The sequence below is a fragment of the Agelaius phoeniceus genome, chromosome 1 (assembly GCF_051311805.1).
Source record: "Agelaius phoeniceus isolate bAgePho1 chromosome 1, bAgePho1.hap1, whole genome shotgun sequence".
NCBI lineage: Eukaryota > Metazoa > Chordata > Aves > Passeriformes > Icteridae > Agelaius > Agelaius phoeniceus.
The window spans coordinates 89,802,128-89,946,306 of record NC_135265.1 but is presented as its reverse complement, the minus strand read 5'-3'; the positions used below and the strand labels follow the sequence as shown (position 1 = coordinate 89,946,306).

Below are 144,179 nucleotides of genomic sequence, written 5' to 3'. Positions count from 1 at the left end.
AAAAAGGAAAATATCAAACAACTTGAAAACCGTTAACATGTTTTCAAGTAGAAGCTTCCAGCTTCCTCACCATGAGCAGGCACACCTTTCGCTAGACTAGGTTGCTCAATGCCCCATCCAACTTGAACACTTCCAGGGATATGGCATCCACAACTTCTCTGGGAAACTTGTTCTAGTGCCTCAAGATCCCCATCAGAAGAAACTTTCTTCCTTATGTCCAATCCAAATCTACCCTCCTTCAGTTGAAAATCACTCCCCCTTGTTCTGCCACTACAAGCAGTGTCTAGTGTGCCGTTGCCAGTGAGCAGGATGCCCTTGTGCTTGAAGATGAATCATTCTGTGTGCCTGTGGCTGCATATAAACCTGGCACTAATTTTGACAGTTCCTGTAGAAATCCCCAGCTAAAATGTATCTTCCTGAGCTACTGCTGCAGGAGGGCTGCAGTATGAAAGCATGTCCCAACAACAAAAGCATGAGGAGTTTGGCTCTGCGGGCATAGCTTGATCAAAAATCAGGCATGCCATGAGGTTTGCAGACATAGATCATAGAGCAACAGCATTTAGATGACTCTTTGTCTCCAGTGTGACTCAATTGGAAACAGGGCTGATGGGGACAAAGCCTGCTTGGAAGGCAGACACACATTGATGGAAACTCCTCCAGAGTGTCAGGACCTTGTTAACCCCAAATTCAGACTACAAAAGACTTCCCAGTGTTATGTAGCTCATGTCTCCTTACACAGCTCTGTTTGTCCTATTTCATCAAGTGTTAATAAATAAGGCACTAAAGTGAAGGTAAACTCTTATTGCCTCCTTGACAGTCTTTCTTTGCAGTGTTAGAAAGTTGAATGTTGAAATATAATTGCAGAGACAAGACAAAGTGACATTGTGGCTTTGTAGGAGTAGATATTCCCAGTCCAGGTACTTGTGATTCAGTGTTTTGGAAAAACTAAGAATCAATACTAAGATTCCTGGGGTGGCAAATGCTCTTCTCCTATGGAGATACAGACCAGACCACACCTTCAATAGTTGCAGGACTGCTATGAGTGGTACCTATCAGTATGTGTTTGCCACAGTACCTCACTTCTGTGCTGATGAAGCCTACACAGAAGTGGTCTTGATTCTCACAGGCTCGAGTCTACCATGGTGTCTGCTTATCTTGGTTGTGAGACAACTCAGTTACCTTTTGGGCAGGGTTCTAAGAAGATACACACTAGTACAGAGAATACAGAGCAATGACATTCTCCTTCCAAGCCAAATAAAGTAATCTTGTTTTTACTATGAAGAGCCATGGTGATTGCTTGTCCATTTCAGCCAGAAATAAGGATCCAGATGGCTCTCAGCCACTGAACAGCACTCCTTAACACCAGGGTGGGACATTCTTTTTTATTATTGGAGGAGTTTCATGACACTCACTTAATGAGGTACAACTGCTTTACAATGCAAACATTTTACCCTGGAGTCTTCTGGGTTTCAAAGAAGGTCATCTGACCATTCAATTTACCATGATGTAATCACAGCCAATGTCCTGCCAGTCATAAGCTTTAGGAAGACAGAATTAAAGTGATTTAGTGACAGACTTTGTCCTCCTGTTTAAATATATTGCTCAGGATCCTGCTAGGACTCCATATGAATCTCTGAACACTTGGTCTCTGGGTTATCATTCCATGGACATGGCTTTTTGAGTGGGCAGTACTTCAGGACAGCAGGGAAAATCCTTCATATTGAGTCTTCTCACTGACTCCATATAAACAGTTTTTTCCCAGAGCTGCTGCTGTGTTTAATTTATGGCAGATTGTCAGTGTCCTCACAAATTCCATAGGTAAATCTAAGCTGTTGCATACTGCATGTGGAAAAGTGTCTCTCTTTCCACTGACTCAGGAAATACTCACTTATATAACCTCCCATGTCTCAATCATCATTATCTAAAACCTCCTAGAGCCCCACATTCTCTGCATGAAGGAGTCTGGCAGGATAATTAGGTTAACCTATGCAAAGACCCCTGGCAGTGTGGGTTCCCTCTGCCTGAACTCAGCCTTCCTTAGGGAGACCACTAAGAGCAGCTCAACACCAGTAATGTTGATATCAGGGGGTACTGCAAAACCAGTCATTCATACATGTCCCAAGCATTCAACTTTCCCAGGAGTGTCTAGGTTTGATGCTGTATTCAATCAGTCAGGCTTCTGCACACCTGCAGACTTTAAAGTCCAGTTACAGATAAAGGAGAGATTATTTTAATTCCCTTTAGGATGACCGTGCATCTGTTGAAAAAGAAACTTTAAAAAGTTTAAGACTTTAAAGAGATCAATAACATCCTACCCTCTACCCCTCAAAAAACAAACAAACAAACAAACAAAAATAAAAAAACTAAACTAAATCAAAATCTAGACATAAAATCTATCTTAGAAAAGAAAGTGATACTGAGATGTGGTTGTCTTTATGGATATTCATTAGCTATCCTTCTTCCCACTCCTTCAGAGTCCTTATATACTAATGGGAGTTGCATTTTTTCAGTTTATGAGTCTTCCTAAGCACAGGAAGCATTAGAACCATCATCCCTTATATTTTGTGCTATTTCTTCAATAAAAAAGAAAATGTTTTAGATTTTAAATACTTCATGGAATGGATTGTTTGTTTTATTGTCCCTCTTATTTGGCAATGCTCTAGCCTTTTTCACCATTTTTTTTCCAAAAGCACTGCTTTACTAAACCCCTTTGGCTCAAGTGTCTTGTGTTATGCCATTTCACACAAAAATCTTGGAAAAAAATAAATACCTAGTTGTTTACTGAAATAAAATAAGATTTTGTGTAGTACTAGCTGTGGTTTTTTACACTTTTTAGTACAGAGTAAATATTGGAGATTACATTAAAGGGTGATGATATCAAAAATTCTGGTCAAGGAGTAATTTTGAAAAGAGATTGTGTCTGCAAAAAAAAATTGTGGCATCAACACATTATGCAACATAGGAGGCATTTGTATCCATGTTAATGGGATTTTAAAACATTTTTCACCTAATCTTTTAAAAGTTAAGTCATCTTTGTTTAGTTCACCTTTCTCCAATCAGTTAGCTTAAAGCCAAATCACTTCTCTTCATTCTTTTAATTCTTGCTGTCTACTAATGTTTAGTCTTGCAACCAGAATCAAAGGATATACTTTAAAGATGCTCTACCAAAGACATTCCAAACAGATTAATAGTTTAAGTATCTGTATTTTTTCACTAGGGCATATATTTCTGTAACCACACAAGTGCACAAAGTGATGGTTGTATAACAGATTTTCAGAACAGAGCTACTTTCAAGGATAGCACTATTACTGTCAGAATATGGCTTCATAATTTTAGGGGACTTCCACTCAGCTGTGCTATTCAAAACCAGGATTCTCAGCATTATAAGATGAACAGGGAAAGAACGAAAAAAGGTAATTTGCCAAGCCAAATATTTTTTAAATATTAATTTAAATATGAATGTATTATATAAGGCCCTGGTGGGATCCTAAACAAATTACTATACATATTTCTGACCACTCAATGGGGAAAAAAAAAGAAAAAAATAGTGGTTAAAAAAAGAAACATTTAAACACATAAAAGTGCAAAAAGGATCAAGAAAGATGGTAAATTGAGCAGACACCCTAGAGTACAAAAGGAAATACAAAAGAAATTGTCTTGTTTAGCCTGGAAAAATTAAAGGCAAGAGGAGTTAAGACTGCACTGTATAAATTCAGCAGGTGGATATATGCCACAGAAGGAAATGAGCTATTTAAGAAAAAGATAACGTTGGCAAAGAACAAATTAGTATAAACCAGTCATGAATAAAATTAGACTGGAAATTAGAAAAAGATTTCTAAGTACCAGAGAAGCAAGGTTCTGGAACAGCCCTCTAATAGGAGTTGTGGAGGACAAAACACCTATATAATGTTAAAAAAGAGTGTGAAATAAATGTTAATAGAGGTATCTTGTGTAGTTGTCTGCAGTTTGGAGGACTTTCTCAGTGACCTGTCAATTTTCTGCCAGCTTCATCCTATGTGGCTAAATTATCTGCTGCAAGGTCAGGAGGAAATCTTTGTAGATCTTGGTTCTCCTAGACCAAAGGTCAGCATTGCCAACTTGTGATTTTCCTTTTTGTTCCATCACAGCTTTAGTTTTAAAGCTTCCCCTTACAGAGGCTCCAAAGTCATATGGGATCTTCCTTTCTTTCCTGGAGAGAAGAAAAAGATTATTGTTTCTAGCCTTTCTGAATGCAGAAAAGAATTAAAAACCTACATGTATTTTAAAAGCTTAATAAAGCATGGGGCTACAAAACACCTAATATTTTTAGCTAATCTTACAGTTGGGGCTATAAACAATTTCTCATCTACATTCAAATCCAGCTTCCTTCCCTGAACAGTTACTCTCTTCAATAATTTATAGAATGCTCTGAACTTATTTTCCCCCCAACACAGAAAACCCTCTGTGCACCACTCAAACTATGGCCCCTCATCCCCTCTCACAGAAAGGACTGAGCTCTGAGATTTATTTTGCTGGTACATGTGTCACCTGTGTCACCATGTGCATCCTTTAAGATAGCTCATTGACAGTTTAAACCAAAAGAAAAGACAGTTTTAGAGATAGTCTATGAGGAAGTTTAGAGTCACAGAATGGTTCATCCATTAAGCATCATCTAGTTCCAATCCCCCCACACCATGGGCAGGAACACTTTCCACTAGACCATCCAGGCTGCAAAAATTTAAACCATTCCTTCTTATTTTGTTACTGGGCAGGGAGGGAATGGACACCGCTTCCTCAGCAGCTCTCTGGTCTCTGATCTGTGGGCACCACACTGCAAAGGGTCCAGTGTCACTGGAAGCCACTGGAAGCCTTGTGGCCACACTGAACAAGCCAGTGGTGTTTCTGATTGGGCTGCTGGGTCAGCCAGCTTCCAGCCACTCTCCTGAGCTCTGGCTGTTCTGAGGTCAAATCCACTGCAGTCACAGGCACCTTTGTTCCTCCACCTTAGACAGGCGGCTTCTTGATAATGCATCTGGCTTTATGTGTTTTTTACAAAGCTCTTCAGCCATGTGGATCTTCTCTTACATATTTTTCTTCTCAATAGTGAGGCAGAATTTGAGATAAGTCATGTTAGTCAACTGCTTTTCTTCCTAGCATCTACAACACATTCTCAGCAGGTTAGAAACACAGGGACTTGCACTGTAACAAATCCTCCATGGCTGCATGGTCTTGCTAATTGGAAAGGCTGCCTATAAGTTTAGTATAATGGTCAATGCTAGGGTGTAATATCTAAGGTGTTGTCTACCTAGCAGAACTCCACCATGTGCCTTGCCTAGTTACCATGATTGCCCTCAGCTGTATTTTTCACTCAGTGTTGTCCCAGCACAGATGATGGAGTCCCCATTGTTCCAGCACCCCAGCCACAGATGGAGATGTGCTATGACCTTCAGTAAATGCAGAATGCCTTACAGTCCCAGGGTAAATCCTACAGCAGATGCACTCTTGGCATTCTGGGAAAAAAACAACCAATTTTTCATAAATAATGTCTCCAGAGGTCAAGTATTTTACAGATTCTTAGCAATTCCATGCTACAGCTTTGCCTCTCTAGTCACCTGGTTTCAAGCACAGTCTCATCCCTGAAAAACAGGGAAGTACCACTGCTTTCCTCTCCCAGTGAACTGAGGCAGCAAGGCAGGAAAGAAAGACCATCAGTTACCTTTTGAACATTTTGAACTGCATACCTTTGCAGTTCAAAAGGGATTCTTCCCAGTTGTTTTCAAAGCTGTGTCATCTCTGTGATTCCCATGCCATGTTGTCATCCTTTTAAAGACACTTACATAAAACTTACCTGCACAGTTCTATCTGTGAAAACAGCATTTATTCAGGGAGAAGATGGTGAAAAATAGACTTCCACAGAAAAAGAATAGGTAAAAATAGAAATAACAGTAGTTTTAATGTTATATTATGAGGATAAATAATAAAGTATTTTTAAAGACTCCTATTAGAAAATTGTGGTATGGTTATACCACATATTAAGGAAATTCTCCCACTTCTAATTAGAATGAAAAACAGTAGAGTAAGAAGACTACTGGTACTAAACTGGAATCCTTCAATAACTGGAACTGACATGCAAACAACCAAATTAAAATGGAGCCTCGGCTCTGGTGACCAAATGAATGAAGGACAAAATAGTTTGAAATACAACATTAACAGAAACTAGATTTAATTAATAATAAATGAATAGCATATATATAAAAATTAAAATACTTCAAAACATTTTCAAATATCTACAGCAGGGAGTTTACCAGAGAATCACCTTTCAATAAAAGCATTCAGAAAATGAGGTTGAAACAAAAAGAAAAAATATTCTTTGCTTCAGTGCTCATTGCCAAAAAAAAAAAAAGGTGTGACAGTGTGACAACCTTTCTTTTCAGGAAACATGCAAGAGGAGTACCCTTACTCTGAAGGAACTTAGAAAAGATTTCTGGCAAATCAATAAAATAATTAATTAAACGTTGTCAGTGGTAGACAGTACTCACTGCAGAGGTCTATGAAAATTTAAACATGATATTGTTCTATCCATGATGCAATAAACTGTGCTTAAACCTACCTCAGTATCAGAGACGTGAAAGCTGACAAACATGGCATCAGGTTTTAGAAAGGATTCCATTTTAATCCAAGAGCCAACAGCCAACACTCGCACAAGAAGAATTGCAAGGTATTGTACAAAAGACTAGAATTGGCAAATATGTGGATAAAAGCACTGCAAAGTGAAAGGCTCAGCCCGTGCAAAGACAAGCCATGGAATCTGAATTTGGTGGAGTTCCTTGAAGGAGAAAAACTCCTGAAATTAGGGCTATCCTGAGGACACAGAGATTGAGATTTCCAAAATATTGTTGTCAAAGTCCTGTGCCAGAGGCTGTCAGGGAAACTCACTGGCCAGATTTAATGAGAGGTAGCTCAAAATCCTCAGCAGCACAAAGAGCTTAGAATGTTGCAAGCTGTCACAGCTGTCTGGTCAGATTGGTTGACATTTTCCCCAGGTACCAGAGGCCTCAGTTGTTCCCTGTAACTGCACCCAAACTCTTCACCTTCCCTTCTCCAGATTTTCCTCTTCCTCTGAAAGGTGGCCTCCGTAGACCTTTGGAAAACAGAAGAAGACATGGGTGTCACAAAGATTTTTAAAAATTCTTTCATTTCTTCCTCCCATGTCTGGCACTGGCAGAAGAAGTTTGGCAGTGTTTCCTCCTCCAGTGCCCCAGCTGTAGCATGTCTGCTGCTGCTGCTGCTGTGATGTTGGATTTGCTCCCAAACGGACAGTGCACAAGAGTAGAGTGCACATACTGGGATTTTTTACTGTCCTAGCAAGTCTGCTGGCAAGACACTACCACTACCACCTCTGTGAGGATTTAAGCCAAAACCTAAACCAACCTGAGCAGCTGTGATGATGGCTAATCATAGGCCAAACTGAGTGCAGGTAATGTGCTGGTGCTTGCAGCTCTTGAAAATTGCAATAGGAGAGCAAATTTGCAATGACAAAAGTACACTCTAGGTGATGAGGTAATGAGCTGGTTTTTGCAAGGAACTAGTGAATATATTTAGAACTGTAAAGGGTCTGCTAAAAATTGTCTTCCAGAAACATTTATTGTAGCCAGTTCTTCAAGGAAGATGAATCATTCCCTTATTGCCACATTTAAACATACATGTTAAATGGCGGTGGAGAGGAATTTCAGAAAAAAAACACCAAAAAATGAAGGCCTGCCACCATTCCATATTTGCTTCACCTCCAGAAGTACTGGAGTTGCAGGGTTGAGAATGTGATGGGAAGGGAGTGAAGGTAGAGCAGTTTACATCCCTCCACTCAAAGCTGCTAGAACAAGGCTCCTTCTCCAGGGCTATGAGAAACCCCGATGAAGGATCTGCCTTTTCCAAGGAGCACTAGTCCTGATGACAAGTACCTTACTAAAGTGTTAAGGGCTGTATACAAGAGCTGTAGGCAGGGAAAAGTCTTCCTTTCTGATCACTTTTCTCCTTCTCCTTCTCCTTCTCCTTCTCCTTCTTTCTCCTCCTCCTTTTGCATGTGAATTGCAGTACTCTGTGAGCAGCAGGTGCTTCATCTGACAAAGACCCACCACTTGGTTCTGCTGTTCACATTTTTTCTGTGTACTTTCTATTTGGTGAGGCAATATCTGTTCCACTCTAGTTGGCTTTCCAAATTTTGCTTTCATTGGTGCTCTCTCACAGACAGTTCTCTGATGTGTACCTGAACAGATAAAATGGTTACATGTGGTCAAATCATTTCAAGAGAAAGCATCCTCCTGATCTGTATGTGGTATAAATCAGTCTTTCTACAGTTTAATGTGTTAGAATGATAATACTGCAAGATAAATCATCCCTATATTATTAGGAGAGAGGTAAAGACCATCCAGTCTCTCTATCCAGGATTCATGTTACTTATCAGCGCATTCCCACCCTGGAATCTGCATTCCTTCCTTATCAGCTGTTCATTCTTCTGCTGCAAATCAGCAAATGCCACATAAGGAAAAAAGCCCTGATGATTTGATAAAAGAAAAGATGCCTTGTACAAAGTGTAACAGTAACCTAAATTTTTCTACAGTATCAATTGTACCTGAGCAGCCAAACCTCTGGTTAAAATATTCATATTCACTAATTAGCTCACTACTCTTTCTAGTGTGTTTCTGAAATTGAGTTTTATCTCCACAATCCCCTACAGAAATACATTCTAAAATGTAATTATATGTTATGAAAAAACCTTTCATTTATTTTAAATTCTCACTGATAACTTAGTTTGGTTGTCAATGGGTTACTTGGATGTGATAAACCAATCGTTTTCCCCTGTTATTTTTTGTTATATCTTCTGTTGTCTAAGCCTAGGAAGCCTAGTTTATTTTTGTCTCCCTTCACATGAAGGCTGTTCTAAACCACTGATTTGGCTTGTTACATTTCTCTGGAGTATTTCTGGGTCTCCTGGATCAGCTCCATCATGCTTTTGTTGCCACCTTCCTGCTCTTGGGAACTCATGCTCTTAAAAGCAAAAGATGATACAGTCATCTCATATAATTTTATTCTCTAACCACAGTCCCAAAGGATTCTAGCAGCAACTTTGAACAATACCCACAGGCTCAGCAAGTCTTGACCACATGGCTCCCAAGTGTTGCTGAAGGCAAAACTAAGGAACCTCCTGGGTATTCTCAGCAGTAGCTGAAAGGCAGCTTCCTATGAGTCCTCCAGCATTTCTAGTATTTTACTGCTGCTTAAAAATGAGAATTCTGATAGATCAGCTAACAGGCCTGAAAGTCTGACCTTATCCAAAGGAAAATAAAGGACTGATTAAAATGTTCCTTTGATAAAGATATTTTAAAAGTATGCTGTTCTGAACAAATTTGCTCCAGCTCCCAGTGCCCTTCTTGCACCTCTTTGTTAAAAATTATATCATTAATTTTTATGTTTTAGTTGTTGCTATGTGCCATCTTTGTGAGTTCTGTTTGATCACCATAGGTGAATGAAAAGCATTGTTTAAAACTGTGCTGGTTGAGGATGCTCCACAACGTCCCATTCCAGATATCCTTTCCTATTCAGAATTTGTCAAATTCAAGAACTAGGAGTCAGCTGTGAAACTGATCACAGACACAAACATTTAAAAGGACTTGGGACATGGCTTTGGTTTGGACTCCTCTTCCATGTGAAAAACTGTCTGGGGAGGAGTGAACCATTTTGGGTGGGAGGATGGTGAGGAGCCTTCAACCACCAGAATTCCTGGAAAGACATCTCTCAGCAGTTTGATTCCCAGAGAGGTGGCAACAGCCTCCCAAGCTCCAGGCTTGGCATGTGCCAGAGATTTTTTGGCTGCTGTGGCTTTAGCAGTATTCACACAAGGTAACTCACCAACCAGTGGTTAAGCCCAGTGGCAGATACTAATAGCAGCAGCCTCTTTCCATTTCTCAAGTCCATTTTAAATTAATAAGAATGTTCCCCTTCTGTTTTTCATCCACAAAGAGACCCCCTTTGCATATTAATTTAATGTTAAATTGATGGATTAAATTATACCAAGCTCAAAATCAATTCTGCACATATTCATTAGAACGGACTAAATCCCTTAGTAAGGATAAAGCACAGAAAATGCATTTAGAGACACTGATAAGTCCAGGTCCATTATGTGTCATTTTAAACAAAGAGCAAAAAAAAGGCCCTTTGGAGACACTCTATCAGCTATTAAACAGAGACATTGCATGCACAGGGAGATTGATGATTAGCATTTCCATTCTCAGAACGGCTCTCCCTGGGCTGATGATAACAAGTAAATGCCTCTTCATGTCTTTGTCACAGTTCACAGAGAAGCAGATGCCCAGACTAAGCTTTTCTCCTTTGTCTTTCCTCTTGTGCAATCAGTTAACAAGTGCAAAAGCACAACAGTATCTGCTGTTTGCTGGAATTCTTTGATCTCTGGTAGGATCAGGTGGCAATTTTACATATTTTTCTTTTTCTTTCTCATAGTGGCCATTGCTTTTGCAAAAGCCCCCTTAGTGTAAGCTCATTACTCTACTCACTAGCATGGGAGGTTTCTCATTTGATAACATGGGACAGATCATCTCTCACATGGCTGCTGTCAAGGAGAACCCTTCTGGTCTACAATATCAAAGCCCAAGCTCTAGACTCTCTTTCGCTTTTTTTCGCTTTTTTTTGGCATTCCAACACTCAGCTTTGAACCTTAATCCAGATCTCATAGATGTCCTGTTTCTAAAGAGGAACAATCTAAATCCAAATTCTCTAGAACTGAGAATTTCAGAAACTTGTGCTCATCTACATCTGCACCTAAGTTGTCTTATCCATTTCTGCTTTAACAAACTTGGGATTTTTCTTGAGACTTTGCCTCTTTCTGAAGTCAGCATCTACCATGGAAGAAATGCTGTTCTTTTAATGAGTACTAGGCTTGTTTGAGGAAAAAAACTTCATTTTCCAGATGTCTGTTTTCTGGATAGAAGCAACTATCTAGACTGCTTAGGAAAGGCAGTTCTGCCTTTCTTTTGTTTGGCACCTAGAAGTGCTCTCACTCAAGGAAAGGAAGGGGAGGAGCAGCACTCCAAGGTTCTTTGGAGTCCTGAGCTGGGCATTTTCCAGATACAATCCCCATGGACTACCCTGCCTTGGGATGAGCTGTGGAGGTGGAGAACAGAGCCTGTTAGAACAGATCTGTTAGGCACAAGTAAATCTCAAAAGCAGGCAGGACTATCTCATGAAGAGAAGAGGGAAAGGGAAAGAAGGTAAAGTAATAAGGTTTGGAAACAATTATATTAATTTTTCACTTCTTTTTTTTCAATTTCAAGCTCAGATTCACAACATTTGATATCATGAAATTGGCATAATTTTACCTATAGTCCAGCTCATTATTCTAGTCCCTGCAGCTTCTCCACAATAGGAGGCTGAGGATCATTACCAGAGGTCTAATATCTGTTCTCTATTAACATTTTTTAGTTTAGTCTGCAATGATTTCTAGCTCAAAAGTGAAGAAAAGAGATTGTAACTATGTACAAATGGACAAGAATTATAATCAAAGTATGACAACATTTCTAAAATCCTGTGTGTTTTCAGAATGTCTGTAAATTCAATGGATTTGATCCCATTTCACAGACACTGAAGGTCATAGTGATCAGCCTTCCACCTCATTCTGCATAAAAACAGATTTGATAGAAAAAGGCACAGAGTATTGTGTGCCTTATATCAAAAAATAAAGTAGTTACAGATACTTTCTCATTTTATGCGTGGTATTTTAAATTCCTGTAAGAAAAGGCACAACAACTTTTTGACTAATGGGCCACTTTTTTGGAAAAGTATGTGGTATGCCCAGAGTTGACCATTACATTAGGTGAAATATCAAAATTGCTAACAGAATTTTATGCCTAATCCCTGCTGTGGGAAGTGAAATTGTGACAGATGGTTGCTGTACTCATTACCCCTTTATTCAAAATGAGTAATGATTCACCATTAAATCCCACTAAAAAAGAATGTATCTATTCATGTAACAAGGTTTATTCAGTGTAACCAAAGAACCTGGTCTTTATTTTGTCAAGAGCTTTACATTTCAAATCCATAAAGTTGAGCTAATAGTACTCATTTACCTTTGCACCCAAGGCTGGGGACGACTTGAATACAAAACATTTTTTCCTGTGGTAAACATAATTGCCTGTCTTTTTTATAGAAACATATTATAGGACATATTAAGTTTGGTGTTAGGCAGTGAAGATCTCTCTTCTAGGCCTGGGTCTAATGTTAATTTGTTATGAAATAAGAGGGAAGTTTCTAAATTTGACCTCAGTGAAAGAAAAAAGTGAACTTCTGTCTTATAGCTAAAAATTTATCTATAAATTCTTATAGCTAGGGAAATTTAGCATAAATTTTTATAGGCTGGGAAGTTCTCATTCAAAATACTATTTGTGACAAAGACGTGAAGAATAAACTTATTTCCATAAAAAAACAGTAGATCACATTGTATCATGGCATTTTCTGCCTTATTGAATTGAAATGTTAATGAAGAAAAAAACATTCTGTTTCTTTTTATATTGAGAAAAAACAACATTTTATAATATGTAAAGCACATTTGGATCTTTCCAATTTTTTACTTTGAGAATTGGCTAAAAACTAATTCACACATAGTTCATACTGTGTTGCCATAATATTTAATACTTCATTATTTTTATCAATTGAAGTATAGTGGGAAAGCAATTACTTTTTCTAGAGGGTTTAATTTTGATTTACAAGCAATAGCTACTTATGATTTTATGTCTTGCCATAAATATTTCAGTGTTTATTCTCAGTGGGTAAATATATAATCTTTTTCTAAACATACAGGTTTGTGGCTATGTTATAAGGGCTGTTAATCACTTGGAACTGGGCTTGGTTAAACAATTGCTGTTAAAAAAGTTTGAGTCAAAAAATTTTCTTTCCAGAAACCAACTTGGAAGCAGACACATCAAATCTTAAATGGTGGAGGAGAGGAGAGGAGAGGAGAGGAGAGGAGAGGAGAGGAGAGGAGAGGAGAGGAGAGGAGAGGAGAGGAGAGGAGAGGAGAGGAGAGGAGAGGAGAGGAGAGGAGAGGAGAGGAGAGGAGAGGAGAGGAGAGGAGAGGAGAGGAGAGGAGAGGAGAGGAGAGGAGAGGAGAGGAGAGGAGAGGAGAGGAGAGGAGAGGAGAGGAGAGGAGAGGAGAGGAGAGGAGAGGAGAGGAGAGGAGAGGAGAGGAGAGGTTTTTAGGGTTAGGTTTATTAGTAAGTACCTGGTTCATTTTTTTTTTTTAGTAGATATTTTCATTTTAAATTTAGTATCTACTTTGAAAACAAGTAGATCAATGAGTCACAGAAATTAAAAAAACAATCCCCTGCCTCCCACAAACTAGAAGAGAAGGTGTCAGTTTGTTTATTCAGAAAAAGTAGTATTTCATGAGCAGATATTTCATCTGAAAGGAACAGGTGGTGCATTTTCAATTTCAGAAACCAGATCAATATTCAATGTGTACAACGGAGTGTATCTTCAGATTTCCTATTTGAAAACATTGTAGGTTGATTCACAAGGGCCCTTGGATGCTGAGTGCTGCAGCATTTAGCTTCCAGGCAGTTTTGCCTAGTGAAGCTCTCAGCTGTGAGCTAGGCAGAAGCAGGTTCTTTGCAGAAAACACAGTCAAACTAAAGAGTCTGGGAACGGGATTTGCAGAAACCAGCACACCACACAAGAAGCTACAGCTGCTGAGGGAGGCAATGCTGGTAGGAAGACCATAGGTTAAGTCCTATTCCTCACAGGATTCTTGATGTTTATCTCCAGCTGTTGTTCATAACCAAGACCTATCTCCTGGAATTAGGTACTGAGGTTTGCTTCCAAGCATTGAGGGTGGTGTAGTCCTTTCTTTCCCAACAAAGAAGTGGCAGAGCTAATATTGCAATATCCCCTTCTTCTCTGCTCCATTTCCCTTCCCACTCTCAGTCTATTCCAGAATTCTTATGGTTAAATTATCTTCCATGATCAATGTAAGCCAGGTTCAAGCCTCTCTTCACAGGGATATGTCCAAGTCCAAGTTAGTTTATATGAGTGTGGCTAGCACATGAAATGAGCAGAGGATGTCTCATTTATAAATCTTGGTGGCATCCCAAGCACCACCAAGCAGTTTGAGGTGGCTTGCTTACCTGTCCACATCACTCACATTTCTGGTGATGCAGAGTCTGCTATTCAGCCCAAGCAGGTAACATGATTTTAATCCCCTACCTTTTTTATCACTCGGAGCTCAGTTAATTCCAGTTTTCTTTCACCTAAAGCTAAATGCAGACATGAATATTTATGGGTATATTTATGGATATTTGGCTAATGTGGTAATTTGGTCATGTTTTAATGCAATAAGTCCCCAGTCAGTCACTTGCTAATGAAAACAGTGTTTATTCTTGCCTTCATGTTGTGGATTAGAGGAGGGTGGTTGGCTTACCACACTCAGTGGTCAAGTGCCATATCAATAAAATCCCAACTCTTTCATATATATATATATATATATATATATATATATATATATATATATATATATATACACACCTTTAATAATACCAAGTAATCATGTAATTGAGGCATTTTGGTTGAGAGTTCAACATTGTTAATTTTCAACAACTGAGACAACTGTACTTGCATCCTCTGTTGAGGTGGACACATCTACTTAATGTAAATAGAACACCTGCAGCTTTCAATTACTTCTGAACATTTTAACACTGAAAGAAATAAACACTTACCTTCTAAAATTTCTCCTTTTTAAATGTCTTTTTTCCTTCAGGCTTGTCATGTTATGGTAGTTGTGTTGAATGATGATTTATTGATCAACACTTAGGTCCAGCAATGCCTTGGGCGCATGGTTACCTTGGAACACTCTTAGGAGTTCAGCTGGAGTCTGCAAGACTGCTTGCAGTCAGTAGAGTGACTGCAAAATTGGTGTCCTTGGTGTCATTTGCAAATCCTTCTCTTCTTTCTGCTTTGGTCCTAATTTTTCCTCCTATAACTTCACCAATAATCTTCATGAGAAACTGGTCCCATTTCACCAGTATTATGTAAAGCAGTCATAGAACTGGAGAACTGAAGAACTTAGCCCAACACATACTCTTTCATCAAGCAAGTGAGCTTCTAAAAAAGTTAGTTTGAGTATCAGATTATTCGGCAGGTCATCTGAATCAGGATTTGGGAACAAAATATTAAGACGCTGCTTTTGAAAAAAAAAATAGATTAGTCTAACTAGCTTGGGTCATGTAAACATTTTCCTGTATCTATGAGGATACAGGAAAATGTGCAAAAAGGCCCTACACTTCTAACACACTTAAGACCTTACATTTAATATACTTAAGACTAGTCCAACCTCTCACAGGAAAGGGAGCATAGAGGAGATTATCTAGAGATCATCTCCTGTGATGATCAGTGAATCCTATTGCAGTGTTCATTTTTGTTATTTGAAATATCTATTTACAGACATTTCCCCCTACACAAACATCTCAGTCATGACTCAAATCTGGGAAACTCTAACAGTAAATTTTCCCACCAATATTTAATTTTTGCATTGGGTTTTTTTCCATGTTTTATAAGTAACCTGGTTCTATATGCAGTGGGAGACAATACTCTTCAAGCACATTAGGCCTCAATCCCTTTCCTGATAGTTGTTATTCCAATAGACAGTCTTTGAGATCCACACATTAGTTTTGTTGATTTTTTTCCTGATGTCTATGGGAGGTAAACAGTGTAACAAAGTGGCAGATTCATGATGCTAGTGCTGAAAAGTTCAAGTTAGGTGTTGAACACTTGCTACCTCTACTACCTTCCTCTTTCACTCCTATATTTTCAGCAATGTCATGCTGCTTGGTATAGATCTCTCTCTTCTAACACACTCTATAATCATTTCTTTTTTATCCAACAGGTGTCTAACATAAAACATACACTCTCAAAGGAAAAGCTAACAAATTCCAGGACTTCCTGCTTCCAGCCAGACGTCCTAACTGCCAGGGTATGAAATTTCTTCCTGCCATTCAACTTAACTTTCTGGAAGACAATGTCCCAGGATCAATGGTAGTGGATGACTGTGCTCTGCAGACATATGGGATGAAAGTCTGGGCACACTGCTGGCATACAGAGGAATTATAGTTAGACCAGGAGATCATTTCAATCCTAGTCTAAAGGATAAAGCAGTGATTCTTTTTTCCCCCTGGGACCATGCTTGCACTTTGGTGACTCACTTTTTTGAATGTGCTCAGATCAACATAGGACCATTACATCCAAATACCATCCATGTGGTCAGTGATACAAGGCAGCTTCCATGTTTGCAGGACCACAGCAGGCCCTATCACTCTCCTAGTCCCTGGAGCTGTCTCCTCATCAAGCTTGTGATTGATCCAGCAGACCTTGGATTCCCAAAAGTGTTATCCCTGCTGGGGCCAGGTTCTGAGGACATGCCCTTCCTTCACTATATGGCTTCCCTACCTAAGATATTCAGCTGGCCCATCAAGCTCTTTGCTTGAGGCTTCCTCTCTTCTGGCTTTCTCTTGAACAACTTTCAGCAGCCAAGGTGAAGAAGCAAAAAGGGTTTCTGCCAAGCCATGCAGCAGCAGCCCCTTTCTTGCAGGACAGCTCAATGATTGGTGATGAAATAGGCTCCTTCTGCTCCCTAAAACCTTTCAGCTCCACATCTCATGACTCTGAGATGAGCACTGCCCCCACAGGTCTCTGTGCTGTGTGACAGGGGGAGCAAAGAGACAAAATAGAGGGAAGGAAAATGGACTGATGGAGTCAGTGATGTAGCCCATTAGTCGTAGGGTCATAACTGGGGAAGAGGAGAGAGCTTCCACTCCTTGCTCCAGAGTTTATACATGCCATTTATGTAAGGTAGATGTAGATTAGACAGCTGATTCAGTTGCTGCAGCACAAATTAGAACCCAGTACTCACTTTTATACATGAATGCCACATCATTCCTTTTCAGAGTCATATGTCTCCTGGCTCACTTAAGTCCAGAAAAAGTCAAAGAATTGACTTGGTGGGAAGGGACCTTCAAAGCTCATCTAGCTCCACCTTTCAGAGGAAAGGGAACATAGAGGAGATTATCTAGCACCCTAACCAGCTGCATCTTGAAAACCTCCAACCATGGGGACTCAACCAAACCCCTCTGCTGAAGGCAAGTCACTTCAACAGGAACCACCTAACAATACAGAGCTGATAGGATGAATGGGAGAACTAAATTCATGGAAGAGGAAGAAGGGCAAGTGAGGGCTCCCTTGAGCTTCTGGATGCAAGCAGTATCTCCCCTACCAGTCATACTCCCAAAAGAAAGGAGTTACCCAGCTTGAAGGACAGCATCTGTTTTATTTTCTTGTTCTCAGTTTTTAAATTTTGTTTATTTATAAGAGCAGAGTCCCACTTGCCCTCACACTAGAGCATTTTTCAGGGGAAGAAGGTCTCATGCAGTGGGATGTGGCAGAGAGAAGAGGAGTAGGACTGACACAGGAGCCAGCACAGCAGGGGCTGGTGAAGGAAGCAGGATGCCAGCTGGGCATGTCCCAGGGACAGCCTTTTCTAGGGTCTGGAAGGGCCTGCTTGAAATTTTCTGCCCTTTAGAAAGCCACAAAATTAACTGAAACAAAGACTGGAGGCAGAGATTGCTGCTGCAAAGACACACTGGAAATTCTTCCTCATCCTCGTATTTCTGTTCAGCTGTAACAAAGGAGTAGAGAGGAGTCTCCCTACAGCTGGTGGGATTTCCCTCCTTGTGTAAAAAAACTATAATGCTTTGAATCAGTGAAGCTCTCTAACTATTCCTGGCAATATTCTAATACTTAGTAGAATTAGAATTATCTATTACATAGATTTCTGGCAAGTACCTGAGTATGTAGATCTTAACAGGATTTGGGATCATTAGACTTTGCATTGGGAAGAAGCATGGAACTCATCTTCATTTGTGATGATTTGAGAAGAAAGATATATTAATTTTCTGCTGTGTTTCTTTTCCCATTTCTGTGCTGGTGATTTACATGATGGATTTATTAATCTAAAAATGCATTTAAAACCAGCTTATATTAAAGTAAATCATACAACATTTCTGAGAGTGTGTTTAGTTTCAGATCTGTGATTTTTTTTATCTTTTGAAACTCATTCACATTTATTGGCCCACACTTTCAAGTCCATTTCTGACTGATGCAACTACAAATTTCCAAAAGCAAGATAACCATCAATTGATTCTGACAGTTCATTTCCTGATTCAATCCTGACTGTAATCATACTGATTTGATGCATCACTTGTTGGCAGGAACATGATTCAGTGTTCAATCACAATGCAGTGTTTTGATGAAAAGTTCTCCACACATATATAAAATATAATTGTAGTACAATGTATTTAACTGCCCATTGCTGTTGCAAGCATATGTTGTCCTAGGATTTCTCCCAGGAACACTACCCAGACATACTGAATGATAATAACTGCCACTAAATCAGGGCACAGTTAACCACACTGTCACTTGATGTGGATTAATTTAACTAGTGCTAATGCATGTAAAAAATAATTAACCAGAAGTTCAATAGGTAGAAAACTTATGTTTTAGCCTTCACAACAGATCAGTTAAATAAAGATAAATTCTGTAAAGTTCACTCGTTTTTCAATAGATCTCAGTGAAGAGTAAAGGATTTCTGAGGTTCACTTTACAAGAGCCCATGAGCATCAGTCAGAAATTTTTTGTTCACTTTGGGGATGAAAACATTCATGAGGTTTTGTAACAAAGTTTACCTGCATAGACAAATTCCTTGTCTTTTATTTTCACTATCTGTGAATATTTATTTGCAAGGCACTTTATGAGAACAAGTAAAAAGTAGTGTTTGGGGATGTTGGTTACAAAGATGCAGAGTAGCTGAGAGTGTGAAAATAGGAAATACTATTTACACAGTTCTGTTTCTGAAAAATATTCTGTACAATAACAATATTTTCAGCAATGCAGCGTCAAAGTTTACACAGCCCATGCTGAACATTTTGATATTCTCTGGTTTTGAGGATCTTAAATTACAGTAACATTTTCTCCAGCATAAAGAGCAAACAGACTAGATATATGTATGAAGCGAGCTTATGTCTCCTCAGTGTTGATATTGCACGTAGAAATTTTTGCAATGTTGATATTGCATGTAGAAATCTTTGCCAATTAATCTCTTCTTTGGCAGTCTATTGGGCTGCATTTTCAGCTGGAGCATGCTACCCACTTTGCTTCAGAGTAAGATCAAGCCCTGCATATTTTATTTAGGAAAAAAAAATATGAAGAGAATTATGTTAATAAATGTTGAAGAGACTAGGGGAAGATGTATCAGGGGTTGAAAAAGCAGAGCTAATGAGGTTTGACAGGTTAACTTTCCTGGAATTTGCCTAGGGTATCCCCTCAAGAAGTAGATGATTTCAAAATCAACATCCTTGAATGAGCTTTTGCATAAGCTTTACCTTTCTCCTCCTAAGTGTTACAGGGGGAAAAAGTTAAGTGTCTGTAAAAGCAAATAAAGAGAAATTTTAAGGGAAGATAAAGAGATCCAACAGCACAATCCCAGGGGAGATGAGAAAGGAGAGCACAAATGAATCTTTCTGTAGGCAAATGGAAGAGAAATTTAGTCTGGTTTAACTAGCAGTGGGTATAGCTGGTACTCAGAAGAATAGCATGGTGCCAGCTTGTCTATAGCTATCAGTACATATATATTGCAGTCAGTATGAATGTGACAGCCAGGGAGTGCCCTGTGGTAGAAAGAAACCTAAGCCAGCTGCAAACTTGTTAGCTTGGTAGCAGCAGGCATCTATTGTGACAGAACAGTCATGGATAGAGTCTGCAAAACCAACATTGCAGGAAGAGAAAATTACCCTGAAATCTAAAATAACCATAGAAATTAAAGCTTAATAGAAATTTAAATGGAAATTGTGCCTGCCATTAAGGAGAACTGAACAATTCAAGGTAGCTGTTGGTCTCAAGATTCTGTGGACCCTAATAGCCTAGAAATGTTTTGGTGCTGGCCACCAGCTGTCTGCAGATGGATCTGGCTGAGAACTCCTGCATGAGAAATACATGAAGATATTTGCAGAGATATTGGGCTGGCAAAAGTTGAACAGCTTTCACATCTACTTGTTCTGCTTTGTAACACTGCATTATCAGTTAACTTGCAGTAGGCAAGTTAACCAGCTGTGTCCCATCTCTCAATCATTTGCATCCATTGTAGGAAGTGAGTTAATATGCAGCATACTGTTAAAATAATTCATCAACCTGAAATCAAAAGCTCAACACAGTCTCAGAAATAATAAGATATACTTCAGTTTAATACAAATTGCACTTAGCTGCATTGAAAACTTCATAATCACCTAATTTAAAGCACAGCAACACAGGGGGAAAATCCTTCTAGACAGCTATTTAGACTGGTTTTCTTTGACATTAGCAGAGATGGAAACTGATGGAATGGATCTAAATGCCTCCTTCCAAGCCACTGACTCTAATGAACATCCCAAATCCACTTCCAACTAAGCACCTACTGTTATAATATTGAATTACATTTCAGTCATTTTTTTATAAAAGATGAGAAATTTAATTGAGGCATTTTATCACTACAGTACACTATCTTATCAAAAGAAGTTATTAAAGCCATAGTGCAGTCTGCTCCAGTAGAAAATTTTGAAAAATTAGAAATTTTGGAGCTTCTGAAGTCTGGAGAGCCCTTGAGAGCAAGTCCTCCTCCAGCACAGTATCTGCTGCTCCTAAGACCAGCCTGGGATTGCTGCTTGGGAATTCTGCTGTAGCATTAGGTTTGCAAATATAAGGAGTGTTAGCAAAAGGGAAGTTTAAATGCTTTCCAAGCTGCTTTTGTGTATGAGATATGATTTAAAATCTTTGTCACAAGTTCAGTTTAAGGGTGGCAGCATCATTCTGAATCTACCCAGTTTTTTTTTAAAAAGGATTAAGCAGTAATTTTCAAGTTCTACATTTGCCCACCCAGCTTGCTGGCAACATCAGATCATTTTTTTTAAATCCTGTCACAACATTTATAGAATGTTTTTTTCCCCCTTTGCTTCAGGAAACAGTCACAGAAGTAACAATTAAAGTGCATTGATTGATAAAAGCTGTTTTGTGGCAAGTCAATTACAGGCCCAAACAAGTATATCTATTCCAGTCACCTTCACATCAGCACTCAGGCTAAATCAGCCAGGCAGTCACTTCCAGGGGTATACACTGTGTGCAAACTGTTATCTGACTGGCAAAGACTGCTGTGCTGTGAACCCTGAAGCCCCTTTAAAAATGAGCCCTTAAAAAATCCCCACACCTGTGTTCAGGGCCTGCAGTAAGACTAAAGCACAAATTAAATGCTCCTTCAAATAGAATGGCTTTTCAGCAAGCTGTATTGGTAGATCCTTTAGGGTCTGAGAAGACACAATGCTAACAGCCCTTCCATTGGTCTTGATGAGAAATAAGGGAGGAAGGCATTATTTGACAACAAGCAGTCACTCTGTCCTGAAGAGAAACGGAATGGCAGAGGAAGAAATGGAAGGGGAAGGCTTTCCTGGCTGTCCAGCTTCTGTACAGCTGCTGCAAACCAAATTGTGCTGAAATACTTTATGTTGTTTGGAGTTTTCTTGCAAGTTGGAAGGCTGCATTTGAGGGTCTGTGCAGCTTCTATTTTGTTTTGGGGTTCTGCTCTGCAGAACAACTTGCAGTCAATTTATCAAGCACATGATGCAACATAAAGGCTGGGATATTCTAGTTAATCTGCCACATAATTAGTGTCTTACTAACTATTACATGGTGGTTTTCTATCCCAAGCATCACTTACAGGCATATGAAGGATATTTTGGTCCCAAATCTATAAGACTGTCAGTAGCTGGGGTGGAACAAGCCAGAACTTGGGCTGTTACACTGACTGTGTAACACAGGCTGGTGCTTTTATGTATGTATTGCAATGACAGGGGGAAAAGGCTTATCTGGGATATTTTCCTACACCAGGAAGATGTAACTGTATATATATGTATAGCTGAGAACACACATGTATTTCCCACAAATATATGTATTAGCAACATTATGTGTAAAGATAAAAATATGTCTCTAGCAGTCACATAAAACTTTATTGCCTATGTTCTGAAACACTTGTCTGTGTGGGAGAAAATATTTTTTAACTCTTTTAGTCCAGTGACTGTGTGTCATTTGAAATTTTAAAAAAGACAAAACATTATCTTTCTTAGGAATATATCTATGAAAAGTATCCAAATAAAGATTTGTACAAAAAGTAATTCTAGGAAGCCTAAAAGGTCTGGTTTGAATGATGGAATATTCCTATGAAAGCTATTATTTTTACAATTTTTTTCTGACATAGTTTTGTAAAGTCCTAGGGAGTGATCTGAATCGTTGTGCTGAAAATATTACTAAAAGTGCATTAGAAAATCTACAGCCTATTTTTTCTTTACCTTCTAGGAATCAATACTAAAACATAAAATGGACTTTTTTGTCTTAAAAAAATTAAAACTTCAATTGCTGTACATAAACAGAATTCTTAAATTAAAAAAGTCAAATGAGCTACGTTTAACTCTTTGTTTATGCCTCTTTCAGAAAATGAAGATTGTTGAATCAGGAGCATCCTTTAGCCACCATCTCTAAGGTAGCTGCTCTTTAAAAAAAAGAAAAAAAAATTAGTCTTTTTAGCCATAATGCATTTCTATTCTCCGCTGGCATCCGTCTAACAGACAAAACTGGTCCTTCAGCAGTCCCGCAGTTTAACACAGATACGTGTCTTGCCAGCTCCTCTTTCTGCATCGGGCTGGGAGCAGTGAAATGATCATCCCCATTTCTCAAAGCAAGAGCTCCACCATTTGTTGGCCGGCAGCAGTGCATCCTTCCACGCGCTCCCAAGGGCGAGACAAGGAGAGGGAGGCCGAGGTTTGCCGAGCAGGGTGACATTTCAGAAGAGACATTTCAGATGCACATCCTCGTTTGCTAGCCTTGCCTTTGCAATAAACAGAGAGCTGTAGAATTCCTGCTCCCAAGACGCCCTCGCTGCAGGACAGAGCCTCATTTTTCACAGTGCTGAGGAATGGCGGTGGAAAAGTCGGAAGAGGAGAAGGGCACTGAGATTTGTGCATGGCTAAGCAGCACATGGTTCAAGAAAGATTCAACACAGCTCTTGCCTGGCACCAAGTGAGTGGAACCATGCTCTCAGACAGGGAGAGGCTGCTGGCACCGCCATGCCTGAGGTACCATGGGGGATACATAGACCAGTGCCAATGGGAATTTCCCAAATTTATGGCACTTTGACGTTTCCTGTTTTCAGCTAGGGTAGATTTGTTTTCTTCTCAGTAGCTGTTACAGTGCTATTTTGGGGATTTGGAATGAGAATGGTGTTGATAACACACTGGTGTTTTGGTTTTTTGCTAAGTCATGTTTGTCCTAAGTCAAGGACTTTTTTCTTTGTCTCATGCCAGTGAGGAGGTAAATAAATAAAATTTTAAAAAGTAACCCTAACTGTGAGGGAGCATAGCTGGGACAGATGGCCTGAACTCACCCAATTTACTTTATTTTCAATTATGAAACTGTTCTTATCTTAATATACAAGTTGTACTTCAATTTTCCTCCCCATGCCACCGGGGTGGGCAGAGGGGGAAGAAAGGGTGGGTTAAGCAAGTGGCTGTGTGGTGTTTTGTCTCCAGTTGGGTTTAAAACCATGACAGTTCTTTTTGGCATCCAGTGTGGGGCCTGAAGGGTTGAGATAAGGATCCAACCAGAGTGTGTTAAAAGAAAATTGTTATAAACATTCACTCCATGGGTTTAACAGCTGCTACTTACAATTTGGACTTATTTGCTTTCGTACTCAGCATTTTTTCTGTATTATTCCAGTTATACCTTATTTGCATTAAGTGTTCTCTGTGATGTATTTTGTAGGATGGGCTTATGATATGACAGTGTCTCTGTTTGGGACACCAGTCTGGGTTATGTATTCAGTAGTGCAGGCACCTTTGTGCGTTGGGAGTCATCTACTCAAAACAATTAATAATCACACCTTTGGTTTTTTCTCCTCAGAGGAACAACCCACAGGGGAGAAAACTTCCTATTTTTTTCTCTTCTCCTTTTTTACTTCCTTGTTCTCCAGGCTGATTACTGTAGTCAAGAAGTTTAAAGATTTTCAATATCTTTTGGCTACCCTTGAAACCAAACATGTTGTTCTTGAAACCAGAACAAGTGTCTATACATAAAAAAAATTAAAAGCCAGCAGATGTTTCTGATTTTTTTTTATAAGTCCATTCAGACTTGAATAAAATGTCCAGATTGCAGAAACTGAAATCTATGAGGTTTTAAGTAGAAATTAGCACAAATATGGTGTTGCACTGTTTCCAAGGATAAGTCAACTCAGGATAAGATCATAGAATGGCTTGAGTTGGGAGGAACCTCAAAGATCATCTAGTTCCAGCCCTCCTGCCATGAGCTTGGACACCTTTCACTAGACCAAGTTTGATCCAAGGCCCACACACCCTGGCCTTGAATGTTTTCAGGGTAGGGGCATCCACAATTCCTCTGGACAACCTGGTCCACTGGCTTACCACCCACACAGAAAACAGAATCATATAATACAAAAAGAGTCTCCCTGGGGTAGTAAATGTGACTGAAAAATAACATGGTTAGGCTTTGAGCAGTTTTCCAAAGTTCTGACAGTGTTATAATTACCAAACTACAGATTTTGTAAATGAAATGGTTGCTTTTGAGACATAAGGAAGAAATTAATTCCAGAATAGAGGACCCAAAGTGCACTTTATGCCTTTCCACAATGCTTCCAGGCCTTGTGCATCTGTATTTCAGGACCCTGCTTTTATAACTTTTCATTTTCATGGAAGAGCAGGAGTTGCTGCAGTGATCTCCTCAGGCAGCTCCAGTGCCAGGCACCATCACTGCAGTCACTCAGAAATCCAGAAATGTGACCAACTAACAAAACTGTGATGTTTACCAGGCCTGAGCCACACAGCAGGAGTCACAGGTTTTCATTCCCTCAGTAGCTTTTCCTGTTGTACACAAAACATACTCCTATCCATCTTATACACTGCAGCTGTGCATACAGCTCTATGCATATTACTGTGTAAGGATGGATACCATAATCTACCTCTAGATCATGCCTTACCTCAGGTATTGCATGTTATATGCAGCAGGGGATGTTATACGAGTCAATCTTCAAATAAAGATCACGAGCACCTTGAGCCATCTTTATTTATAAAGCCCTAGATTTATTTACAGGGGTAAGGGGCTGCCTGAGCCTGGCAGCACTGGTGGCTGCTGCCCCCAGGCTCCAGCTGCCTGTGGTGTGACTGAGATCATAGTGCCAAAGGAATCCCCACTCTGGCCAGGATTGTGTCCTTTTCCAGGTGACAGACTCCCTTGAGACATGAATAAATATTTAATGTATTCATTCTTCTTATGACATAATTGAAAGCATATCTGAAGCCCCATGAATGAGAGATTCAAAAATAGTATTTTCAAATTCAAAATAAAGCCCAAAAAACTGTGCTGCTTTTGGAAATCTGCCGCTCCTCCAGTGAGAAGCTGAAGAAACTCCAAAGAATTGCACAAGATTTTCAAAGAAAATTAATGAGAAAACTCCTACTGAACTGTCTGCTCCATAATTTAAAAAATGAGAAATGCTTTCTTTGGGCATTGAGTTATGAAACAAAATTATAATATCCATATAATCACAAAAGATTGTAACACATTACTAATTCAGAAACTTTAATTTTAATAAAAATACTCCACAAAGGAGATGAGTGTGATTAGTTTAAGAGTGCTTACAGGTTTCTAAATTTTTTAAATAATAGTAATTCCTGTGATAAGAATGGAAAAAACTCTTCACATTTTAAAGGGCATGCCAAGACTTCCTGGAATCCTGGAAAGGTTTCTAGATGCCAACAGCTTTTGAATCTCTGTGTGGACACCTAAATTATTTTACCATTCTGGTGCAGGAAATATATAGCAATATCATCTTAGACTTCTCATTTGGACCTTCAAGCATAGTATTCTGCATTTTTTATCCATGGGGAGGATTCAGAATTGTTCTCACAAGACTGGCAGGTCACTTAAACTTGCATAATATAGTATCAGAACAATGCATTTATTACCATAACTTACTAATAAATAAATCAGAATATTTCTGGAGTCAAATTTTGTTATGCTTTTTTTCCTCTTGGGAGAAGAAGAAGGGTGGAATGTCACACTGTGTGACAAATGAAAATGACCTGAGCCCTTGTGCTTTTATGATCTGTCAATATCTTTCTGGTAATAAGATGCCCATAACTGAACACAGCATTGCAAGAGCGTGTTTTGCATCCTAAAACCACATAAAGAAAGATTATTAGCTTCCTGCTCCAATCCAGGATGATAGGGTGCCTGGTGGATGCAACCCAAAACCACACTGACCTTTCTTTCACAGGCACAACATATTGGAAGCTCATGTCTAATTTGTTACTTAATATCCCTTGGGATTTTTAAAATTGGACTGTAAAAGGTACAAGGAAAACTATGAGTCTCACTTCAGCAAATGGATGGAATTTTTATTTCAGAAAATAGTTTCCATTCTGGTTTCTCTTATCTTTTATTGTTGTTTCAAAGCAACAATTTTACAAATATAAATCCACACTGAATAATTATTCTATTCCAGTGGATTACTTTATATGACCCAAATCCTGATTGCTTTGGTAATATGAGGGGAGCCTTAGAATCAAAGTTACAAGTCCAGTGCATGGAGTTACCAGGAGTGTGCTGAAGACTCGCAATAAATACGGAGGTAAGATGTAAGCAATGAGTAAATAATATTTCATTAATCACAATTTCTATTAAGTATGTAGGTTTTTTAATCACAAATTAATTAAGGAGACAAGTAAGATAATTAGACTGTAATTTTTATAAATTTAACCAGCTGAAAGCTTTTATTCAAATGAGTGTTCATCTCTATTAACTCCTCTTTCTGAACTCTGAGTGTTCAAGGACACAAGACGCTCCCCTTGTTTAATGTTAGGGGAGCCTGGTGCCCTAACTTTGTGTTCCTGAAGGCAGTGTGTAATGCAGCTGGAATGCTAATGGGTGACATGTTGCAGGAAAAAGGAAGCAGGTTATCATATTTGGGACATCGACAACTCAAAGTGTTGGGTGATATTAAGCAACAATTGTCACTTGACTAACATGATAGCATTAGAAAAGCCAAGTCCTGACCTGTAACTAAGATATGTCATGCTCAGAAAGTGGATTAGGTTCAAAATGAAATGTACTGAATACAAAAAGAAAACCTCCCAAACAACAAGATTCAGGGTAGGCATTATAAATGTGGAATGATGAACCAATCTTATCTCTGCAGTTACAAACACAGCTCTGCAATGGTCAGTCCATCTCCCTTCTTATTGGTGTCATTGTCCATACCTTCCTCTCAGGAAACAGAAAATAAAAGACACAATTCCACAAAGTACATAAAACTGGCAAGTGTTGGTTTCAGGCATTTGTGTATAGACAAATAGGAGAGCAGAAGCAGAGGCAAGCCCCTGTGAGCAGCACCCCGCACGGCAGGAGTGCACTGGGACACAGGCAGGGCAGCACAGAGCAGCTGGGAGAGCTCAGTGCCCATGAGCTCAGAGCTGCCACCTCCCCCGGGGCAGCAATTCCCCACTGAAGGGACTAAAAAAGCTGAGGGAAGAAAACAGCTGCAGGGACCCATTTGCATCTTGTTGTACCTGAGGATTTAGAGCTCTGTGACCATCCTCTGAAGATATCACCAAGGTACAAGAGTCTCCTAGACACATCTGAGATTGCAATTGGCTTTTTAATATTGATCATCCATAAAGAAACTGACAAGCATTAGAAAATAAAAGAATATTTATTTTAACAGAACAAAATTCCAGTTTGGGGTTTTCTAGTATGATTTTTTCTTTTTTATTTTTGGTGAGATAATTCATTGTGCTGCAGAGTCAGAGTAGTGTCGCTCTGTGTGTGTGTGTGTGTGTGTGTGTGTATGTGTGTGTTCCCTTTTACTTGGTTTTAGTTTACTCTTCTAACTACATTATAAATATAAAAAAAGGAGCAGGACACAGATAATATGAGCAAAGCTCTATCAGGAACCTGTGCTTTCAAGGTCTGTGCTAGTCTCACATTGCCTTAAGCTTTCATGTTTGAACAGCTAGGAACAAGAGTATTTGATCACACACTTCAGAAGAGCATTTTGAGGCTAAATCCATTGCATTCCCTAATAGTTTGAGAAGTCTGAAAATATACATACAGAAGTTATAATTGCTCTAGGCTAATTTACTTTATATGTATAATATGGATACAACAGTTCCTTTTTCATGAGACAGTAGTCCAGATTTTTAGTCGTTCTACAACAAAAGGTTTTTACTTCATCATGGAACATGCACACACCTTTTATGCTACCTATGCTTTGATCCAGACTTCAACCACACTAGCACCTACTTCACATGTCTGTCTCACAGAGCTGAAATGCACAGCAGCAATGACTACTTTGTGCAATGACTAATTATCATTAGACCTCAGCAGTCATTAATGGGAAAATAGTCAAACATATACTGTTTTCCCAGTAAAGTGAAAGAAGAATCACTGCTAAGTCTGATACTAATTAACATAGTCATATGCTTAAAAAAGAAAATCAACAATGACAACACTGTGGTGACAGCTTGGCAGTGTGATAGGTGATACTGAGGACCAGCCAGTTGCACAGTAATACAGATTGCTTGGCAGGATCATAAAACTCAGCACTGGCAAGTTTTTCAAATTGCCTCCTAGCATGCTCCCCACTCCCAAACCAAAATTAGGGATGCCTGTGTCAAATTCATAGAATTTTGCATAGTCTGAATTTAAATACCTTCCAAGAGGGAAATTTACTGGCACACTGGGAGAATCTCTTCCACACTTTTCTCTTCCATCCTTAGAGCACAGAAGCTTCTTCTGGTGTCTCAGCAGAGTCTACTGATGGACAATTGGAATGCTGATTCCTCTGCAGTGCTCCATGTGTCTGCTATCTATCTTCCATGTAGGCACTTTTATTTAATAGCTGCTGGCCAAGTTTAATGCTGCATTCTTTATTCAGGCTACCCCTCTTTGTTAAAATTTCCTTCACTGAGGACTTTTTCCAGACCTATGATCATTTCCAGTTTCTTTCTTCAGTTTTTCATTGCTCTTATGATTTCAAACTGTGCCTGCCTTCATAGTCCTCTCCGCCTTGCCCCTTCTCCAATGCCCACAGATATATTCTTTATCCCATACTCTAGGTCACTTGTAAAAATACTGAGCAGCTGTAGACACAAAGTGGACCCTATCTGTTTTGACAGTGCTATCAGTTGTAAAAAATCTTTGAGCATACTTTTCTGAAGAATTTCCAAACTGCAGTTTGTCCAGAATGTGCTTCCCTTTCTCAGCTGTCATTGCACGACATGAGGTAGCAACCAACGCCACCAACTGCTACTCATCTGTGCAAGAGATTTCTCATCTTGCTGAAGAAATTCAGCAAATTGCCACAAATTCTTTCTGAGAAATCTACACTGTTTGTAACTCATTTTATTGCTTTATTGGGGGTTCACAGGAATTGGCACCAATGGGTTTTTTTCTGTAATTCATATACAATGAATTGTATATGAATTACAGGGTGGGGCTGTGGGGAGCTGGAGTCTGGCCTGGGCCTTGAGCAGGCTGGGAGAGCTGCAGGGGGCTGAGCAGGGACAGCCAGGGCTGGCTGTACTCTCATGTCCCTGACAGTTCCCTTACTTTGTTTGACATCAGGGAAAATCTTATCATTTGGCCACATCGGTCCCTTCTCCAAGGTAAGCAACAGGACAAGACAAAAGGAATTCAAATTACATCAGGGGAGGTTTAGATTGCATATTAGGAAAATTTCTTCACTGAAAGACTTGTCAAGCACTGAAGCAGACTGCCCAGGGAAGTGGTTAAATCACCATGTCTGGAAGTGCTCAAAAAGCATTTGAATTAGGCACATTTTAAGTGAATTCATAATGCAGCAAGTCACTCCAGAGCAGCTAAGTATGGTAGTGAGTAATTGTTTCTTTGGTAACTGCAGCAAACAGCCTTATGCCTAATAAAATCTAAGAGAACAGAAAAAGTCCCAGTGCTCAGTTACAGCAAGAGATTAGCCCTCACTCCAGAGGCACCACATCCTGCCCAGCCTCCCAGATCCAGCCCTGCTCCCCAGCTCGGTCATGCTGGGCTCTGTCATTTGGTCATGATTTATTTACCCAGAGTGTTAAGTTGTCCTGGCATTTCCACAAGAACTTGTAATGGATATGTAGCTGGCAGAGGGCATGTGTACACAGCACAGCACAGAGCATTGTCAGAGATACCCATCTGCCTGGGAGGGAGCCAGCACACCTATGTGGAACAGCAGAGCTCTCTGCAAAAATACAAACCTGAATTCCCTGGCCACATTCAAGCACAGAAGCGAATTAGCTCAGCTCAGCACTGCACACGCACAGCTCACATCTCCCAGCCAAGCAGGATCAGGGCCAGCAAAGAGATCTGTGTGTTGATCTCTGCTGTGCAAGGCTGGCATTCCCCACAGAGGTGGCTGTGCTGCCTTCTCCTCCTGGTGGCAAAACCAGGTCTTCCCTCAGCATCTTCTGTACAGCAAATGCAGGAATACCATCTGCTTTTTCCTCCCCTTGTTCTTACTGAGCACTGGCTACAACCAAGATGACCTTTGTCAGAAAATACTTATCATACTATTTATGTCTTGAATTGTTGACATACCTTGTCAAACAATGGATTTAGGTCCTGCCTAGCTGATGTATGAAGTCCAAACCTGATTTATAAGTCACGCCTCTTTGCTAGTGCATTCATTTAAGGGTCACTGAGCTGATTTATGGCTTGAGATTTTGAATGATAAATCACAACTGCATTCTGTATTTCCTGAAACTGATTTTTAATCCAGCACTTTTCACTTCCATTATAATCTTTGCTCTGCTAATTTGACTGTACAAATAGTGAAAAGGTGCCCTGATTAACAAGATAGAGCTCCAGGGAATACTTTGCAATGCTCAGGCACCTTTAGCACCTCCAGGCTCATCAGGCCAGGGAAAACTATTCTAGTCCCTGTATAACCACACCACACACAATCCCATGCACCATTCTGCAGCCTAACTCAAACCAACACCTTTGAGGCTGGTGTGGTCTGAACCATAGTTTTTATAGGTCTCTGACTGTGTCTGACAATCCAAACAGCCAGCATCCATTCATAAGGGTTCAATACACCTACTCTCAGATTTGGGATTATACAACAAAAAGGCTGCGAAACCAGGAGAGCATGGGCTGACAGGGTAGGTTGGGCTGAGTGCTGAGAGACAGTCCAGCAAAGCAGGTCTCACAGGGTCACAGGGGAAGGCTAGCAAGCCCAGCTGGGCACAGGGAAAGAGTATTAACAGAATCCCAAAAAGATGGCAAGGTGCTAAAAGCAGGAGTTTTCCACAAGAAGGGGGTCAGACTACTAATACTGCCTATACAGCACACTTCGAACATTAGAAGTGTGAATTACCATCTGCATATTTTGGCTGGTCCTTCTGTTTATGAGCATCTCATGCTCGTAACAGAGATGGAATAGGTAGTAAAGTTAAAGAGAAAATACAAAAAGGAGCGCTTGCTGCCAACTCAGGTGCAGTTAACTTCCCTAAATTTTCTATTTAAAACAGATGTAGAGTTCAGCATGTTACTGGAGGAGACAATCTCCCTTCGTTTTTGATAGTACAGTATCTCTTGGGAATTAGGATAGGAAACCCAGACATGTATTTGTATATGATTATTTGTATATTATTGCTATATATATTTACAGAGATTTATTCTGCTGTTGTACCATGAGTCTCTATACTGGTCAGGCATGTTCATTCAGGAAAAATATCTTGTGTCACTAATTTGTGGCTTTGTCGACTATAATTCAGAAAAATATGGCAGATTTTAACACCTGCAGATTACAAAATCCTGTTCAACTACAACTCATGTTCATAGAAAAGGAAACCTTTTCTATGGTTTCTAAGGTTTCCTTAGAAAAGGAAACCTCTCACTGGTTCCAGTAACAACTGGGCGTTTCTTCATACAAAGCAATAAAAATGTAAACACAGATGAGAACTGCCAAAGTCCTACAGGTAGGTGCCTACGCCCTGTTCCCTTTGCTCCCTCTGTACTTGGCACATCAGATGGCCCACAGCTATCCTCTTACAGGAGGTGTTGTGACCCAATCCTGGGGATTGAGCCAGCACAGTAAGCCAAGTCACAAAAAAGTCTTTAAAGAAGAATATATATTCATCTCTTTCTTTGGATCGTGTGACTAAACCAGATGTAGGGGTATTGACCAAAAAATAAGAAGAGTCAAAGGCTTCTGTTCCAAAAAGTAAAATGATTGCCAAAATAACATTATTGTCACCACTTACATTGTGACTGACATTTCCATTCCTGCTAGGCATTTCTGTGAATGCTTAATTCATGTGTTGAGTGTTGCAAGTTCGGAAATAAGACAGGTTGCATGTGACATGCAATAGCATTCTATATGTCTCTGTGATGCCCATAAAAAAAAAAGAAAGTTGTTTTAAGAGCACTGCAGGACCAAAGGAAAAGCTGCAGAAGTTACTTCAGGGCCATACTGAGGCTTTTCAGCAGAAACCAACCAATGCATTAGAAGGTGGACAGAGGAATCAAGGGACTTCAATACACATAAAGCCTGTGTGTGTAGCATGTTTGCATGAGGGAGTCCTCACCTAAGGCAAACATCTGTTTAACATCTTTATGGATTGTTTGGACAGGGCAATTGAGTAAGTTCACAGATGAAACAAAGCTGGGTGGGAGTGTTGAAGTGTTGAAGGTAGAAGGTCTCCACAGACAGACCTCCACAGAAGGTCTCCACATTAACAAACTATTGATGGGCTGAGGAAAATGGCATGAGGTTCAATAAAGTAAAATGCCATGTCCTGCACTTTGGTTACAACAACCCCTGGCAGCACTACAGGCTGCAGGAAGAGCAGCTTGAGAACTGCTCAGCAGAAAGGCACTTGGAGGTGCTGGTTAACAGCCAGCTGGATATGAGCCAGGTGGGTGGCCAAGAAGGCCAGTGGCATCCTGTATCAAGAATAGTGGGGCCAGCAGGACCAGGGGAGAGATTTTGCTTCTGTACTTGGCACTGATGAGGCCACACCTCGAATACAGTGTCCAGTTTTGGCCCCTCACTTCAGAAAGGACCCTGAGGTGCTGAACTGTGCTCAGAGAAAGGCAACTGAGAGGGTGAAGGCTCTGGAAAGCATGTCTTATGAGGGAACTGAGCTGAGGGAGCCAGGATTAGTCTGGAGAAAAGGAGGATCAAGGGGGAACTCATTGCCCTCTCTAACTACCTGAAAGGAGGTTGCAATGAGGTAGGGGCCAGGCTCTTCTGCCATGTCTCAAGAGGAAGGATGAGAGAAAATGGCATTAAGTGGCACCAGCAGAGGTTCAGATTAGATATTAAAAAAAAAAAACCTTTAGTGGACAGAGTGGTTAGGCATTGGAGTAGGTTGCCCAGGATGGTGGTGGAATCACTGTCATGGGAATTATCCAAAAGGCATCTGGATGTGGCATTTGGGGATATAATTTATGGTTCTGCTATGTTGGCAGCTGGACTAGATGATCTTGAAGATCTCTTCCAACCCTGATGATTCTGTGATTCTGTAATTGCCAAGGAGGGGATTTCCAGACTAGAGGAAGAAGATATAAACCAGAAGCAGCACAGACTTGGGCAATTCCCTTGATTGCAGCAAACACAATATTTTATAGTTCTGTTTCTGCAACAGTGTTTGGGAATTTTTCTGGTAAGTACTGACAAAAGGCTGAGAATGAGAAAAGGATTTTAAAGAAATCTTCCTCTCATTCATTTTTCACCCACCATTTCAGATTTCTTTTATTTAGGTGCAGATGGCAGTACTTGTAGGTGAGGAATGGTACTGACATTAGAATAAGGGTTGTGAGAGGCTTGTAACTTACGGAAGCAGATATTTAAAGTCTTTTAAGAGTAGTTATTCTGTCAGAATAAATGTATTCTTTAATAATCACATTAATAAATGTTATTATCTACTCTCCATTTATACAATCACAGTTTGAGAAGTTCCAAGTAGAACTTAAGGAGTTGTTGTTCCTGGGAAACATACATTTGCATGGATCTAAGATTTTTTAAAGAAACCGTTATTCAACATGCAGTTTAGTTACCAATAGTGTTGAGAAGGTGCTTGTGGTTGAATAAATCCAGCTCCAAACAGGTTGCAAAACAATGTTTTTCTTCTTTGGGCAGCTACCTGTAAGGACTTATTTTGGGTGTCACCCTGACACAGAGGGGAAAAAAATAGAATTTTAAGGTAATTTCCTCTGTCCCTAAAACTTCATCAGAGAAAAAGTAGGAAACAGATGTTTAAAAACCAATAAATTGCAGACATTAATATTTTCAAAATCAATAATTTAAAATTACTCTTTGCATCTATTCAGGGCTACTTGCAGCTGCTATGACCTACAGGCAGGTTAGCTCTTCTCTCAGATTTGTGACAGCCAGCAGAGGGAAAATGGATTATCTCTATGCTTTGACACAATACTTTTCTGCTATATAGACATGCCTCAGAAATAAAATTGCTTGAGGTGTTCTGCTGAAGGTATTTAACTCTCAGTATGCAGAGACAATGACTGCTTGCATTACTGAATGTTGCTGCATGGAATTTTAGGTGTTGGTCACTAGAGCAGAGAAGTGAACACACTCTCTGTAACACAGTTCATTTCCTTGGCAAACCAAGGTTAGTATCCTTGTTTGGAGATACTTCATCCTCTTGAATCCAGCAGGATGCAAACTGTTGGCAGTTATACTCACACCAATCTCCAGGCTTGCTTTTGAGTTTGCTTGCCTGCCAAACCTGGAAGATCTCAGTTAAAATATTTTTCTTCACTGATGGCTGACAAGATCACAGCAGCCCTTCCTATCTACTGGCTGTAGAGTGAGGTGATAATTAAAGAAACTAAAGCACTAATATTTGCCATAGAAGTTGCATCATTAGCCACAATGACACTTGTACTTCCTGAGAAGGCACCCGAACCTCTGAAAGTTAGAGAACAGTGCAGACAGTGCTGCCAGACTGGGACTTTCTATTTTCAGTGTAAGAAATGGGCAAGCACTTAGCTTTTCCTTGTTCCATCTGCAAATCCGTTTCTCTGCAGGTCCCAAGCTGTTTTCATTCACCTGTCCTACCTAGATGGGCAGTGTTGCTTTGCAGTTTCACCCAGTGCATTCTGTGGTTGTTTGCCATGCTCAGTACTGATGGTGGGACTGAATCAACCAAAGCCTTGAGGTACAACTGCTCCACATAACTCTGAAGGGAGCAAACCAGAAGATACCATCTGCCTCCAGCTTTTAAAGCAGGATTTATTAGAACTCAGCATATTAGTGCAGAGTAACTTGTCAGGTAGAGAAATCTTATGGAGTGAATGACGTAAATTCACAAATATTTAAACAGGTCTCTTGTTCCCTGAAGCATTGAAGGGAAGATCCCTCTCTCCACCCTGCTTCCTGCCTCACCCTGTCCCTCTGTCCACCTGCTCTGCCCTCAGGACAGAAGCCATCTCCCCTCCTTGTTTAACAGAACCACCATGGGAAGGACAGGCTGCCCCAAACTGCCCCATGCAGCAGCAGCAGCACAAGCCAAACAACAAATGCTCTGAGAAGCAATGTGGTCCTCATCTCTCAGTGACACCTGACTGTTAGCTGACATTTTTATAAATAAGACCTGTCTTTTCTGAAACATAAATATTCCCAAGGCTGGATTAAAGGAGGACTGAAAGCAACATTTCCAACCTTGAATCTCCTCCAGCAGTCCTATAAGCTCACCAGGTTCTTGCTTCAGCAAAATTAATCTGCCTCAGTGAAAGTCTAAGGTGCCAGCAGCAGGACAAGAAACCTCGAGGGCAGAGCCTGCACAGGCTGTGCCAAACTCCTGAAGAAGCACATCTCCATGGGACTGCTCAGTGCCATACACATTTTTTTCCAATCAGATCAAAATGTTGCTTGGTTTTGCACCAAGCATAGAATCAGGATGCTTTTCTAACTTTTCAGTAGACCACTAAAGGACATGTTCAGCACACTAAATTCTTTCATATATCAGACGGCTTATCTGCAGGTATCTCCTGTTCAGCTTCCAATTTCTTGCTCAGTGCCAGACTAAGATAAACCTTTCCACTCATCATTGTTGCTGTTAAAAGGTTAAGTCTTTAGCTCATATCAGCCTGCTGACTGCTTGCCATCTGACTTAACGTGGCCACTGACATGGGGGTTTTAAATCCACAATGTGTCTGCAGCCTGTAAACCATGGTTAAGCTGACATATTGGTCTTCCAACAACCAAGAATTCATTGGGAGGAAATTCCACTATTATTTAGTATGTGTGCATATCTGCAATGACAAGTTCTTCTTTAACAAGTAACAAATAACCCTTTTTTTTTTAATGTACAAATCAGAAGGGTTGTGACAGAGACTCTGTACCAAAGAATAAGGCAATAGTGATGAGTCATCCCAGAGACAAATAAACCAGATTTTCTATATGTGAGTATGTGTAACTTCTCCTGAATGACTTCCATGTCCTGTACTGTACAGGTCAGAAGGGCAAGAGAGCTGAAAAGTAACAGTAACTTCACAGTAACTGTAAATTGGGCATTTTCCAACCTGTGCACAGCAAGCCAGAATTATACTTCTAATCATTTTGGCATGTGAATTTATTGATTTACCCTGACAACCTCCATTTCCCTGGGGAATGCAAGCTAGGAAAAATTATTTTTGTACCACTTCTTGTCTCTGCCAAGTCTGAGTTCAATTTGGTAAGACAAAAAGAAAGCACCAAAGCTCATCAGCAGTGTAGAAGTTCTCATCATGTGTCTGTGCTCCATCTGCATGAGTCTGTGGCCTCACAACTGCAAGACTTTAGGCAGTGCTTTGGCATTTGTTTCTGTTGGGACACTGAATGAGTAGGTGTGTGTGTTTATGTGTGGTGGCCACCTGGCTGACCATCTAGGTCTGTCTGGGAAGGGAGGGATTTTTTAATAAGCTTTCTGATTAGCAAAACCTGAGGGGTAATGTAGCTGTGTGGAAGTGTCCTTGTAATGATTCAGGGTTTTCATGGTACAGGAAGCTATATCAAAGCCTTCTTCATTCCTGGGTGAGTGTGAGTGGGGATGACTGGGGAGAATTGGTCTTCTGCAAGAGTGGACAAAGTGTTGACAAGGAGGCATTGCCTCACTCCATGTTTGGCAGCAGATGGGCCAACATGGCTGGGTAGAGATGAGGGTGCTACTACTCTGGCATGTATATTCTGCACGAGACACCAAACAACCAGTGCCCCTGGAGCAAACCAAGTAGCAAAACATGCCAGAAAAAGGAGCACGTAGCTGCCTGGGAGCAGCACACAGTGGGAATACAGCTTCACTGAGCTGTGGGTCAGGACCATGAAAAAACTCTAATGACTAAAACAAGTAGCACAGGTAACACCACCACAGTCTAGATGAAGAAATTTGGTTCTATCACCCAGCCACGAGGCTGCAGAGTGTTTAATAAGAAAACATAAGACACCTCAGGCAGTAAGACTCTACCTGAAACACTTTGTTTTCTCTTTCAGGGTATGAAGGATCACATATTTATGGATATGAAGGAGCAGGTGTATCTTTCAAATGCAAGTCCTTTCTGGGGTAGGGAGGTGTAGATTATAGATCACTCTTGAACTGTTATTTCTGCGTCTGGAAAAATAGCCTTACCCAAGCAAAACAAGTCCCACAAGACAGGAAGTAAATATAACTTCAAAAGGTGGTGATGTGGTGTCGGGTCCGGCTGTCTGTCTCTGCCCCGACATGGGTAGAGTGGTTCATGGGTGGCACGCGATGCAAAGGACGAGTCTGGACTCTTCAGTTTTTTGGTCTTCAGGTTGTTTATTATTTCTTATCTACAAAATTTTTCTGTCTGCCCAACAGAGGTCTGATCTGCAAGCAGTCACAGGCACTCTCTGACCACCCACGGGGCGGTCATGTCTTTTTATACTAAAACCTACGTATACAATATTTACCTTTATTTCCCAATGCTTTTCGCCCATGTTAGCAAGTGCACCTTCACCATAAACCAATCTCTAAGTGCCAACATCATCACAGGAGATGGAGGACAAGAAGAAGAAAGAAGAAGGACGAGACACGCCCTGATCCCTCCATCTTGTCTCCATAACCCCCCTGTACCAAAAACCTTAAAGTCTATATCTCACCCTCTAAATGTGTCTCTTTTACACCTTGTACTCTAAAGTGATTCTCTTGTCCTCAGACTCTTGTTACTTCTGTGGATGGATCAAAATCAAGCCACCAAACACTCTTGGCAACATTCCAGGATTTTCGAGACCCCCCAAGGGTTCTCCTGGCATCTCTGGACATCGGGAACGATGTGTTGAGATCCCACAATGTGGTGCTGTAAAAGAAGAGGGGGAATGTGTGGATCTGAAGGGGTCTTAGGGAGTGACTCAAAAGAAAAATTCTTTTCCTAGAAAAAGTAGACACTATACAGAATTTATCTGGGAAAAGGATGTGTTTCTATCACTGCATTGGATAATTATCTGTCTTTGTTTATTACTGTTAAGTAGGGGAGAATGAACTGGCAACTAATAATGTATTCAGTGCCTGAAACTTGATCAAGCAACAGAGTTAATCCCAAGTTAAAATTTAATAATAACCTTTTTCCCCAAAAATCTGAATGGAAGTGCTTGATCAGGCTCTGAGTATACATAAGAGTGTATTTTCAAACAATTGTTTGGAGATCTGGGAAGCTTGGTTGCCATGCTCTTAATGTAGGGAATATAGCAGATTCATGAGGAAACCCTGGAGCAAAACAGTTAATAATGTCATGTAAACATTTTCCATGCAGAGGTCACACATAACTGACACACAGCACTGCCGATTTGATAAAACACTTTTGTAGACTAAAACAACATAAGCCAGCCTGTCACTCATTTGAGCCTTAGCCTCAAGGCTTATTTAAGATATAGAAATGAAAACGAAGTGTGCTTTTCTGATACTCTCTCCTGTTTCTCTTCCACTGGTGCTGGAAGGACCAGTAGGAGCTCAGTACATGTTGGAGGAAATTGTGGTGCCTATTGGTGAATGACACTGCTATTTGTACTCTATGCCCTACATGACCCAATCAATTCTTTGTTGCAATAAACACCACTGCCTGGCTAAAAAACTTAACCTCAGAAATACTGAACCCAAAACAAATGTCATTTGAACTAAATTGGCTTTTTTTTTTGCTTGTTTGTTCATTAAAATTGTTCATAAGATTCCATTTCCTGAGGCAAACAAAGGGCAATAGAAGCAGAGATACTGCTAAACATAATCCTTGATGATTTTATGTTGAAACATCAGTGCTTGGCTACACCCATACATCTTAATTGTGCTGCTATACTCATTCAAATTAACAATTACAACCAGGAATTCATAAATATAAAACTTTACTTTATATACAATAAATTTCTATGTTTATTGTATTGCTACCTATCAGGCACTCTACACCAGCTCAGGATTTAGAACTCAAGAGTTTGCACCTGAACTTAGAATTTTGATTGATTTGACAGCAGACTACTCCTGTCTCCTCATGTCTCTTGTAAAAAAGACCCATTCCCTGAGGGAAATATTGTGCCATTGAAGTTAGCTATCTGGCTGAAGAGTTTCTTTGCTGTGACTGTTACAATCAGCTTCTCAGGATACTTTTTTGACTCAACATTACGACAGAGATAATAATAATAAAATATTACTAAACTTGAATGTGGCTGAGACTAAACAAGAGTATTTTTCTTACTTTTTGCTGTTGTAGGAATCTAAAAATGTTAAGAACTCTTCCCTTGATATCATCTTGCAGACTAGTTGTCCAACCTACATCAGTGAAGAAAGCCACAGAGATGGCTGACTGATTTGTGAGCAAAATAAATATTTTGTCAGCCTCCTCCAGCAGTCTGAGGGACCATGAGCCCAAAAGACAATGTCAGGTGTCAGTTCTAGAAGGCTAAAAAAGTGCCAAAATCTTCCCAGGGAGAATAAAGCATATAATGAAAACTGTTAGAAAAATATAGCTGTATCTGGGTAGTGCACAGAACCCGTAATTCTGTGGGACTAATCCTGGAATAGCAGCAGTATTCCCAGAGACACGAGAGGGATGTGCAAGGGCTGCTTACACTAATACCACTAAGAAGGGAGCAATGCCTACACCAGAAAAAGACTCAAATAAGGTTGCTGTAAGTTGAGTCAACTCCCTCTCCAGATGAACACTCAACAATATTTGTCAGTGAAAGAAATCCCATCACTGGGCTGAAATAAATACCCTGAACATTTGACAGTTAGTGAAAACATTAGATTACATTGATGCAGATGAAATAGTCTCTGCAAAGAGGAGGTACGTGCCATAAATTGCATGCACAAAGATTTGGTTTTTTTGGTGAAAGCTTCTAGAGAAAGTGTCTTTGTATGCTATATCAGGAGGCTGTTGATTCCAAATACAATTTTTATTGTATGTTTCAATCTGTGCTAATTTTGCCTTGTCATCTGTTGCATTACATCCTGAGAACTTTCATAATTTATTTAACGAAAATTAAGAGCAATGAGCAAGCACGCTCCATTGTAGGGCTTAGTGATTCTCAGAAAGAAACACCATTAAAAAGTCTTGAAAAATGAGAAAATTTGTTCTAATGTATTTTGAAAAAGATATTTGTCAGTGATGCCAGTTACTGAAAGACAAAGGCTGGATAAACAACTTTTCTTTATAGATATAATGTTTTATTTCAAACAAAGGTTATATTGCTCTTATGGTCAAAAGACATTAGAATGGCAAGATATGTAATAATCATTCTTTACTAGACCAACTCATATTTGAAAAAAAAGTTAGTTTTTTGGGCATGGAGGGCTCTTTTATACATAAAAACTTGTTTTTATTTTCCATTGCTAGATAGCAATGTGAATATACACACTATCAAAAACACAACAATGCAGTTTCTTCAATTTTAGGCTCTTTGAAATCTGTATGTGAAAAGACTCAGGCAAAAAATTAAGGAGGAGGCTTTTTTTTGCCATCCTTATCACTGCTACAAACATTGTGGTTTACTCTAGGCTGTCAGTTCATTTTGATCTTGGGGGTAAATCCAAGCAAGTGGTCTGAATCCACTTCGGAACAGGATTTGACATAATTGTGAAAATTTGTCATGACAATGGATTAGCCTTCACTTTGGCATGCATGATGAAATCATATTTGTGTTGTGCATAGAGCAGTGCAATTTTGAGTGGGGACTTCCTTACAAAAAGATAGAATCCCACACTCACAAATTTTATATATTGGTGACTCCCTCTAAGGTGAACAAATCCGATTTCTGGGACTGATAACTTTTTGTGACAAAAAAGGACAGAGAAATTAGCCTTAGACTGCCATTGCAACACATTGATTTTGTCAAATTTCAATCTGCATTGAATTTCATTATATTTTTATTAGTACTAGCATTAAGTATAACTATAAAAACAAGCTTTGTCCCGAGAGATTTCTGTTTAGTAATGCACATAATTTTAAGTTAAAAATAACTACAGAAGTCATCATTGACATTAGACCGGTTGTAAAGCCATTAAATGACAGTTGTCCAAACATAATTGCTAATGAGGACTTGTTGATAATAAGTGTTTTCCTGATAAACTCTCTAAGGGATCAGCTGCCAGGATAATGTTCCTCAATACCCCCATGTCAGTTCTGAAGGAAAATACAGGTGATTATAACTGGGCAGGGAGCTCAAAGATCAACCAGCAGTGAAAAGGAGCGGTCATTTACACAGTGGGGACAATTGCTGGGTCAGAGGGTGGAACAAGGAGAAAAGGGCTGTGTTTGAACTGGGAATGTGTTTTCCAGCTCCGGATTTGTGTGTCTCTTTTAGTCCTGATCACATTTGTGGCTGCTTGGAGCTCTCCCAAGCAGAAGGCCAGGACAGATTTCTTGGCTTCCTCCTTCAGCAGTCACTATCATGGTCAGCCTGGAGGAATGGTGTGGGCAACAAGGGGAAGGGTGGCAGCCTTGAGAGTGGTCCTGGGTATGCACCAAAGGCTGGGCTGAAGGAAATAAAGCTGCTGCTGAGGATGTGAAACACTGATGACTTTTTTCCTCTTTATTGTCACTCCCATCTCAACCTCAAGGCTCAACATTTCTAAAATTAGCAGCACTTTTCCTTGCTGGTGGTCTCAAATCTCAAAGGAGGACGTATGAAGAGGACAGAGACTGTTCCAACACCCTCACAAGGGGAAGCAGAGGGGCAGGTGCTGATCTGTTCACTCTTGTGACAGGACTCAAATGAACAGCATGAAAATGAGTCAGGGGAAGTGTAATTTGGATATCAGGAAAAGATTCTTCACCCAGAGGGTTTTTGGGCACTGGAACAGGCTCCCCAGGGGAGTGGTCACAACACCAGCCTGACAGAGTTCAAGAAGTGTTTGGACACTGCTCTCATGGTGTGACTCTTGGGGTATCCTGTGCAGTGCCAGGAGTTGGAATAGATGAACCTGATGGATCCCTTCCAACTCAGCATATTCTGTGATTTTAGTAAGAATTTAGGGCAGAGCTATCAGTAATGAAATGATGTCAAAACAGCAACACTCAAGTGCACCTTGAAAGAATAATGAGACTTTTAAATCCTTAGCTGGTAATATTATAGCATGTTGTGGCTATATCACAGTGATTTAAAACATTAGAAATATGTGTAATTATACTATACAAAGTTAACTATATATTTCTAAAAGTTCTAAAAGAACTCCACTTTGCACAAAATCATTTGGTATCAGGGAATGGGGCTCTGTGGAGCAATTGAAATCAAGTATGCTTCACTAACAGCAATTAACAGCATGCAAGCTGTAGTAGCTGCTGCACTGAAGCAGGGTTAAGCAAGATGAAGGAACTCACTGCATTACTTTGAGAAAGATTCCACTTTTTTTTAAGGCTGATGTAAATCTGCGATTATATCTGTAACTTTTGTAGTCACTATGGCCCTAAAGGCCAATGTCTTTTATCAGAATTCACTTCTCATATATATTAACCTAATGCTCATTTGCAGAGTTACTAATATCAAAATAAGCAGTAACTGACTGCATACAAGAAGGTTTGTGCATGTGACTGTTCCATGTATTGTTTTTCCCATGTATAAATGAAAGCTAAAATCTACAGAAAGGGGGTCTTTTGCAACGACTTATTTACATTTGTTAATAAATGTCTCTCAATCCTAAAAAACTCTTTATTTCTGAGAAAACACAAGGTCGGACATCCAATGGAAATATGTTTGCCAACAGACCACATGGAACAGGATAAACATTTAATTATGTAATTTTGAAACTCCAAGAGAATCAGCAAAGCTATAATTTTTCATGTTATTTTGGTTTTGAATATTTCACACTAAACTCTCTGATTATATAAATGCAAGTTGACTCTCATGTTAAAGGCATTTTTTCTTTTGAGCAAAAAAGGACAATTTTTTTCTCTTGACATTGGAGGGTGGAAATTTTTCTGTGGAACCAATACTGCTTTAGCAAAACCCACCACTTTATAAAACACTGCAGGAGACTCTACTGTGAACTAGTTTTGTTTGTCAAAAGACTAAAGTATTTCCATCTGCCTTCAGCCAGTGAGAAGTTATCCTAGGAATTATTTTATAGAAGACTGAATTGGAAATGATAGAACTGTTTGCTAAGGAACATATAACCTATAATTGATTTTACTCCCCTCAGTTTGAATAATACTTTCCTTTATCTAAAATGCATGAGTACATTTACATCTGTGGCTCATTTTGGCACAAAACTGCATTAAAGCTTCTCTCTGAAAATGAGCTGGAGTCTGCCCACATTGTTTACTGTCTTATCCTCCTTCTTCAAATATTAAATCAGTACCACAATCAATTTCAAACTATTAAGTTATAGACTTTGGTATTCTTGATGGATTGTTAGGTCATCCTGCTCAAAAGTGGCACACAAATCCAAAAAATAAATAGACATGATAAGTAAATAAGTCACGATATAGTTATGCAAATATGCTGGTAGGAGATGTGCTCAGTTATCCATTTTCCATAGGCTTTTTCAAATTTGTAATCATGGCTGACATATACAAGTCATAGAAAACTCTAATGAAGACTATAACCCAAATTATATGTACTAGTTTCTGGATTTTTTTGTTGTTGTTGTTCTTAGCATTTTGGAATAATTACTGATCCAACATGCTTTTGAAGGTTCACTTTCGGCACATGAAAGACCTGACCTCACTATAATGAAAAACTGCTTTTTCTTAAAAAAAAGGAATTGTGTGCAATCCCCTTGAGTTCCCAGCCTAATCCAAAAAAGAAGATGCATGAAGTTCATTTGTGGAGAGAAGAATGATGTTACTGTGTCCTGTACTGCTTGCAGGTCCTTTTCTTACATACTGTGTAAGAAACATGCTGAAGATGATTTGGGTTACTCTAACAAAGAAATGAAGAATTAATACAAGTTAATGGGGGGTGGAGAAGAAAAAAGAAACAAATAACCCCATAAAAATAAACCCACCAAACCCCAAACACAAGAGTTCAGTACTAAGGTTCTCAATAAAACATTACATGTCTTGACTGAATGGTCCTGCTCAGAACTCTGAATGCACAAACACTGTCACAGAACTGTGGGTCCAGTACAGCCATGAGATGCATCTGCAGCATGCATGGAAGTACAGGACCTTGCAAAAAAGATGACTTGTTTGTGCTGCTGCCAACAAAGACCAGGGAGCAAGAGACCTCAAACTAAATTGAGAGCAGAAAACATTTTATAACATATTCTTAAAATGGACAGTAAAAAATCACAAGGACCACACTTCCTTCTAATCAAAGAAATGCAGTGAAAGTATTGCACTGTCATTTGCAGGGCATGTGCAGATGCTTCAAAAAGGTTCAAAAAATATTCATGAACTGCAAAAAATGCCTCTAAGAGTAGAGAGAGAAAGACTTTAACATAACAAACAGAAGACTGAGAGGTGATTACATGGTATAATCATCTCTATGAGGGAAAAATACTAATACAAGAATTAAGAAGTTTTTGAAACCAGCAGTGTAAAGTGCACCTTTCAACAACAAGGTTGAAAGCTAAAACTTGTCATCCCCATTATTAAAAAGGCATCCCCCATATTAAAAGAATATTTTAAAGGGGAGGATAGTTTACCTCTGAAAAATGGTAATAGAGGAAGTAGCTGATTATCCATCTCTCATGGTCTTTAAATTAACTATTCAAATTAACCATATCTTGGGCTGCATCAAAAGTAGCATGGTCAGCAGGGGAAGGGAGGTGATATTCCCCCTTATTCCATTCTCCTGGGATCCCACTTGAAGTACTGAGTCCAGCTCTGGGCCCTTAGCAGAGCAAAGACATGGACCTCTTGGAGTGAGTCCAGAGGAGGGTCATGAAGATGACCAGAGGGCTGGAAAACCCCTGTGATGGAGTCAGGCTGAGAGAGCTGGAGCTATTCAGCCTGGAGAAGGGAAGGCTTTGGGGAGACCTTATAGAACCTTTCAATACCTAAAGGTAGCCTGCAAGAAAGCTGGAGGTGGGGTTTTTACAAGGGCATGGACTGATAGAACAAGAGGGAATGGCTTTATGCTGGAAGGTTAAAGATTAGATATTAGGAAAAAATTCTTTACTCTGAGGGTTGTGAGACACTGGCACAGGCTGCCCAGAGAAGCTGTGGATGCCCCATTCCTGGAGCTGTTGAGTGGATGGAACTTCGAGCAATCTCTTGTAGTGGAAGGTGTCCCTGTCCATGGCAGGGAGGCTGGAAGTCAATGACCTTTTCAAGTCCCTTCTAATCCAAACCCTTCTACAGTTTTATCCTGCACTGAATCACAAATCAAGTGCAGCTTCCTAATGAAGTAATTATAAGGAAAATGTTAACAAGTACAAAACAGGCTTCTTCTTGTAATATCACTCTGGGAAATGACCAGACTGTTTCAGGTGAAAATCAAACATGCACAAACACGGAATCAGCTTGAACCAGGCTCCTTAAAGGGAAAGGTTTGCAAGGATGTAGACAAATTAAATTAAGCCTTAATTATAAGCAGTAGTAAGACTTCATTTTTTTCAAATAACCTTTGGATCTGCCTGGTCTTTTGTATGGAAGGTTAGGCAAAAACAACCTTCATATCTCAGTACTAAGCAAAATTATTAACAGTATCTAATCATTGCTAAAGTGATTGCTTTCAAATATACACAGAATTAGTCTAGCTTCATAGTCATATTCAAACATATTTCTATTTCTGTTTGATTAAAATTTAAAATAAAAAAAGAAGATTTTAGATTAAAGAAAACGTTTTTCATGAGGACACTAACCTTTTAAAAATGCCACATAGCATTAAGAAAACTATCTGCTGTATTTCTTAGGCCAAAAGCAATCTGAAAGATAATGCAATTATAGAGATAGAGAACATATTTTTAAATAGTAAAAATACACTTGGTTTTGAGAGCTCATAAGTTTTTGAAAACTTTTTTTCAAATTTTTTTTATCAGTTTAATATAGAGGTAAAGTGCACAGTAGCCTTTACCTATAAAATACAGAAATAGTCCTTAACCATGCCAAACATACTCACATGCAGTTAGAAATGTGCACTCATACACATGGATAACATGCAAGTAACGGAGTTTGGCTTCATGCTTGCAAATTGCATTTTTCCTTCCCTTCCCTCCCCTAAAATTCAACTGTTGTAATGAAAGCCTTATTAGATTTTCTACTTATTATTAACCTGGAGACCCTCCAGCCTCCTCCCTACTCTCTTTCTTATTCGTTTTTAAACTTCTGACCCGATGCAATCTGCCTGCAGGGGCAAATACAGTTATCTCCTTCTAAATTAAAATTGTAACTCATTTGGTACAGTTTACACAAGGCCTCAGCTTTGACACATGCAATTACTATGAACATAGGAGGAACATGATTGCTGAGAGCCACCAGAAATAGAGTTTAATCAGAAAACATGGAGTTGTTCCAACAGATTTGTAATTTCACCACTTGCTATTCTTTTATGTTCCTGAGTGTTCAGATAATTAGATACACTATTTTTTTGCTTCCCAAGAGGCCAGCAAAAGCAAAATTCCTTCTTTTACATTAACAAGATGAAATTATAATACAGAAAATCTATAACTTTTCTGTTGAAATGACAAATTCATACAACATTAATTTTAGTACTTACAAAATGTTACAAATAATTTGTTCTGTAGTATCAGTGTGTATCACAAAATGTAGACTTAGGTGAATTAATCACCCATTCAGATGGATTGCCCAGTCTATCAGCTTTTACTCACATAAGAACCCCTAGATAGCTCCCTTTGCCTATCTTAAAAGGCAGGGTTTTTTTAAAGTCCTTAAAAAATATAAGGTTCATATTTTGTGCCACTGTTAGGGAAGGATCCTCTGGGGTAGTGGATCAGACTGCAGATCCATTTAAAAAAATTGAGATGTTAGGAAGAAGATTCATAGCTCCCCCTGATCTCTGTGCCTCCAACTCCTTTCTGAAAAAGGGATTTTTAATATATTTGATCAAGTTTAGTGAAATATAGAGATTAATTACCAAAGAGACATCACTCAATGCAATTAGAAAGGAAGATGCAGACTTCAACAATATGTTGAGTGCCTTGCATGATGGAACCACATTCTTTCAAGAATAGGGCTGTTCATGACTCAATTGCTTTTACAAATAAAAGCATCTAAGCAGTAAATATAAATGAATAGACAAGTGCAACATTGCAGGGTTTCGGGGTCCTTTTACTGGGGTCTGAACACATTCATCTTAATTATACTTTAATATCAAGTTCCCCAGGCTGATGGATGGGCCTCTGGGAGGACTGTAGGTCAAGTAGGGAGTAAGGTTACAGGAAAGGGACACAAAAAATACTTCAGGTAAAGAAAATGCATGGCTGATGATGTGCTCTGTAGTACAAATGCAGTCCTGCAGCTCTGGCTGTTTTTTCAAGAGGCCACCTGCTTTCTATTTCTCCTTTTATGTTAGCCATTAATTTTGCTGCCACAGGCACAATTCATACTTACAAGGTTGGAGGCTCAGACAAAAGCAGCTGCTGTTTCAAATAGCACTACTCCATTTCCAAGACAGCCAACTCAGCTGCAACAGCATCAATGACATGGATACACCAAATTCACCAAAAGACAGATTTTCCCATCTTTAACACACTCTTTTATGCTGCATACATAACAGCAAAGCAAACTCATAAGGCTGGAAGGAAACAAATTGTAGATAACACAAGTTTATGGAAAGAAAGAGTCTGGAACAGCAACAGAGAAGCAAAGCAAAAGAAAAAAAAAAAAAGAAGAAGAAGAAAAGGATTTTACAAATATTGGTGATGAGGTTTCCAGTCTATCTCAAGCAAGCTTCTTGATATAGAAGCTTTCTTGGTTACTGAAAACCTAACTTATTTGATAGTAGCAGTTACCCTATTTATAAAAATATGGCAAAATAGATAAATGTTCTATTACCCTGCTTGATTAAGAGTGGGATGTGCCATTGGCACACACTGCCTTTCTGGCAGCCTGTGCACCCCCAGCCCCCTCCCCAGGACCCCACACTCAGCAGCCTCTGTGGGAGAAAGCAAAGCACTGGCAGAGTTCTCTCAGGTCTTAAAGAGTTTCTGACCTGAGACAGCCCTGGGCAATCTGTGCTTTTTTGTTTAAAGCCCATTTGGTTGCATCTCAGCCCATTCTGAGAAAGTCCAGCCCAGGGATCCCTGCACCACACTTTCAAAGCTGAAAATGCAAGTAATGCAACTCAAAGCATCCCAATACTATCACAGGCACAGCTCTTGAATTGCATTGATGTTGATACAAGGAGGCAGGAGCCTGCAGCCAGCAGCAGGATCAGGGAAGAGGAGGAGAGAAAAGGAGCACAGTAGCCCCAAGCAGTCTGCCTTATGTTGCAGATAAGAAAACACCCCCTGAATCAGCTGGAATTTAACCATGCCATTGTACACCAAGGAGAATTAGAGCTTGGGAGCAGACCTCCACTAACATGTGGGGACAGCAAGGGCTCACAGTGAGTGGTTTTGCAATATCCTGAATGGAAAAGAGTCTGATTGTTCCCTGTCTTGTCCATTGCAGAAGCAAAAGCCAAAAAATTCATTTAGTAGCAGCCATGCTCAAAACAAACAAAAGGAAGTGCCTAACCACACAGCAGATGGAGAGATGATAAACTCCTCAACTCAGAGGCTGCAGATTCAAGAAGTGTGATAGGCCTCTAACAGAGTCTGCAGGAGCATTTAAAAGGTCCTAAGTGTTGCAAAAGAGACCACAGCAGATTCAAGAAATACCCTCAGCTGGGAAAGTTTTAAAAGGGAAGTACTTTATAGATTTGCTTTTATTGCTCCCAAGCCACAGGCTTTTGGACACTGTTGGAGACAGGATAATGGATTAGTTAGCCCATGATTTGTACCAGTCCAGCCACTCCTCCACTCTTAAGGCTTAAATGTCCTACCAGCTTCCAGTTAACAGCAGCTGGGATATTTCCATGGCTGCAGCTAAACTGCTGAGTTTGACAGTCACATCAGGCTTATCCTCCAAAAGTATGCTTAATCCCATTTTTTTAAACCTGTTTCTGATCTCCATATTATCTTGCAACAATTATTCTAAACTCTGTTTAGATACTGTGAATAAAGGCACTTCATCTATGTTACTTTTAATAGGTCACTTGGCACCTTCATAGAAAGTGCTCTACTAACCACATTATGGGAAAACAGTAAAAAATTTGGGGATCTTTATCATATTCTTTACCATATGTTCATACAGCTCTTTTCTAGCCTGAAGCAGTTCATCTACTTATTTTCATCCCTCAGTGCAAAATTATTCTCATAAAGTGTTAGAAAGAACATATTTTAGGAGGTAGCTTTGAGAGTTTTATGCCAAAATTTACAACAGATAAAGCATAGGAATTTAACGGATAACAGTTTATTTCTATAGATAATTTTCAATTCCTATTATGGTCTTCTGTTGTGCTGATTTTTCATGGAATACAGACTCTACCCTTGTACCAGACTCTTCTGCATCCCTCTGTCACAGTTCAGATATTTACAGGCACATAAGCTGACTCTGAGGGAACTGTGAGGACACTGAGTACTGTAATATGAACATGAAAACATCAAATACTAAGTATAGCAATAGAATTATCCACAGCACTTAAAAAGAAAGGACTCTCTATAGTGATATTATATTTTTATGATGGCCACGGAAATTGATAGTAACAGGGGCTCAACAGGAATAAGGATAGAATAGAGACATTTTTGTAATTCATTTGATTAGTGATGTTAGACCTAAACTTCTCTCCTGTTCTTGTAGACAGAGACAAAAGCAAGTGTATATACGTCAAATGTAAAGACAAAATATCTCTCGTCCTGTAAGAACAGGTTTATTTGCTGGAGCAGCACAGCTTTCCGCTAGATGGTGCTCCTAGCCTTGGGAAAGCCATAAAGAGGCTCATACCTGCTGCATTGCGTGGGGAGGAACAAGTTGTTTCATGAGCTGGTGAACCAACAAATGCAAAGTGGCATCTTGCAGATCTCAATCCACATTTCTAGAGCCCTAGGCTGCAGTAATTTTGTCCTTTCCTCATACTTGCTAAGGACTCATAAGCATATTTTCCATTTCATTCTCATGTTCTAGTCTTCTCATCACAGAGAGTGCCCCAGTCTTCACCCACAAAAATTCACAAAGCCTGTAAAGATGCCTCTAAAACATTTTCTGCAAAGCAGGTTTGTGCAGAAACCACATCTCTCAGAAAGCTGCTTTAGGAAAAAATATCTATATGGATATATTATGCAAGTTCTTTATCTGATCATCTTCATTCTTACTGCTATTCTTTTTATCTCCTCCACTATTTCCATAAGGGTTACCATCTTCTTCATTTTTGACAGGTAAAAAAAAGAAAATAAAATTCTAAATAATGCTGTTGACAGACACTCACTTCTGCTGTTCCATTGGCAGATTGTATAGATACACATCACCTCTCCTTGCCCATCAAGAGGCATTAATTCTTTTGACTTGGGCAACAATTAGTGATACCTTCTCCTGTACTCTCTTCCATCTGGTAGCAGAGCAGCTTTTTCATTACCCCCCTCAGAATAGCAACATATGTAAAAGCATGTTGAAATACTGGAGACATTTCAGAGATGAGTCGCTGAAATGATCAAAGATAGGAAAAACGTATCTCCCAGTGAGAGATTCAAAAATTCAACTGTCCACTTTAAAAGTGTTTAAGTACAATCACTTCCCAAGATAGGAAAAGAAAGTTAAGAATTAGTACAGAACCAAAAATACAGACATAGTTCTGTCCAAGCTAGCACTGGTGTGCAGCAGAGTTGGGTTCATGTGCATTATAAGATGGAAGAAGCTAAAACTGAGCGGACTATGAAGTCTTCCCAAAGAGAGTTGTGGGTCGAGGTTGGTTTTTTTTTTTTTATTTGTTTGCTTGGGTTTTTTTCTCCTTGCAAGAACTGTCTTTGGCTCAAAACAGCTTCCTCTGGTGGGTGGAACAGCCCAGCAGCACGCAGCACCATCACAATTTTTGTGTCAGAAACATACTGCCACAGTCCACTAAAGTGAGATTTCTATTCAGGATGTAAGATTTTCCTGTGGCATCTGGAAGATCACCATTTACAATTGCTGTCACTGGAACACTGCTGATAAACCAGCTGTTGTGACTGAAGTCCACATTGCCATCATGAAGGAGCAGTCCACAGTGCTGCAATGCTTTTGGAAAGACCACACGGTCATGTGGGCTGCTGGTGAGATTCCTGTATCCAATACACTGAGTGCACTCATGGAAAGAATATTCCTCTGTTGTTTGATAGAGTTACAGAGAAGTCTAGTTACAGTAAGACTCGTTTATCACTCTTAATAGAGAAAGACAGTTTGTTTTCCTCTCTAGGCTTCAAACCCCTTTAATAATTACTTTGCTAGAAGAGAGGAATGGCTGACCACGGCCCTAGGCAGATCAACAGGGAAATCTGTACTGACAGGCAAATGTGATATATGAGGCTGAGTCTGACAGATCCATTTAACCTATCCTGGGTGAGCAAGACATAGAGAAGAAACATAGAGACAGAGCTGCTGGAAGTTTGAACTGCAGATGTTCCTTCTGTGAAACTCTATGACTGATGGGGGAAGCCCACTTTGCCTTACCATGTACAGCCTTGACTCCATGCTAGAGACTGCCCACCTCTGCACCTGGTAATGATGGGAATCATCATGGACATTTAGTGCTCAGAACACTACCCACAATAAAAATATCTACACATCCTGTCCCAGAATGATGGCCCTCACTACTGAGTATCTCCTCCTTCGCCTGTCTTTTCCCCTGCCCCATGCCCCAGTGCTACCTTGTAGAGCAAGGAGATAGCAGTGGTCAGAGTGCTCCTGATGTCCTTTCCAGCACATGTCCCTCACAGAAACATTTAGGCTGCACTCTCCTGTCCTATGGAACAGAAAAGGCATTGAAACCACTGTTACAGTGCTGTATTTCTGGTTGCAGAGATAGCAATAAAACACCTTGCATTGTGGCAAACAGGGGTGTCTTATGTTCACCTCTTTTTAAAGGAGTTTTGAGACAACTTTGGTCTCTATCCCAGAGCAGAAGTCCTTGGACTCATTCCATTACTTACAAAGGCATTAAACTCTCTGATGTGTCCTTTTCCACCAGACATACATTTGTTGGATTGATTGGCCCTGGTTTGAAGAGCCTGTGATGAAAATATGATGTAGGCCTACCATGTTTTCCTGAAGCTGAAAGTGCTCTCAAGGGCCTCTCAAGGCGGCCTCCCCCCATGATTACCAGGTCAATGTAGGTGGGTTTGCAGCCTCCTTGATGACTGATGCCAGCTCACTGGAATTGGCAGCTACTTGAAACCCATCAAAGAAGAACAGATATGCTACCCTTTCTGGAATCTCCTCCTTTCAGGAGTTTCCACATGCAGATGTAGAATTCAGCTCCTTCATTCATTGTTACAGAATAAGGCTGCCCCAACTTAAATGGTAATGGATGAAAAACAGTTTTGATTTAATTATCAAAAGCTGCACACTGGATGACTTGAGATTAAACATGGCTGAATAGAAAGACTGGCTACAAAATTTGCCAATAAAATAAATGCCTACTGGACAATTTTTCAAAATTGTATTTACTGCAAAATACAGTGAAGCTGACCCTCTTTGGATTCTTTTCTACGAGGAAAGAACCTTAAGTCTTGAGTGAAGAAGAGTAACATGCCAATGTAACAGAGGTTTGGGGATTTCACAGAAGAGCACAAGACATTGTGGGTTAATTGACCTGTATCTTTTGAAAGGAGATATGAAACTATAGGTTTTTTATGTGGTCTGTGGCAAGAAATTACCTGCATGCAACCAGCTCCTACATGGTAAATTATGTGAGACTAAGGACTGAAAGTATGGTGTATGCATCTGTGGGCATGAATATCTATAAATTATTAATATTATTATTATTACATTACTGTTGAGTATCTTTATATAAATATGATGCATTTGCAAACTTCAAGCTTCTGCTGTGCTGAGCAGGAGGATACTGAGCTATATTTCTTGCAAGTCATAAAATAAGTCAATAAGTAAAAATTTGACATTCATCACAAGGGAGAGAAACAAGCTAAAAGGGTGCCCATGGACTGTGGACTCTGCCATGGTTCAGTTTTGGAAAGCAGTATAAAAGATTCTCTTCATCATGTCAGACATCAGAAGGCAGTGAGAAAAGAGACACAAGCAGGGGCATAAACTTTTCTCAAGCTTTCAGAAAAATCCCAAAGAGTAGTTAAAAAGGAGGAGAAAAAATGCTTTTCATGATAGCAGCAGTGTATCTGAAGAAAAAGGTGTTTTCTGAGAAACCTCCATTCCCTGACTTTCACAAACACTTTGTGTGACAAAAGCAGTCTCATTCATGCTACAGATAGTGAAGTTGAGATTTTTAGGGCAGATGAGCCTTGAAATATATAGCAGCTTGGCTACCTGTCACACTTTGCTTTTTGTCTCTGATACTGCAACCATTGCCCAAGTCCCTGGCTGCTGGTAGATTTTCTGTGCAGTTTATTAGTTTAACTCACTAGTCAAAGAGGTGAAGTCCACCACTTCTGGAGCAATGGCCATTCAGGCAGAACACCACATGACCACCTAAAGTGATCTCTGTAACTTCTGCCCCCATATCCCAGACAGCAACTTTTGCATGAATTTCTAATTCCATTATGGAAGACTGAAAATAAGTACTACAACAGCTAATGTGAGAAATGTAAGCACCTGAAAGGAAACCTTTGAATACTTAATTTTTTTTCACTAGTTTTTTCCCAAATCTGGTCTTCTCCGAAATAATTTGAATCTGGATGCTTTTAGCTTTCTTCCAGTCACTGGACCTTGTTATGATATTGTTTTCTGCAGGGTTAGAGTCATCTACCATTGACAATCTCCTTAAGTGCCTGTAATTATGAATCCTACAGGATACATCAGACTCCAATTTTATCACCAGCCTGTTTTTTTTTTCCCAGACCACAGAATATTCTTTTGTTTTCTGGCTGAAATCTCTTTTAAACACTAGCATCATTTATGAAGCTGTGATCCTCTGGTAACAATCTCACACAAGCTGCAAAGGACTGTCCCATGCTCAATCCAAACAGGGGAGCCATGTCAATGCATGCTTGTGACATGAGTTGGAGCCTGAACATCGTGCAGGGAGGATCAGCTGATTCTGGGGTGTTGATCTCCGTGCCCTCTTAATAAATTCACCATCTCTAAATACTGTTTCCCTTCTCTCTGGCTCACTGTGATGGGAGCCAGAGAATTACAGCACATGAATCAAAGGGCACAGATAGGGCTGCAGCCACCACATAGGCAATGCAACTACCTCTGCCTCCTGGGGACAGCATGTGAGGAGCTCTGCATTGTTAGCAAGGCACAGGAGCAATAATCTTCCCTGCTCCCTTTGCAAATCCTCTGCTGGCTGACCTGTGATTACTGCTGGTTGTGGGTGGAGTTGTGTGAAGTCACACAGAAGAGCTTAAAGCTCGTGTAAGACATTTTGTTTAACAGGGGCTGCTCTGTGGACCATCACTATGACTATTTTTCTCTGCCACTGAGTAGATTTTCTCAAATCTATCCATCCCTATCAAAGTTCTGGGAAAACTGTCTTATCCAGCCAGCAATAGCACACTACGAATGAATCAAAAAGTCACTAGCAGGGAGCTCCTGCAAACTGAAAACTGGATACTGAGTGCCATCTTTTTCAACTTTACACAACAGACATTAAAAAATCAACTACCTTTTGGCAAAAGCCAATGAAAAGTGTTAAAATCTAATCTATACAAGATTAGTATAGAACAGGACTGTGCAATTTACAACTGAATCATTTCAAGTGACTTTTACGACTTGACAGGGTTTAAAACTTTCACATCAAATTAATGCACTCTGTATAGCCAACCTTAATTACTGTTTGTCATCATTGCTCACTGTTATAAAATATTTCTTTTGAAATGTTACTAACACAAAATGTTCTATTCAGATTATCATCTTTTTATTGGCAAGATGATCTTGAATTTAAGAAAAGCTGTAGAAAGGTTAGGTACAATATTAACTAACCACTCTGTTCTCCAGCACCAAAAAATTGTTCATAGCATGAAGAACAGCTAAGTAATTCTGAGCTCATAGAAGAGCCTATCTAAATTTAACTGCTGTATCATGGTAATGAGAGATAAAATGCCCTGCATCCACAAACAGATGGTGCTAGCCCACATTAATAAACTCACTGGAGAACTTAATATGCTTAGATTTAGATAGGTTATTCCACTGCATGACGCAGTCCATGACGCATCCTGAGGCAATGTATCTGTATTTGGCAGTTCTTCATCATCCTACTTGGTGCTCCAGGCTACACTGTCTGCTGACCCCGTGTCCCATCCTGCCTCTGGGCTATCCTCACTTGCAGACATACAGGCACAGCCTTTTGTGGTTCTTACTTGTGGAAGCCAAAAACACTCACTGCAGCACAGCCGCATTTTGTATTTTCTCCTGACCCCTGGATTTTACTGACCCCACAGAAGATCTGTGCATCCATCAGTATTTGGAGAGCAGCTAGTGCAGCCCTGCTCTCCCCAGCAACATCCACACACACACACACTCCTTTTGCCAGCAGAGAAAAAGGAGTATACAGGTATGGAAGATATGGATGCCTGTTTCTGCCTTGCCCTGCTCCATCTGAGGGCTGCAGCTGCCAGGGAGCTGGCAGGGGCAGGAGCATGAGCTGGGCATAAGGCTGCTGGCACCACTGTGACTCCCATATGGGCTTCTTATGGCTTCAGGCTGTGATTTTGCCTTCCTAAAATCCAAGGCAGCAGATTGAATCCGGACAATTTTGCCCAGGGATCTTTTGGCAGCTCATCCTATCTGCACTTCCAAAAGCATAATATGTTTGTATATTATGCTTTGCATATTTAGCCACTGTTATTAGCTTATAGTAAATAAATATTTAAAACATATTAAATATCACACTATTTCAGAAAAATTAAGAATTCATGTGATTGGAAAACAGTACTGAATGCAATTGAATCGTGGTATTAATTTCATGAAGGCTGCTTCTGGTGATATCATTTATATGAATTTGATTCATCTTATCAGCAATCTCTATTACTATTTGTGATGTGAATAATGAACAAAGCTTCCAAAAATAAATCTTTGGATACCATTTTCCTCCTGTTCTGAATAATGTTAATGTAGTTCTCTTTAAATAAAGGTTGCCTAATACTAAACTTTTGTAAATAAGTACAATAACTTAGAAATGAGAAATCTTAGGAAGCAGGTGGAAGAGAACAAGTGCAAACTACAGCTCAAATGTGTTGGAATTCAAAAGGTATTTTCATAAGATATTGCAATATTTGCACAAAGACACAAGTGGAGTATTCAGGAAACTTTAGATGTTCTTATCTACTTCGTATAATGTGACCTGGAAGACGGGAAGTATTTACTCAGTATCCTAACTTGCAGAAATGATCATGACAGTCATGGAGCTTTAGCTGCTATATATCTAGCCATGGGATTTACATGGGGGCAGAGAAATACTCCTTCTTTTGAGCACAAGTGCATCTGTAGAATTTGGTAAGCATGTACAGTCTACTTGCAAATGACAGCTGTACCTGAGAAAGCACAGGTAAGTCAAGGATTTCATTCCCTCCCAAGATTATCTTATATCAAGGGCATACTTTTCCATCTCCTGAGTACTGCACTTTCCTGACAGAATTAGAAACATAAAATGTTTTTACCCAAAACATTGAGAGAGAGAAAAGGGAGAAGGTATATGAACATGAGAAAGAATTGAACACATATATAGATGGCTACAATCATAGTGAAGCACTGAAAATATTTTTTACTTTATTTTGTACCTAGTTCCCTTTAACTGGGCTCTGTTTTCAAAACCTTGTGTGTGTAGCTATTTACAAGGATGTGGTTTTCCAAGTAGGAACTGAGAGAAGTTCATTCTAGATCCAAACCATCTGTAAAAACCAAATATTTTTAAATGTCTCTGAGATATTATCAGAACTAGTATGGACTCTTTGTTCTGTGTTTCAGTTTAAAAAAATAAGAGAGAAACAAAATACATGGGACAAACTGGGATACTATTGATCAATTGATCAAGTATGAGGCAGATCTCAAATGGCACAGCAATTTCTTCCACAGTCTTAAATAAGCCTTTGAATGAGGTGAGCAAAGCTCCTGCTGACCAAAATTTCTTTTCCTCCATGGGGAAAGGATGAAATCAGCACACACTGTACCCTAAATTCCCTCACTCTCATAAGGCTGGGTATTTCCAATAGTGTGCAGGAGCAGGGTTTGTCCACCAAGTGTGGAGAACTCAGCACCTGTCAGAGTCTGTACCACTCAAAACATCAGCCTGCTCCTGCCCCTCTACTGAGAGGCCATCATTGGAGGGGATCTAAAGAGTTTCTTGGCGATGCTAAAGCCAAGGTCATGTGTGAACTATAATACTGTGAATCCTGAGGTAAAACACAGGTATTAAGAAAACAATTATTTCTTGAAAATTCTGAATTATGTTAAGCTATGTTTCCTAATAATTTCTGAATGAGGGAGGTCTTTTTCTTTAACTATCAAAGCAAGAAACTGCTCTTCTTCCCATAGACCTGCCACTAACTCCAGCCATTCCTTTTCTGATTCAAGAAAGTCAGATGGATTCTGTGTTTCTTCACAAAGCAGAAGAAAAATGTTTGTGCATTTTCATTGCAAAAATTTGTACTACTTCTAGTAATTCAACATTAATTCTTCCCTCTACAAAATAATTTTTTTATCAAACATTTTTAAAACCTTTCCTAGTTTAAACATAAAATAGATTTATGATGAAAGCCGTAAGGGAAAAAATAAGAAGAAGAAAGAAAAACACCCCTACAGAACATGTGAAATCAACTGTAGAAAAATTGTTTTAAGGGTGGAAGTGTACCAGAATCATGCTTGAATAGGTATCAGCTGATTCTACCAAATGGCCATCAAGGTCAAGGACCATCATAAAAATCAAAGCAAGGACTTTTCCTAGGCAATAGTTTATTTTTTAAATTTTGAAATAAAGTTCAGGGCTGCGGTCAATATATTTGCTTTTTATGAACACCTCTTTGATTTATTTTTGAGAAAACCACTTCAGTTTAGCTGTTAAATATGGAATACTCCTTTTCCTACTTCAAGGTTCACAGAAGCAGATTTCATAATATTTGCATGCTTTTTATGCATGAGTCCTCTTATTTATACAGCTCCCTATAAATCATATAAATGAATGACAGAAAGGACCAATTAGAGCTTTTTCAGGGTGGAATGGCTCTTAGATGGTTGTGCAGTCTCACTTTAATCGTTTTAGGTTCCACAGTTTCCCTGAGGAGGTTATTTGAAAGCTTACTGCAATTTGTTCTCACGATAGTCAGCTTCAACATTTCCTTTTCCAATTCACAATACACTTACATCTAACATAATGTATCACACCTCTTGTGCTGTAAGGTAGATTCCATAAATCCTGCAATAAATTCATCACCTCTCCTTATGTCCTTATAAGCCTGCATTACTGAGTTATGTAGCACATGCCAGCCTTGAAAGCAACAGCACAGTTATGCCTCTTTAGTGATTTGCACAAAAAAGTAGCAATCAAACTCCAATACTACAGACATACTTTATTCAAGCATCAAATTAATTCACAAAAATGATCCACATTTTTAAATAATTCCATGGTTCTGTGTATTATAAAATACTGCCCCTTTTTTGTCCATGCTTGCAGAGTCTTAAGCCATCTTCCTAGGGTCATATAATAAAATTCCAGGAGCAAGTTTTTTATCATGTGTCACTGGAAGGATTCAAATAAATTTTCCAGTTCACTACCAAGTAAGCAGTTCTGTTGTGTGTGGCTGACTCTGCCCTGCCATGTAGGCTGGTCCCTTCACCCCTCTCTTTATCACATGCCAAACTGGTCTGCTTCCAGATTCCTAGCCTGCCTTTCCCATTCAAGTCCTGCCATGGGATTGCCCCTCTTCCGGGGCTCATGCTCAGTTCCTTCACTGCTCAGATTTTATTACACAAGAAACAGAGCTTACATTCATCTTTTTACAATTTCAGATTAAAGGGACTACAGAGATAGGGAAACACATTCCTAAAAGTTTAAGACTGCTAGGTTGTACATTTTTAAAGTTATCTGTCTTCAGTTACACTGATCACATCAGAATTTTGAAGAAAACAAATGAGAACCAGAAACCAGGAAAGCACCCCTTAACATCCTAGTAGTTCATATATGTACATATTCCATGAATTGTAATTTGATAACCATCTCCTAGCTTGTTTTAGAGGCTATATTATCCCTACAGAACAAATCAGTTCTATATAACTACCAAGTCTCCTGGAAACTCTTGTCAGGTGTTAATCTGCTAATTAGAAAATAATTGACTAAACCCATGAAAGCAGTTATAAAAAGTTAGAATACTGCTCATTCACTCCGTAATACAGAACAAGCGCTCTAACAGCAAAGGTTTAAGAGCCAAAGGACCAGGCAGGTGCCTAACACTTTATTAGGGTTTATAACTGAGGAAGACGCTACAAATACCCAAAGTGAATACAAATAATAATAATAAATCATTTTTGGAAGCTGGCTTTAGAAAACAAATAGAACACAACCAGCAGAAATTAATAAGCCCGATTACATCTCAGAGCTGTACCCATTCCAGTACCCTCATTGTGTCCTACAGCTACCAGATGGGGAAGAAGAGCACGCACTGGAGCGCTCTGACAGGCCATGTGCTGGGGAGCCAGTGGCCACCACCTCCTCCCTGCTGACCTGCAGGACAGCTCTTCCTGGCTGAAGAGCCTGAAGAGCCCTGAGGGAAGCTGCATTGAACTCCCTGGCTACGTGGCATGTGGGTCCTGTTAGAGTCTCTCCTTCATTCTGCAAAAAATCTGTCATTCATTACTGAAATCAGCCCCGTATGGCTGAACCAGCAACCGGCTTGAAGTCACTGGAGAGGGGAAAAAGGTGAGGGCAGCCAAATTGTTTGGAATGCAGCTAAAATACTTCAGAGAGTTTAAGGTTAAAAGGGATCATTGGATCACATACTCTGACCACAGGCCAGTAAGTCTTGCTACCAACCCCAAACTGAGCCAAGGAGCTTGTTTTTGATTAAAACCACTACATTTGCATTACATTATCTCAGCTCCTGACCACTGATTTTTTTTTTGTTCCCTTCTACTATTTAAAAAAACTTAAGCACAGCAAATCTTGCAGATCTATTTGACAAATTGATAATGGGTTCAGAACATAATCATTATAAGAGACTTTCTCCAGTACTACAATGTTCTGCCAGGTCTTTCCTGCACCACTTGATCTTTAATGTCAAGAGCCACACACCTTGTTCTACTCTCAGTTCCCATTAATACACACTGTAATGCTGGTAGTACATCCAACAGTCAGACTGGACATGTCGTTCCTTATCCAAAACAGCTTGCTTGACATGATTTTTAGACAATTTTTTCTAAGACATAAGCTCTCATTCCAGAGGCATGGCTTGTAATCCTGAAAAATTTGGCAGTAAATTTGGCCTGCACATTTGGCTGTTTGAAAGTGTTAATTTTATTAAGCAGTCCAGATGACATTGCAGTTGCTCTCACAGTAGTTTACTAAGTTACCATTTAGCACATCCACAGATTTCATTAACAGTGAGTTCATCTTGGATCTCTGATAAAAATCTTGAAAATGCTGAGCCTGCAGAAACTTGCACACCTCAAAACCATGAAGACTAGCCTCCGAAAACTCTTCTGATCTTTCAGAAGTTCAAAACTATTTCTCTATTTAACACATTGACCATTCAACAGCATTAGTCATTAGAAGTACATATGGTATTAACCAAAGGACTCCGAGACCATTTTGCAGTTCTAAGCCTACTAGATTAAAAACAGGAGCCATGTTTCTACAATTACTTTTATCAATCTACCTGTGTTACTGAATAAGGCTATCAGAATTGTTAAATAAGTCGAGGTGATCGAGGTGATTGACACTAAGGATATCTTACTCATCTCCTTATCAAGAGATAAGCTTATCTCTCTTGTTTATTTTTCTAATGTTTTGCCTGTGGTTTTGTTAAAACAGTAAAGAACAGTACGGGACACCCAGCTTGGTCTTTTGAAAATGGACAGAACACGAACGATTGTCTTTACTTCTTAATAACTTACTTTTCATTTTAAGATTTATTAAACCCCAAACTCAGCTACTTCCTCAGCTAACTCTGTCAAGATCCCACGGTGCAAATTAGCCAGACTTCATTAAAAACTGTCTAGGTTTGCTTGGAACAGAGCTTTCCCCACGGACCTCACCAATTCCAGCCACGTGATGCCAGCAGCACACCTGGCTTCTCCCAGCTACGGCGGCGGTGCCCATCCAGCCCCACCGACGCGCGCTCCGTTAGAGCTGCGGCACCTCACACCCGTCTCCAGCCCGGAGCGTTCCCCTTTTTCTCTGAATTCCCCTCGGCTGCCGTACGCCCAGCGGAGCCCCCGTTCGGGGTTCGGTTGAGGTGCCAGCACCTGCGCAGCGGTGGCGGCAGCTCCCCGGGGCCGCCCCCTCCACACTCCCCCTCCAGCCGCGGGGGATGCGGCGCCGCCGCGGCCCCCGGGTGCGGTGGCCGGCACCCCTCATGCGGCCGGGCGGGGCCGCGCTCCCGGCATGCCCGAGGGGGACGCTCCGAGGGTGGGTAGGTGGGCGGAGAGAAGGAGAGCGGGAGGGTGCGCGCCCACCCCGCCGCCGCCGGCGCTTCCCATTCCCAGGCGCTTCCCATTCCCACCCGACGCGGAAACCGGCGCGCAGCCGAGCCGCTGCTGCCGGCGCGCAGGGCGCATGCGCGGGCGGCCGGGAGGGCGGGGGCCGGCGTTCAGCGGGGAGCGCTCTGGCCGCCGGTGCCGCCCGCACTCCGCGCTCCCGCCCGCCGCCGCCGCTACCCGGGACCGGCGGCCGCTTCCGCGCAGAGCCCGCGCCCTCTCCCGCGCCGCGTCCTCCCGTCGTCCTGCCCCGCCATGAAGTTGAGCAGCCGCGGCCGGGGATGCTGCGCGGGCGGCAGCCGGGAGCGCGGGCCGCCGCCGCGGAGCCCCTTCGTGCACCAGCTGCGCTTCAGCCCCCTGCAGAAAGCCAAGGTAGGGGCGTGCGGCCGCCGGGCCGCCCTTCCTCGCTGCCGCCGCCGCCTTCCGCGCGTCCCCCGCGGCGCACCGGCTGCCGGGCCGCGTCCTGCGGCGGGCGGGGGCTCCGCTCCGTGCCGGCGGTGCTTTGTGAGCCGCGGAGCCGGGCAGCGGGCGGTGCTGGGCGTGTGCGAGGCGGCGGCCGGGGGCGGCCGTGGCCGGGCCGGGCGGGCGGCAGGGAGGGAGTCTGGGGGCGGCCGTGATGCTCTAGTGCGGGGCGTGCGCCTCAACTTGTGCTCCCATGCCTTCTGCGAAGGAAAAAAAAAAGCTGTTGGTGTTTTTTGTTTGTATGTTTTGGGGGTCTTTTTATGGGTTTTCTTGGCGTTTTGAGATTTAGGAGTTTTTTCGGTTTTTCTGGTGTGGAGGGTTTTTTTTGTGTTTTTTTTTTTTTGTGGGGTTTTTGTTCTTTTGTTTTTTGTTTTTTTTTTTTTTTTTAACGGGGATGAGGGAGCAGCCCTTAGGAGCCGCGCTTTTTCACCGTCAAGTTAAGGTAGGTATTAACCTGGGCCGAGGCATCCCGGTGCGGCTGAAGTTTGCCCCTGGGTAAATAGTCCCTGCGGCGTAATTTATGTATTGTATTGTGCAGGTAGCGGTGAGACTACAGGAGACGGTATTAAAATGCAAATTTGCAGTTGCGTGGCTTTTTGTTTCATTGTTTGGTTTTAGGGGTTTTTTTCCCCCTGCCGTGCCTCTGCCTCGCCTCGCACGGTGAGCAGTAAGTGGTTCGGTATTCAGAGGGCATGGCCCTTGTCTTAGGCTTTCGGTAAGATCTGGGTCACTGGCTGGAGGAAGAAATACCGTCAGAGGCTCACCTAATGAGGGGCTGGCCATTTCTGCCACTTCCATCACTGTAATGCTTCATAGTGCTGTTGTTTTGGGAGCCTGACAGCCTTCAGTACCTGTTAACATTGAAAATTATGATTCACTAATATTGAACCTCTTGGGTCAAGGCGCTTTAGATCCAGCTTTGATTTGCATTTGAATGAAGTTAGTTGTTGCACTGCCCTGTTGCTGCCCAGATGCTTAACACAAGATATATATATGGCCTGACTTGAAAAACATCAGAATGTGCCTCATGTTACTTATCGGCCAGCCCAGGAATTTATAATACACTCAAGCAGAAAAGAAGGTTTCCACTTTTTATTAAGTTGCCCAGTATGTATTCAGTGGTTGCTCATAAATTCTTGCTTGAACTGGAAAGTGGAGAAATGGTTTGTGTCATCTACTTCATTTAGTTTTTATCTAGAGCTTCCTCAATAAATTGCACAGTTGTAAAGATTTCCTGTCCTTTCCAAACCATACTTTGTTCCTGAAGTCATGATTAATGCAGTTAATGAGGTAGAAGTCTTTCAGGCAGCAGAGAGAAGCAAAGACAGCAGATGTTCATAGGGACTAGGATTGTCTCCAGTTATAACAACTAATGTTGCTTTCTGCTTGGTTATTTATAAAAAATTTTTAAAATGCTGCTGGGAGAGGAGAGCAGACTCTCTTTGACAGTTTTTGCAGTATTGGGTCTCATAGGAGCTACTAGCATTGCTGATCTGATATTAGTCCTGACAGACCTTGAGGTGCTGTGTCAGGGAAGTGACTGGTTGTAGAACACCCCTGCTTTCTGCGTGGGCTGCCCTGTTCCTAGGTATGAGATGTGAGCTTTGCCAATGGATTTCAAGGATTTGTTATTTTCAGTGAAGATGAGGAGATGTGTTCAAACCGCTGTAGTTTGTCACAGTGCACAGGCCAAAGGAGCATTCTCCTCACCAGACTGTGTCTCACTTGCTTTTTAAGCGAGCAGTCTGTTACTGATATACAGCAGCACAGAGTTCTTTAACCCAACCTTCCCTTCAGCCTTACTGTTGTAGTTTTATGCAGGAAAAAGTCCATAAGCTGCAATACAGAAGATTTTTTTCCTTTGGCTTAGTCATGCTTTTCCAGCCTCTTCACTGATTAAAAGTTGTGCTTGAGGCAGAAGCTGTTAAAGCAGAGCTGTAGAACTGCTCCACTTGAGAAGAAGCGCTCCCCAGGTGAATTACAGAAGTGAGAATTCTCCTCCGAACAGCCTTGGAGGGCTACTGAGCACTTGGTGTGAACTATTGCAGCTGAACTCACTTCCTGTTCAGCTGCAGGCATGCACTGTGTCACAGACTTTTCTGTCTGTCCTGAGAATCTGTCGGGGGTTCCTGGGATTGCACAGGCTATCGAGGAAGGGTAGGAATGTAGCTACACTAAGTAGGGAGCCCAGGGGACTGGGAGACAAGACTGCTTTGTCCCATGGTCTGGTGTCTGTTGCTGATGGTGTGCCAGATAGCCCCATTATCTTTGCTACAACCTCGTCCTGCGCTCTGCAAGAGGTTAGATTAGCTTTTTTATTCATCAATGCAGCTCGGAAGTAGATGCTTTTTAGCATGTTCCAGCCTGAGACTGTGGGAGTGAAAGAAAGGTAGAAAGTGAGAGGGTAAAACAACCACAGGGAGAAAGAACAACAGTACAGAGAAATCCTTTTGGCCATCAAGGAACTGTTCACGTCATCTTTCATTGACTTTATAAAAACTGGGAGATTACAAGAGCATAAAAGCAGTAAGGCTGTTTCAGAACAGAGTCTCATCAGTAGAAATTATGGCTATTTTACTCTGATCTGAGGGTGACAGCAGGGGTCATTCTTGAAGCTACCTGTTTTATTTCAGTGATATAATAAAAATATTCTTTCTATGAGAAAGACAGACATGGTTTTATTAACCATGGATTTTGTTCATGCTAATGTCTTCTGGGCACCTGTCATGTAAGTCCAAGCTCTCGATTCTTATTACCACTGCAGAGCAGGCAGAAGCATTACTGGAGCTGTCAGTAAGCATCTGTAGCTTTTTTCCCTGCTGCTTCAAAACATAATACAATGCCATTTTCCTTTCTTGCAGTGTTTCTGGCCCTTTTATTTCACCAGTGCTGGTGTTCATTTGGTGCCTTGGTGAGCTGATTTGGCTCATTAAATCAGCATATCATTGTGTTTTTGTGTTCTGATTATTTTCTTTTGCTGGGATGGCTGTGTTTTTTCTCACTAATGAGCTATATTGGCTCATTGGTGGCTCACATAAGTGCTAGAGCTGACTCAGGGGGAGGATTGAGGAGAGAGTGAGCAGGACCACTCTTTCACAGCAGCGATCTGTTAGATTGGCTTAGCTGCACGGGAAAATATATCCTGCTGTATTTATCTCCATGGATGTGTCTGCTGGGGAACTTGCAGAGTGGGGAAGTGGGTAGTGAGAGAATGGTTGAGGGATTAATTCCTAGCTCCTGCACTGCCATCTTTGGTGAGTTGAGCTATAGGGGTGATAATACTGAGGAGGTATAAGTGTAAGATGTAATTTCTATCTGATAAGTGTAAAAGAAAAATCAAAACATCTACTGTGTCAAATAGTATTTCCTTTCTCATTGTTGTGACTGCTACTTTGTAGCAAGTCATGGACATTTTGTTGGCAATAAACTGGTTTTAGTGATGTTTCTTATGGGATTGGTAATTTCCAAGATGCATTTTTTTTTTAGCTTCCTTGTGCATGAGAGCTATGATACTGGTTTTCAAGACAGGAAACAAACCTAAGAAGTAGAAACAAGGGTACTCTGTGATTCTCTTGCTCAGTGCTTAGGTACATAGGACCAGATATTTTGGAGAACTTGAAACTTGAGTTCATATTTTGTACCTTCATTGTGAGGTCATACTTAAATCTGAATGCAGTCTCTCTAAACAAGGGGAACATATGATACCTATTTTGTTTAAGTGACTTGCCTTACATCAGATTTAAGCCCTTCTGATGGAAGAATGGAGATCAGTTTCCCAGAGCAGCCTTCCATTACAAGCTGTCCATAGGTCTTTCACAGTATACACTGCAGCTTCTGAAAAACTAAGTTGGATGCTGTCGACCAGCAAATGGTAAATAAGCTGTAGTCAACCCTCTCTTGAGATTTCTTTGGTCGTGAGCTGAGCCCCTCAAAGTATAACTCCAGACGGACCTTTAGAGTTTTTTAAATGTATCTCAAAACACAGGTGTTCACACATTACTTGTTGCCAAACAGAATTCATAATTTTAATGGAAGACATGTCTCTATGAACATCCCAAATATGTAGGAATGTGATCACCAAAATAGTGTCCACATAAGGTCAGAGCCAGAGTGTATGTCTCCTGCGTTCTGGTCTCTGGCAGTGGCCAGTGGGGACAGGATCTTCTCCTTTTCTGTCTGACACTGACACTTGCTGTGCATAGGTTTTACAGGATAGAAGCTTTCTTACCTGAGAGGATATCTGAGTGTAGATACAGACTGAGCTACTTTTCAAATATTAACACCTTTCTTAATTCCTAGCCTTCTTCAAGAGGTAGACATATTTTTCTCTCCAGCCAAATTTCTTGTGTGAGCAGGTACTCTGCTCACTACTGCCTGCTAAAAACAGGCTGGTGTCACAGCCAGACCCTGTACATTTGCTTTTGCTGGCCATTACTATCCCTGCTGTCTCTGGAAGACCAAAAAGCCTTTTCTGCACATTTATGCCATCTTTTATGGCATTATGGATACAACTTCTGCTTTCAATCTGTGACATGGCACTAAAATGATCATTGGTACAGAGAGTCATGGGATGGAATACCTCACTACCAGTCACCTGCCATTCAGCTTTGCCCTCAACTAGGAGAAGACAGGGAGGGAGGGAAGGAGAAGGAGGTGTGAATCCCAAAGGTCTGTGCCCTCACCTGCATTTTACTTCACTTATTTCTTAGCGGCTGGTCCTTCTCATTTTAGAAACTTAGAAGGCAGCTGCTCTCATCTCCAGAATGCTCCTTTATTTGCTGACAGGCATGGTGGTCTTGTCTGTGGATGCAGAGTTGTGTGAGTTGGTGTAACTTTGGTGCTTATCTGACAATTGTAGTGGGTGAAGTTTTACTGCTTCATCTGGGAAACTAGCCTATCTAAGAAAAAAAAAAATTCCTTTTTCTGTCAGTTCTGCAAACTAAAGCAGAGTCTCCATAGGGACTGACTGGAATCCTCTTCTGGAGAATGAGATTGTGGTTGTTATGAGATGATGGTGCCAGTCTGAACCAGCACTATAAAATCCAGCTGCAGTGGGCTGGTAGCTTAGGGCTTGAAAGTGGTATCTTGGAGTGGTATCTCCTGCTGTGTGTTCCCTGCACCTACCCTAGATTTACAGATTTGTGCACCTACAGAGTGAGTTGGTTGTTGAGCTGTTTTGGGAAGTGAGAGGAAGTGGAGAGTGAGCTGCATGATGACTAGATCTGCATTGGGGAAGAGAAGAATATGAATTAATCTTTCCACAGCAGCCTGGAGATGCATCAGATAAGCACAACGTGAGACAGCACCTTATGCATTGTTACTCATCCTTGCCCAGCTATTGTGATATTGAAAAGTGTGCTTTTTTTACCCTTATCTGGCATATCCGGAACTGAATGGTATTCCGCTGTTTCTACCATAAGATACTTTTAAGTTAAGAAATGGTATCAGTTTCTAGGAATCACTGACCTTTTCAGTCTGAAATTGTGTTGGAATAATAGTTTTTTATTACTATTTTTATTTTGCAGATTGCCTTCATGACCTTGACTCTGTTTCCTATCCGACTCTTTTTTGCTGCTTTTATGATGTTGCTGGCCTGGCCTTTTGCGTTCATTGCTTCAATGGGATCTGACGAGCAAGAGCTTGAAAAGCCCCTCTCCTGGTGGCGAAAGTGAGTCACTGGTGTGGTGAAATACCGAGAGGATCATTATAAAGTTCAGCAGTTCAGAACAGAGGAGATGGGAAATACCTTTTACCTGTCTCAGAGATGTACTTTTCTCTTCAAAAGAAAAATATAAAAATTATTAAACACTTTCCTCAGCTGGGAAACTAGAAATGCCTCAACTCTTTGATTTGCCAGGTGGTCCAAGAATTACACTGGTAATCTCTGGCTTCTTATCTTTATTGAGGAGCTAGTGTGAAGCTTTATTGTGGCATCTTCCATTGCATTTATTCCTGTAATGTCAACTTCTGGTTATGAAGATTGACTCTATGGAATGTGCCCAGATTTCATATTCTAAATTGTTGTTTTAAACTGCTTCACCTCACTGTCTTCTACCCTGTGATGAACTGACAAAACTTGTGTTGATTCCCCAAGGGCTTGCCCATACTTTGGTGCTTATTGAAAGTCTGTGGTTGCTTTGATATTGCAATGCTAATTAAGGTAGTCCTCCCATCCATGAAAACTGCCATTTGAGGAGCAGGAAAGGAGGGGTGTATCACCTTTTCTATAGACAACTTTAAAATTAGGAGCTGGCATTAGCATGAAGGAAGCTGATTGTGTTTTGCATCACAGGAGGGAAGGAGGTTGAGAACCACTTTACATTTCATTTGGAGTGATATCAATACAATAACTAATGGAATAATTGGCTGCCTTTAGTCTTGCATACAGTTATTTTGAGTCTTTTTAGATTCTCCTTCCTCATTTATTCCAATTTTCAGTGTTACCCTGCTCTCCAGCCTCCAATCCCTGTAAGTGTTACAATTTGTGGTGTTCAATTTTTGTATTCTGTTGATTCAAAGTTTCTCTTTTCATAACTGTCAGACAATTTAAAAAGACAAACAAAACTCCACAAAAAAACCTTCTCCACCCCACCAAAAAGAAAAAAAAATCCATAAGAAACAAAAATCCAAATCACTTCAGGAGAAGATGGGGAAAGGGAAGAAAGGAAAATATTTCCAGACCTCTCATATGTATCCTGTAGGCTTCCCTGTATTTGAGAATTTCTGCCCTATACTTGTCCTGTTTTGCTTGGGTAAACTTGAAACCAAGAACCAGGGTAAGTGCATTCTGGCAATATCCTAATAGCATATTTTGGGACTGAATTTATTAGAGCTTTTTAGAAAACCTTATTAGGCATTGTGTAGTCCGAATTGAAATTAATGATGAACTAAATTATGATCTTGGAGACTAGAATGAATTAGTGTTCATGTATAAATGAAGCTGAACAGCATCTTACCTAAAAAGTGGTTTTAAATCAGCTGAGAAAGAGAAGAACAAGGTATGTGCAGTGCTCCAGCTCTGTTTTAAGCATTATATCCTATCTGAACTTTTGTCATGCATGTAATTTTTAATTTTATTATTTTAAGGTGTTCCTGTGGCACCATAACTGTTTTCCCAACTCTTTACAGGATAGTGGATATTTTGCTGAAGGCAATAATGAGAATGATGTGGCTTGCTGGTGGATTCCACTGGATAAATGTAAAAGGCAGACGGGCATTGCCAGCAGAAGCAGCAATATTAACGGTGGCTCCCCATTCTTCCTACTTTGATGCCATTCCAGTAACCATGACCTTCGCCTCCATTGTGATGAAGGCAGAAAGCAAAGATATTCCTGTTTGGGGAAGTAAGTTGGTAGATACTTAATTTTTCAAGAACAATTTAAGAAAGATTGCTTAGGAAGTTCACTGGCTGTGTACGAGAAGGATTGAAACAGAAAGGAAAATTTGCTATAATATACGGTCAGAATATTTTTTTTTTAACTGGTCAACTCTGAATACCAATAGAAGAAATTGGGGCAGGAGGGGAATGGTTTTTTTCTACTTTCTCTGAAGTCGAATCCCATCAAAACTCATGGTTTAATTTGCAGTGAACTTATAACATTATAAGACCTGCCAGATGGAAAAGCAAATTAGGATGGAGCTATGGAAGCAAAGACTGATGCTAGAGAGAAAGTCTACAAATACTTGGTGCGAGTTCGGGTGCCCTCCCAGAAATGTGTTTAAGGAATGTGGTCTGCTCTGAACACTACCCTGCCTTGAGGGAGTGCTGCTAATCCTTCACACATCAATAAGTTTGTTTCAGGCAGAGTGTGAGAGATGAGCACAAGAGCAGATTGGTGTGCACTTGGGTTTAGTCATGACAAAAGCAGATGCCTGAGTCAGTAGTGCTTGAATACTGTCTTTGGAATTATTCATATATGTTCTCAAAAATATTTGAGGGACACCTGTGATTTTTGATGCAGTTGTGACAGGCAAAAAATTGTGTAATCTTTTGGGCTTGTGGACTTCTAACCAAAGTCTGTGTGGAAGCATTTTGGAGAAACCCACCATCTTGTGTCTAGTGACCAGCAAAGTTCGAAGAATATCCCTGTCTCTCATTGTGTAGATTTTTATGGGTAATATAAAAGTGACAAAAGATTTTACTTTGGCCACGGATAGGACTCTTAAATGTAAAAGTCTAAACAAAAGCTTTGAGCTTCTTTGCAACTAAGTGGAATCAGGCTGTTGGTTCTGACATCCTTCTAAAATTTAATTAGACAATGTGTTTTTAAGGTCACATTCAAAACCAGAAGCGAGACATGGCCACAAAGAGGGAGTGGTAGGCTATGGAAGTTTCATTTAAGGAATCTTGTCATGTAAGGGTCTGCCTGAATAAGGTAAAATTCAGGCCAGATCTGTAGTTGCATCTTAATTTCATTAAATATCTTACTAATGGCATTTAGAAATTTGTGGCAGTGAAAAATCTATGTAAAAATGAATAAATGCTTTGAAAAAAAAGGAAAAGGGTGCATGCAGACATGTGTTTCTGAAAACAAGTGTATGCAAACAACACTGTGTGAAAACAAAAAGAAACTGAACTCCCTTGTTCAGCACTGAAAGAAGATACTGTTGTGAGACAGCATGTTGGCAATCTTGTACAGCACAGGTGTATCCAGGCCAACTTGGGCATTAGGAGCAGTCCAGACATAGAAGCAGGGGCTGATTTATCTTCTTTCTCAGGTGACTCAGTTGACTGTTTAATAATTGCTGGCTCAGCAAAATGAAAGTAGTCTGTGTGGAGCTCCCTTTGATTTGAAGGTGATCTGTCTGGAGGACCCGAATTAAATGGGGTAACTCCAGTCCATGTTGTGCTACTGCAATGGGAGAATGGCTGAATGGCATTTGACAGTGCTATAGTGGCTACTGAGGTATCCCACGTAGTAGAGTCAGTGGGAACCAGGAGAATCTGTAAGGATATGGAGATTGTAGTTCCCCTGAATGTAACACAAATAATGTGTATTAAGAAGATCAAATTATTTTCTAAATATCTAATTTAATTTTGAGGTGACGTTTACAGGATTCCGTTGAAAGTCTAGACTTCCTGCAGTGCATTTTAAAAATTATTCACTTCATTTAGTTCATATGTGAGTACAACCAGTTACAGAAAAAGAGAACATGTAGTGATTTGATGGAATATTACTGGAATGTACAGTGCAGTCATATAAATGAATGTTTTGTCTTGTATAGCTGCATTTGCTGTATGCTGTGCAACCACAGAAGTTACGTAGTCACTTGTGAAATGTTCACAAAAATGCCACAGAAGTGAGGCATACCAAAAGTCGTAACTGGGATTGAGAGTTGAAAAACCATTTTTGTTTTTAGGGGTGGACTTTTATATGAGCAACATTAATTACAGTAGTTTGTGTTCTTTAGGTAAATGGACCTTAACAGAGAGGTAGTAATCACTGTATTGATTACTTTGGCTTAAAAACTAATTCCAGTAAAAGTGGTTTTTTTTAAATCTCTTTTACTGCTTTGAGAAGTTTTCTGTGAAGCAGATAGTGCTGACTATCCTCTCCTTTGCTTATTATTTTAATCCAAATGTTATTTACACCTCTCTACATGCACACACATAAAAAAATACATTTCATGTTATTGGACCACTTATATTTCTCTTGTTCTTATGTGATAATGTGCTCATGTTTTTGTTGGATTGCCTGGTGGATTGTCAACACTCTAGACATTCATCCAGAATTTATCCCAGAGAGGTCAGAATCATGTTCTATGTTCTTTAGTTTTGTAAGTCCTGCAAGCTTGGTATACTATCTTCAGTAAGGTTTTGGAGCCAGTCACTGATGTTCCTAAACTTGTTATCTCTTGAGTCTTGTGAATGGTTGTTCTGAATCTTCTGGGAAGCTTTGAATAAAGTACATTCATTTAAGTATCTGAGCAGACTTAAATATGTAAAAAATGAAGTGGCAGAGGAAATTTAAAGATAATTTCCGAGGATGAGGACTTTGGGTGAAGAGTACATCCTCATCCTGTATATTCAAGTATGATATAAATAAATGGCCTTTTGATGTAATGACAGTGTTTATTAAGACATTGTACACTGTATACCAGAGGGATCAGGTGCTTTAGCAGGCACAAATTGATCTGATTGCTAAATTGTTACTAAGATTGGTTCTGCAAGCATTTTAATAGGTTTCTGGAACAGCTGCCTATATTATTGTACTCTTAGTTAGTCAGTCATGGAATATTAAGCTTCTGATCCACTTGGAAGTCCAGATGATTAAAAGCCTGTTCTTTATGGGATTGGAAGTACTCCACAACTGTATGTGTATGAGGGTTTTATTGCTGTCTAACTTGAAGGCAGCTCTCCAGGTTTGCAAAGTCCAGTTTCAAAAGCAGACTTGTGTCTTGTGACTCTTACAGATATCTTCATCCTTTTAAGGAAAACAAAGAAAACCAGATTTTAAAATGCTCATTGGTTTTGGGAGAAGAGTTATGAACTCTTCAGTCAGTGGTCAGTAGTGAAGAAAATTATCCATTTGGCACACACACAAGGTTAACAAACTCTGGGGAGAAACTGCTTGCCCAAATATAAACAGTATTTCAATGATCATTAAAAAAACAACCCAGTATCTGGAAAGTAGAGAATGCCAAACAGATGGAATATGTCATGATGTTGAAGGAAGATGAATGTTTCTGTACAATGACTTGCCAGAGTTTTGGTAGATTGGAGATGTGAACTTTGCTGGACCACTTCAGTCTTACAGTGAGAAAATGACATGTAGGATTCTGTTATACCTTACATGGTCTGAAGAAGTCAAATCAATTTATCAGTACAGATCCTTAAACATCCCTGTTTTGTCTGCTGAATCCCACTTCAAGTCAGGACAAGGTTTGTGCATAAATTTTGAATAGTTCACTGTCTTATTTTTGGCAGTTGAAGCAACCTGGATGACAGTAGTTTTTCATTGCTGCAGTGATTGGTCCTGCTGCAGAAATGCTTCAGTACGAAGGACAAGGAATATATCAGTAAATATGAATTGATGGGGACTTCTGACCACTTTTATGATTTGACCATTTTCAGTGGCCTGAACCTTTAGAAACGAAATATAAGTGAAAAGTTAATTTAAACTTTAGGCAACTTCTCAATATCTCTAACACCACTCTCTGAAAGAGAGGGAATTGGTACCTGTGAAATGTACAGGATGATATGTTACCTTAAGTTTATAAGGGGGAAGGAGGTAATTTGTGTTTGGCAGAACACAGCAGAGCTACAGAGAAAGGGAGAATCATGCAGTGCTATAAAACTATCAGTTCTGTTGTAGATGGTTTTTTTCACACCTAGTAAACTCATGAAATTTTGTTCAAGCTCATTTTTTGAAAGTGCATTATAGGCCTTTCTCAAGCATCATGACTAAAAGATGAGAATAAAAGTAACTCAGGGGAAAGCATTTATGCTTGGGTAGCTGGCTATGTTTTCATCTCAAAACTTAGAAGGTGCCAAATTACCCACCAGCCCTGTTGTGCAACCTAATCCTTTAGTCCTGAATCCCAAGTGCCTCCCCACCCCTTCCATACAACACAAGGAAGAGAACTGTGGTAACCCCATAGTTCTTCTGTGGGAATCCCACATTTAAACACTTAGGAGATTAACTAAAACAGTCCTTAAACTCCTTATGGAAAAATCTGTTCTAAGGTGAAGGCATTACAGATTTCTTCTCTTTTATACACTGTAAATCAGGGGCTTGAACGCTGAGGTCACCAGGATGAATGCCAACATCCTATGCTGTGTTGGCATTGTAGCCTGCCTTGAGTACACACTTGAGCTCCCCATTTCTGAACAGCATCTTGAAGTTGTTGCCAAGCTTTTCCATTTCATCTTCTCCTTTAAAACCCTCTGTTTCAAAATTCAATGTTTCCTTCAGACTGTGGGCACCCAGATGGTCCTGCAAGATTTCAGTCTCACAGAAGCTCTCTCAGAGAGATTTAAAATACTTGCATTGTCACCTGTGTGTTATAGGTATGTGTTTATCATTTGGCTTGGAGTCCTGGAAAATTCTGTAAAAATTGCTTCTCATTTAAACTGCTACTGGAATGCTTTTAAACCACCATAACTCATTAATATAATTTATTGAAGTTACAAACTGCAGTATATAGGAAACCTTTAAACCAATACTGCTGCCTGCCTTAAATGCTTTTTAGATTGGCAGCAGAAAGCTAAAACATAAAATCATGTCCTCATACAGGTGTTGCAGGCGTCTCTGAGATAAAAAAGAAGTCTTTATCCCTCAAGGAGTCCTTAAAGGAAGTGGGTCACGTTTGGAAAGACCAACCTAAATACCACAACTTCCTTCTGCTAAAGCTAAATAGGACACCAATTATTTACTTCCCACTGCTGACCTTTCCTTGTCCTATAGGCTGCATTGTTTCCTGCCTTTCTCTTTGGAAGCAGGGAGAAGAACTTTCCCATTAATGCTGCCTCCCATTCATTAATGCCATGAATACTTGGCATGCCTGCAGTCAGGTGGTCCATCTGCTAAGCATTTAGTCAAACTTGGAGACGTTTTCTTCATATACATCTATCTTCAGTGGTTGATTCAGACTTGAGTCAAATAAGTATATATATTATATATAAGTTTGTATATAAAATAAGATACTACCACCAGCTTTACAAATCTCTTATAGAGTATCATGACTATAATAACACTTCTTTTGTAAGAACAATGTAATTCCAAGTGCAAAAGATCCTAATTTTGGTTGAATTAAGTTTTGTGCATTGATACAACTTTGTGTATTTGGTGTGTGTATGTTTCTTGAGTTTTTCAATTTTTGAGGTCTCTGTATACACAGGAAGTAATTGTAAGAAAACCTTAATGGTTTTCTTCCCCTATAACTTTCAGAATACTTTTGAGCCTCTTACAGATTTCTTCTTTTCTCTGCAGAAAAGAGAAGTTTTCATATTAGATGTTACTTCATTAAAAAATTGTAAGTTCAGAACTGTGTGAGCGTGTACATTTGAGTATGGCAACTCTTGAAAACTAAGTCCAAGACAGAGCTTTTCAACCTTTATCCTTCATGGGTTTTGTACCCCTAAGTACTGAATGTGCAACCTGGTGACTGTTAGTAGAAAAATAACTGTATTTTTCCATACTAGAAAAAAGCTGTGGAGTAAATACTGTAAGTGGATATCCCACTGCAGGCAACTTGTACAGCTTACCTGCAGTGTTAAAGGAAGCAGAGCCAGTTGTGCTGCCTCTGTAGGATTCTCCTGAAGTGTCAGGAGAATGTAGTGGTGGGGTTTTGTGTTGTTTAGGAGAGAGATGAAGTGAAAGCCTCGACTTCAGCATTCTCTGCTTTTGCAGCTGTCACTTTCTTTGTTTCTGATTCCACAGTGGTGAAAATCTAACTGCCCACTCAAAAATGTGTGTATCCATACCTTTTAGAAGAATTGTATGTAGTGCCCTGTGTGTGTTCCATAGCTTTGTGTGTTCTCTGGTGCCTTGTGGAACCAGGGGTGATGTTGCCGGTATAAATGGTTTGCTACAATACTTTCTGCTGTTGTGTGTTATGCATCACTTGGTGTCTTGAATTGAAACAAGGTTTCCTCACACATACCTGCCTACAAAGAGAGATGGGAAATAATTTTTTCCCTGCTGTTATCCTAAGTTTAAAGACACCAACTGTATGTGTTCAGCTTATCAGGAAAAAAGATGGGTTTTGTTTATGCATTGTGCTGGTGCTGAAATTGATTGCATGGGAGTTATGGTTCTGAAATCAGTTGGAGCTGCCACCCTGCTATTAATTAAAGCAATACTGAGTTTTTGCAGGTTCTCTTTAAAAAGGCTGTTTCAAGGAACTTTCAGTTGGTTAGAATATCTGTGGCATTCTGGCTGCCCTGAGAGGCAGAGGTTTTAACGATTTACTGGCAGCATTATTTAAATTGCATATTAAATGCCTGCCTAAGAAGGTAGAATACAGCGTGACAATGTCCTCAGGACTCCTTGTATGACCTGAAATTCGAAATGAGGGACTAGATGAAATGGGACTGACACTGCTAGAGAAAAAGCTAGAATAGTGACACTCAAGATCAATTTTGTGAATTGACGGATTCTCTGTCACTGCCCACTAGATTTGATAATTCAAGGGTGGTTTTAATGGAGTGAGAGGAGCTGGGCAAGCCCATTTTTCAGAATCTCTGAACACTTGAGGTGTGGTCTTCACTATCTGGTTACAGCCAGTCTTGGACAGTTAAATAGCTGAGCAGAGAGGGATATGATTATGTTCTGTTTATTGAACATGTTGCAGAGTTCTGCTTGTTTCCTTTAGTTGCTCAGCATGCCAGCTGTCTGAAACATTTTATGCTTTCACTTCTGGCCTGACTTTGCCCTAGTCCTGCCTATTCCTTGCATCACACACTACCTTAGGTACTGTTTCTCTGTGTTTCAACTTGACTTCTGACCACAATCTCATCTTGGTTGCCTATTTGGTATGTTTTTCAGCTTTTCTTTACAGACCTTTGACCCTGCTCCTGACTTACTTGCACAGGTCAACTTGATACAGCCTTTGAATTTTCAGATTTGTGTGTTTACTGAACGTGAAAATACGTGATGAAAGTAAATGTCTGTGTAGCCTTGTGCTCTGTTTTCAGAAGTGGTTAAGAAAAGTAAAAGTTAGCCTTCTTCAGAAGTGGTTAAGAAAAGTAAAAGTTAGCCTTCCCTTGGTGCGTATTTTCAGTTTTTTACTGATGGCTGAGAGTTTCAAGTTCACTTAAAGTGTTGGACTTAACCACTATGGCCTGGTAGCTGGTGTCTCACAGGATCTTCAGTTTCTGTTTAATATTAAAACAAGAATTCTGTCATCCTTTTTAGTCCAATGTCTAAGGAAGTAAGGCTAATGTAACTACCCTAATAGGCTAATTCAACAGGCAGGACAAATCCATAGGAAGCTCTCAGTTGCCTCTGTCTTTCAGCATACCAGAGTAATTTTTCTTTGCACAGAGGTGTGTTGCTGTTTGTGGTGCTGGTCATTTGTAAGGTAGCTCACCTGGTGTTCCTCTGGAGCTTAGTAACATTACAGTAGCTTGCTTTTGAGGAGGTTGTAACAGTAAAGCTCCCAGGTTTGCCCATCTTGCCTGTACAGTTCTCAGATACTGATGACATAAGTATAGTCTGATGTTTTCTGTCACATTGCCTGAAGAAAAATCTGTCTGCTTGCTTAATTTCATGTGTGATAAATAAGACCCTGCTTGCAGCATGTCCTCAGAAAAGAGCCTGGGAGTTCTGGAATTATCTTATTCATTCTTTGGCCTGAAGTAACCTAAATTCTGTCATTTGGGCCTAATGTAAAAGAAGCTTCCAAGTCAAGGCTGGGGATGTTAGATCTTTTGCTTTCCTTTACTTTGTAATGTTTTTGCTATGGAGCAGTAAATTGCAACAGGGGGGCAAACTCAGGAGTAGGATCACTAAGAAGAAAACAATTATGATACCAAGTATGGTTTCCCTTGTTATTTTTATTGCTTGTTCTGTGTTTGTGGGTTTTTTCCCCCCTATTCTTTGTGTGTTAGTCTTTTTGTGGTTTATTTTGGGGCATCTTTGTTTGTTTTTACCTCACCATGACAGTAACCCCAGTTGGCCAAAGATGATCTTTGCTCCCCTGACAAGCATTGTTCTATAGATATTGTCTGAGAACAGGCATGTAGGAAAAATACAGGAGTAAAGTAACTTTTCTGATATACTGTCTCCTGAGCTGTGGCATCTTGTGGGATAAAAGTAATATTTCAGAGGCTGGCTGAATGTTTGGGAACTTGCTGTAAGGTTTGACAGATTAGTTTCTCAGAACCTTCAGAATTGAAGGATTTTGGTGAGTTAGTGGCTAAACTTCCAGTGGGATAACACCATAACCAGCAGCTTCTGCTGAGTACAGGGCTGTAATTCCTTAAACTGTTTTTTTCTTCACACTTTAAGCACTGGCTGATCCGTTAATGTAGCAAGTCTATCCCTGACAAAATCAGATTATACAGTGTCAGTGAACTCTTCTCACAGTGGCTGGAAAAATGAAAACTGTATTTGAGGCAAGTAGAATAGCTGATGTTCTAGTGACTCTTGAACCTTCAAGTAAGATTACACGAAACAAAAATTATTAAAAGGTTTTGGAATACAACCTGCTTAAATAAAGGCATAGAGAACTATATTTGAAGGTGCTTCTCTTGTAGTGCTTTTGGACACTGCAAAAGAGCTGTATGGGCTTCTTATTATTTTGAAAGTATTCTTTGGTGTCTTTGTGACAGACATGCATTGAGAGTATCTTGTGGATTGATCTGATTTTTTGCTCATGTTCATTTTGTGTCTGGCTACATACAAGAGGTTTCCCACTGAGCCAGAAAGAGGATGTCTGAGATCTAATTCATCTGGTATGAGGAACAGGCAAACAAGTGACAACTGAGAAAATGAGCATGCCTTTTCTGTTGACACTGATTCTTCACAAAAAATAACATCAGTGTATATAATATCCTGAGTGCTGTACCTTCAGTGGAACTGAACTGTCATGGAAGACAAAAGTTTTAAAGAGAGAGACAGTTTGACTGAGAGGATGACTTTTACAAGCACTTTGGTAGCCGGGAGATTCCTGCTGCTTTGCTGGTTTGGGAGTGGCTATAGACTTTGATTTTTGTGGAGGGAGGAAATGGCCTATAGACAGCCACTGCTGCATTGTTGTGGAAAACTGTATAATATGTACCATCATATTTTGCATTATCTGTGTTGTATGTATTGATCTTCTAAAAACTGAAAAAATGCAAAATGCTAAAATTTTGAAAACTGTTTTCCTCATAGAAACTTAGGAAAATATTTCAATAAAGCTGCAATAATTCAGCTGAGTATTCAATTTTGCAGTGTAATATAGTAAAGTAGTCATGTTTTATTCACAAAAATTTTTGTCCAGAGGACTAATTGGTGGTGGGGGGAAGAGTGGGGATGCATGGAGTGGGTGGGGGATCTTTTTCAAACAAAGGAAAAATAAAGGCTGGTCCTTGTTTTTGTTTTCCCTCCTCTTCAGCTCTGATCAAATATATCCGACCAGTATTTGTGTCTCGGTCAGACCAGGATTCTCGCAGGAAAACTGTTGAAGAGATAAAGAGGCGTGCCCAGTCTGATGGTAAATGGCCACAGGTACTGTATTCTGCTACTCTGTAAGAGATGCTATTTGGCATTCCCAGGCTTGGGATATGCAGTTTGCTTTCTTCATTGTGGGTTGCTTTAGATGGTTTGGGGTGATGTGCATGTGTGGGAAATTTCCCCCACCCCCTCTTTTTAGAAGATAAAATATAAGATGCTCATCTGTGTCTCATTGCATTGTGTTTTGAGGGAAACTGGGTAAGTACATGGCTAGGCAGCTCTTAGGTGGACTAAATGGACAGACCACAGCAGGTGAGGAAGTCCTCTAAGAGGAAAAAAATGAAGTGCTTAGCAGAATACCTGGGGAAGTACTGTGTGTTCTTGCCCTTTGCAAGATTTTGGCATTGCCATTATTGAAGATGCTGGGCAAGGCACCCCAAAAATTTTGGATGTTCCAATAACCACTCTGTTAAAACACATGAGGAAAACCTGGATAGAACAAGTGGCTCAGGGCTTTTTTCTGCACCTTAAATGTAGCTATTTATAGTGTGCCTTGAGAGAGAGCAATGGGAAGGAAAGGATGATATATAAGATCTCAGATTCCTAGAAGCATGTGATTATTTTGCAGATTTGAAGCATTCCGGTGTTTTTTGAGATTAGAGCACTGTATATTTTTTATGGGATTATTGCTGCTAACAGTGGGTATACCTCTGCTTACTGGACTGCAAAAATGTTATAAACAGCTATAAACAATGTAACAGGTGATTTATAGCTTTTGCATTGTGACTTTGATGATTAGATTTCAAAGCAAGCTAGGACAGAGTGGGCAATAAAACTAGTAATGTTAGTCCTAGTCCTAATATGGATTGGGGTGTGGGGGGAGGGCTTTGTTTGTTTTTGTACAGTCTACTCTCTTCCGATGAATTGGTTCAACTTAAGTGTTTTTGCTCCTTTTTTTAGAATTCTGTTCAGGTGTTTTCAGTCTCTGTCATTTGGGCATCTGTGCACATGCCAAGGAATAGCAAAGAGAAAATAACTCTTTTCTTAGCCTGTAAGCAGGAATTTTGTTCTGGTACACTACAGACTATGATACTTTTTCTAGCACCAAAATCTTCAGTGAAAATACTCATACTTAACAAGTGTTTCTGGTCATTGTCAGTGTTCCAATAAATAGAATTATTATTGGAGGGCAAAAAAGAGGCAAAATCACAGATAAAGAAAAATGTTTTTCCTATTAAGGTAGAACTTTACTTGACATCTTCAGCAACATTTCTTTTACTCTAACTGAACTGTTTTTCCCTGAGAACGTTTTTGCTGTAATCAGTTAATAACAGCTTTGAAAATATGTATTTGTAAATAAATTCACATTGAAATAGTTCTTAAAAGTCAACTTTTTTTTTTACTTCAAGATAATGATATTCCCAGAGGGCACTTGCACAAACCGATCCTGTCTAATTACATTCAAACCTGGTAGGTATTATGCTCGTTTCTCTGTTCTCTACAGAATGTCCTTGTATCTTCATTTTCTGAAATACCAGTTGCATTTTAATTTGCTTGCTGTTGCAGAAGTTGAGTTAAAAACCTTGCAATAGGGTGAAATTGGAATATAAATTTTGATGCTACAGGAAGATTGTAATTCTATTGTTGAACAAAACAGTTTCAATAAGTCAGGTTTTTTTCTTGGCTTCTGAGATGCATATGAACTGAAGGAGTAATGTTTCTTCCTGGATCTGGGTTTGTGTCTTTTTGCTTTTGTTTTTTTCCTTTGTCCCCTCCATTTCCTATTTTGGGTCTGTCATGCAGCATTTAGATACTCACTGCTACCTTAAGCTTTGTAGTGTACCTATTTCAGGCTGCCTAGCATTTGTTGCTGTGTTGTATCTGGCTGATCCCTCTCTAACTCTTCTGTGGAGTTGCATTCTGGTGAAAAGTGCTCAAAAATGTTTCCCATGTAACACTGTTACACAGGCTGCTATTTTTTACATAACATCCATGTTCTAAGCTCTTTTCAGTAGGATCACCCTTTTAGTTTATCAGATTAGTAGAGGGTGTAACACTGAACATTGATGCAGCTGTAAATTGCATTTCCAGTAGGAAATGCAATTCACAAATGCCAGTACTGCAGTAAACCACGAATCTTTAATGTAAACTTGCCTTTATCACCTAGGTAGGGAGATGGTCAATGAAGAAGCTTCAGTGAGCAAGGCAGCTGTGAATGTGTTTTTGGACTTCTTAGTTTTCTGCCTGGTTTCTAGTCTTACTGTGTGTTTTGTGTTTTGTTTGGCTTGCAATTTAAATATCACTTAGAATATTATGCAGTGAGTCAGCACTGTGGTTCCTTGCACTGATTCATTTGGCTGAAGGTATCTCAGACTTTTCTCTCAGCTCTTACCTTTTTAGATGACAGAATGGTGGTTAGGGAAACACCTACTTCTGTAGCTCTTTGCTCTCCTCTCTTCACCTGAATCCTGACCATGCTTTGAAAGCTAGCCTGAATCCTTCTTGTGAAGCCCCGATTTCCTGCTCTCCCTCTGTGCCATAGACACTCCAGGCACCATGTATTTCATCTTTACATTCTCACTCTGTCTTCCTCTGCTCTGGTGTAGTACATGCTGCTGTCTGCTTCTTGACTGTCACTTTTCCTACTAAAACCTGCATCTGTATCCATCCAGCCTTCCAGAAATCCTTTGCTTCAAAATTCCTTACTTATATCATGTTACTTTACGTCTCTATTCACGTTATTTCTATCAGGATGCCTTTCCCCCTTCTGCTAACATGGCCTATGCTCCTTACTCTTACTGCATATTTTCTTGGTTTTGTGTTTGTGTTTAAATGGTAGTGTTGTCATCTACCTCTCAGCTTTTGTCAGCTTTGGATTATTTCAAAAGTTGCTTAGACTGTTCTTTGAGACTGAGCAGAAGGTACCACTGGCCTCCAAATCTCTTAAGGGTTCTATACATACCGCCTTCATTTAAAGATGTTTATACTCCATAAACAATTATTTCTTTTAAGTCTCAACAGTTATTTTGTAAAGCAAATGTTATGCTAGAAATACAGTGTACTTCAATTGTTCAGTTCTTAATTTTAATTGGCATATTAGGGAGACCGTAGTAAATTGTCAAGAATAACATAATTTGAGTGAAACTCTTAATTTCTTCATGAGAGAAAGAGATGTTTAGTGAAGTCTTGAACAAGATACTTATCATGCTTACCCAATCTTTGTATTAGAAACCAAGAAAATGCTTAGCAAATGACACAGAACTTGTGCTGCTTATTTATCAGAACTGTAATTTTCCCATGAAGTGAAGCAATGCTTCTGAATAATAGCTCTAGTTCAATATAGCTCTAGTTCAATTTGTAACTATTAGTTTTCCCATAGCTACAGAAGTGACATTAATTCTGTTATTTCAGAGATGACAAATTACCTATAAATTATTGTTGTTCAGATAAAAATAGAGAGCTTATTTTATATAAGAAAGCCCAAGGTCTTTACCAAAAATATTGTTGACCACAGGGAATAAATTAATTTAACCATCTTCTGCATGCTCATTTTTTATATCCATTTATTGAGCTGAATTTGGTACTAAGCTTTGACTTGTGTAAATAACAGTATGTGTAAGTGGTAGAGGATAATTTAAGTAATATAAGCAAACATTTTTAATTAGCTGTCTGCTAAAGAGGAGGATATACATTGTCATTCTCCAGGGCTTGCTTTTTTGATTACTTTTGAGGCTACTTTCAGATCCTGTTTTTTCACCATCAACTACTTCCTATCAGTCTGTTAGTTGTATAGTTTTTTCTTGCTGCAGTAAATTTCTTCTCTACCAAAATGCACTGTAAATTAATTATGTATTGTATGTGCCTTCTAGGAGCGTTTATTCCTGGGGTTCCTGTGCAGCCAGTGGTTTTACGTTATCCAAACAAACTGGTAAGTTCAGCTCGCAGTGTCCTTGAAATTCAGGGCATTTTCATTGAAGTGCATTGTATAACCTTTTAGGTTTAAAAATTCAAAAATCATGACTAAGTTATTGTTAGTTAAGCATTTATTCATTAAGCCTCAAGCAATGTTAGAGAGTTTTAACTGAAACAGTTTAAATGTTTCTGCTTTGAAAGTTGTTCAGGTTGTTACAAGAAGTACTCAACAAATAATGAGACAAATGGCGATTTCTGTCCAGGATCTGTGTTCCTAAGTGCTCCCTGTTCCTGCAGTGTTTGCTGGAGAGTTTTCTTAATGTCATTTATTGCTGGAAGATGCTTCTTCATTTCCTGCCTTTGGGGGTGTTAGTCATGAACTACTGTGACTGGATGAATGGTATAGGATAATGTGTTGAGGACCTCTGCACTTTATAGTGTCATCTTGTCTGTTTTACATTCACCATGCTAAGCATGGTGATTAGCTAATTTGGACTAGTCTTCCAATGTAAATTATATTCAGGTAAAATGCAGATTATTAAATGTTTATTTACAATATCTGAAGTTTGTCCCCTTCTGAAGTGGAAGTTACTTAGGGGAGGGTATGAAGAGTGTCAGAAGTAAAATAAGGACCACCTGGTCTCTTTTACTGATGCACGCCACATCAGAAGATCTCTGACTAGCCCATTAACAACCCCTTGTTCTAAGGAAGAATTTTGTTTCTTCTTGGTACCTGAGTAGCTTACAAATATTTCCATCCACTGTTCTTCCTGTCATTTACAGGTGAAACATAAAACATATGCTTGATTAAAAAAAAAAAAGGATCCAAGCAAAGTTAATATACACAGACCACCGTTTGCTCTTGGCTGAGTCAAGGTGTAATGGCAATCAAATAGTTTGCAGTAACAAACCCAGAAATTATCTTGGCAGATGCTGTGACAAGAGTAGCAGCCTGATATGCTTACATAGTGTCAAGTGCATTGTAGCAGGCTACCTGGGACTTTTCATTACATAATTGTTATATTTTCAGGAAGACAGATTCTTTTCTAAAAATAGTTTGAAGTTTTGATGGCACTGCCATTTAAAATGGCAAACATGGTCATGGCTTATGTCATATTAATATGCCTTGTAACTTTTTGTTAATGTTAAGCCCATAGCAATATAAAGCTATCAAATGTTATTTTGTAAATATCCTCAAAATCCAGGTGCATACTGAAATGTCATTATTGCCTGTAGTACATAATATTCAATGTTTGTAAACCAATAGTGAATGTTCCTAACACTTTACTAACAGAAACTTGTCAGCTTCTAATGTTGAAGTAAAACAATATAAATGTAAATTAAATTTTTTTATAATTTTTATGTTATGGCAAAAATGTCGTAAAAGAAATTCTAACTAGTTATATAGATATCCATTGTGAGCTGGCATGAGTTTGTGTATGGGACTTAAGTTTTTCCTACTATTTTTACTTTCTGTAAAATACTTCATTTTCAGTGCCTTACTGAGTCATTTAACCTCCTGTGATCTAATTCCTAGAGACCTTCCAAAGGTCCAAGCATTAATGACAGAAGTGGTAATTGCTATTACTGCTTTATTTTTCCATTAGCTTGGGGGTTGCAGAAGAGTTGCATCAGAGTTAGGAGGAGAGGCAGAAGGAATATGATGTGGTACACGAAGATGAAGTTTATTTTTGTTAGGAATACGGAGTTAGATTATTATGTTTCAATTATTGAGCTATTCTCATCTCAACCTACAAGGCAAGGCTTACCTTTTCTTCCCAATTCTCCTGCCCGCCCCGGGGGAGGAGCGGGGAGGGAGCAAGCAGCTGTGTGGTGCTTAGTTGCCAGCTGGGATTAAACCACAACACATGTAAGAACAGAGTAGGGAATGAGAATTGGTTTTCATACACTAAGGTAACATTTTTAGCAAACTTTAAATGTCTCTGGCTTTCTATTTGTTGTCTTATTTGACTGATGCATATTATAATTTTAGGTTTAGAAAGGAACTCCTTAAGACCTTTGCTTAGCCAGTGAACTCCAGATACACATTGTGTTCAGTCACCCCACTGCGTTTTGCTTGAAGTGCCTGCCCTGATCTATGTTCAGAGCTTTGAGTTCCACAATATAGATGAGAACAGTCTTGGATTTGAGTGCACCTGGCTGTTTTGAGAGGCTTTTTGAGATCAGAGCCTGGGGTGAATGTAGTCGGTGTCTGCACTCTGGAATGTTTATTTCATTGTAGACTGTTGAAGAGCTAGGGATAGTACTGCTGTTCTGCAGTGGGCTGAAACATAGCAAAAGTGAAGAAGTAAATTCAGGGGTTTTTTCTAGCAAATAAATCTAGTTCTGGTTGCTGTGAAGAACTCTGTGTTTTATATTTTTTATAGAGTCGCTCCCTGAATAACAGTCATCCTGGGGTTTGTGACTGTTTGTATTAGATGACGTCTATGGTCCTGTATCAGTGATTTTTAGTAGTAATATTTTAATATGTTTCTCTGCTTGATGCATGAGCAGAAAGAAATTAAGGCTTAAAATATTGTTTAGACCTGATATTCCAAATTTTGCTACTGGTTGTCTAGATTGGTAATATTTTAGGTATTGGGTGCCTGAGAGCTATTACCTATATTCTAATTAGAATAAATGCTCTAATGTCTTCACCCATAGGTTCTCTACTGCAGTCCTTTTTACAATTTTTTACTTCTTTCCCTTGTTTCTTCATTTGAATTTTCTGTCAGAGTGCTGTTACTTATGAAATTATGAAAATATATAAACTATAAACGTGTTTAAATATCACAGAGCCATGTAAAATCTATTTTATGTCCATTTGTCTTCCACAAGTAACTGTGCTATTTGATAAGCAGTTTGGCACCAGCTCTTGTACAGTGTTGGTATATCAGGGTTAACTGAACCTGTAAAACACAGCCAATCTCCTCTTTGAAGGTTGGCATATGATTCTCAGTATCTTTTTGTGTCAAATACAAATTCTATGGAAGATGGCTCTTCTGCCTGTTTCCTCCCATGCTGAGGGGAAATAACAGAGGGGATAATGTTCAAGGTCAGGTTGAATGGAGCTCTGGCCAACTGGATGTGGTTGAAGATTCCCCTGCTCATTGCAGGGGAGTTGGAGTAGATAGCCTTAAAAGGTCCCTTCCAACCAAGTTATTGTATCATTTTATGTACTTCCACACAATTTAAAGTATTCATTACTTGGATACAATAGTTTCAAAGAATGGTGATATTGGCTATGATACTGGCTATGCTGGTAGGAGTCTCCTGTAACGTGGATCTGACTCTTGCAGATCAGAATCCCTTTTTCCCTTAGCCATTTCCCTGGCCGTTATCCCTGATGCATCCTGATGCTTCGACGAAAAAAAGCATGCCTGTCAACTATGACATTTGCATTGGGAATTTCTTGCAGGATTGTTGATGGCTTACTTGACTTTGACTTACCAGCTAGCCAGCATGAGGCTGCATTCTGAAAATACCTGTGCCCTGTTCAATGATCCAGACACTTTCATGGAGATGACATTTTTCTTTATCTCGCTCTGTGCCTTTGCAATTTAGAGAGCTGAGTTAGAGATGTGTAGTGCTTGGTGCTCTATAAGGCAGATCTAGTGTCTAGGTAAGTTATCAGCTATCTACACTGGTTTCTCATGGTTTGTAATGAAAGTTCCTTGTGGGAAAAAGACAAAAACCATAATACGCTTACTTGCAGTGTTATCAGAGACATCAAAACAGCCAGAAACTGTGTAACAGTAAAACTATCCACTTTATAGTTCTAAAATATCAGTACATGGAGGTGGGGTTTTTTAATGCAGATAAATTGACTGCTACAGATAGACTCATCCTTTATCATCTTTCGTTTGATTGAAAATAACTGTTAAATGTCAAGTTTTAAATTTTTAGTCGTTCTTTATGACATGCTGACCCTATTCTCCAAGCTGTTGTTCTATCATTAATCGCATTTTTCACCTTTTATGGATAACTTTGCTTCCTTTTATTTTTACTTTAGGTGGCTCTAAATGGTAATTAAAACTTGAGTTAACTTGTTTTTTTCATGGTCATGGCGCATGTGATCACCTGAAATCTCTAGAATGGGTTTGGATGGTAACATAGAATTGAACTGGAACATGTTCAGTAGGTTGAAAAAATATTTTTCTGATCAGGTTTTTCAGAAACCTGAATTTATGTGTCTTTTTGTCTTTACAATAATGACTTGAACTCTTTTTCCAAGTTAGAACAGAACTAATTTTTAGGTTTTTAGATCCTTTTTTGTACATTTAAATCACATCTCTAAGTACTGCAGTTTTTTTTCCTGTGCTGTTTCTTAGTATTAGTTAAAAATGGGATGATTTTTACCGTCATATTCCTACCTGTTATATATTGCTTTACAGGTCTCTGTTCCCTTTTTGCTATTTGCATCTTGTTCGCTTCTTTTACTGTGATTTGTCCTTTCTTAGTGTTTCACACAGTGTTCATTTTGGCCATATAGCTGTATAAAAGACAGGCTGATTCCTAACAGGGTTAAGAACTTTTGCAAAGACAGCATTGAAGTTTCCATGAAAGCTTCTTAGTAATATCTTGTTAGTTATGCTGTGTGCAATGTAAAAAGTTGAATGCACAATAATTAATTGCAAATGTCACACTTCTTTTCTTAGGACACAATCACATGGACATGGCAAGGGCCAGGAGCGTAAGTGGTTAATGTTTTACTGCTTTTATCATTGCTTTCCTCACTTAGTGTTTATTTCTATGACTTACATGCATATATAGTCAACCAGTTGCTGGTTATTTGATTATTTTTTGGTATTAATTTATCTTTTCTCTATTATTCTCTAATTATACTAATAGTCATTAAGCGGAATCCAGGTGTAAGTAATAACGTACTTCAGCTGCTATGACTCTCTTGGTTTGCAGAAAGAATTTTAGGTTTTTGTTTCAATTTTTTTTTTTAACCAAGTGCCTGAAGTAAAATAACTTGCTTCTGCTCTATGCCTGCAAATTCATTTGGTATCTTGCTGTGTAAAATCTATGGCTGTTGTTTGAAATTGGTCTACTCTCACAAATACAGTTGACCCACTCAAAGAATTTGGAGATACTGTTTCCATTATCTTGTCTAAATATAATTTTGACCTTTTTTTAAACAAAATGTTATTCTAGAGGTTCAATATAAGATATTAAAAAAAGCAGTTCTTGCTTGTTTAAAAAAATGTTAAGCATTATTTTCTCATTTGGATTTGAATAAAAATTCCAAAATGTTTGGATCAAGAGGAAAACAGCAAATTTTGAACCCTAATTAAAGGAGTGTTGGCTTCTGTGGTTAATGCTTTGTATTGTTTTGAATGTCCCATGTGACATCCTATATTTCAGTAATAATGAGGAAACCATGGGGATTAGCCAAGATTCAAGTAATTTAGAATTTTGTCAATTAAGTTTTGCACTTAGGAACCAGGTCTAATTAAGGACATGATTTTGAGACTTGAGGAGATCATCGAACACTTGCAGAGGTTCAGCTTACAAATAATTTGTCACTTTGGAAGTAGATGAGTCCATGGTTGTGTATAATGTAAACAGACACTGCAGCATTTGCTGCATAAAGGAATTTTTGTTCTCGTGAGCTCCGGCCTCTTCCCTTGCATTTGCACTGCAATTCATGTGAACAAGTAACTCAGCCATAGAGGAGAAAGGTGAGCAGCTTACTTCCACCTTAGTATCCTAACTGAGGACTCAAGAACACAGAGGAAGACAGAAAAAAACCTGTAGGTGTCTTGCCTCAGATCACTAGACTGTCTAGAAAACCCTTATTCAGAAGTGTTGATCTCTGCTAATAAAGTTAAATTAAATTAAAGCTGAATCAGAATCTGCAGCAACATGTGATGTTATGCAAATTGACTGGGTCAGTTTAAATTACAGCTTGGCTTAATTAGGATTAATTCTCCTGGGTGACCTAAAATGTATTTGTGATGTCTTAGCAGAAAATGCTATTAAGACTGATAACAGGCTTCCTTTTCTCAGCAAACATATCTTTGTTTTGGCTCACACTAAAACAGAAATCTGGAAGTGTTTCTGTTTCTAGGAGTATTCTGTTTGTTTAAAAGTGCTGTAGCCTGTCAGATGGATTGAAAACTTGTCACATGCAAACTTAAATCATTGAAAGTAAGGTTTTTACTGCCTTGGCAGTATTCAGAACAGATCAACTGAGTCTACCTTGAAAACAAAGAATGACCCTAGTTGAGTTGGATACAGATTCTATCAGTTTTAAATTTTCATTTAAATTCAGGGTTCAATCTTTGAGGATTACAGAGATGGCAGAGAGAAAAGTTTACTTGTAACTTATTGGGGGGTTTTAATGCTTTTGAACAAGGACCTAGAAACCAGACTTAGGTGTTTCTGTCAGGAATGTAAACTTCAAATTACAGGCTCCATTGTTGTTCCTGATTCTTTTCTTTGCTTTGATATGTTGGAAGCTCAATAAGAAGGAAGCAGGGGGGAAATGTTTTGCAGCCCTACATGGGTGTATTACAAGATGAGTAGGGTTTTGCTTCTAGGAACTGCCCTTTATCTGTGTGAGAGGATTTTGGCCTGCCATCCCCTCACAATGATTGACTACTGTAACTACCTAGATACTGTATGAAAATGTGGCTACTTGACACTGCTCCTTAATTTAGGTTTACTAAATCCTTTCCTGGATTTGAATCTTAATGCTTTCTAAGGTCAAGTTGATTCCAGTTATCTTGTATCTTAGGCTACTAAAACACACATACTGCATTTCATTAACAGACTTTGGAAGTATAATGAACTTTGATTCCAAACTGAGGTAATGATAAAATCTCAGTGGTTGCATAATTAATCTTGCTAGCTCTGTGCTGAATACTGCATTTTTCTGGAACAAATCTACTCTTCCTTTAACATGTTATGCATATATTACCTTTCACTGTTTGTCTTCCTGTTTTTTGAGTATTTTTTAAGATGCCAATTCAGTGTAAATTTTTGTTCCACCTTACAGAATGTAATATATAGAAGTACTTTCAAAGGCCTTTTCTGATAATTTTTATCTGAATATGATTATACTACAAGTAGGATGCTACGTGAAGACTTTGGAACATAATGTATTACAGTTTCACTACATATATTTTTTTCTCCATCCTTCCCTATCTTTTTCTGCTTTTAGGTTTGAAATTCTCTGGCTTACTCTATGTCAATTTCACAATTCTGTGGAAATCGAGGTCAGTAAAAAAACTCCAGTGTATTCTGAGCAGTTGTAGAATACATAATATTGTACATAATTCTGCAGTAAAAGTTTGTATTCATAACTTGTATGTATGTCTGTAAAAACAGGTTAAGATACTACTTATATTTTATACAAATGGCTTCTGTATCTGAAAATACAGTCTAAAAATGGAATAGCAAAATACAGTTTTCCAGTTGGCATGAGATTATTTTTTTAGTGATTTGAATTGAGTAGATAAATTTCTGGCTCACTTTAAAAAGTCTTTTGTGAACAAATTTCTTGTCTTCTAATGGCTTGATTGCTCTTTCAAGTAGTGTACCAGCTTTGTATGTTAGACATTCAAGTGTGTGAATGCTGATGTACAAACTAAGAACTGTCTTGTAGAGAAAAATTGGAGGTGGTTTGTTATAGGCCATATAAGTTATTGAATGTCTGGCTAATTATTTTATTAGGCTGCACTGTTCAGAATGTGAAATAGGAAAACACAAAGAAAATCTATCTATATTCTTAACTTTATTTTGAGGAAAATACTGTAATTTTAAGGCTGAAGACTATTGTAATGAAAACATGGAAACAGTTATAGCCTTTCCTTTCAACTTGTTGTCCCTAATGCATTTTACACAGAGTAATTACATTTTTGTGGACAATTACAGTATTTGAAGTGTGTTATATAGGATATTTGACAGATGTTCTGCAATCCTTTTGCTTTTTGAATAATGAAGCAGCTATTTAGGTCTGACAGATGGAACTGATGGCAGGGTAAATCAGTAGGAAGAACTATTGCATGTTTGCGTACACTGCGTTACAATAGTAACATATATTGCATGCTGATCACTGTACTTGTCATTGCTCTGTGTTTGCTTATTTTTGCAATCAGTTATTCTCAAAATTAATGAATATGCAAAATACCAGCCACTCAATAGTTGTACGTGTTGTAGAAATTTGTGGTTTGTGTTATCAATTCAGTTGGACAAAAACAAATGTGATTTCCAGAATAGTGGCCTGTGTTTTGCAGAGGGGCCAGGGAGTGACTTCCTCACTCAGGGCTGAGACAAACCAGCTGGTTGGCAGGATTTTTACCCTTTCTCAGGAACATGGTTTTCTGCCCTAGGCAAGTAAAATGGGTTCTTTCACACAGGAGTGAACACTGCTGAGCTTTCTTGATTTTTGAGGCAGCAGCTGCTAGCAGATGTTGGGTTTCTGTAGCTCTTACATAACAAGCTATGATCTTTGGTAGTTCTTGGGGGGAAAAAAAAGCAAACTAACTAGTGACCTTCTGAAATACTCCATACTAAAGCAGTAGTTGGCAGAAGATAGAGGAGTAGACCTGTTTGCAAGGTTGCTCTCAAGTATGAGGCAGAGTAATGCCTCAAGGCAAGTATGAGGCTGTGTTAATGTGAATGGGAAAACAAATGTGTTTGGGTATCAAAGTTTTGAAGTTAAAATGCAGATGGGAATGAAACAATGTTGATGCCTGGATGCCATGGATACTACCTGGATAACTGTAGACCAGTTAACATCAACATAGTTAAAAATTATTTACTTCTGACCACTTCCAGATGCCTCCTTCTTGTGTCAGTTCTCTAGACTTTCCCAGTTTATGCAGCTTTTGGTACAGGAGATTCCAGCTCAAATCCTGTCAAGGCTGTTCTGGAGCTGTAGCAGTTGAATCTGTTTTTGTAAGGAAGTGCAGTGAGGACTAGTAACATATAGGAAAAATTAGTTGTTTTGGGTTCAAAGTCATATTTTTCCCCTGGTCTCTGATGCTTATTGGTTGATATTCCTGCTCTGTTCAATCAGCACAGATACTGGCAAAAACCTAGGAGCCTGGATACCACAGTTAGTGCTGATGATTCAATAACTCAGGAAGACCTATGACAAAACAACACAACCTCAGAGGTTTTTTTTTGATTAAATGATAGCCAGTAAGATTTACCAGCCAGCAACCAGGATCCAAATTTAGCTAGTCTGGGCTTCTCTGCATAAAATATATGTTCTGGCATGTTGTGTGTGTCATCCAGTGTCACTATAAAATAAAATCTATGTAAGTTTTATAATAGGTTTCTGTAAGTATTCACTCATCCACCCATCCTGTACTTAAAAATGGCATGCTGGCAATATGAAGAAGAAAGGATGTATGATCATCTGCACATGTAGTTTGTTTTGGCTCATGTCTGTTTTACTGACCTGTCAACTTCAGTGTTTGTACATCCATGACAGTCTGCAGCAGCTGAGGGTTCTTCTCTTGGTTTTGTTAGTGATGTTGAAATGATTATGCTGTTTATGTTGAGTTAGGCACAGACATGCAGAACACCTCTGAAATCACCTCATATTCGAACTTCTGTGTTTGGACAAATTACTTAATAGCCATTTGCAACTCAAATAAATGGAATGAGGTTTAGAAGTTGAAGAAGCAGTCTTTCCATCTCTGTTAACTGCAGAGTCTTTGTGGTTTTGTATATTACATGAGGCTGGTGTACCTGCTTGTAATGTAAACTTAGAAGACAGGAGTCATGTGTTTTCAGATGCAGTGGTGCACATAGGAAAACTCCAGCAAAACTCAAAATAAATTCAATATTTGTCCTTTCCAGGAAACAGATGAATGTCCAATAGCAGTGTTTGGGTACTGTTGATCATACAGTTATGATCAGTAACTTTAAAAACACAGCTAATTTTAAAACACAGTAATTTTAAAAACACAGCTAGCTTTGTGGTTATTGAGAAGTGTTTGCTGAAATTATGAACTTTAAAATAAAGACTAACAACTTTACCCAGTTGTTAGTGTCTGGTTTAAAGACCAGTGTGAAATTTCTGGGTCATAATTTCCATTTTCACTACGCATAGGTAATTATATGTACTGCAACTAAGCTTCTTGCAGCTTTTTTTCTAATACAGAAGCTTTACACAGGATTGTGAACATTTTGCTCACTTAGTGCATAAATTACCTCACTGTGCTGCGCTACTAAGAGAGTTGTCTGTCTGGTACTGACTAGGAGTGGTGATCAGAGTGATCCTCTCTTGTTCCTCCTGTCTGGGAAGTTAGTCACTTGGCAGAATGAAATGTTTTGAAGGTTTTTATTGTTGAGACTGGCCATGATCTTGGGGCTTATGTAATTTTTCAATGGACACTTAAAAACAGCTTTAAATACTGGAAGATATTTTAATGTAGGCCATGCCATTCTGAAAGCTGCCCTTTCTATTGTGGGTCTCCAGCAGCTCTGGTTTAATTTTCCACTTTCCAACATCAACTATTCTGTGGTTCTCTGGTCATCTGCATTCATTTAGATTTTTTTTATTTCAACGGAGCGTTAATGGCTTATGTCCAATTAGAAGGAAAAAAGTTTCAAAACATCTAACAGCAGAAAATAAAAACACTTTTCCTGTGTATATTAGGCAGTCGTACATGATTTCAAAATGTGCAGGGGGAACAGTAAATACCTGATGTCCTTAAAATTTGGATTCTTAATTTTTAAGTTATTAAACAATATTCCTGTAGCATGTGCTTTTTTTGGTTATCTGAAAAGAGCTGAACAATACAGAAGGTAAGTGAGGTATGTGCAAGAAAGTGCTAATACTTCTAAATTATTTTAAAATTCTGAGTCCCACTTCAGAAATGAAGATAAAACTCTGCTTGGATTCCGTGCAGTGAGAAATAAGCAGAGTCAGTGTTATATAAATTTCTAGAAGTATGACATATACTTAAGCATTTAAAAGTTGAATTTTTAATATTTTCTGTAGTCTTAATGTAATTTTCTGAGTAACAACAAACTGTATACAATATTCACCCTAGTGCTGTAAGAGATTGTTTAAAATGTTAAATATTTTTGGTATAATTCAGTTCTCTGTACGCAGTTTCTACCCGTGTACATTCCTTCAGAAGAAGAAAGAAAAAACCCAGTGTTATATGCCAATAACGTCAGGCGTGTAATGGCAGAGTAAGTATGTTGTAATTCTGTGTAAAAATAGATGGGTGATTTTAAATTTAGAAAATATCACAAAATCAAATCAGTGTGGTTGTCTGCCTACAAAGAACCTTGTAGTCTGCAGGAATGTCTGCAAGACCTTTTACATAGCAGTTACTTTCCCCTCTGAAGAGGCCAGGGATCCACAAATACAGCAAGAACTGTTGGAGTTGATGGGTTTGGAATATTTTTTTTTTCTGTTGGTTCTTTTGGGGGTTTTTAACATGCCTTCCTTCATATAACAAGCCAGTTCTGCTTGCTCCAGTGGGTATTTAGTCTTTTGAGGGAAGGGTATGGTGGAATTTTAGGAAAGTTATGTAACTGAATTTTGTGCTATTGGGGTTGCATTTTAAGCTGTGACTGTTTTAATGAGGTTAAGAATAGTTTCATGTATTCCTTGTTAGCCTGTAGTATTTCAAACAGCAAAGCGCAGTGAAGTGGCTTTATTTCGTTGGAAACAGGGAATTGATACAATGCAAATGAATTGAAGTTAATGTTAATTGAAGACAGTTAAAACACTTGTCTATACGGTAGAATGAAGGCAACATTTAATATTTTCACTCTTTCATTGTGTTTTTATTCATGTCTTTTTCATTTATTTTTTGTTCTTTCAGTAAATCTTCCATTAGTCAGTAGATAACTCTTTTCCATATTTACAGTGAACCCTCAGGCCTGTGATCACTAATAACTCTTGAGAAGTTTATGTATCTTCCTAATCCTGATTTTGAAAGAGCTTGTGAAATCATAATTTCCTTTGTGTAACTTCTCTTCCGTTTCTAATTTAAGCCAAAGGCCAGTTTGTAGGTAGTGACTGAGAATTCTTGTCTGCTTGAACCCAGGTCTGCGAGTTTCCTTAAGGATGTTGAGACAATAATATAACAATAGATCCATTGTACAAAAGGACATTCCTCAAAGGAGAAAAGAACAAAAGGACCTGTTTGAATCGTCCTGTCTTAGAGTAAAAAATTTTTTGAGGCACTGGCCTCAAAGACTTTTGTTGTTAATTAAAAACCGTCACCTGGCAAGTGCTGGCCTCAGACTTTGTGTAGAAGGCCAGGTCATTAAATCTTCATTCTGAACTCTGCTCCAATCACATAACATGAATTGTGTGCTATAAGGAAAACTTTTGAAAGCCTACAAAAGTTTACAACAACTGGCATGTTGCAAGCCTTCCCCTCTTAAGTGTGCTTAGGAGGAAAAACATGATTATGTTTCTCCCTCCCACCCCTGAAGAATTAAGCATTTGTGGTCACAGAAGAGGAGTGCAGATCTAACAGGAAGACTGTCAGAATGAGAGATGTCAAAAACGACTTTGGAATGAAGCAGGGGCTGTAGATGCTGTGTTAATGCGAATGGGAAAACAAACGTATTTGGATATCAAAGTTTTGAAGTCAAAATGCAGATGGGAGTAAACCAGAATGTAGATGCCTGGATACCATGGATAACTGTAGACCAAGTAACATTGACATAGTTAAAAATTATTCACTTCTGACCACTTCCAGATACCTCCTTCTTGTGTCAGTTCTTTAGACTTACTCATGCAGGTTTTGGTACAGGAGATTGCAGCTCAAGGCAGTTCTGGAGCTGTAGGAGTTGCAACTCAAGTACCTCAGGTGCTGTTTGGTGGTAGCATTGCACTCTGCATTGCTGGATAAAGGACAATATTACTGTTTCATCTAGATTTTCTTGAGGATTGAGTTAGTGGCAGCGTAGCATCTTATTGTAAAGAGGTCCTTTTGGGATCTCTTCAGGTGTCTTCTTACCCCTCCTCCCCATCATATTTCTCAGGCAGAAGTGCCTAATTCTACTGGATATTTTACAGCAATCAAAGGTGGCACTCCCAGGTAATAATGTATTTGTGAGTCTAGAACCAGTGCTGTGGAAACCTTGTGTCTTGCTCTTGGTTTCGGAGGGAGTTGATAGAAGTTGCTGAGTGAGCAATAGATACAGTTTCTGCTCTTGAAATTGTTTGCTTTCACAATAATCTTAATTTGTGAACAGCTTCTATTTAGCATTGAACACAGCATTTGACTAGACATCTGTGTCTTATGCTGCTTCTGCTTGTTGACTTTCTGGAGAATTTTTGGTTTATCCATATTTGCCTAGCTTTCCTGTGGCTCGCCACAGATGTGAGTGATGGTGGTCTCTAGATACTCAATTTATATTTATATATGTAAGTGTAATATCTAAATATTTTGTTAAGGAGGTGCTGTCATTCATGGAGGTTTGCTTCTTTATTAGGATATTAGTTCCTTGCACATTGGATAAATTTACTTGCACAAAAAGTCAGTGCCAAAGTGTGCCTGTGTTATCAGAACTGGAATTACTCATACAGGATAGCCACTGCTGCTGAACATGCTTGCCATCCTTTGGGTCATTTTCTTAATTTGCACAAAAAGTATGTGCAGAATAGATTAATCTGCTGTTTAAAATATGGTCCCTACTTATATCTTAATGATATGCTTCACATTTAATTTTCTCATAAAACTCATTTTTGAGTGAGTCTGTCTTATTTGATCTTTCTGGCCTAGTTCTGGCTCCTACTCAGTTTAGTCAGTGCTCGTGTCACCCACCAAGTGCTATCAGGAGCTGTGTTTAGAGTCACTTTCAAATCACTGAAAATGTTGAGTGCTTTTAAATATGGCATCATTCCCGGCTAGTTCTTTAAAATCAAAAAATAAAGCATTAATTCATTTCATGTGTTCTTTTTTGGCTCTAACAAAATTCTGAAACCAGCCTACTAGTAAGTCATATCATGTAGGTAATTATTATATTGCCTTACTTTTGTATTACTTAAGCAAAATCATCATTTTGGTCTTCATGTGCATAACCTATTATCATCTTATGTTGATGGTAGTCAACATGGATTGTTTTCGTCTGGTAATTCCTTAAGTTCCACAGTTTCTTCTATATGTTTTCTAATTGAGTGTCAAACATTCTGGCCCATGTTGTTTTTTGGGGTTTTTTTAATCTTCAAATTAATAAGTAATAGTTTACTGGAACTATGTTAGTGTTGTAAAATTGTCAGCCACTTGAAACTTCAATCCCAGCTTTTCCAGAACTATTAGGAACAAATCACTTGACCTTGCAATCACAAGTATTTATTTCTAAAAATTTCTCAGTGCTAGAGGATATCTCTATCACTCTTAGAGCATTGGGAAATACTTACTTTTATTCATAAGATTAGTTGTCTTAATTGTTTCCTAATGTAAGTATTGCGCATGACAGAAGAGGTTTTTTTCCTGATGAGAATTTTCCTATCCTTAGCTAGTAGCTGGTTACATTATTTTTTTGTATTTTCTCTTATGCATTAAAAAGTCTTACGCTTCTTAGCTGCATCAAGCCACTACAAGTTTTTATGCATTTTTACCTTTCTATGTTGTTTTGCTGCATCATAGTTCTTAATTTACTGATAGCTATTTGAAGAATTATTTGTTTTGTGGTTTGTTTGGAGTATTTTCCCCTAAAGAAAATATATTAGTTGCCTCTTTTCATTCTTTTCATTGTGGGGTTGTACCCATTTGCTACTGTTCTTAAATCCTAATTTTCATGAGCAACTGTATTCTGAAAGACATCTCTTAGTTGTAATCAAAGTACTATTTAGGGTATAGAAATTCTATTTGAAGGAAAAAGTAGATAAATTTTACTGCCACTGTGGGGGGAAAACCAAGTTTGTTACCCTGCTGCTCTTTAGGACTCAGATGTGTTTGAAAGAAGTATGTCAGTAGCTTAGCTTTCAGTTAGCTGCAAAAATTCATTTTTTACATAGATAAGCCAGTGGTAGTGAAGGCAGCTGGTGGTGAAAATCTGTACTGCAGGCTCTTTGTGCAAGTCTAAACTAACCTCAGCTGTAATTACAGATATAAGCTGACTAGATGATGATACACAGACCCACAGGTCACTTATTCACATGCAAACACAATTTGTTTCCCTTTAGTTTTAGTTTCTCATAAAGACTGTCTTCAAAATAGGGAAGAATATGGTTAGGTGGTACAGTTTGGGAAAAAATGGAAGACAAATTATTGCAAATTTGTTAGGTTTTTTTTTTTTTTGCATGTAGTAGATGTTGAGACTGAAACTTGATGGAAACCTTTGGCCCTTTGTTTTTCAAAACTGTAAGCACATCAGAACTTAAGTTTTTTCAGTACTCCTGATTTGAGCATTTTGTTTTCCTAGATCTTTTGAGTGTTAAACTCAGCACTGTAATAACATGTGTGACACTCTCCAGGAGTTCTGAAGTTTCATTTTTGGTGAGCCCAGAAATGTAGAAATAGCAAAATGTCATCGTCCAGTTTGCATTTTTCCAGTAATTTTGTTTATCTTCCTCACAGAAACATTTAAAGACATATTTTTATATTTGCAGTAGATGCTGAAATTGATTAAAGTGCAGCATGTTAGACATGGACCTTGAAACATCTGCCTTCCTGATGTTTTCTGTCAGGTGCTTGCCAGGATCACTTTCCCCGTGTTGGAGCATGTCATACAGTTAAAGCACTGACTTACCAGCTTGACATATGAGCATTATATTTTGCTTTTGAAAAATGAGTACTTTTATCCAGCATGCTGGTGAAGGCAAAAAACATTAAAAGTAGTCTTCTGTGTCCATCTTCCCTTTTGTCATCTTCTACATATTAAAATCAGGGTTTGGTTTTTTTTCTTGCAGGCTCTGACAGCATCAGAATGTGATCTTTGCCAGCATATGTGATAGAGTAATGCTAGTTGCAGAAGAGTAGCCTTGAGGATGGGAGTTTACAGTAACTTACTGGTCTGACTCGTGGCTATTTCTTGTATTCAGTGGCCTGTTGAATCTCACTTTGGAAAAACTGCAGTGTTCTGTGCCTGTGCTGTCTGAAATTTCCTTTTATGATTCTGCACAGGTACTGTTTGGATGCTCAGCATTCAACTTTGAAATCCAAACTGGGGTTTTGGCATTTTTATACCATTAAAGGCATAAGCATCAGTATAAGTGGAATTACTGTAGTGCTGGAGTTAACAAGCATCCATTTGAAGCATCGATGGTGAAGGGTCTAGAGAGTAAATCATGTGAGAAGTGGCTGAGGGAGCTGGGGCTGTGTAGCCTGCAGAGAAGAAGGCTCAGGGGGATTTTACTGCTCTCTATAACTGCCTGAAAGGAGGTTGTTCCAAGCTGTGGGTTGGCCTCTTGTCCAGCACAGCCAGTGATAGGATGAGAGGAAATTGCCTCAAGCTGCTCTAGGAGAGGTTCAGGTTGAACATCAGGAAGAATTTCTTCATGCAAAGTGTTAAATATCAAAATGGGCTGTCCAGGGAGATGTTCAAGAAACAACTGGATGTGACAACATGGTTTAGTTGAAAAGACAGTGATCAGTCAAAGGTTGGGCTTGACCTCAAAGGTCTTTTCCCACCTAAAAGATTCTGTGCATGGTTTGGGTTTCACACCATTAACAAAAATGGAGATGAGAGATACATTGTGCACTCTGTTCATTTCTGTGAATACTGTGTGTGTGGCAGGTGGAGAACATAGTCACAGAACAGGGTTAACTTCTGTGCAGCTTGTTGCCACATTTATTTTCTCAAGGAAGAAATGAATTTTTTAAATGTTAAGTAATACTTTGCAACACTGGTTTGAACTGCAACACTCTGGTTTTTGAATGCTGACAACACAAGGAGAACCTCTTCTGTTTTTTACTCCTTGAAGATTTGTGATGTGCAAGTCTACAAGATCAACAATTACAGAACCCAATTTCAAACAACACCAGGCAGAAATACAGTCATTGGCAGCTTCTTTTTCTGTCTAAATCATTATGAGATAATAGATTCCTTATGTGAACTTCAGACTCATGACTGCACCTTCTTTTGCTTGGAGAATGTCACAAAGTAGTAGTCTGAGGAGAGAAAAGGGACTATCTACTCTGGCCTTCCAAAACGAAATAGTTGGCAGCACTTTGGCTTGGGAAAGGATGGGAAAAAAGAGAGTGGAGGGTTGTTTTGAAGGTCAGGAAAATCCCAGTGTTCTGAAAAAGCATACTAAAGGAAGTCTTAGTTTTCATAGCAGGAGGGATGGAAAGCACTCAACAGTAGATCAGCTAAAAGTAAATAGAGTAAGTCTTAAAAATGTGCAAAATTGTGGCATTCATTACCAGATAGATAAAATTATTTCATCAGAGCTGAGATATACTGTGAAAAACATGTAGTTAATGAGTGATTCTAAAACATAGTGGTACAAAAGGTCTCTGGTTCAGGAAGTTGGTGTACTACTGATGACTAGATTAGATGACTACTAATAATTGGAGTTATTTGTCCACAATGTTTTGCGTGTCTTTCTGCTGAACATCCAGTAATGAAAAAAAATACCAAATTAGATAGAATCCTAATGTTTTCAGTACCCAATAAAGATTATAGTTGATTTATAGGAGTTGTTCTGAGCAGCCTGTGGAATGTTCTCTTGATTAGTTCACAGTTCTGCTTATGAACAATGTGAAACATTTTGGGAATCTTTTTGTTGAAATGTAGATTCCAAATGTCACAATATTGCTTGTACTGTTTTCTCTCACTTTACATAATATTCCAGCAGTCACATTCTGTTTTATGTTTGGCATTTTGCATGCATAGTGGATTGGTATGCAGAAAATGAGGAAGTTAATAATTCATCTTATGACTGCACAAATGTTAGACATAGAGAGCTGTTTGGGATAAGACATCAGTATATAACAAGTATAACTTGTGTTTCTCAGATTGGGTTTGCAGGAAAGCTTTTGGGGTTTTGTTTCATTTGAGTTTATTATTTTCAAGCAACTTGCTGACTTTGAAACTTCATGTAGTGTGATGTCATGATGGGTAAACAGCCAGCACCTTGGGCAGGGCAGGGAAGGAAAAAGTCTCAAGGTATGTCAAGCGAGACATTCATATCAGGCCATTTAAATCTGCTGGACTTTTTAAAAGGCTAGGCTCACATTACTGTGAAAGCAGAGGTAGTTTGAAGAAAAAGGGGAAGAAATGCTCTCAAATGAAGATATGGGAAAAGTTGTTTTATTTTTAGTTTATTAAGAATATGGAATTGTATGTGTGATTTGCATCTCAAATTGAAATTATCTTTTTTTTTCCCAACTGAAGTAGAAAAAGATTGCTCTGGAGGATGAGTTAGAATAGTTTGATAACTGATTCTGTAGAAAATCCTGTGAGTTGCACTTGTACCGAGGCCTTACAGTGAACTCTAATAAGCCTGACTTTATTCTAAGAAATTAAAAATTTCACAAGTCTTAGCATAAATAATGAACTTTATATGTTGCCCAGTTTCAGTTTCTTCAATATTCTGAGCTGAAATCAAGGTCCTTTAAAGCTGCTAGCTCTCTACAGCTTGTGATTTGTCTTCTGAACTCAAGAGCCCCTTGAACTCTATCTGGCCTTGGCTGATTCTATGATTGAACTTTGCTTTGAGCAAAAGTGTTTCTTTCCTTCCTTGCTTCTGACCTTTGTTATTGTGAAAGTCTGGATGTATATGTACCCTCTTTAAGTTCATTTGTTTGGGGTTTTTTTAAGTCCAGCAGCTTGAAAATTACAACAGATGAACAAAAGAAGCTGCTTTTGTCTTTCTGAATCCCATTTTGTGTTTATGTTGACATTGAACATACATGTAGGTATTAATTGTAGTGGGGATTTTCCTTCACTGATAGCAGCAATATAATTCTGGCCCAACTACCACCTCTTTTATAAGGGGTGCACAAAGCTATAAAAAGATGCAGGTTGTGTTTCCCCTTGTGGTTTGGCTGAGTCTGAAATGACCCTGGCTTTTGTTTGGAGTTTATTTTCTATCTTAAGTTTGGTTTTGATTTTTTTGTTGTTTGTTTTGGGCTTTTTTAAAAACTTCTCTTGGCTAGGCTCCTTCAATATATTCAAGGACCATTATTTAGCAGTTATTCAAATCTGGCATTGGTGCTGGCAGTCAGTCAGGCTTCAACCCTCCCCCCAGGCTGAGTGCCCTGATCTTTCTTAGTCATCTTTCTTTTGATGTGTTGTAACAGCATTTGCTTTTGGTTTTAACAAGCTATTGTTTCTTGCTTTGGCTTGCCACCTTACGGTTATGTTTTAGCTTGTCCATCTTCTCTATTTCACTTGAGAGAATGCTTGAGTTTCTTCTGTTTCTTTAAAGCCTCTTTATTTTAATTGCCACCTTTAATCGTTTTCAATGACACTAATTTTTTTCTGTCCTTTCAGAATTTAAGTGTCTTACCACTTCTCTGATTTCCTAATATGTCCAACAGAGGAGCACTTTACTCTTTCAGTTTCCTAACTTATTTTTAACATGCTTCCCCTTTTGCATGTAGTTCCCCTGTGCTTCAGCTGATTGCCTGTAAGTTCCTGTATTTCTGTTACATGATATACCTAGTGTGGCCTGGAGAACAGATGAATTTTGGTGTAATATGCTTGGCTGGCTAGATCTTTGTTTCATTCTTTTATGGAACTGCTCTGGGTAGTACTGTCTGTAGCATGTCCTTGCTGGAGACAGTTGATATGGATGTCCATAGGGATGATCGAGTGCAAAAGATGGGAATAGGAAGTAATCTCAACTGGCTGGAGAGACTCTGCTTCTTTCATCCACTCCTTTCTCTTCTTTTGAGGAAAACTAATTTTGTGTTGTAAAATACCAGTGATTTCATCTTGTATAATACAGATTACATATATTAGTACAGATTATTATAATACAGATTACATCTATTACATCATATATTACATCTTGTATAATACTATATGGAATACTATAAAACAGAAGTCTTGACATGCTCACAATACCTGATCTCTAACTCAGGTTGAACTTGGAAATGGATTTAAATCCCCATAGCATGGGGGAGTTCTTCATCTGTATTTTACCATGAGTCTGTGGGGTCAGGTAAGGTATCACAAGAATCTTGTCCGTTCCATTAAGGTGGTTTACTGATTTACAAATACTGCTGGGACACTTCATAGGAGGAGAGAATTGATTGAACAAGAACAGACCAAACAGGGAAAATTTTAGAGGAACTGGATTTAATTGCTTAGATCACCAGTATGAGGCAATCTAATCTTCAATACTCTGCTTGTAAGATGACTTTTCTATGTACCTAAATCATTTGGTTTAGTTGATTTTGTCCTTTTGTTACTTTCTCTTTGTTTCTTCTTTTTAGGAAGAGGAAAGCTATTCAGTCAAGATCACTACCTTCTAATTCCTTGTTTTGTGCATAAATAGCTTATAAATGCTATCTATTTTTTTACCATATTTGGTACTTTGGAGCTTGAATATTTATTAGTTAAATGTTTGACTTTATCAGCCTCAAAGAGAAGAGATAAGTCCTGATCAGTACCTTTAAGGTTTAGTGCATGGGCTATATATCAGAATTCCTGAAGTTTGATAATTAATTGGTGGACAGAAGAGAACTGGCTTATGTTATTAACCTTGCTATTCAAAGGCCTTGGAGTGAAATTCCATGAGGAAGAGACTGTTTGACAGAAATTGTTTGCATAAGAGGTGACAACCATTACAGATCAAACTACTTATAGTAAAGCAGAGAATTGAATGTGGAGTTTTCATCAAAGCCAAAATTAGTGTGGCAGGCCTCAGGGTTTTGCATCAATCTTACCATTAGTGTATATTAACTTCACATATGAAAAAGGTGGTTTGCAGTAAGATAGCCAAACTGTAGATGAAAAGAATGAAGGTAACTAAACAAAAAAATTTTGTGAAGATTTCGTCAAACTAGAAAACACTGCATAAAGGAGATAATGCTCCTTACTAGGATAAGTAAAATCAAGTATAATAAAAAATGTGGCAGATGAGTAGCTTATATGGAGCTATGCTGGCTTTCCAAATTGCATGTTATGTTTGTACACTGAACTCTTAAAGGCCTCTTTCACACCACACTCTTTCTCTCAACTTTGCCACAGCAAATGCAGGGCAGCTACAATATCAGAATTTCCATCAATTATCTTTTGGTGCTGCAATTACTACAGAGTATCAAGTTAGAAGTGAAGCCAAAACCAGTACTGAATTGTTTGGTGTATAAAGACTTGGGAGTATTTTTTTCTACCTCTATGTCATACATTTAAAAATAACTTGTTTGCTTAGAGTTTAACTCTACTTGTTTTTATATGTTGTGTTCTAGCTGTTATTTATAGAGAAATGTTGCCTTTTGTGTAATATTAATACTAGCTGGAGGTAATAGCTGTTCTGCTGAGGTGATTGCGCTAACACATTAATAAATCAATAATAAAATATTGGACACAGTTGTTAATAAATATATATTTGTGTTCTAGATTAAAAATTTTGAAACCCTAGATATTCACTTCTATGAAATTTGTCTATGAAAGTCTATGCACTGCCTAATTTTTGCCTTGTGTTCTTGCATATTTTCATGGACTCAGTCACAGCAGATGCTCTGCAACAGATCATCACCATATTTCGTTCTCTATATAAACTTACTTTTATTGGCTCTTCCTTATAGTTTTTCAGAATTAAAAGCATAATAGTTACAGGATTTCTTGCTGTGAAAAAAGTGATTATTCTGCTCAGTTTTCTTAGTGTCTTGTTTACAGTGTTTCTTTGGTTTATTCAAGGGCGTTGGGAGTTCCAGTGACAGACTACACGTTTGAAGACTGTCAGCTGGCTTTGGCTGAGGGACAGCTTCGTCTACCTTCAGATACGTGTCTTTTAGAATTTGCAAAGCTTGTGAGAAGCCTTGGGTGAGCATACACAATATTTATATGTAAGGTGCATCTTTATTATATATTTGTAGTTTTCCCATGTTATCATGTAACAATATTGCATTTATGAGTATAAATGGAGTGTTGTCATCATACAATCAGGGAAACACAAGTGTAAAATTAAAACAGTACTCTACTTCACTTGCAGGCAGCACCCCTGAATCCTAATGAGTAGAGTAGGTTGGAAAATCCTTATTTTCCATCTGACAAGTGAGCAGAGTGAGTCTGAAGCATTCATTCCTGAGCTAGAAGACAGTTTCTGAAGAGGATCAGGAATACCATGGGATTCCTAATATTTGATACAGTTGAGAGTCAATTGCCTTTTCCTGTGACATCTGTGGAGGGAAAACAAATGCTGCCAACAGCAATCTTGTGGCTGGATTAACCTTGTAATAGTGAGGACAGAGGGGTCACCCTTTCCTGAGAAGGACAAGGTGGTAGTTGATCTGTTGAGCAGGTCACTGCCAGATGGACTTTCTAATGCAGCTGTAGCTCAGTGCATGCAGCCTGGGTCCTCTCCTCTTTCTTCCCATAGTGCCATTTCCTGCTAGCTCTACCTTTCAAAAAAGCCTCAGCAAACCTGAAAATTTTACATAAACCAAGTAGTAGAACTTGCTGCTGTTTTCCAGTTTTCCTCCTGCTTCTCCAGTGACCTTATTGAGCAACTATGAACTAAATGTACAGCCTCATCCTATTAACTCTCAATATAGAAACTCCTTTTTTCATTTTCTTGTCTCATCACCTGAAATTACAGAGCATAGTTTAATGTTTCCATTGTGTATTTTATGTCCTTTCACTAATTTTTCCTTCATCTTCAGCTTGGGTACATAAATGAAAGTAAAGAAGAAAAAGCTCTGTTGGAGAATAAGGAATGTAGGACAGCACACATCATGAATTCAGATGACAAGCATGTACTAATCTATTGTCAGGGCTTCCATCTGAAAAACTTCCATTAGGATAGGAGAGACTTATAGGGGAAAATAAAGATTCTCACTTTGTTTAAAAGGCTCTGAATTTACAGTCCTAAGGAAGAAAAACAAGTGAAACAAAACAAACCAACCACCCACGTCTCTTATTATGCAGTTGATAATCCCAGGATTCAGTTTAATCCTCTTGTTAAGTTGTCTGGCTTCTGTCTGCTCAATTTAAAGCTGTTCTTTTAAATTATGCTTTTGTTTTGGCCTCTGAAACAGTTACATGCATTTGTGAGTGAGGTTCACTGCAGCCCAGAAGTTCTTGTTCTGGTATGAGCAATTAATCCTTGGCGAAATATAATGCTCTCTGAATTTGGGCATGTGCCAATAAGAAGGATATTATGCTGGTATTTTTCTGGCAAATTGGATGAAGATGGTAATATGACTTCATCTCTAATGCACTTTTGATAATAATGTAGTCATTTTGCTGTTTATTCAAAGGTTTTGAGGTCAGGGAGGCATTAAGATCATCCACTAGCATCCCTAAATAACTGGAAAAGTAAATTTTATCCAATGGATTTTTCATCCAGTCTTAACATTTATTTTTGAGCAATGGCATACTTTCAAGGTAACATCCATTCTTAAGATTCCTATAGTAAGGTAAATTCAGACTTCTTTTTGGTTTTGATTTTTTGAAATCAACTTACACCTCAATTTGCTCTACTGAAGAGTTACTTCTGTGCACATTGTGTCTACAGGATTCATTATTGTTGTTGGTAAAATTTGCTTAGCCTGTGCTCAGCTGAATGGGATCCAGTCCAGAATGCATGCAGGCACAGCAGTGAGTTCTCATGCTTCATCTAAGGAAGAGCTTGGGCTCTGTTAACAGCTGTACAGCTGGCTTGTACCAAACTCTCTGATAAAATGACTGCTTTATCAATGAGATCAATTGATCACAGACATACCTTCTCAAATTGTGCATTCATTACTCCTCAAGGATTTGTGTTTCTCTTCAGTCTGATAGTTTAAGTCTGACCAACAAGCTAATTGCTAAACTATGTGTGGTCTAAGTTATAGCTTTTATTTTTTCATACATTGTAAATCCTCTGCTTCATTTGATGACTTATTCTGTAAGTGATTGCCCCACTGTTTAAAGTGAATCTCTATTTTTAAATTAACGGAATCTATCACCATGTTCTGGACATTGAATATTGTTTGGATTTTGTGCCTCTTTGAATATCTTCTCCTTCAGGAAGTGTTAATACAGTTAATTAAGTCTAGTCTGTCTTTTGATGAGATGCTTCTTATGAGTTGCTTTAGGGTAGTTGCCTGCAAGGAGACCCTTGAGTTCTGGTTTGAATTGATTTGCTCCTATTGTTTCAAGCTTCTGTTTGTTCTAATTGCCAATATTACCTCATCAAGTTGACCATGAGGATCCTTTTAGTCAATGCAGCTGTAAGCTACCAAGATCTGCAAGGACCTCAGGCCTGGTGCCTGCCTATTCTTGCTCAACAGCCTCTAGCATCCAGACTGCAATGCAGACTTCTGCTCTCCATATGTGTCTGCAATGGTCCAGTAGGTAGAATTTTGTGTCCCCAGAGTAATAACCCTCACAGCTACCCGTGGTGTGACTTCAGAGTGCTCATCTATAACAAGGAAAAAACTTCTGGAGGACGTTTACCTTCTGCATTTGTGATAAAAGCAGTGCTCTCCGATTCAGGAGGTGATCAAGGATGAGGCATGACAGCAAATACCAGCCATGGTAGCCCATGCTTTTGTGGATCAAGGCAGGGTGTGCCAAGAGTATTCAAGAGGGTCAGTTTTGCAGTTTTTCAGTATACTTGCTCTGTGATGGCAAGAAGTTGCACATAAGTACATCAGCAGACATAAAGTTGAATGTCTTTTCTGGCTTAGGGCATGTTTCTCTGTGCTTGCAGTTTCCAGTAGCTAGCTACAAGCTCCAGCTGTTCTTCCAGCTCTCTGAAGGTTTTTGGCAGGTTCCCAGCATGCAAGAAATAAGCTTATTTTCAAATAGTCAAATATAGCTAAAACTAGCTTACTTGCTAAAAATAGTGATAATTATGCTGTAAAATATTCTACCTTGAGGGATCTGGTTTTCCTTGTGAAGTCTGCTGTGAAAAATTTGATGTTCAGAGCTGTTAATCTTGAAGAATGTCCTTTCCGTCTTCATGGACTCAGGAATACTTCCTGTTCTCTTTAGTATGCACTGACCTAAAAAATGAATCAAAACACCACAACAGCAAATAATTTTATATATCATAAAGCCTAGATCCTGCATGGAAAGTATTAAGCCAACAAACATGATTTCATGAGGGAAGACAGTTGTTGTGGGCTTTCTATAATTTATGGCCTCCATTGGGATAAAAGTGACAATTGTAAAGCAATTGGGACATTCAGACCTTTTCACATTGGTTCAGAACCTATTAGGAGATTTGCACTTGGCTTCTGAAAACTTCAGTTTAGCAGCTTATGGTCATCAACATATAATAATGACTTCCTGGTTTTGAAGGGCTAGAGGGAAGTGAGCCCACCTTGGATGACCAGAAGCACAGTGCTGTCATACTCAAGTTGAAGCAGTTTGCCTCACTGATCCACATACTGCTTTTGAGATTGCCTTACACCTCCTTCTATATTTACAAAACATAAACTACAAGATGCCTGTAAGATTTGTGGTGAGCTGTGTTACTTTCCATACAAGATTTTGCCTTCAAGCTTCTATAGCTGTTCAGGCTTAATTACTGGTGAAGAGGAGATCTTGCAAGTCTTGAGTGCTACTCACCAAATGAGCACTCCCTCAGTTCTAGGTGAATTTTGAGACAATTCATTGCAAACAAAATCTCTCTGATTTAGAGACAAATGTTACACTACATATTTTGCGTCAGTGGAGGCTTATCTCAAGGGAGGATTTAGATGCCAGCTGTCCTCATGCTACAGTTAAAATCCAGTGCAGCCACTACTCTGGGATGTATTATCAGTGGACACTTCTTGCATGTAATCCTGCATGTGAGTAGATGAGTTCTGTGTGCATCTCAAATCCTCTATGGATTTTTTTTTTTTTTTTTTTTTTTTTTTTTTTTTTTTTTGTTACTGTTCCTACTACTTTTCTACTTGATCGTGGAAAATTAATGTTTGCGGAAGGGTGTCTCATTCTTTTTTCACTGTCTAGGACTAAATCTTGAGATAAGTGCTTTAATGCTAGGATGGAGAATTTGTGAATTTTCTATAGGAGCCATGGGTTTCTGGAAGAATTCTTGCATGTCCAAGTCTTATAATTCAGAAATACAGGTCTTGGCATGGTTTAGTTAGTACATATTGGTAAGTCATATAGGTCATGACAAAAATCATGGGAGTTGTATTTTTACTTAAGAGTTGTGATGTTTAGGAAGGGTCACTACAGCAAGCAATCAAGTTCTGGAGCTGATGTATCAGATCATCTTCCTAGGAGAAATGCTCTTATCTTTTTTCAGAAGCTCCTCAGAATGCTGATATTAAGCATTTTATTCATTCTTGTTGCTGAGAGGAAGCTGCTGAAGAGTCCCAGCTGCAGTCTGGGAACAGTTCTGGTGGAAGCTTCTGAGTTGTGTGAATAACTGCTTTTCCTTGTCTGCAGCAGCAAGCAGCAAAACAGGCAACTGCAGAAGGACATTGTAGGAGACTTTACTGGTGTCTTTTGTCTTCAGAGTGGAAAGATGCCCAAGTTGCCCTGAATCAGTTCAGAGGAGACCTGATCCAGATCTGCTTGATGTTGTATTTGGGGGGAAAGCTGCTTTTCTTTACATTGTACCTGCAGCACCATTTATTTTATTCATAGTAAGATTATTCAGTAGGGCTTTTTTGTTGTTTGGTTGGTTTTGGGGTTGTTTTTGTTGTTGTTGTTGTTAGCTTTTTTTTTTTTTTTTTGCAAACCCAAAACAGGAAGCTTGACTTAGGCAAAAAACCAGCCAACAACCACGCAGTAGATATCTATATAAGTATAAAAGATATCTATATAAGTATAAAGTTGCTCATCCATCAATGTCTGGTTTTGCAATGGGGAAGGACTAAGGAAATTCTATAGCTGTAGGAACTACAAGAATTTTGTTTGGGTTACCTCATGGTGTCCAACTCAAGACTGAATGTGAAAAATGAGGACTGATGAACAGGATTAACAGTATAATCACTATTATGTAATCCCTGATTTTTTTTAGGTAAGATGCATTATGTCCTTCCTGTTCAGTGACATTAGTAAATTTGGAAACATAATTGGTTTATGTTAGTGTCCTACAATACACCCATTTTCAGGTGACCTAAATTCCACCTAGTTCTCCATGCTTGGAATTTATTAGCTAGTTCTAGACTGTGTTTCTTCCTGTTGAACTGCTTGCACATATGGCTTGTAATCAAGCTAGACTAAAGGACATGAGTTTGTCCAGGGTTCTTAAGCCCTTGCAGTAATTCCTGATACAGCTTGAGAACTAATGGGAGCTTTAAAACTACATAAATACATTATTTGATAATAAAGTTGTGTAATAATTCTGACACCAGACTTTGTAATGCTTTACACCATACTCATCCATTTTTTCATTGGATATTTTGAAATACATATTGTTAAAACTGAGTTGATTTTTAAAATGTGGAAAAATACTATGTTTTTTTTTTATAGGCTGAAGCCAGAAACACTTGAAGATGATCTTGATAAATATGCTGCCAGTGCCATGAAAATGAAGAAAGAAAAGGTTAATCTCAAAGAATTTTCAGCCTACTTGGAATTTCCAGTTTCTCAGACATTAGAAAGTATGTTTGCACTTTTTGATGAGGTAAGAAACATTAGGTTTTAGAATTTTACTGCTTTTGGTAAAATCCACTTTGGCCTACTTCTGTTTCAATTGAATTCACTGAGGTCTGATTTCTGAGCATTTTACCATAAAATTTGCTTACTGCACTTCCATTTCAACAAGGTAAGGGCACCTATCATCAGCTAAATAAAGCATTTCTTTAGCTAGAACTTAAAAGGAATATCAGCTGGACAAAAACTATCTCTTTTCTAGATGCAGAATATGAAGAGGAAGAAAGGTAGGGTCAGGCTAGCCCTCTGCTGCTGCTCATAGCAGATGAATGCAGTGTCTGTTAGCTGATATTTCGTTTACCTTGTAAATAAATGACTTGTTCTTCTACAAGCCTGAAACCTGAAGGATCTTGGCAAGTGAGCCAGTTTTTCATTCCTCTGGCAATCAGTCAGAATGGGGAAATGACAATTATCGTTGTATGGATGAGGTGCTGTCTGGACCAGGAGGTGGATATGTCCACAGTGTTCTTTCTTGGAGCAGATGTCATGTATTCAGGGCTTAAATTAGGGTGTGTTGTCCTCTGGTTCTCTGTTTTTTATTTCAGCCCAGTGATTCAGATGCTTCAATGGAAAAATCCTAAATATACAAGTGAGGGGTGACAGTAGTAGTGCTGTCTTTCAAGAATATTTAAACTGTGACTTTTGACTGAGACTGTGAAAAGTATCTGCAGAGCTTTCACCCAGGTTCTTGGCCTCGTGTGATTTCATTTCAGTGAGACTGCTTTTTTGATCATGGTGGATGTAACAATCTTTCTGAATATTCTGCATTTTTAGCAACTGTTAGTTATTTATGAAAATTCTCAGACAAACTGCACTATTTTGATGAAAGGTTTTCCTTCACAGAATGAAAATGGTGTAATTGACGTTCGGGAATTTGTCATTGCTCTGTCAGTTGTCTGTAAGCCATCCAAAACTCTGGAAACAATTCAGCTGGCATTTCAGGTAAGCTGCATTTTCTTGGTCTATGTAGTTTACTTATTTTTAGAAATTACTAATACTGGCATTAGACTCAATAGATGTTTCCAAATTTCCTTTTGATACTTGATTACATTTTAAAACAACATTAATGGCAAGTTAGATTAATCTGAGTTCTTGGTAACAGGGAATGCATTGCAAGTGTAAGTTGTGTAAAATTATGAATGCTTGCTGTTTGAAATTGTTCTCTGTAAAACTCTGGCAGAATCCATTTTAGCAAATTAAGTTTCAAACTTGAAGTCCTTTGTACAGATTCCTCTAAACAAACAGTCTGTTGAGTAGTACTTACTACTCTTAGAATGTTTCAATCAAATCTAATTTTTCAAGTTAATAAAATATTTTTTTTAATTTCCTATCTCCTTTTTTCTTCTTTTTAAAATTTTCTTCCCTCTTAGTCTTACCATGTATGTATGATGGTCCTGCAGTCTTTGTCCAGACTTGATGCTTCCCAGAAGCGCTCCTGATCTTGCTCTAGCCTTGGTGGTTTGTTTAGCATCACCATAGATTGTTAATGCAAGCTTTTTGGGAAAGTGACAGCAGCAATGCTTAACCAATGGGTTTCTGACACCTTGATTTATTACTTTTCAATTAACTTCTTTAATATTACTGTTTCAACATGCAAACTCTGCTGCATCCTGCATCATCTTTTCCCTTTGCCTTGAATTCACATGGTCTTCAGTGTTACTAAAACTGAGAAGTGCTAAGTCTTGATGCTATCTTCACAACTGAATGCATGGAGCTCAGAGCATTCAGTTGCATGGTGCTACATTGAAACCTTATTTTCTGTGTAGTTATATTCAGGTTCTTCAGCATGGTGACTTTAAATAAGTGCTGCTGAAGAAATGAGGCTCCTGTGAATGCTTAGTGTCACATGTATCATTCTTAGCCTTCAGCCAGAATCCAATAAATTTGGCAAAGGAGGATGGAGCAAAAATATTTATTTCCTACAAGTGTTGTGGGACATCTGCCATTAGTAGCTGCTGTTGTTTATTGCTGCTTCTGAGGGAAAAGCAGAAAGAAAGGTCTCTGTCCTGACTCAGTCCATTTCAGCTATAAAATGGCATAGAAAAATAGGTGCTGTTTGGTCATCTCTGTATCTTCATACTAAAATGAACAATTTTGAAGTAAATGTAAGGGGGCTTTGTGGAAATATTTTTTTTAATTTAGCTGTCATGCTTGTTAATGTGCAAGATAATTTTATGATTTGAGAGGAAGAAGAGCTCAGATTGGATGGCTATTTTCTTTCTGGAAGCACTTGAAGTTAATTAAACTGTGTCTTAGGAAAATTTCTGTTCTTCATTATCTGCTTCATTCCATGACTCATAATACATAATTTTGAGTCACTTTGTTAATTACAAAATGTAAAGTTAGCTGTAAAACTGCAGAGAAGCTTTATGCATGTATTAAGAAGGGGAAGTACTCAGCAAGGGGAAGCAGGTATGGCTCATTTTATCCTGCTAGTGATGATTGGAAGAGTTAAGAAAAGTGTCAGGCTGAGGAAATTTTGCTTATGCAGGGATTAAAAAAAAAGGAAAGAGAACCTTTTTTAATCCTTTTCTACCTCCTGTCCTGACTTCACCTACAATAAGATATTCGCACAGCTTACCTGGAGCCATTGAAGGATTTTGCTAGTTCATGAGTGTATGACTTTGAACAGGTGCTGTCCTCTGCCATGTGCTACTTCTTTTGGGAAAAGTGCAACATTTCACTTAGCTACAAGTTTTCAAAGTTAAAGTGTTTAATGTATGACTGAAGAACTTGAAAAATAGTATCATTATATGGAGTTGTTACAAAACTGGGGGGAGTGGCAGATACACCTGAGGGCTGTCCTGCCATTCATTGGGGAGAAACCCAATGAGATTCAGCAAGGGCCAGTGCAGGGTCCTGCACCTGGGGAGGAAAACCCCAAGTCCCAGCACAGGCTGGGCTGTGACCCACTGGAGAGCAGCTCTGCAGAGAAGGACCTGGGGCTCTTGCTGGATGACAAGCTGGTCATGAGCCAGCAGAGCCCTTGTGTCCAGGAGGGCCAGTGGGATCCTGGGGTGCTTTGGGAAGAGTGTGGCCAGCAGGCCAAGGGAAGTGATCCTGTCCCTCTGCTTGGCTCTAGTGAGGCACATCTGGAGTGCTGTGTCCCGTTCTGGGCTCCTCAGCACAAGACAAGGAGGTAATGGAGAGGGTCTAGCAGAGGCCACAAAGATGATTTGGGATCTGGAGCATCTCTCTTATGAGGAGAGATTGAGGGAGCTGGGGATGTTTAGTCTGGACAAGAGAAGACTGAGAGGGGATCTCATTAATCCATACAAATATCTCAAAAGTGGGTGTCAGAACAATGGTGCCAAACTCTTTTCAGAGGTGCCCAATGACAGAATGAGGAGCAGTGGCCATAAACTAAATCACAAGAAGTTCCACCTGAAGATGAAGAGGAACTTATTTGTGTTGAGAGCGGCAGAGCACTGGAACAGGCTTCCCAGGGAGGTTGTGGAGTCTCCCTTTCTGGAGACATTCCAAACACACCTGGATGCACTCGGGTGTACCCTGCTCTAGGTGACCCTGCCTTGGCAGGAGGTTTGGACTAAGAGCAGCACTCCAGTGCAAGTGCTACACCTTCCCTTCCAAACTGCTAAAGAAACTAAAGGCTGTTGTAAATCTTGTCAATATAGTGTTTATACTGACCACCCAGTATTACCTGGCTACTTGTTCTGTGAAAATGTATCAAGTTGTATTAAAGAAATGTCTTGGTCTTTGCCCTATTCCTGTGAAACAGTGTGCAGGCTAGGTGCTGGGGGGCAAAAGGCAAGATTCTTGATTTGAGCATATGTTTTCTTCCATGGAATTTCAGTATTTTTATTCCACTAAGGTGTTCTGTCTCATGGCAACTGCTTCTGCTTCTGTGAAAAATACATACTTATGCCTGTTTTGTTTCATCTCATCAGTTCCCACCTTTCTGATGTAGAGAAATTAAAAGGAAGTTTCCTAAATGGCACTTTTTACATGGTTTGATATTTTCAGTGTTGTCATGCTTGAAAAGGAGAGAGAAATACTTCAAAACCTCCTTTCTGTCACTTCACATTGTATAGGCAAATTGAGTTATCTTAAGAAAGCTTAATGAAGCTATATTTGGTACAGATGTTTTGAAGTATTCAGGGTAAAACACTGTACATATGCAAAAATGGAATGAGACTATGAGCAATTATTCATAGGTTTTAATCTGTCAGTAGTAAAACTAATCTTTTCTGAGGTAACTCTTTAGGATGTAAGAATATGCAATTGATTGTTTTCTGGAGTAAATACTTGTAGAAAATTATATGCCCATATGTATATGCCCCATGTGGGTAGGATTCTCCTGATTAATACTATTTAGATACAGACATTTAATGCAAGCTCGCTCTTGGATTTTGATCAAAGGAATCTTGAGTTTTACACCTGACCAAGTGGAAATGGGATCTGATTTAGGCTGACCTAAATATACCTCCCAATATTACAGACTGTGTTGGAGTTCAGACACGTAGCTCAATGGACTGAATATTGTTCTCAGTTACATGTTTGCAAAACATGTTAATTTTTGACAGTCTTATTGAATATCACAGTGATTCCAGTGGTTAGACATGTAAACATAGGACTTTTTTCTGATTATAGCAAGCTTTACTTTCTAAGCATACACATGTGAACTGATGATATTTTTTTTCCAGACGAATCTGAAATCCTTAATATATCACATCAGTCTGAGAGTGACTAGAATGTCTAAAACCAGCCTTTTGCTTTACTTCAGTGTAGTGCTGTTTATAAGAGCTGGCATTCAGCTTTGCAATGATTTATCTTGCTGTCTTGATTCATAGCTGTACCAGTCAGAAGGCGGAACTGTAACAGAAGAGGATTTAGCTCATATTCTGAAGACTGCCATGGGTGTGTCACAAATTGATGTTACACATCTTTTTAGAGCTGTAGATGAAGAGGAAAAAGGAAAGATTACATATGGTAAGTATTCTAACTGCATCTGAACTGTCACAAAATGTCCAAGTTGCTTGCATTCATGTTGACAAACAAAGCAATTACAATTTTATTAAACTACCTTTTTTAGTTGGCTTGGTGACTTCAATACTGATAACAGCACTGCAAACAAAGTAAATTTACATTTTAAAAAATGAGTTTCACCTTTGGTATCAAATGCCATGTTTGCATGTTTTCAGTTTTCCCCTCCTCAAGTCACATAATATGAGGATTAGCTCCTTTAAAGTATTCTGTTCTATGACTTCCATGTATGTGAATGTGTATTTTTAAAGAAACATGCCTTTGCTCTGTCTTGTTGTTTTGTGTCTGAGAGCAGGAAATGAGGGGGTTAACCAGGCTGCCTATTCTATAGTCTGCAATATAGGTGGAATGGAGGTGAGAAAGTTGCATTTGAAAAAATTGAGACCTGGGTGAATAGATTGTGCTGGGAGTCAGAGTACTTCTGTGCTACTTCAGATTATTTATGTTTTATTCAGTAAGGTTCTAAATTTAGTTATTTCATTTGAGTATGAACTGAGTTGTTGGTAGCCAACATATTAAGTATCTCCAGTAGAGGTGCATATGCATACCCTGTTCTAATTGTTTTCCTTCAGGATAATCAGTATGTATTTAATTGGTAAAAATCTTACAAAATAATACATTAGCGTTAGTAAATCATAGTTTCTACACTAGTAATTCCTCTGTTTCAAGCATACAATATGTATGTAAATCTTTAAATACACAAATATTCTAGAGTTACTGAAATCAGTATCAGGACAGTATTGCCACTGTCCTTTTCTTTTTGCCTGACTACTGTCTTCTCTCCTTGATTCCTGCTGTACTATCCCTTTCCTTTCTGTGCCTCTATCTATCACATCCCCAGCATTTCCACATCCATCCTGCCAATTGCCTTTCTCCTGCCTATCACTGTTGCTCCTTGTCTTCCAACTCATAATGTGCAGTGACTCAGCTCTTCCCCCCACCTCCCAATCACCAGCTTCAAAAATACCAGCACAAATCTTAAGCTGGTAAGTGTAGCAGAATTTTAATTTTGGTACATTTCATTGTTTGAGAATAGCTAAATCTGTAGTCATGTACAAGTGAACTCTGAGCAGGTCATGTGAGTTGCCAAAGAACTAATATTTTAATATTAATCTGTAATTGTTGCATTTAATCTGCACTTTTTCCCTAAGTGGTCATCATATGTTCCCATCACAAGAAAATCTGGACCACCAAGCCACAGCAGTGGCCACTGGAGTGCTTGGCCCTCATTTTCACTATTTTATATCCTGTAGTCAAGAATAGTCTTTTATGATGGAATGCAAAGCAGATAGCAGGATGATGTTTATGTAATTTCTTTGAAACTTTCCTTAGCGGTTTTTCTGAGAGAAGTACTCATTTTATAATGGAAACATGTCATTTTAACATATCTGAAAGTTTAACAGTGGGAGTAAATATCCAAATTACTAGCTTACAGATTTAGAAGTTGCAAATAAACTTTTGGTATTGCATTTCTATCTTGAAAGTTCCTGCCATAAATATTCAACCTCTTGCCTTTCTTGAGAATATGTGGGACTTCACACATCCTCAATTTGTTGCCCTTACTTACTAGAAAGGAGAGGTGAAAAAACTTGCAGACCATACAGTTCTGAAGATACTGTCCAGACAAGTTCTGAGAAATCAAAGCACTGTATTTGATGGAGCTAATGTTACTTTGGATACACAGCAGAAGTCTACTGCCAATATCCTTTCTAGGGTGTTGGAATTTAAAGCAGGAATATTAAGTTGAGCCTTACTTGTAAGAACAAAAGATAAAATAACTTAAGTATCAAACCTAAATTGCTGCATGCACAGCAGAGTCCTTAAAGCCACAGATTTCATCTCAAAGATAAAGTTCAGGTTGCAAGTAAACAGAATAATCAAGAACAAAATTGAGGTTGTGAATCTGAATTATTGGAAATCTGAATTTTTGTTGCATGGTTGAAAGCACTCTGGTTGCCAAAGATTTATGTATCAGTTCTCTTATACAGTGTGCAGTTGGCTTAGTTGTTCAGATGCACTTTCATTGCACTGCTTTTCCTTTTAGTCTAATATAGACAGAGGCAAGATCTATCAGTCTTAAGACATGATTCAGGAGAGTTTGAATAGGTTCTCTAGGAGGGCATGTCAAATTCTAGGAAACTCTCCACCAGCTCTTGATAGACAATTCAGACTGTGAAAGTGTTCTGAAGACTGCCTGGCCTGCTGTAGCCAGGAAAAAAGGGGGAATTGGCCATATTTGGAGAATCTGTATGGATGAAGAATCAGGGAAGGAAGAATTATTTGCTTAAAATAATTATATATTAACCACAGGATTGTAATATTATTTACCTTAGTGGAAACAAGAACTAGAGAAGGTTAATGAGCACAGAGCTTCCAGGAGGAGCATCAAGTAGTAGGGAGGGTGTTTCAAGGATAGGAGAAAAAACTCTTGAAGTTCTTGTAGTACATATGCATACTTAATGCAAAGATATAGACATAAATCTTAACTCCACTTTGGGTTCTTTATATGTCTCTTTGTTTTTAATGGAGGTAGGAAGCAAAATCACCTTCTTTCCCCAGGTTAATGACTGAGGTGGTCTTTTCCTTCAGTCTAATGCTTCACAGTTGCTTTGAACTCCAAGATGGGAACTGTGATTAGATGCTGGAATAGTTGGTGCTTTCTACATGACCTTGTTTCACATTTCTGGTGAATAAGGCAAATGAGATTCCAAGCACTTTTCATTGCACTCTGCAATGTAAGTGCTTGTATGTATTCTTTAATAGTTTCAGTATTTATTTTAGCAGGACCCAAAATGTCAGCTTACTGCGATGTATCCAAAATGTTACTCTGTTCAATTTGGATTGCCCTTTCCTTATGAAGACTTTATCATTTATATGATCCGTCAGCCTGTTGTACGTAGAGTTTTTCAACATAGATGGTAATGTTGGTTTTCATGACCTAAATTTCATCAACTTTTGTTGAAGTTATAGGTCCAGAATGCTCTAGGTCCATATAGACTGTAGATAAAGGGTGCCCAGTTTTTTGTGAGTGGAAGGATAAAGTTATGTTTATTGCTTTCTCCTCACTATCCCTTTTCAACAGTTCAGAGGCAGAGTTGCCCTACAACTTCAGTGCCCCTGTGAGCCTTATGGCATTCCCTTGTTCCCTTGCCCTTTGCAGTATTGAAAAATTATGTCATCTCAAAGAGTGGCAGAGAGGGAAAGCTGCATGCCAGCCCAAGTTGTAGGAGGAACTGGGCTTCACTCCGTTGAAAGGCTTCTTTGGGTGTCATCTGCTCTGCACTCCAGAGAATTCACATCATCATCAGATCATGAGCTCTTCTGGGATAGCACAGTGAATTTGAGTGGGAGGTGTGTGATACACTGTAGGTGACTGAATTAGTGAAAACATTCACATCCAGATTTTTCTAGTGTCAGTTTACATTATAAGAATAACTTCTTGTTGCTTGGTTCCTGTACAGCATCTTGTGTCCAGATCATGTCTGAATAAAGTCATATGGGCAAATTGAGACAAAGTTTCTGTGTCTGATTTTCAACACAGAATGTTACTTCTTGATATTAAAGATTCCCCACTCCACCAAGAACTAATCTGGCTTTTCTTATTATCATGTTATTATCTGATATTAAAATCGGGAGCTCTTTCCTGTGTTATAAATTATCTTCTCAATATTATTCTCTAAAATATTAGGACTTTTAAAATGCTGAAATCTTGAAAGCAGAAGGCAGCAATGACAGCTGCTGTTAGGTTGAAGCAAGCTATGAGTGCAAAGCATTAAAGGGCATGTTTGCAAAAGAGTTTTAAGAATTTAAGAAATGACTGCTCTTGATGTTCAGTGATCTTCAGCTGGAGGGCTTCTGTACTTCCCCAGTGAATAGTAAAATGCTATGTCAGGGCATGTGGTGTTCATCATGCATTTTAATGCAAATCTGAGTCTGTTTACCCCTTCATACAGCTAAGCCTGAAGTGTTTTCAGAGGGCTTAGATAACTCTTTACAGCATCTCAGCTCTGCAGATGTGATAAAGTTAGGCTGAAAGCTAAAACAAGCACTGGGGATAGCATTATGTTAACTGCTGCTATTTTCCTCCAAAGAAATCATGTGATTATATATGTGTAAGTATTCAAATTTAGCATCCTTCTGTTTCAAAGAGCTGATTCTGTGCAACAACTATTTTTTTTTTTAGATGACTTCTACACATTTGCTGTGTTGCACCCACACTTTGCAGAAGAATATCTCTATGCTGATCAGATGGGAGCTGAGAGCGACTTGAAGACTTCATCTCTCTCTGCTCCTAATGGTATCTGTACTGACTTCAGCCCTGACAGCGCTGGAGATAGAAGGAGGCCCTTGCAGAAGAAACTGAATTAACACTACAACTGTTACCTTCCTCTCCTGGTGAGAGGGTTGTATTTTCTTGGGATTTTCATAAGTCACTCCAATTATACAGCAAATACCAGTTTTGTGTGTGAAAGTTCTACCTGAATACCATCCTTTCAATCATATGTGCTATGTTTAACAACATGTTCCAGGTTACTTGGGGAAAGGTGTTTCTATTTTTTTTGAAAAGGTCTTTGAAAGGCAAAAATGTGAATGTGCTTCATTATTAATGTTCATATTTAAAAGGAAGCGGCACAACTTATTTATATTCCATTGGCTAGTTCCATGTACCGAGTGTCGCACAAACTGTGCATGTATAAAGAAAATGTAGCTACTATGGTGTAAAGTGCACTTTGGTGATTAGTGTTTTCCCTAGTTATGGGGATGTTTATTTGGGGCCAAACTTTGCTGTCCATATCTGAATAGTCAGTTGTTGATTTTGGTGGGAATTATTCTCTTGAGCAAGGCAAGCATACTTTGGCCCTTTGTTTTGGTTTCAGTGAACAGTTTGGAAACAGTAATACAAAAACTTGCTAAGGATTCCTTTTTTATTTTTATTGCTGAATGACAAAATTGTTTCTCTTTCCATGGTAGAATGAAAAGGAGAGGATCCTTATCCCTCACCCCAGCACTTTTCTACTGTAATCTTCCGGATGCAATTAAACATGAATTCTTTCCAAACTGACATGCCACATACTGTTTGAAAATACATAACTGAACTGTTTGTGCTTTTCTCTCATAACCAATCCAAATCACATCCACACAACATTTTATGGGAGATGTATCCAGAGCTATATTTGATTGAGATTTATCAGTAATCATAGGTTTCTTTTGTAGCAAGCCTGTACAGATAACATAGCATGGAATACAGCATGGAAACTTGGGTGTATCAGCACAAGTTGGAAAAGGTTGCAGTCACTTCAGAGACCAAGCTAGCAGCAAGTTGCAGAACATCCTGAAGAAGTGCTAGTTAAATCTCTATAGCAACATTACTTATACTTCACAGAACGTATATGAAGCTTAGAATAGTTTAGAACTGTTTAAAAAAACCACCACACTTGTATTAGTAATACATATGTTTCCTTTTGTAAAGCCAGATGCCTTAATTGCTACTGGAGGTCTCAGAGAAAAATCTAGATTATTATAAAACCACAGAGCTTCATTGATTAGGAAATGTGACTGAAGGCTCCAAGGAGTAGGAGGAGGGAGGACTCTGTAACAAAATAACTGTGATGGCAACTCTGCTTCCAAACAAAAAAATCTTTTAAGTCATTTCTGACCAGTTTTATAGGGTTTTGTGCATGGAAATCTATTGAGATTATTTAGCAAAGGATGTCTGTTTGTACCAAATGCTTTTATAAGTATTTTTTAAATAGCAGGTGTTTTAAAGCTCATTAGGGTATTGGAATGTGTCCTTAGAAATCCTCAACTGTATGTGGAAGGTCTCCAAACTGGAACTGGCTTTAATAAAGATGGTAGGAGGAAAAAAATGGAAGAAAATATGCTTTATGGGGGTATGTGGAGGTAATAATTAAACTTTTGATTTATCCAGGTAACAAAAGCCAAGCTCACAGGGCAGCAGCAGACTTGCTGGCAAGATTTGAATTAAAACTGATCATGAAAAATAGGAGAAATTGATTGGAAAAAATAAGGTGTATGAGAAACTACACTTAAGTAGGAATAGTCAGCTGCACAGAGGAGGAGTGTGTATTACTGTGCTATATCTGGAGGCAGGGATGGCACAGAATATGTCAAACTTAGCACTCTTAACTCTTTGCTGCAGAAAAGATGCTCGTGATAGAGGGGTGCATCAGCATGTGGCCTGTGAGAAGCAGGGTATTTCTTAGTTACCAAGATGTGATAAGGTCTTACCTGAGGTACCTGTTCATATTGGGGCACCTGAGAGAGATGGGCTGTAAATTAATAAAGTCTGGAGGACAGAAAATACTCAAAAAGAGATTTAAAATACCCTTTAATCCAAAGAAGAGGAGACTGAAGGAAGATGTGAACAGTCTTTGAATATGGAAAAAGTTGTTATAGAGGAAATAGGAACACTCTTCTCCACAAGGATGGCAGATGCTAGCTATGAATTGAAAAAGCAAGTTAAGCATTAGGAAAAGTCCCTTACAATATGCCTTATTAAGCTAAGGAGAAGGGTTTCAGGTGGGGTGAACAGCCTGCCTTCCTTCACTGGAGGAAGGAAGTTTTTGAAACTGGAGTTTTTGAAAACAGAAAAGACAGAGAACTCCAGTAGAGACACTTGATTTTGCTGATGATGCCCCAGGGTTACAGGGAGATGTCCCTGAGGTCTGTTTTCTGCAATTACACAGTATGTAAGGGATGGCAGGTGTAGTCTGGACATATTGTATCTCTACAAGACTATGGCATGTGGCTCAAGCTGGCTAAGGTAGTTATCTTTTCCTTTGTATGTGAGCTTGAGAATGTGAGAATTTCATAATGCAGGAAATAAGAGAGTTCCCCAACATCTGTCTGGAAAGAAGAAAGAGGTAAGCTTAGAATCCTGTGGACAACTCTGAAGTGAGAGAAGCTCCAAAGAAAGAGATACATTGACCACATCTGTGAAAGAGCAAAGAAAGCTGATTAAAGTTGGCTAAATACAAGTGTGTCTAATTTGCATGTATGGTGTGACTTGAGGATCTGTTTGATGAAAGCCCATAGGTTCATTGACTTCTTTATTTGTGAGGTGTTTTGTAATTGTGATGAGTGCAATAGCTGTTCTTGTGTGCACCTAAGCTGTACAGAGTGCCTTGGAGGGCACTGCAGCCTGTAGCAGATGGGCCCTTGAACAGGCTCCACAAAGAGGCACTGAAAGTCCCATGCACCAGTGAGCCCAGTCCAGAGCTGCTGCTGGAGAAGGCTGTGACCAACACAAGGCACAAGCAAGTATTCTTGGTGGACTAAAGCTCATTTAAAAATTGGTGGATTAAATCATTAAAAAGAAAAAGGCATAAACAAAACAACAGATTCTGGAAGGAAATGTGAATCTCCCTCTTCTGAGAAATTACTAAATGGGATAAAGACACAATAGGAGGAATGATAGGATGAAGGATCAGCCTGCATGGAAACATTGTTAGACCACATATCAGGCCACAAAAGCTGAAATTAATTAATATAATTCCATTAATTTTAGCATTTGTAGTATATCATATTAGACTGCCTTTTAGTGAGAGAGAAGCCACATGACCACAGGGTGGTGAACTCAGGCTCTTGAGGGCAGAGGCCTGTAACACATCACATAACTGTAGCCACACTCTTGTTGCAGCTCATGCATCAAACCCCAGCTGCAGAAGTGTTTCAATAGTTCCTGATGAAAAGCCTTTTTGGAGGCATCAACTGTGGAGCAGCTGGATTGTGACAGTCAAGTTTCAATGACCTGATGCAGAGTCAGAGTAGAAGTGAAAACTTCCTTTCCCCTTCACCAAACACTGACATGTAAATGCTTTCCATTAAAATATTGGCAGATTGGTATATTTTAACAGGTACTATCAATACCCCCTGAATTTACAAGGGGACATAAGCAGACTTAGCAACTATTTAACTCAAATGATCCTTACACAAAAAATGCAGTGATGTAAAGGCATTTGACATTTCTGATGAGCATTTTTGTACTCTTATGTAATACTGCCATCCCTTGCCAGTAGAGTTCTTGCATCAACCTGAATTTTTACATACTGTATGAGATACCCAGCCAAGGCTCTGGGTATCTCTTCTCAATATGCCTGAACAAGTATTAAAAGTTACCCAGAAAACCACCAAATCAAAAATATCTGAAGTTTGGGAGGGTTGTTTGTTTTTTTGTTGTTTAATTGTATATTTTTTCAAACATAATGGAACCCTACTAAAACCAAACAAATGCTTGGTAGGTGCAAATCATGTTTAAACCACTGTCTGTAGCACGGTATGGCAAGTGTTATTACAGATTTTTTGGAGAGTCTGTTGCTGTAACAGATAAAACACTTCATAGGAAATTTATAAGCCTGATGGAGAAACTAGGCTGTACTCTTAGTTTTATCTTAATTAATTACTCTATATGTTTTAGATGCATTTATTGTAGCTAGAATGATCTAGGTGTGATAAATAGCAAGCAGACACGTGTGTGTTTGCTAATCCCATTTTCAAGGTATAAATCCTTAGGTCACAGGGGTTGAAAAGGACACGTGTGCAGTGAGGAAGTGATGCAACCTCTTCAGTGACACAGCTGCCAGAAGTAAATACCTAAGTGTCACACAGAGCTCTTTATCAGAATCTTCGTGCAAGCTGAATAACTTTGTTAGCTAGTTTAGGCATTGGGGTGGTTGGAGTATTTTTGTGCTCACAAAATGCAGTAAACATTTTCCTGTAAAAGTCATTGTTGCACTTCAACATCTGATAAATTTATAAAGCAGGTGTGGTTTTATATATTTATGAGTTCCCTGATAAGTTTATCTTTGGTATTGCCAGTAAATTATTCTTCCTACTTTTATATTACCATGTCGTAACTTTAGCTTCTCATATTAACTGTTTTAGTCACCTTCTGCTCTCTGCTCCTTCAAAAATAGCATCCTCAAATTAAAAAAAAAAAAAAAAACACCTGCCATGACTTAAAAAATACTAGTTGCAGAACTCCAGTAGCTTGTGTTGTAGATCCTGTGATCTCAGAAAAAAACTTGTAAGCACAGCTTTGCATATGTTATGGGGCTAAACTAGGCTGGAGAGAAAACAAAATTTTGTTTTAAAGTTCTGACCAACTAAGTTCAATTTTTCTTTAGCTCAGAGTGTGGGTCATAATACTTTCTGAAATGTTGCATTTTACCTAATGTGAACCCTCTGGTTTTTTCTCTAGCAGAGCTTTCATGAGTGTTCTAGAAACAGGAAATGACAAATGCACTAGCCAAGATTTCTACATTAGCAAAATTCAAATTTGGCTCCTAAAGCCATATTGAGGCACAGAAGTTCCCTGTGAACCAGGCATTTCAAGTAGTTGGCTACTTTTCAGGTATCTGAACCTCAGCTGATTAGGAAGACTTAAATTAACAAATTATTCTGAATAAATCACTACAAAAAAGCCCCAGAAGAATAGAAAATGGAAGTAAGTGTTGTCATCAGTGCCATTGGTAATTAGTTACTAATTAATTAAATTATTAATTGATCAGTCCAGCAAAACTGCAAGATCTGTTTCACATATGAGCAAGAAGGCTTACATTCAGGTAATTTTGCTGTCCTGACTAGGTAGAGTTTAAGCCAGGTGTTCTTTACTCAGAGGGTGACTTCTTGAAGGTACTGCAACATCCCAGTAATGTCTTGGTCACTGACAGTGGAGATTTCATCTTCTCACCCTGCCTTTTTTTCTTTGAATTATGGAGAAAAGTATTCAAAACATGACAGGAACCCTGTAGGATCTTCTTCCAGGTAAAAACCCTCCTGCACCACCTCAGAGATACAAAGGTGATAGTTCTGTGGAATAGTTATGGTGCTGAACTGGATATACAGTGCTGGTCACCAACTGTTTGTGATCAAACCATGTATAAATGATAACACTGTGTTAAAACTACTGAGAGAATACAGCAGCAAACGGGACATCCTTTAGATGTGTTTGGAATTGGGTCTGTGAGTATTTCCTGCGTCTCATAGTGCTCAAGTTGAGACAGTTCCTTTCTCTGGGAAACATTTCAGGTTTCTTTCAAGATACTAACTGCTTGGACTTCTTCAAGGGGAAGAGTGCTTTGTTTTGTAGAAAGTAGGTTCTTTTTCCCCAGATGGTGTGATGTGCTTTATCATGTGTAACGTGATTAAACTGAAGTGGGTGATACCAAGAGAGCAGAGGATATAAGAGGTTTATAAAATAGAGGGTTTATGTTTCTGTGAGATATGCTGACACATTTCTGCACAGTAGTTGACACTGCCTAGATTGTCTTGCAAGTCCATTATGCAAAATCCTTTTACTAGTTATGTGGTGGCAGTGGCTGTTTACTCCACATTCCTTAGCAGGGTGGCAGAGCAGAATATTCCTGTGCAGACGAACTTTGGGGTAGAGATTTATTTGCAGTTTTAAAATGATCACTATCTGGGAACAGAAACAGTAGAATCACCTTAGCACTGATTGCACCTCAGTAAGTTATTCCTGTTACACAACTTAGCTCTTTGGGGGTATTTTTTTATTATCACAGTTATCATGCTTTATTCTGAGCTGAGTTGAACAGAGCCATATGAACATCAGAGCTCACTTGAGATAGCTTGGGGATCTCAAAAACGGTGCTCTATGATAATCTGTTGGTAGGGTGTTACATTTCAGTTTTTTCACTTTGACCAAAAATGTCAGGAGCAAGAGAAAAAAGTCATGACTTCTGTAATACTCTATTTTTATACTGTCAATGGGGTGTTATTTAAGAGTGCCAGTTCTGAGCCAAAGTCAGCTGAAAAAAAATCAGGCTGAACTCCTGATTCCAAACCAGCAAGTAGAAAATCCCATCCATGCCCAGCATGGCAGCTGGCCTTTTCCCACAGTAAAGAAGAATCTTTTCTGCCTCTTGGGCTGGTGAATTCAGTTTACTGTATCCCTAGTTCTTGCTTGTGCTGTCTGTTCTTTGTAGGTTTGTTGCAGCCAGAGGGAGATCCTGCTGCCTCCTAAGCTGAAGTGACATTCATGGACTTTTCTCCCTGAGCCAGCAGCAGCAGGTGAATATTTGAGTCCTGTTCTGGTATTGCTACCCAAAACTAAACTGTTTTGTGCCTGCCATTAGGTACAGAACTGCTTTTTCTTTTCATACACTTCAACCATTGCAGGTGTGTCCAGGTGACAGCAGGTCAGAAAGAGCTTATGAGATTGTCCTTGTTCCTGTGAGCAACAAGACATTAAATTTAGAAGTATTAGAAGTTTACAGTGAAACCTTAAATTGGATTGACTCCTGACTCGCTATATATATATCTATATCACTTTCAGTGTGAGCCTGTTCACTTCCATGTTCCACATGCAGGATCTATAAATGTGATTGCAAACAAAGTCTCCTCATGGATACCGAAGAAAGCTGACGCTCAGACACTTTTCATCCTACCATGGTACTGGAAATGAAATTCATCTGACAATAGGTTGTTTCTAAGTCTATGAATGTATATGGGGAAAACCCAAATACATGTCTTTTATTCACTATCCAGCATGAAGACAATTTTGTATTTTAAATGCTAAAGAAATAAACTTTGAAAGATCTTTTATGGCCTAAGTATATATTTTTTGTCCTATGTTTTCTTTTATAATGAACTTCAAGCAAAATATTTCTTATATTTCAAAAAGGACATTTAGGTTAGCCAGTGCTGTATTTTCCAGACAACAAAAGCAGTTTTAAAGTCAACATCTAAAAATGAAATTGTATTTTTAAATATGTGAATTAGACTTCCTTTAAGTTAAACATGTCTCCTTAGCAACTGTATATACTTAGACAAAAAGCAAACCCATTGCAGCTGCTTGTCTCTATAGTTGTTTGTGTTTGGTGATTTGTTTATATTGCTTTTTCATATTGCTCTAAGGGTATTAAGAGTCCATGTAAATCAGCAATGTTAGAAATAGAAGTCAGAAGTAAATTTCTTTAGAAGTGATAGAATTTGTTTCCTGGAAGAGGACCAAGAATAAGCATCAGCTAACCTTGTATTATGTACTATACTACTTAAATGTTGCAGCATTGTGCTGAAAGTATTTGACATCTGTTCAATGGGACCACTTTCTAAACCTTTTTGTAATCCCCAGCATCTGTCCAGGTGTGTGAGATATTTCTAATTTGATGACAGATAATAGTTCATCATTTTTGGAAAAATAAAATTGAGCAATCAGCAAGCTGAGAAATAACTCAGAAAAAAATTTTTGATCTCTGTAGTTGAACTTGCATTGAGGATATCATTTTTATACTTTGGGAGGAAAAAAAAAAGATTGCTGTGATTTTGAACACACTTGAAACTTTAAATGTACAACCGAAAAAGTTAACACTGAAATTATCACATTTTGGAATTTTCTTGTACTTCTACTGAATCCAAGTTAGGCACTGCCATGAAAAGGATGCTTTTAGCTGAAAACCTGTGTTGACAGAGCAGGAAGCTGTTTTGTAGGGACTCACTTATGAGGTATCACATGGTTGATCCATCAGTGGTACAACTTCACTTGCTGACCTCAAGGGTGCTCAAACAGAGCTGGTGTGTTTAAAGAAAGAAGGTTTTTATTGTAAGAGCCCTTGGATGTGCAGTGTAAATCTGTAACAATATATAGTGCTACTGGATAATAATGATCTAAATGCATATTTTCTGCTGTAAATTTCCCTCATGTGGCTCCAATGATATGTGTACATAGACTATTACCTTTGCACTGAACTGACTATACTTCATAAAATGAAGAGCAAAAACAAGTATTGTACTAAAGATGACCATACCTTGTGGCTCCAATTGTGGAAATACTTTTGCAGAAAAAAAGGTATAGCTTCAGTGTTATAAATTTGATTTTTATATTTTTTATTAACATGCATGGAAGACTAAGGATAATATTTTTTAAAAATGAACTTGGTTTTTGTACATTTTTTCAATGTTTAAAACTATATGATTTAACATTACCTCTGAATGCCAGTGATCAGTAAATTTTTTAAGGAAATACCTCAATTTGAGCATTCTTCTCTTGTTGCTTGTCTGATAGGTTAAAATGGACTATAGGGTGTGATGAAGTGAGCATATGATATAGGTGCTTAAACTGTGCTATAGAAGGCATATGATGATTTACTGAAAGGGACCTAAATGATACACTACAAGTGTTGAGTGCAGTTACACAATCATGGCTCATTCTGCTCAACTGGACATTTTCCTCGTGAATGGCTTGTAAATTAAATTTTCAGCGTGAAGCCAAATTAAAAAATGAAACAAAAAATACTTGGTTTCCTCTGGATTTATTTTTCAACTTTTTTTTTTTTTTTAACCACAGGGTTTAAAATAAGGGAAAGGATACAAACCATAATTGTGAGTAAGACTGAGTCTGTATATGTTTAGGCATGCTTTATTGATGGGTGTTCTCTGTGTCAGTGTGTGTAGGAAAACAGTGCTTGTTTACCTGACAACTGGGAGGATGAAATGCAGGGGTTCAAAGGGGGAGGGAGGGGAGGAAAAAAAAATCCAACAAAACAATATCCCTCTGTGACAGCAATATTGTCTCCAGTTCTATTTTGTGTGCTTTAAGAAAAACACTGAAAGATCAAAAAGTATTCAGAAAAGGCACTCCAGAATTCTGGGAGAGTAAGTCTGTCTAAATTAGACTGAATTAGCTCTGGCTACATTTTTTTTATTCAGGAAGCAGACAAGAAGGGATCCAACACTCCAGATACCTATATACCTAAAAAATTTATAATGGAGGGTGGAAAAAAAGGCATCCTCTGAGGTCCAGTGGGTGTAAGCTGAACCATTAATATGAACAGTATCAAGAATAAAAGTGAACCACCGGGGAGGCTCACCAGAGAAATAACAGACATTCAGCATGATACGAGGATTTCAAGGGAAGACTTGTTAGTGTTTTACTTAATGTTATTCTCTAATTTCAAGTGATGGAGTTGTTGTGGTTAACCTCAGCTGGCAACTAAGTATCACGTATCCACTTGCTCACTCCTCCCCCACCCCTGGGGAAGAGGAGGAGAACTGGGGGAAAAAAGGAAAAACCTGGGGATTGAGATGAGAACAGTTTAATAGTTGAAATAAAATAATAATGAAAAAGGTGACAACAAAGAGATGGATAAAACCCAAAAAAAACAAGTTATGCACAACATAATGACTTACCAGTCTCTGACCAATGCCCAGCCCCTCACTGAGCAGTGATCAGCCCCTCCCAGCAATTCCCCTCAATTTATATACTGGGCATTATGTTCTATGGTAAAGAATATCCCTTTGGACAGTTCTGGGCAGCTGCCCTGGACATGCCCCCTTCCAGCTTATTGTGCACCTCCTCATTGGCAGAGCATGGAATTCATCCCACAAATGGGTTTGCCTTTGCCTGAGGCAGCAGTAACCCAGATTGCTTTTCCCAGCATATTTTTTACATGCATTACAGGAACTTTATCACCTTCCACATGAAAGTGCATAGAAGATTTGATTGGGCATGGCCAGCCAAAGTGACAGATCCTCTGGTCTTGATTAACCACATGGCCTTTGCTAAGTGTGTATCCCAATGCTGGAAGATCCCACCTTGTTCTGCCTCTTCCTCGTGTTCTTGTGGTGACCTCACTTTGTTCTCCTTTACTGAACAAGGTGACTTTTGCAGCTGTGTTTTCTCCTGTACAGGAGCAGCCAACACCAGCATGGGTTGGTTCTCAGGGCCAGGTGCTGTGCCTGTCACTGGGGTCAGAGTACCTGCAGCTCCTGTTCTCTTGTCATCAGATCCAGAGACTTCTTCTCCCCTTGAGGGTAATGAATAAGGTTGAAGAGGACCCAGTTGGCCTGGGCCAGACCCCAGCATGTTGCAATCATCTGTGTCTCTCTGGAACAGCCAGGGCACCAGCATACTTTTTCCAGATGTTTTACTAGTTTTTCTACCATCTGCACTTGTTCAAGGGTAAAGTTGAATACACTGGAGGGGTTGCCACTGTCCTGGGCACCTGCCCATGCTGTCCCACTGTAGTGGGTTGGCCTGGAAAGGCTCCCACCAAAGCCTTTCTCTCACTCCCCTCCACAACTCAACAGTAACAAAAGGTTCATGAGTTAAGAATGGGAGAGATCACTCATGGAATAGTGTCACAGACAAAACAGGTCAGAATTAGAGATAATAATTAAAATTATCACTATCAAAGAGCAGTATGATAAGAGGTAAAATAAAACCTTAAAAACACCTTCCCCCCACCCCTCCCTCTCACCCTCCCAGCTCTAGCTCCTCCTCCAGTGGTGGAGGGAAACAGGGAATGGGCAGGATGGTCAGCTCATCACCCAACATTCTCCTGCTGCTCAGGGAGAGGAGCTCTTCCTTTGCTCTGCCATGGGGTCCCTCCCATGGGAGACAATTCTCCATTAAATTCTCCAGCATGAGTCCACCTCATGGGCAACAATCATCCCAAAACTGCTGCAGCGTGGGTCACTCTTCTGCAGGATGCAGTCCTTCCAGGACAGGCTGTTCCAGCATGGGCTCCTCTCTCCATGGGCCTCCCCTAGAGTAACAGCCTCCTCTCACACATCCATGTGCTCCAGCATCAGACTTCTCCATGGGCTGCAGGTGGATCTCTGCCTCCCTCTGGATATCTCCATGGGATGCAGGGGCACAGCTGCCTCACCATGGTCTGCACCATGGGCTGCAGAGGAATCTCAGCTTTGGTGCCTGGAGCACCTCCTCCCCTGACTTGGGTGTCTGCAGAGTTGTTCTTCTCACACGTTCTCACTCGCTACCATTTCTACTTGGCCCTGCCTTGACAGCAGCATGTCCAGCTTCGGGACTACCAGGGAGTGGCTCTGCTGGACATGGAGGAAGCTTCTGGCAGCTTCTCACAGAAGCCACCCCTGCAGCCCCCCTCCTGCTACCAAAACTTGGCCATGCAAATCCAGTACATCCTTCTGACCCACTGAATCTGTGCTGCTCCATCTGGGACATCTGGGACATTGTTGCTCCAGAAGACCCACTGTTGGCGTTGCAGTATCCTCGATGGGAGCACTCCTGCTGCTCGGTCCGTGGCCCCCTGTGCTTTAGGCCTTTCTTTTTTTATAATAAAAGCTGAAACCACTTTAGTACCAGGAGCCTGCTCTCATCTTTATCAGTTATCATAGAGTCACACACAATCCATTCAGGCCTCCAAGATCATTGAGTCCAACCCATGGCATCAGCTAGACCATGGCACAAAGCACCAGGTCCTGGCTTTCCTTAAACACCTCACAGGGATCCCTCATCCAACTCCACCTCTCTGGGCAGCCCATTCCAACATCGAATCACCCTTTCTGTGAGGAAACTCCTCCTGAAGTACAACCTAAACTCCCACGTGCTGTTGTCACAAACACATTTTATGAAAAATCCTTTCTTTAGGATTTTTTCTCCTGAGAAGCTGAGAGGAACAAAATGTAAACAATGGTTATCTGCTGCTGTGGAATGCAACAGGTGCATCTGTGATTGGTCTCATGTGGTTGTTTCTAATTAATGGCCAATCACAGTCAGCTGGCTCAGACTCTCTGTCCGAGACACAAGCTTTCTTTTTCTATTCTTAGCTAGCCTTTTGATGAAATCCTTTCTTCTATTCTTTTAGGGTATTTTTAATATAATATATATCATAAAATAATAAATCAAGCCTTCTGAAACATGGAGTCAGATCCTTGTCTCTTCCCTCATCCTAAGACCCCTGCGAACACCGTCACACAACCTAAACGCGCACATGCAGTTTAAGACTTTGTCCTCTCATCCTGTTACCTGGGAGAAGAGGCCAACCCTCCCCTGTCCGCAGCCTCCTTTCAGGGAGCTGCAGAGAGCGATAAAGCCTTCCCAAGACCCCATTTCTCAGGCTGAACACCCTCTGGGTGCTGCTCCACATGGGACTTGTTCTCCTGACCCTTCACCAGCTCCAGTGCCCTTCTCCGGACTCACTCCATCAGCCCGGTGTCCTTTGCTCCGGCCCCAAGCGCGGCTCCCTCCGCTGCAATCCCGGAGCGCTCCCGGCGGCGGGCCCGGCACACAGCGCCCCCTAGCGGCTCCCGGTGCCGGCGGCCGCGGCCGGCCGGGGTTGGGAGGAGGGGGCGGCGCCTCCCGCGGCCGCCGGAAGTGACGGACGGACCGGCGGGGCGGGGCGGGGCCGACGAGGCGGGGCGCGGTGGGCGGCGCGTGGGGGATGCGCGAGCGGCGGCGGCGGCGGATCCCGAGCGGGGCTGCGGCGGGGGGCGGGGGTGGCCGCCGCCATCGCCATCGGCACTGTCACCATGCTGAGCCGCAGCTCCTTCACCAGCCTGGTGGTGGGCGTGTTCGCCGTGTACGTGGCGCACACCTGCTGGGTCATGTACGGCATCGTCTACACGCGGCCCTGCCCGGCGGCGGCGGACGGCGCGGCCGGGGGATGCGTGTGGCCCTACTTGGCTCGGAGGCCCAAGCTTCAGGTGAGCGGGGTGGGCACCGCCCGAGGCCCTCGGCGCGCCACCCGAGGCACCGCCCCTGCCCTCTGTCCCTGTCCGTGCCCTCTGACCCCGCTTCCCCCCCGTCCCTGCTCCCTCCGGGCCCTCTCGGCAGTGCTGGGCCTTGCGGAGAGTTCCCTTGGCTGGTGCGCGGGTGGGGCTTGGCTTCGTGTGTTGTATTGATTTCGTATATCTGCTGTCACACACGTACTGGTTAGAGCAGCGTTGCGGAAGAAATGCTGGGCCTGTTTAGTTTATAGAAGTCTTCATTAATTCGTATAAATATGTGAGAGGATGGGTGCCAAGGGGATGGTGCCAGGTTTCTAAGTGGTGCCTGGCGACAGGATGAGGAGTAATGGCCATAAACCAAAACACAAGAACTCCCACTTCAGTGTGAGGAAGAACTTCATTATGTTGAGGGTTGCAAAGCACTGGAACAGGCTGCCTGGGGAGAAGGTGGAATCTCCCTGTCTGGGGACATTCCAAACCCATCTAAATGTGTTCCTGTGTTACCTGCTCTAGGTCACCCTTGCCTTGCCAGGGGCATTGGACAAGGTGATCTCCAGAAGTCCTTTCCAGCCCTGACAGAGACCCTTTCCTTTATTGACAGGATCTCTGGTTCTCTGAAATGGCTCCACTTCCTTCAACTTCCAGAACAGGTCATCCCATTAAGATGTATTTAGTGGCTGGCTGTGTTTCTGTCCCCAAAAGGAGCTGAAAGACTTTTTTTTTTAACACTATTTTCTTTCCCTATGTATACAGCCTTCCTGCAACTGGGAGAATTAGTGAAGCTCAAAGACAGTCCTGTACTCTGAACATAGAGATGCATTAATTTATTTCCATACTCTTAATTTCTCTGTGCTGTGTTTTGCTTTCAGTTAAGCGTGTACACTACCACCCGGTCAAGCATTGGTGCAGAGAGTAATATAGATCTCGTTTTGAATGTGGAGGATTTTGATATTGAGTCCAAATTTGAAAGGTAAGGATCTGGTCTAGTAGTATCCAAGGTATCAGAGTTCTTTGTTGAATTCTGAAGTGTGCATCCTACCTAGGAGTTACATGGATGGAAGTGTGCATGAAGCCAAGGTAGATTTCACTATTGGTTAGCTTGGATCAGCGTGCTGTTCTCAGCCATATAGGCAAATGTTTTGCAGAAGTGTGCCTTGCTCATAATAGTAAAATTTACTTTCCATTGAGAAAATCTAAAGACAAATGTACCTAGAAGTGCTTGAGACTTGCCCCTAATCACATAGGTAGGACAGTGGCTACACGTTTTGTTTTGTCCTTAATTGCTGTGGCTTCAGTCCTGGAACAGGACTTAGATGTCAAGCCACATTCTCCTTTCATGTATTTTAGCAACATGCTCTTCCATAACTATTTGTCTACTAAAAATCACATGAGAAAACCTTATTTTCTGATAGTCTAGGGTTTGGAGATCTTCTGAAGCAATATTGGTGCCAAGACTGTGCCCTTATAGAAATTTTTTAATAGAACACTACACTCTGCATATGCCTCTGAACAATAAAAATTACTGGAACTACTTGTTTTGTCTTCAGATTTGCTGTCTCACTTTCGTTTTGTTTGTTTAAAATAATTGCCCCATTCTTGACTCTCTTATCATAGTCTCCAAGATTATTTCACTCTCTTCATTTTCTGTGACTAAAAAACTTGGTTAGAGTTTAGGTCATATTGAACTTCTTCTCTGACAGACCTTATAAGAATTGTTTTACTGACAGGTTCTGCTAAGCTATTGAAAGTATTCAGAGCAGAATAAGGTGTATTCCTCTACAGGAATAGAGGAGGCATTATGCAAGGGTGCAAGTAGGATGATTTCTTGGCTAATACAAGGGGAGTGACTTCATGGTTTGGGGCTCCAGTTTAGAGTTCTCTGCTTGGCATGCCTTAGCTGAGAAGTTACTTTATTAATGCAAAGTGTGTGGCAAAACTTTGTGATTTTCTTTTTAAACTTTGTATCGTGTATACGATCTGTGATGCATCTTCAGCACACGAAGGCTGGTTTTTTGCAAGTGCTGTCATAATTTTGGCCCTGTGACCTATCAGTAGAGGAAAGCAACAAAAGAATTGATGCAGTCCTATGTTATCTAGGGCAATAAAGTTGGGAGTGGACAAAGGTTAAACTATCTTAATATAATAGTAAATCTTTGGAAATGCGTATATTGTGATATATTGTATAAAAAATTACCCCATCCAGCTATGGAACATGTTAGCCAGAAGTAATTGTGTCTAGTAATAGTGAAATATTTCAGCATGTGCTATGTCATCTCATAATATATTTATTTTGTATTTTAGGACAGTGAATGTCTCTGTACCAAAGAAAACCCGAAATAATGGCACATTATATGCATTTGTATTTCTTCACCATGCTGGCATTTTGCCTTGGCAGGATGGTAAGCAGGTGCATATAGTAAGCCCTCTGACCACGTACATGATCCCCAAACCAGAAGAGATTAATTTGCTCACTGGTGAATCAGCCACACAGGTAGGTGTGTGTCCCATCTATGGAAGAGCATCTGCAAAATAAGGAATTTATTTTATAGCCATTTCTGGTGTTAGTATCTGCTGTGCTTGCATCATTAAACTAAGGATGATAAAACAGAAAAAAAAATCAAAATCCTCTTCTTAATTATCTTGCTAATAGCAGACCACTCAGCAGAGCAGATGCAGAGCTCTTTAAAATGCTGGCTAGTTGTTTAAATACTATCCTGGTTAACAGTAATCACTTCAAGGATTCATTGCTTTTGGTAGAAACACTGTATTGCTCTGTAGCAGCATGGTGCTGCTTTCTATAGTGAATTGAATTCATTTGAAATAATATGCTTTGCTGTTGTAAAATAGTAGAATAAGATATGAAGACAAACAGATAATGTTTGGTTGATCATCCTTTTGACTGTTTTGAAGTAACATCTGATTACTGTTTCGTCCTGATTTCAAAGTGATTTCTTCTCACTAGTATCCACAATCCTAAGGTATGAAGGTTAATTAGATGAATATTCCTTCTTGATGAACAAGGCTGTGAATGGACACTGAAGTTTTTCAGTGTCAGATTGTGGTGGCCCTTTAAAATCCATTCTGTTGTATTTGAGCAAAAGACTTGATCTTGTCAAAATTAAGGTAAATTGTTTCTTAGCAGGCTTCTGGTTTATGATATAGTTAATGACCCTCTGGATTCTGTGAGTTAGATTATTAGCTTGTTCAAAATTGTGTTGGTTAGCAGTATGCATTTTTATTCTTTTTTTTAAGCAAATTGAAGCAGAAAAGCAGCCCAATGCCCTGGATGAACCAGTCTCTCACTGGAGATCAAGACTAACCTTAAATGTCATGGTGGAAGATTTTGTGTTTGATGGATCATCGCTCCCTGCTGATGTTCACCGCTACATGAAAATGTAAGTTGATGACTTAATTTTGTCAGATATGGTATTTATAAACTTATGTCACATTTCTTCAAAAATCTTCCTTGATCTTCTGTAGTACTTTATGTTTAAATTGGCACCTAGAGACAAGGGCAGATGCTCTTAATGCTTGCATTTTGGTAGTGACAAATTGCTGCTAAGATACTATGTACTAGAAAGCCTTACTGCACATACCTGGTTCCTGGACAGCTCAGAGTTTACAATACTTTTTCTGTGTGGAGTTACTATAGTAAGGCAAAGCAGGACTACAAAGACACAGGTAAAATGCTATAGCAGACCTCAAACCTATTTGTTGTCCAGTTGTCCTTCTGGCCTTCAGAGCAATTGCCATCCCATGACCCTTTCCAGTTTTCCTTCACCTGCAAGTTACTTGCACAAACTGGAAGTGCTGAAGTGGTACAGCTGATCTCCTAGGAAATCTTTTTTTCTCCCTTTATGATTCGCTTTATTTTACTTGGATAGTGTGTGTTCCTATGTTATGTCATTTTCCTGAAGAAAATTCTAACAAACAGGGCTGGGTTTTTAGGCCTCTAGGTGCAGGCAGTAGCTTCTGCTCACAGCTTGCTTCAGTCACTTCCAGTATCAAGCATATAAGTAATGCTCTACAGGCTTGTGCTGCTGTATGTTGATGCCTTTCTCTACCAGGACCCTCATAAATCCAGAAGTAGTTGGTTAACCAGCAGACCCCCGGGTTCTGGGATAGCTTTCCAGCCAGAATAGGTAGAACCATAACAAGAAGGGGTTGTTGGACTGGGGTTGATGGATGAGGTAGTTTTTTCTGGTTGATTTGCATCAGTGATGTTTAATTATGGCATTATACAGGAAAAGAGTTTTGATATGAAATAACTGGCTGCAATTTCAGTAACGATAGCTTTAATCATAGTTACTACATAGAAATCAAATCACTTCAGTTAAATAACCAAGCACTGTTTCTGAGCCTCAATTTAGTCCTTTTCTGTGTTACTGTTGCACATTGTGCATTTAGTGTGCAGTCTCTTAACATGCATGGAGACTCTTTTCTTTTGTCAACAGCTCAAGTTCAACTTTCAGGCTTTAAGAATCTCCATGATGCTACTCCATAGATTTTTACCAAGAACATCACAGTGTAAATACCTAACTGCCTTTCTAGTGAAGACTTGAAGAATTTGTCTCTGTTAGTGTATTGGGCTAAATAATTTTCCAAGATGCTGACATAGCAACTGCATGTAGGTCATAATTTACTAAATAACTTTACAGTAACCAATTTGATAGAGGGCTTGAAGGCTAGGAAGTAATTATTGGATTCATGCAGGTTGATGAGGTGGTATAGCAATCCAAATGAGAGTTTCTGTAGATGGCAGAGAAGATTTCTGCTCCTTGTACAGTCCCTGCAGTAGTATCTGACCTTCTCATTTGTGCATCAGCCAGCATCACATTCATGGTCCCATATGGGCAAGAGCATGAGACTGATGTTGTGCCAGGCACCAGTGAGTGGGGGAGATGGTGGGGGGGTGTCATGGTCGCAGTAGGAGGGGGATATTTGAAACAAAGGACACAAATATATGGCAGTAAACTTCAGCATGTTTCTCTTCCGCAGACTTTTAAATTTCCCTTGGTCATTCAAAAGCTTCAGCATCATCACAACCGATTTAACTTGTATTTTTATTTGCTTATTCTGTCTTTCTACAGAAGAGTGAAAACAAACAAAATTTTTCAATACCTGTATCTTTCAATGAAAAATTGATTCTGGACTAGTGGCTAATTTCTTGCTGTGTGTTAAAAGAAAATGTGCTTGAAAAGATGGTGGGACATTTCTACATGGGTAGATTTGAAAGTGATGAATGAGTGCTAATTTGAATAAAAGTAGTTTTCTTTTTAGATCACTACAGTTATAAAATCCATGTTTAAACATCCTAGGGTTCAGTTGGGGAAGACAGTGCATTACCTTCCAATATTATTTATTGATCAGCTAAGCAACAGAGTGAAAGATTTGATGGTGAGTAATAGAATACCTTTAATTACATTTAACAGTTTTAACAGTAATCTTCAATGTTGTTTTAAGATTTTCTCATAGGTTGTTTGCTGTAATGAAGAAGTATAAATGCACAAAAGGACTCAATGACCATTTAACCTAATGTGACCTAATGTGGTAATTGCAGAAGCTGGATCTGGGTTTTGAGACTTCTCTCTGGCAGGAGTATCTGTCAGTCTTCTATTCCACCAAAGATGTTTGGATTCCGTTGCTTTTGCCTTTTGGGTGGATATGGAGGACATCCCTGTAGCAGCAGTAGTGGCAGGACCAGTTTCTTCAGTAGTTTGACTCCCTAATAGTAGATTCTCATACCTTCTAGGCAAATTGACAATATCCACAGCTGATAGTGGAGCTACACTTGAGATAAGTCAGTAGCTATTCTCTTATCTCCTCAAAATTAAGATGTGAGTAAATTTCTTGGTGCTGCTGTCTATCATGTTAGACTAACCTGAGCACCTGAAAGTTTGGTGTCACAATACATCTAATGATTTTGTGCACTTAAATAAATCAGTACTTTGAAACTTAAGTAAAAGTTGGATGAGATTTCTGGAGATTGCTAGTCCAATGCCTCTTCTTAGAGTAGGATCACGTGGAGTGAGTTTTTCAAGACCTTTTCCGGTTGAGGTTTGGTTATATCCAAGGATGGAGAGACCACAGCCTGTATGGGCAACCTGCTTTAGTATTCAGTCACTCCAGCAGTAAAAAAAAAAAAAAAAAAAGAATTTTCTGTATTCGGTTTTTGCCCAACTCTTATCATGTAGGAAATCATGCAGTTCCTTTGCTACAGGTTACACATGGCAGTCCCATGTAGCTAAATCATGTTGATCTTAGCAGCTCGTAGTTAACCCTTGCAGTTCTTTTTGCCTTGACTGGAATTTGGTACTTGGAGTTACTGAGAACAGCAGTCTTGGGGAATGCCTCAAAACTGTTAAATGAGCACATCTGAATTATGCACCTTCTAGTTGAAAGCCTTTGTAGATGTAAACTTCCCATAAACCTTTAAAATTGTCTCTCCAATTCATTACTTTAGCTCAGAGAAAGGGTTTTGTTACTTAGTGTTCAAGAGAATCTTTAGAATTTTGTGTCCCTTCCACCCCAGATTTGTACAGCAAAATAAACTCCTGAGCATTTGTTACAAGTCTTGACAGCAGATTGTTTTGTCCAGTATTTTTTTAGATATGTATTTGTAATGTCTGTGTTAGTGATCATTGTCCTTTGTTTAAAGTTTTATCAGTGCTTATCCAGTCCAGTTCAGTACATTCATGTGAACTTTTAACTGGTCAAGTCAGGTACCCTGTTTACAAATAAATTCAGTATTCCCATGTTACTAATGACATTCCTGCAGTTGTCATGCATGTCACAGTTAATATTGTTGTAACTCACTGCCTTAGAAAGTCATTAAAGATCCTGGGAAGTGCTGCAAAGACTATTCCACTAAAACCTGCAAACTTCCCTGTCAGCACTGGCTTGTGTGATGTCTCAGTAGTGATTGGCCAAAGTGCTCTCAAGCCCTGCAGAAAGAGTGGTCTTGTAGTAAACATTCTGTAAGAGAGTAAGCAGTAAGTGAAGAGCAGGCATGAATAAGGCGAGAAGGTGGTACAGCTTTTGTGGAGCCAGGTTAATATTTGAGTGTAAATAGGGGCACAGACAGTATCTGTTTTCTATTCCTGACCTAAAATCATGGAGCTGAAGATGTGTTTTTCCTGCTTGTGCTGGGCTGTGTAGATTGTTAACTGACTCTCATTTTCATCAAGATGTAGGTCTTCTGTGGTGAGTACTGCAGTCTAGAGATTATGTGTTCCTCATGTTCTTAACGTGCTTGAATGCTGTGGGTTTGGGATTGCACAGAATTTATTAAAGAGATAATTTTAAAATTCGTACCACTGAACTTATTTGCAGTGTTTGCACACTGTTTTGTAGTATTGATTAAGTAGAGTGCTAGAAGTAATGATGCTCTGATGCCATACTGCAACAGTAGGTGTATTGCAGGGATTTGGTCATTCCTAGCTTTCAAAGGCTTAACAACCATCACACTCACATTGAGGTTGTGAGGCACCACTTGTGGGTTTTAAGTTGTTTGTTAAGAAAGAATTCATTCTTCTAATCTTACCTTTATTTTAGTTTGCTTTTGGGGTTGGACAATTCCCATCTCTGTCTTCTGTTGCAATCCAATTTCCTCCCTACAGTCCCCCTAATTCCTCCATAGTAATTCTTTGTCTGTGCAGAGTGCATTTGCCACATGCTGCTTACCCAGGCATTTGCAAAATTTTTGTTTCTTGTCCATCCTCCACAGATAAAATTTCTTTTCCCTTTCTGCTGTAAATGTTAACACTCTCTTTGATAGACTGAGAAATTGAAATTAGACTAACTGAATTACAGGAATCCTTTGAAAAAGAGAAGCAGTGTGAAAGATGTTCATATGGCTTTTGGAAAATGGCTGTAGAATCTTGCCAGCATTCTCTACAGTCAGCTGTAACCACACTTGATTTTTTGTTTCATTCAGTTCAGAGATCCCTGACACTGTTCTAGTTTCTCAAGCTTTTCTCTCTGCTGTATTCATAAAACTTTCTCAGCTTCCCTTCCTGTCCTTCATGTGCCTGCATGATCTGTCCCTGTCTGAAAAGCTTACAGAGTCTTGTGAGGGTGGTGAAGTTGAGATTTGTTTGTACTCACTGGAGGAAAGAGTGAATGGGAGAATGAATGTAGCCCGCAGTTAACATCTAAATGATAGGTGGGGAGCCTAAAGCCATGTTCTGTGTCACAAGAATCAGAAGCCCATTCACCTCAGTCAGGTGTCAGCTAACTAATTACTGTAGAAACAGATGCAGAGTAGAGTAGCAGGTCTGAGATGGGAATTATGACAGGGAGTAATTAGGAGCCTGGAGCAGCTGATCTTGAACTCTTGCAAAGAGTGCCTGCCAATCTGTCATCCTGGGCTATCCTTGGAAATGTAAAACAGACTGCCTGAACATGTTCTGAGATAGCTGAGATAGCTGCTGAGTATTCTAACATCTTAGAGGACAAGGGGCTTTTTGTGGTGTTTTTAAACCTGTTTGAGAGGTGGGCAAGGATAGCTGTCATGCAGAAGGAGCTGAGGCAATTTAAGACTTTTGTTTTTTCAGCTTAAGTAACATGTAGATGATACAGTAGGATTAGCAGAGATTTAATTTTTGGGGTGCAGAAAGAAAATTTTTGTGACACTCCAGATCCCAAAGTTATCTTACTTAACTTTAGCTGTGGTGTTTTCATTAGTCTGAGCTAGTGGCATCATCTTTCTTCCCCACCTTTTCAATTTCTCTCAAAATCAGCTTCAATGAAGTAAATTTCTGACTGTGGCCTTTGGGATACAATTTTTTGTTGGGTTTTTTGGGGTTTTTGTATAATATTCTAGTTTAGGTAATCTTAGCATGTACATTCAGAGAAGAACTGTCAAAAGAGTTATCTTAAGCACATGTTTCCCACTTTATGCTGCCATCTCAGAGGCATTTGTATACAGGAACAGTGAGGTTGCTATAGGAACTTGAACAGAACAAACTGCTAATTTAACATTTCCTGGAAAAAACACAAAGACTTCAAGCATGATATAGAAGTCCAAGATCTTATTCCCTTTTAATGACAAACTGAGTTCATAAAATTGTGTGATTAAATTATAGTGTGATACAATCACTTTCTTGATTTTAAAAAATATTAATGGAAGTAATTGTTACCATTTTTCTGCTGTTAAAGATGAAACATTCTTTTTGAAATGCAGGTTATAAATCGTTCAACAACAGAGCTACCTCTTACAGTGTCATATGACAAAATATCTCTTGGAAAACTCCGATTTTGGATCCATATGCAGGATGCTGTGTACTCCCTCCAGCAATTTGGTATGCTTACCTTTAATGACTTTAGGCTAAGAAACCACAAATAACCCCTTAATTTGTTTCTTTTATGTACATAGATGATATTTTTTTTTTGGATAGCTGGTGAAGAGATTTAATGCTACAAACCTTGTGTTGATTCACCTTAAGTTAAAGATAAAAATATATGTTGACATGTGATAGGGAACAAGAATACAGAGGTGAATTAACCATTTTTAAAATGAATTTTATTTGGATAGTACTCTGTAAAAGCATTGGAGGACATAGTCAAGAAGAGCATTTTCACCATGGGTTATCCCTATCATCCTGGAACAGAAAAGTTGGATCAGTGGTACATAGGCTTTGATATAAGGTATACACAGCTGCTCACTGTAGCCATATATCTGCAGAGAAACACAGGCAGGCCATACTAAGTAAAATCCAACTGCTTCTCCTTAGTTCAGGCATATCTAAATTAAAGACAGTTATGTCTGCTAAACATAACTGTCGTGAAAGAGTCAAGTAATTGCTTGCTCAGAGTTTGTGGAGGGCATTTGTCCACCATCACCTCTTCATAATTTTTTGTGAGCCTCCTCAGAATTGAAGTTTTCATATTCCATGCCTTGGTTGTTGTGTGATAGACACAGATATCAAGACCTCTCATCCCGAGTGTACCTCCTGTGCCTGGAAAAAAGGCCTGTGTAAGGTGCTGCTTGTTCCCCCTACATATGTAGATAGTGAAACAAATTTTCTTATTGGAATAATTTCTGGAGCAGTCAGATTAGTAGAAAAACTCCAAAATCACTTGTGAATGGCCATGTACTTGCTGTGATGGCAAAGTAAGTTGATGCTGCACTCA

At 39.4% G+C, this 144,179-nt stretch overlaps 2 protein-coding genes across 2 annotated transcripts in view; both read left to right on the top strand.

The window, feature by feature from the left end:
• The first annotated feature begins 62,669 nt into the window (after positions 1-62,669).
• LPCAT1 (lysophosphatidylcholine acyltransferase 1) lies at positions 62,670-128,160 on the top strand. The gene is made up of 14 exons (XM_054638187.2): positions 62,670-62,802; positions 68,418-68,560; positions 70,021-70,235; positions 79,936-80,048; positions 81,404-81,464; positions 83,864-83,922; positions 88,565-88,599; positions 91,078-91,132; positions 94,990-95,072; positions 105,666-105,791; positions 111,390-111,543; positions 112,416-112,514; positions 116,384-116,522; positions 120,760-128,160. The coding sequence occupies exons 1-14, from the start codon at positions 62,686-62,688 to the stop codon at positions 120,942-120,944; spliced, it is 1,584 nt and encodes a 527-aa protein (XP_054494162.2). The 5' UTR covers positions 62,670-62,685; the 3' UTR covers positions 120,945-128,160.
• A 5,606-nt stretch (positions 128,161-133,766) lies between these two features.
• CLPTM1L (CLPTM1 like) overlaps positions 133,767-144,179 on the top strand; it is a 26,354-nt gene continuing 15,941 nt past the window's right edge. The window contains exons 1-6 of the mRNA XM_054632145.2: positions 133,767-134,021; positions 134,915-135,015; positions 136,347-136,536; positions 137,298-137,440; positions 139,364-139,442; positions 143,230-143,347. Of these exons, the coding sequence (XP_054488120.1) occupies positions 133,848-134,021; positions 134,915-135,015; positions 136,347-136,536; positions 137,298-137,440; positions 139,364-139,442; positions 143,230-143,347 (805 nt within the window). The 5' untranslated portion in view covers positions 133,767-133,847. The remainder of the gene's footprint in view (positions 134,022-134,914; positions 135,016-136,346; positions 136,537-137,297; positions 137,441-139,363; positions 139,443-143,229; positions 143,348-144,179) is intronic.

What these genes read in the sequence shown, in the direction of transcription:
- LPCAT1 (XM_054638187.2), top strand. Translation starts at nt 62,686, where the DNA reads ATGAAGTTGAGCAGCCGCGGCCGGGGATGCTGCGCGGGCGGCAGCCGG. An exon ending in TCTAATTACATTCAAACCTG is followed by an intron (nt 81,465 to 83,863) that starts GTAGGTATTATG and finishes TGTGCCTTCTAG; the next exon opens with GAGCGTTTATTCCTGGGGTT. An exon ending in GTCAGGCGTGTAATGGCAGA is followed by an intron (nt 95,073 to 105,665) that starts GTAAGTATGTTG and finishes GGTTTATTCAAG; the next exon opens with GGCGTTGGGAGTTCCAGTGA.